Source organism: Physella acuta, unplaced genomic scaffold (genome assembly GCF_028476545.2).
Source record: "Physella acuta isolate Inbredline_101_S28 unplaced genomic scaffold, ASM2847654v3 ptg000201l, whole genome shotgun sequence".
NCBI lineage: Eukaryota > Metazoa > Mollusca > Gastropoda > Physidae > Physella > Physella acuta.
In genome coordinates, this window is record NW_026731720.1 from 1 (window position 1) to 130,000 (window position 130,000).

General features: G+C 37.7%; 3 protein-coding genes, 1 long non-coding RNA gene and 1 other non-coding gene across 5 annotated transcripts; 1 reads left to right on the top strand and 4 right to left on the bottom strand.

Annotated features, from left to right (window-relative positions):
* Positions 1 to 9,593: 9,593 nt before the first annotated feature.
* Positions 9,594 to 52,466, top strand: LOC131937173 (inositol 1,4,5-trisphosphate receptor type 1). The gene is made up of 47 exons (XM_059294387.1): positions 9,594 to 9,671; positions 14,619 to 14,735; positions 15,617 to 15,752; positions 16,962 to 17,061; positions 17,175 to 17,229; positions 17,403 to 17,512; positions 18,691 to 18,790; positions 19,065 to 19,172; positions 19,715 to 19,851; positions 20,182 to 20,249; positions 20,538 to 20,593; positions 20,703 to 20,864; positions 21,340 to 21,578; positions 21,979 to 22,063; positions 22,466 to 22,653; positions 32,428 to 32,541; positions 32,701 to 32,872; positions 33,025 to 33,129; positions 33,365 to 33,436; positions 33,533 to 33,662; positions 34,138 to 34,276; positions 34,616 to 34,774; positions 35,086 to 35,242; positions 35,480 to 35,577; positions 35,910 to 36,006; positions 36,357 to 36,407; positions 36,669 to 36,947; positions 37,172 to 37,288; positions 37,894 to 38,043; positions 38,299 to 38,400; positions 38,718 to 38,801; positions 39,189 to 39,386; positions 39,623 to 39,728; positions 39,856 to 39,971; positions 40,267 to 40,436; positions 41,014 to 41,151; positions 41,478 to 41,639; positions 41,935 to 42,046; positions 42,329 to 42,452; positions 42,557 to 42,732; positions 43,873 to 44,025; positions 44,538 to 44,615; positions 45,844 to 45,963; positions 47,280 to 47,417; positions 48,009 to 48,264; positions 49,136 to 49,288; positions 49,585 to 52,466. Exons 1-47 carry the CDS (start codon positions 9,594 to 9,596, stop codon positions 50,136 to 50,138), a joined length of 6,519 nt encoding a protein of 2,172 aa, XP_059150370.1. The 3' UTR covers positions 50,139 to 52,466.
* Positions 52,467 to 52,824: 358 nt separating this feature from the next.
* Positions 52,825 to 64,429, bottom strand: LOC131937172 (uncharacterized). The gene is made up of 12 exons (XM_059294386.1): positions 64,325 to 64,429; positions 59,892 to 62,233; positions 59,408 to 59,481; positions 58,853 to 59,032; positions 58,645 to 58,696; positions 58,416 to 58,511; positions 58,078 to 58,257; positions 57,858 to 57,969; positions 57,578 to 57,709; positions 57,351 to 57,455; positions 56,724 to 56,903; positions 52,825 to 56,296 (listed from the first exon to the last, which is right to left on the bottom strand). Exons 2-12 carry the CDS (start codon positions 62,130 to 62,132, stop codon positions 56,115 to 56,117), a joined length of 3,534 nt encoding a protein of 1,177 aa, XP_059150369.1. The 5' UTR covers positions 62,133 to 62,233; positions 64,325 to 64,429; the 3' UTR covers positions 52,825 to 56,114.
* An 8,059-nt stretch (positions 64,430 to 72,488) lies between these two features.
* On the bottom strand, positions 72,489 to 72,652 carry LOC131937178 (U1 spliceosomal RNA). Its single transcript, XR_009386172.1, has one exon. It is a non-coding gene; the product is annotated as a U1 spliceosomal RNA (small nuclear RNA).
* A 6,538-nt stretch (positions 72,653 to 79,190) lies between these two features.
* LOC131937161 (salivary glue protein Sgs-3-like) lies at positions 79,191 to 80,006 on the bottom strand. The gene has a single exon (XM_059294368.1). It carries the CDS (start codon positions 80,004 to 80,006, stop codon positions 79,191 to 79,193), a length of 816 nt encoding a protein of 271 aa, XP_059150351.1.
* An 8,204-nt stretch (positions 80,007 to 88,210) lies between these two features.
* Positions 88,211 to 104,276, bottom strand: LOC131937174 (uncharacterized). Its single transcript, XR_009386171.1, has 3 exons — positions 103,777 to 104,276; positions 101,969 to 102,312; positions 88,211 to 88,732 (listed from the first exon to the last, which is right to left on the bottom strand). It is a non-coding gene; the product is annotated as an uncharacterized LOC131937174 (long non-coding RNA).
* Positions 104,277 to 130,000: the final 25,724 nt, after the last annotated feature.

The window sequence follows — 130,000 nt, forward strand, 5'->3', positions numbered from 1 at the left end:
TTTTGCCCACCTGTTGATTATTTTTAACCCGTTGTTGATTGTTCATTAACCAACTGTTGATTGTTTTGATTAGTAGGGTATTGTATTGATCGGTATGTTGACCACTTGACCAACTGACCACGTGTTGGGCAGAGGTGGAGGTGGAGGTGGATTCCCCTATTGATTTGTTTGTATTGAGGGTTAGGGTACCTAGTAGTTGACCAATTGACCAGTTCTTTTATTAACGGTTAAAATAAAGTTATACATTTGTTTACCAGTTGACCAACTGACCAGTTGTTGACCAGTTGACCAATTGACCAATTGTCCACTTGTTGATAAGATGTTGGTTGTTTGTATTGACCTGGACGACAGTCCAGCTTTAACAGTATATAGTAAAATAGTATTTCCCCACCTCCAATGGGGGTGTGGGTGGGGGTGACGCGGGTGGGGGGAGGTGGTAGCAGGTGGTACCCCTTCCCTTTGTGTGTTGCAATCTCATTCTCCCTTTGTCTGACGTCTGTGTGAGCATGTCCTTTTGTGTGCCGCTACTCGCGTCATACTCAAAGGCAGGTGCCCTACCCCATTGTCTAATCCAACTCACGCGCCTTTACTATCGATTTTTTAAAAGTCATGTTTAAACATGTTGACCGTATAAAATCTTTGTTGAATAGGACTGGTGGATGTCGAATTCTACTCGTCTTAATATAAAGAGATACAGCACGTGCCAACACCCGGGCCGATTATTGACCCCACTGGTGGTTTCTACTTGCTTGTTGTGTTTATGGTTTGCATTTATTTACACATACACATTCACACACACACACACACACACACACACACACACACACACAAATGAAACTAAAATCAAATCACAACAAAAGACTTCTTATATTTTATGAATTTATTTCAACTTTCTCCAAGTCATCAAACGCTTTTGGACAATACCCATTGTATGGGTAGCTGAGCGCTGGACAATAGGTTTTGAAAACCCGACCGCGTCTTGGTCCAAAGGGACGACTCGTTTCACTGCGCAAGCGTGAAACAGGCGAGATAAAGAAATTACATTTTCGATTTTATGTATCAAGCAGGTGACGAGTTATGCTTTTTGTTTTTAAACCAAGGATTGCAGGGAGAGTTCAATGACCTCCACATCTGCGTGACCCACGCCTGCATAATTGACCCACGCGTTCATAAAGTATAAATTCAGACGAAATTTTACTTCAAACACTACTTCTCAAGACTTCAACTCATCTTCACGTCCAGCCAACCAGCCATCCTGCTACGGACTACATACCTTGTGATACCGCGTCCACTGAACTAACTATACTGCTACGGACCGCATACTTTGTCATTCCGCACTCATCGAATCAGCTACCCTACTACGGACCGAGTTCACTTCATCTTAGACATTCACATCATCCAGCACTAAGGTAAGGTTAATATTTTTATTTTTTATTATATATATATATATATATATATATATATATATATATTCTTTTAAGTGAGTTAACTCAGCGAATATAAAGATACGTTTATTCCCTTTAATAAAAAATAAAAATTTTATTTATTTTCTTGGAGTTAAATGTACTCGCTTTAATTTTTAATGTATACCTGACCCACCCCTAGATTATTAATAAAGTTAGGCTTATACTCTTTTAATTAAAATCTTATTTATTTTCTTGGAGTTAAATGTATTCGCTTTAATTTTTAATGTATACCTGACCCACCCCTAGATTATTAATAAAGTTAGGCTTATACCCTTTTAATTAAAATCTTATTTATTTTCTTGGAGTTAAATGTGCTTGCTTTACTGTTAATCTGTAAGTCTCGAGTTCGAATCCGGACTCAAGTCAGTAAACCGCCCTAGTACTTTTGTTGTCTTGACTAGTGTTAGGGAAAGTAAATAGGGCTGACCACACTATCTCTTCATATACTGAGGTTACAGAAACAAGTGAACTCTACTGCACTTGTCCTATATACCAACAGTTTTAAAAAAAGGGAACTTTATTTTTTACCCTTTAATTATATCTTTAATTTTTAAAATAAATAAAATTTTTATTTTTTATTATACAGTCAACCCTAACCACTGAACAAGCCATTCAACTACCCAACAACCCAACCCACCCATATCCAGGCGACCCAACCACATACAGCAAACCTCCGACTGACAGCTCTCAAGTCGGCTTAGACATTACCATTAAAAAAAAAGTAAGTTCAATACTGTTTATTTTATTTGATTTTATTTTATTTATATATTTTAATCGAATTAACCCTGTTAATATAAAAATACGCTTATACCCTTTAATTACGTCTTATTTATTTTTAAATAAGTTGTCAAATATATTTACTTTAAATTTATTTACGCTTATTTATTTACTTTTTTTCTCTCTTACTTATACAGACAGACTGAGATGCAAACCACCCCTCCACCCACTCACTCAACCATGACCCGATACACGTGCGCCACCTGTCCCCGTGTGTTCAGCAGGAGTGACGCTTTGAAAAGACACCAAGCTACTGCACATGGACGAGGCAGATATCAGTGCACCGAATGTGGCAAAATGTACACAAGAGTTGACAATTTAAAAAGACACACCACCACAGCACACACCAATCCACATACACCAACCGATGTCCCATCAGCATCTGACAGACAAACTGAACAACCGACATTAACATCTGACAGACAAACTGAACAACCTGCATCAACAAACGACAGACAAACAGACAACCTACCTATACAATTAAAGAGACAAAGCACCTATGACGAAACAACAAACAAACGCCTAAAAACACCTCACAACGACAGTAACGTTAATGTAGACACCGACGCTATACTTGTAGATGCCCTAAGGGGAGATGTGGTAGACATAGATTTAGAGGAATTGAACGACTTAGACTTACCGTTCGACGAAATTGACACCATTTACAACTTAAACACCGAATTACAAAACATATACATTGACAATTGGCACGCCATACAGACACACGCAACTACAGGCAAACATATATCCACATTCAATTTTTTTCACAGCCCACTAGACACTACTCCAATAGACTGGGATACAAAACTTATAGATACCATATTTAACACACAAACTAAGCGGTTCAAAATTAACTACAGTCACCATTCCATTTTAAAACATAAAGAAACAGGGGAATATAAGTTTTTTCACTCAAGTAACAACAATGCATGCGTCTTAGAGCTTCCTAAATTAATTAATAATAGAGTAGATTTTAAAGATTTTTTAGAACACTTAAACACAGCAGACATTCTAAACTATGCACAACACAATAGGCCTAATACGAAATACACAGTTGAGATCATTCCAGCCACTACATTCTACCTATATCACCTTAACGAATTCCCCATAGGTTGCCTTCTCACAGACGTTCCCGATTTCATCAAACATAATCACGCCTTTAACACTTTACAACACGATTCAAACTCAAAACCCTACACAGACAATTTCTGTTTTTTTAGATGTTTAGCCACACATTTAGGAGCACCAATAAAAAATCTTAGAAAACCAACACAAAACCTCGCGAGACAGTGGCAAGACTATCAAGGTCTCGGGACCTTGGATAATTTTAGTGGGGTTAGTTTAGTCGAAATCCCCCTCTTAGAGTCCTGTTTTAATATAAATATTGATATTTTTGAATTTAAAGAAAATCAGATCCTTTGTCCCAAACTTAGAAGTAGCGATAGATTCAGGGAAACATTATATCTTTTATTTTTTAATAATCATTTTATATACATTAATAATATAGATGGGGCGGGGCACTCTTTCGCGTGTTCTATGTGTAATAAATTATGGCCCACCGTTAAGCAATTAAACAGACACGTGAAAGGGTGTAATGGGGGTAAACCAGTAGATAGGTATAAGGGAGGGGTTTATCAGACACAGAAGACAATTTGGGAGTTTTTAGAAGGGTATGGGGTAGATGTAGATAGTACCTTTGTTTACCCCTTTAGAGCAACTTATGATTTTGAGTGTTTTTTCGACCACTCAAACTTACCCACGTTAGGTAGTTCAACAATTAGTGTAGCCAAGCACGTACCCTTGTCGTGTGCGATTGCATCAAACGTAGATGGGTTCGTCGAACCCATATGTTTTATTTCGACTGGTGACCCCCAAGACTTAGTGACTAGAGTTATTGACAGACTACATACAATCGCTGAGGCAGCTTATGATATTTTGAGAAAACAGTTCGAGCCTATTTTTAACCAAATAAGGGAGCTATATCCACCTAAATCTAGGGGTAGTAATGATAAATCTAATGAGAAAGGGTTTGATAGGGTACTTAGCGATAGGTTAGAAGAGTATTTGCGACAAATGCCAGTTATAGGGTTTAATTCAGGGAAATATGATATTAATCTCGTTAAACCGTATTTCATTCAGTACTTTTTAGCTAATTCAAATACAGAAGGGTTAGAAGCGGGACCTAGTTTTAATGATGAAGAAGAAGAAGTAGAAGATAAACAAACACCGTTTAAATATGTCGTGAAAAGAAATAATAATTTTATGTGTATATCAACTAATAAATTAAAGTTCTTAGATATAATTAACTATCTAGCACCGGGGTTTAGCTATAGTAAATATCTCGCCGCATATAAGGTTAAAGAGACCAAGGGGTTTTTCCCGTACGAGTACGTAAAAAGTTTAGCCGTGTTAGATGAAAAGTCTTTACCTCCGCATTCGGCCTTTTTTTCCACCTTAAAAAATTGTAATATTTCGGACGAGGAGTACGCGACGTGTAGGCAAATTTGGGTAGAGAAGGGGATGCAAACTTTTAAAGATTTTCTTATTTATTATAATAATATTGATGTTAAGCCCTTTATCGAGGCGCTCGAGCGCCAAACTAACTTTTACCAAAATTTAGGGGTTGATATTTTCAAAGACGCGATTTCTGTCCCCGGGGTTACATTAAAATATCTTTTTAAAACACTTTCAGAAGACGTTTCTTTTTCTTTGTGTTCTGAACGCGAATCAGAATTACATTCATCAATCCGAAATAATATCGTAGGGGGCCCCTCCATAATTTTTCATAGACATCACGAAAAGGGGGTAACTTTCATTAGGGGGGCTAGAAATAAAGTGGTACAGGCAATTAAGGGGTATGACGCGAACGCGCTTTATTTATGGTCTTTAATGCAGAAAATGCCGACAGGATTTCCGATTATTAGAAATAGTGAGGATGGGTTTAAGCCGCGTAGAGCTAATCGTTATGGGGAACAGGCCTGGGAGTGGTTATCGTGGGTTTCAACAACAAAGGGAGTAACTTTAAAAACAGCGTTTAACGGGGGCGAAGTTAGCTTAGGACCCCGCCATATAAGAGTAGACGGGTGGGATTCGAAGGCTCGAACCGTTTATCAGTTCCATGGCTGTCTCTTTCACGGACACCCTGACTGTCCCTTAACTAAAGACAGAACAGTAAATCCTATTAGTAACAGACCCTTGACTGACTTATTTAAAAAGACAACCGAAATTACGAAATACCTTACCGAGACTGTTGACGTTAAAGTCGTAGAAATGTGGGAATGTGAGTGGGCTACCACTAAACAGATTGACCCAAATATTAAAAAATTTTTACAAGATAGTGACAAACCTCAAAAGACACCGACACCGACCTATGGTAAAAGCTGGCCCCTGACTGAGAAACAGATCATCGATTCTGTTTTAGACGATTCGTGTTTTGGTTTGGTAGAATGCGACATTACAGTGCCGGATAGATTAAGAGAATACTTTAGTGAGATGACACCGATTTTTAAAAATACTAACGTTACGCGAGACGACATCGGACCGTTTATGAGACAATACGCGGTCGACAATAAATTATTGACAAGCGGTAGACGTACTTTAATCGGTAGCTTTAAAGGGGAGAAAATTTTATTAGCGACCCCTCTTTTAAAGTGGTATTTAAATCATGAGTTGGTAGTGACAAAAATTTATCAAGTGGTAGAATATAATCCGGTTTCATGTTTTAAGACCTTTGGGGATACTGTTTCAGACGCGCGAAGACAGGGGGATATAGACGTCAATAACGCAATTACTAGTGAGACAATGAAATTGTTAGGAAACGCGGCTTACGGTAAAACGATAACGAATAAAGCACGACATACAGATATAGCTTACTGTAGTGATAGGGATGTCGGACGTTGTATTAATAATCCGCGCTTTAAAAAAATGACCCAACTTTCCGACGGAGTTTACGAAATAGAAATGTTAAAAAAGAAAATAGATTGGGATCTTCCCCTACAGATAGGTTTTTTCGTTTATCAATACGCTAAACTTAGGATGTTAGAATTTTATTATGACTTTATAGACAAATATATAGATAGAACCGACTTTCAACTCTGCGAGATGGACACTGACAGTTTATACTTAGCCTTAAGTACCGATGACTTATTAAAAGCCGTAAGACCGGGACTAGAACACGAATTTTTTGACATTTACGACAAATGGTTCCCCTCAGAAGTATGCGACTCACATAGACCACAATTTATAAGCGACAAGGGTACGGTAGATAGTCATTGTCAGGGGTGTAGTGATAGGAAACGTTATGAGAAAAGAACACCGGGGTTGTTTAAGTTAGAATATGAAGGGGATGGGATGGTATCTTTATGTAGCAAGTCTTACCACTGTTTTGGAGACAACGATCCTAAAACATCCACCAAAGGGCTATCCAAAAATCACAACACACTAGACAAAGACACATTTATGCAGGTCCTCACGACAAAAATACCGGGTGGTGGGATAAATACAGGTTTCAGGGCACTCAACAACGGGGTTTATACATACACCCAACACAAAAATGCACTTTCTTACTTTTATATTAAAAGACAGGTACAGCCAGACAATGTGACAACATCTCCCCTAGACATATAAGACTTTGGACAGTTATAAATTTTAACGACATATTATACTAATGTAGATATGTAAATAAGACATAATTTATGACTGTATGCTGATGGGTTGATTTTTTAAATAAATAAATATATTATTATATACATTGAAACGGTCTTTTTGTGATTTTATTGTGTTTATTAATTGTGCATGTAAGTTATGTAACTCTGTGTCGTATATAAGATGGATTACTAAAAGTAAATTCAAACATTGAAACTATGGATCCGAGATGGAAACACCCCTTTACGGCTCTGGTAGCTGGCCCTACCGGGTGTGGTAAAACGGTATTTGTTAAAACGTTTTTATCTCAGGTGTCAGAGATGATGGATCCTACACCTGATGAAATTTATTACTGTTACGGAGAGTGGCAACCTTTGTTTGAGTCTATCAAGAACGTTCAGTTTGTGGAAGGTCTTCCTGACATAGAAAACGGCTCAATGGGGGATGGAAAACGTCGTCGTCTAGTTGTGATAGATGATTTGATGGTGGAAACAGATGAGCGAATTACAAAATTGTTTACGAAAGGTAGTCATCATCGTAATATTAGTGTCATGTATATTGTACAAAACCTATTCGGAAAAAATAAAGAACAAAGAACCATCAGTCTCAATTCGCACTACATCGTACTGTTCAAGAACCCTAGGGACGGTTCACAGATTACAAATTTAGCAAAACAAATGTACCCAGGTCGCGTTTCATATGTCCAGGAAAGTTTTAAGGACGCGACATCGGCCCCTCATGGTTATTTGTTGATCGACCTTCGACAGGAAACACCGGATAATCTGAGATTACGTAGTTGTATCTTTTCTCACGAGCAACAAGTTGTTTACGTTCCAAAATAAAAAAGCAAACATGTCTGAGTCAGTAAAACGACAAGGTGAAATGTTAAGGTTATTGGCTCGGGCAAAACCACCCGTCGTGAAAGCAGTTGTCAAAAATGCTTCGCCCCACCTCGTAAAAACATTATGCGAGTGCTGTCACAATGTCTTAAAAGGCAACGTTCCCCTCACACCGGTTCAGAAGAGACGTCTGCGTCGTCACAAAGCAAGCTTGAGACAACTTACCAAAAAGAAATTGACCGTCAAAAGACGAAAGGAAATTTTACAGACCGGAGGTTTCATAGGTGCTTTACTCGGACCAGTCCTTGGTGTGCTTAAAGGTGTCTTGGGATTTTAAGGATGGCCAGAAAAATGATTTTAATGGATCCTCGTATATTAGAGTCTATGCAACAAAAACCCTATGTACCACCCGACACACTCAACGATAGTCTACGCCTCTTGGATACGCAAATGGAACATATCTTAAATAGGGAAGATTTGTCACCACACGACAAAGTGAAACAATATCAAAAGACACTACAGCTCTACACGACGCGACTTAACGATTATAGAAACAAGCCCCTAGGTTTAGTCGATGTGAAACCATCCACCGTGAATACACAAACGACCGAGGTTTCAAAACAACAAGAAAACATAACTGAACCTAAAAAAGAAACGATCGACATAACCGACTCTGAACCTAAAACGAAAACCGCCTCGCCTGACTCTCAAATTCGCCCCTTGAAGAAAAATAAAAAGACATACGTAGAAAAAACTCCACCATCGAAACGTACCAGAAGTAAGAAAACTAAAACAAGTACTACCAAATGGGACGAGTGGGAAAAAACCAAACACTAACAAGACATTACTATGACCCCAGTAGACCAGGTGCCTACGGTGGTGTGTTTAAACACCCTGAAATTGGAACTAAAAAAATTAAAGAATGGTTAAGTCATCAGGATACCTACACGTTACATAAACCCCTTCGGCGAAGGTTTCAAAGGCGCGCCACCATCACAGGTGGAATAAATCATCAATTTCAAGCGGATCTCATAGATATGCGCTCGTTACGAAAGGACAATGACGGCGTTTCTTACCTAGTGACTTGCATCGATGTGTTTAGCAAATTCGCCTGGGCAATTCCGATAAGGAAAAAATCGGGTAAAGCGCTAGTGGAGGCTGTACGTAAAATATTTTCGACTAGAAAACCTATAAATTTTCAAACAGACAAAGGTAGTGAATTTGTCAACAAGACATTTTTAAAATTTCTTAAAGCAGAGGGCGTACATTTCTTTACCACTGAGAATGAAGATATTAAGGCGGCTATAGTTGAAAGATTCAATCGCACATTAAAAGAAAAAATGTGGCGGTACTTTACTAAAACAAATCGTCTACGTTACATCGATGTGGTAGCCGATTTGATCAACAATTATAACCATTCATACCATCGGAGTATTCGCATGGCCCCCGTGAATGTTAATTTGAGTAATCAAGAAAGGGTGTGGAATACTTTATACGCACCAGTGGACATTACTTATCGAAAAGTATTTAACGAAGGTGATCGTGTACGGATAGGGCAAAGCAGACACACTTTTAAAAAGGGGTATACGCCTTCGTGGACGGAAGAACTGTTTACGGTGAGCCGAGTTATCGCAACAACACCCGTAACGTACGTTTTAAAAGATGATTCGGGTGAAGAATTGAAAGGATCGTTTTACAAAGAAGAGCTTCAGAAAGTGGGGGACAAAAAAGTGTACCGCATCGAACACATTATACAAGAAAGAAAGGGTGTCGTTGGTAAAGAGTATTTAGTCAAGTGGTTCGGTTATAACCCTTCATTCAACAGTTGGATTTCAGCTAGAGACATTTCGAAATATAAAGACTAACGATGGTTGAAACAGTGAAAAGCCTAAGCATGGATGAGACCGTGTTGGAAGAAACGCTCAGACCGTTCGGTGGGAGTGAGGTGAGACCCAAATCCACCACGTCTTCTATCGGTTCGACCATTTCGAGCTGGATCGGTAGACTAAGGACACGACCGGAAATTGTTTTCATGTCTCAAATGTTGGTTATATTTGTCGTCATCGCTTTTTCACTATTTAATTTGACGCGTGGAACACTCGACGACAAAGAGGGAAAACTTTGGGTCGTGTTGTTATCCAGCTGTCTCGGTTATATTTTACCTAACCCAACCATTGCAAGAACCAAAATTTTACAATGAGTTTTTATGTCACCCTGCCTAGCAATGCATCACCAAATGTATTTCCAGACAATGAGGCTGGGCATTTCTTCGTTAAATTACCACAGACTATCGATGTGAATTCGCACTATGAGGTTGGTCTGGTCGAGATTCAAATGCCGAATGCATTTTGTATGATTAGAGAACATGAAGTTTGGCTCCAGTATCATTCCATCAAAGAAGGTGCAGACGTTAACCTTTTTCTATTTGGCTTACGCCAGACCAAATACCAAAACATCGACCTGCTTGTCAACGGTATAAAAAAACTATTAAAAAGAGATGTAGATGAACGAAAAGTGGAAATTATAATTTCAGACTGTAATAAGGGATTTAAGAAAATTGTCGTCAAAGTAGTTGCATCGGGAATAGAAAGTACTGTCCGTGACTGGTTGAACGCCTATATGATTGTTCCGGGTAAAGTTACAGAGAAACATATCGAGGAAGACGAAGTAAAAATTGTATTCGTCTATTGTGACCTCGTAGAAGCGAGACCGGTTGGAGATGTAATGGTCCCTTTGCTTCGGACCGTACCGATCGTTGAGAAGAAACCAAGTTCCGTTTTTCGTATTTACGACAAACCCCACTACATCCCCCTGAACCGCTTTTCATTCGACACAGTGGAAATACTTTTATGCGATGAGTTGGGACAATCTCTCTCATTCACAAGTGGAACGTCAGTGTTGACACTCCATTTTAGAACACGTAAACATTTCGATCTGGAATAACTCACACCATGGTGAAACATACCCTTTTACATCGAAACCCTAAATTGTACGAAGATTTTTACTGTAACCAGTACGGTCATGGTTTACCAATTTTTATCGGTGGAAGAAATCAAAGAGGACACGGTATTGGTAGTTTCTTTAGTGGTCTAGGTCGAATGGTCCTCCCTTGGTTAAAGACGGGAGGTAAGGCTTTACTCAGAGAAGGTGTTAGTACCGGGTTGCATGTTGCAAACGATGCATTAGCGGGAAGAAACATTGGAGAATCGTTCAAAGAACACGCCAAAGAAGCTGGTCATCGTTTATTACAAGGCGCCGTTGATCACCTGGGACAAAACCAATCAGGAAGCGGATTGAGAAGAAAGCGTGCGCTGTCGAGACCACCAGGTGAACCCTTTGAAAAACGAATAAAACTAGCACACAGATCAAGTCACAATCATTCGAAGGCGTGTGCTAAGCGAAAGAAGAAACATCCCAAGTATTCAGATATATTTGCTTAACCATGGCTCTTATTCATCCAAGTTCATGTGAGTGCTTACATTCTGGATTGGATTTATTTAGTATACCCCCGACACAAACTGCCGTCGAGGAGGGTCAATTTGTTGAAATACACCCCCTCGCATCCTTGGCACAAAGTGCACCTATAGAATTTGCAATTTCTGGCAACAGTGAAGACTATCTAGATTTGTTCAACACGTATTTACATGTGCGCGCTAAGGTGACCTTAGCGAATGGTGATCCCATATCAGTGGACTCTGATGTTGCACCAGTCAATTATTTTTTGCACAGTTTATTTTCCCAAGTGGATATTTCTCTCAACGACACACTAATCACCGCTAGTGAGAACACCTATCCGTATCGCGCCTATCTGGAGGCTACGTTAAATTACGGGGAAGATGCCAAGAATGGGTCTCTATCAGCTGCTCTATATGCAATGGACACACCGTGTTATTTCGAGGAGTTCAAAGATGACAATAATGATGGGTATAGGATTCGCCGCACCACCGCTGCTGAAAGTCATGAGATCGATATGATGGGACGTATCCACTCTGACATTTTCACCCAAGATCGCTATATGCTGAATGGGGTTGACATTAAAATTAAACTTACACCCGCAAAAGACAGTTTCACTCTCTTGACAGCAGACCAAAACAAGGGGTATAAAGCGATGATAACGCACGCAACATTGGTAGTTAGAAAGGCCAGACTTAACCCGGCGATTTCTATCGCGCATGAAAAGGCTTTAACGAGAATGAATGCAAAATACCCTTTTAAACGCGTTGTTATAAAGACCTTTGCTATACCGAAAGGAATGTTAAGTCACAACCAAGACAATTTGTATATGAGTCAAACACCCACCCGATTAGTCCTCGGACTAGTCGCCTCTACAGCCTTTAATGGTAGTTACACAAAAAACCCCTTCAATTTTCAACATTTTCACTTGACGTATTTAAATGTAAGCGTTGATGGACGATCGTTATCGGGAAAACCACTGGTCATGGACTTTGATAGGAATCAAGCCATTAGAGCATTTTTCAATAGTAACCTCTCTCTGGGTATGGTTGGAAAAGATGCTGGGAATGGAATAGACTATAAACACTTTAAGAACGGCTATACCTTGTTTGCTTTTGATTTAAGCCCCAGTCTTTTGGATGGTGAACAATTTGAATTGGCTAAATCTGGACCTGTTTCTATTGAACTTAAATTTTCACAAGTTACAACTGAACCGATTCAAGTTATTGCGTATGCTGAACTAGATTCGGTGTTAGAAATTTCAAAAACGAGACAAGTGTTGACAGATTACACCGCCTAAAGCGGCCTATAGACGAAAATGAACACAAGAGAACTACAAAGTATACTGGCCGCAGATTTATTTGTACAACGCACAAATCTCTTTGGTGTTGTAGCGTGCGATCAACTACCTACTCGTATCGATAGAACGAAGCAAGCGGCGTTCATTATAAATTTAGATTCGTCCAAGGATGAAGGCAGCCACTGGGTTGGTCTTTTTTTCAATGGTCTATCGCAATTTACTTATTTCGATAGTTTTGGATTACCACCGCGTGAACCCGCCATTTTGGCTTTTATAAAAAATAATTCAAACAGACCATTCGTTTACAATTCAAGAGTTTTGCAAGACATTGTAACCAACAGCTGTGGGTTATACGCGGTTTATTTTGTTTTGAAGAAAGTTCGGGGAGCTAGCCTAAAACTTATTCTCCACCCTTTTTCAGCTTCACCGGCTCGACAATATATTAACGATCGACTTATATCACGTTTAACCCTTGCACTTATTGGGACTAATTATAAACGTTTATTTCCGCGCTTTCAAGATGTCTAGTGAAGATTGGATACTTGTCGCCAGAAGTAGTAATAAAGTGACGGAAATACGAACGACGAATGACAGTGGTTATAAAGTAGCTATCGTTAGTCAATTCATGAACAAAAACACTTTAAATCTTAGAGATCTTATGGATGGTACAGATCTTAAATTTCCTAATAATTCTGGAATAAATCTCTCTCGTATAGCTTTTGAACGTTTACTCGCCCTGAGATATGATATTTTAAAAGCGTTTGATGACTTGGAGAAAGTTGAAATAAATTCATAAAATATAAGAAGTCTTTTGTTGTGATTTGATTTTAGTTTCATTTGTGTGTGTGTGTGTGTGTGTGTGTGTGTGTGTGTGTGAATGTGTATGTGTAAATAAATGCAAACCATAAACACAACAAGCAAGTAGAAACCACCAGTGGGGTCAATAATCGGCCCGGGTGTTGGCACGTGCTGTATCTCTTTATATTAAGACGAGTAGAATTCGACATCCACCAGTCCTATTCAACAAAGATTTTATACGGTCAACATGTTTAAACATGACTTTTAAAAAATCGATAGTAAAGGCGCGTGAGTTGGATTAGACAATGGGGTAGGGCACCTGCCTTTGAGTATGACGCGAGTAGCGGCACACAAAAGGACATGCTCACACAGACGTCAGACAAAGGGAGAATGAGATTGCAACACACAAAGGGAAGGGGTACCACCTGCTACCACCTCCCCCCACCCGCGTCACCCCCACCCACACCCCCATTGGAGGTGGGGAAATACTATTTTACTATATACTGTTAAAGCTGGACTGTCGTCCAGGTCAATACAAACAACCAACATCTTATCAACAAGTGGACAATTGGTCAATTGGTCAACTGGTCAACAACTGGTCAGTTGGTCAACTGGTAAACAAATGTATAACTTTATTTTAACCGTTAATAAAAGAACTGGTCAATTGGTCAACTACTAGGTACCCTAACCCTCAATACAAACAAATCAATAGGGGAATCCACCTCCACCTCCACCTCTGCCCAACACGTGGTCAGTTGGTCAAGTGGTCAACATACCGATCAATACAATACCCTACTAATCAAAACAATCAACAGTTGGTTAATGAACAATCAACAACGGGTTAAAAATAATCAACAGGTGGGCAAAAAACAGGGACAAAAATCAACAGGTGGTCGAAAATCAATCAATAACGGTCAAAATATGCAACAGATGGGCAAAAATCAATCAATAACGGTCAAAAAATGCAACAGTTGTCCCACCTCCACCTCCACCTCCACCTTTTATGCAACAGTTGTCCCACCTCCACCACCTCCACCTCAATAATACCCAAAGGGGACCTACTATACTACTTATATGTAACAATACAGGGAGATTTTGTAAGTGTTATATGTAACAATACAGGGAGATTTTGTAAGTGTTATATGTAACAATACAGGGAGATTTTGTAAGTGTTATATGTAACAATACAGGGAGATTTTGTAAGTGTTATATGTAACAATACAGGGAGATTTTGTAAGTGTTACAATACAGGGAGATTTTCGTAAGTGTCACATTAATAGAAATAATATGAAGTTGGACAGACTTATGAATGCCCCCCCCCCCCACCCCGTGTATGCCCAGGTTGTCAAGGAGTTGGTGGCCATCTTTCCCGTCTTACGTGATTGGATTACAGAGTTCCTGGGACAGAACAACTACATGGTGTCATCTGACATTGGTCATAACATGCTGATAGAGCAGGTAAGTGAGTGGCCATGTCACATGTCACATGTCATGTGACATCAACCATAACATGTTGATTGAGCAGGTAAGTGGGTGGCCATGTCACATGTCACATGTCATCTAACATATGTCATAACATGCTGATTGAGCAGGTAAGTTGGTGGCCATGTCACATGTCATCTGACATCTGTCATCTGACATCGACCATAACATGCTGATTGAGCAGGTAGGTGGGTGGCCATGTCACATGTCACATGTCATCTGACATCGGTCATAACATGCTGATTGAGCAGGTAGGTGGGTGGCCATGTCAGATGTCATCTGACATCTGACATCGGCCATAACATGCTGATTGAGCAGGTATGTGGGTGGGTGGCCATGTCACATGTCATCTGACATCTGACATCGGCCATAACATGCTGATTGAGCAGGTAGGTGGGTGGCCATGTCACATGTCATCTGACATCTGACATCGGCCATAACATGCTGATTGAGCAGGTAGGTGGGTGGGTGGCTATGTCACATGTCATCTGACATCTGACATCGGCCATAACATGCTGATTGAGCAGGTAGGTGGGTGGCCAGTTGGGGAAAATGGGTGTGCTCACATGTAAGTGGGTGCTCATGTCACCTGTCATCTAACTATCAAATAAGTAGGTGCTGATTTCAGTGTCATCTGACAACTGTCCAATGACATTTTATTTTAATTTATTTAACCAGTTAAATCGTTTTAATTTTTTTTTATACAATTGAGGATGTTGTTTTAAATTTACCATTATTTTAAAGTCAGTAATAAAATGAAAAATAAATAGAAAACTGATTCTTTCAATGTATGTTAAAATCTGCCAAAGTTCAATAACTCTGATCAAGGGAAATAACTACATTTAAACCATCAACAGGTCTTACGGCTGCTCTACCATTTGGTCAAGTTTGGCTACTACATGGACAGTGAAGACGTGCAGCATCTGTTACCTCCCTTGTTGTGCTTGCTAGATGGGCGGCATGACTTCCCTTTTCCAAAAGACAGAGACAAAGGTAGGCGTGCCCTAAACACAGAGAATAAGGTATGCGGTAGGCGTGTCCTAAGGGCATAATAGGCGTGTTCGTAAGACATAATCAAAGGTAGATGTGTCCTAAAACCAAGACAGGTGTGATCTAAAAACACAGTTAGCCACGCCCTAATTCAGAGACAAAGTTTTAATGTCGCAGAGGCGTAGCTACCCTTCCCGGCGCCCGGGGACAAACTTTTCGATTTGCACCCCCTCCCCCCCTCAAGATTTTGATTTGCACCCCCCCCCCCTAAAACTTTCGATTTGCACTCCCCCCCCCCCCCCCTCAAGATCTCGATTTGCACCCCCCTCAACCTTTCAATTTATTTTTTAAACCCATTTTGGCGCCCCCTAAGGTCGGCGCTCGTGAACATATGTCCCGTCCCCCCAACCCCCCCCCCCCGTCCCGTCCCGTCCCGTCCCCCCCGCTACGCTACTGTAATATCGTAAAGACAAAGGACACCAATGTTCCCTAAAATGTCACGACCAAGACCCATATGTTCCCTCCAAAGTTAAACTCCAGAGTTCCCCTAAAGTTGAATCTGTATGTTCCCTCCAAAGTTCAGACCTGTATTCTCCCCGAAGTTAAACACCAAGTTCCTTCCAAAGTTAAGCCCCTCCACGTCTAGCACCCAATATCCCTCCACGTCTAGCACCCAATATCCCTCCACGTCTAGCACCCAATGTCCCTACACGTCTAGCACCCAATGTCCCTACACGTCTAGCACCCAATGTCCCTACACGTCTAGCACCCAATGTCCCTACACGTCTAGCACCCAATGTCCCTACACGTCTAGCACCCAATGTCCCTCCACGTCTAGCACCCAATGTCCCTACACGTCTAGCACCCAATGTCCCTACACGTCTAGCACCCAATGTTCCTCTATAGCACCCAATGTCCCTCCACGTCTAGCACCCAATGTCCCTACACGTCTAGCACCCAATGTCCCTACACGTCTAGCACCCAATATCCCTCCACGTCTAGCACCCAGTTCCTCTATAGCACCCAATGTCCCTACACGTCTAGCACCCAATGTCCCTACACGTCTAGCACCCAATGTCCCTCCACGTCTAGCACCCAATGTTCCTCTAGGTCTAGCACCCAATGTCCCTCCACGTCTAGCACCCAATGTTCCTCTACGTCTAGCACCCAATGTTCCTCTACGTCTAGCACCCAATGTTCCCTGTGTTTCAGGCTACTCCAAGGACGCCATGAAGCAGGTAATGCAGTTCCAGCACTCTGACCGCTACGAGAAATCGCCAGAGACTTCGGCCATTGTCCACGCCAAGTACCAGTAAGTGCCAACAATATCCCAGTCTCTGCTGGATTTGAACCTGCTCCCCCCCCCCTCCCGTAACCCATCGTTATTAAATTATCTTAATTAATGCTCGATTTTGTTTATCCCAGGGCCCTAGAAGTTCTTGACCTACTTCTGACGTATCAAAGGAATTCTCGACTTCAGGTACTGCCACTACATTTCTTAATATTAAACAAATTTATTTAATTTTCAAGGTTTGTGTTTTACATCTGATAATCAATTATGTTAGGAACATCATAATAAATGTACGTATCATAAGCATAGAGTCTAAAGTGTGAAAGTGTGCGTTATGCTAAAATTGACCTTGTATCTTTCAGAGCTTTGTGGGCAAGTTCAAGGTTGCCGAGCAGTGTGTTGTCCAGCGTAAGCCGGCCAGTGTGCTGAGCACCCTGTTGTACGACACGTTTAACCCCCACGACCAGTCTAAGTGAGTCTGGTGGTACCTAACTGTTGAGGGCGGGGGGTGGGGGGGGCATCTACTCAACAAAACTGGACATCAGTATCACAATTCTCCAACAAAACTAGACATTAGCCATCACAGTTCTCCAACAAAACTAGACATTACCCATCACAGTTCTCCAGCAAAACTAAACATTTAGCTCTCAAATTATGGTCGCCGTGACCTTAGCCAGCCATACACCCCCCCCCCCCCCACACACACACACACAGCTTCCGACAATCTGGCTTTCTTGAAATTCGACATTAAGGGTAAACACCATGACAATGTTATTGTTGTATGTAATATTCATGGCTGACTTACAAGTTACTGAGTTTTGAACAAATAATTTACTGATGTTGTATTTCTGATTAGTTTTGTAAAGGGAAGCAACTAAATAATTGCATGTAGTGACGAAGATGTAATGGGCATGGCGAAGTAAACCCACAACTGAAGAGCAGGAACATTATTTTAAAAATAAGATTAAAATATTTTTTAAATTGCATTTCTTAAAAAAATCCTAAGTGTTAAGAAAATAAATAATTTTAAATATCTTAGTTACATATAAAACATGTATATTAAATAGATGCAGCAGTATGTAAATGTTATGAAAGTTATACCAATAAGATTGATATATAGAATACGTATAATCAAGGAGCTTCAAGTGCCCATATTTTTATCCAAAAAGAAAAAAAAAGAAGAAAAAGAGAAAAAAAATATTTTAAAAAGTGCCCATATTTATTATCGTCCTTTTTCGAACCTAACAGAACGAAGGTCAAGTGAAGTAGAGTTCGCCTATTTCTGTGATTTCGGCATGAAGGAATAGTACCCATCAGAGCTGGGCGGACTCGGTGACCTTATACTGACTTGAACTCGAACTCGAAAATTTCGGGCTAGCAGTCTAGCGCACTACCGCTAGGCAACGCCGTATGTTTATAATTTTTACCCCGCCCAACCCCCACCTCATGCCCAACCCCACCCCAAGCCCCACCTACATTTCTTGTACGTAGCTCTGCCAGACCTTCTTCTATTCACATAGATTGGGTTAACGCCGTTTAGAGTCATGATATATACCCCCCTCCCACTTCCATTGTCCCACCTCCTCATCCCCACAAGTCGGTGTTGACATATGACGTCACGATGACGACACGATGACGTCTGTGTTTCAGGAAGTCGATGAGAAAACAACGCCACGTGAACAAGGAGATGAGAGACATGTTCAGCCTGTCCGCCATCTTTGATATCGAACTTCTGACCAAGATCCTCACGGTAACCATTGCTCACCCACCTAATGAATGGAGGTCACATGACAAAATACTTGACAGGTCACTGTATCAATGAGAGAAGCATTTATTTAATATATTATTATCATAACGCTATCAAGTTCCCACAATAGTTTCTCTAGCTATGCGTACATTTAAAACAAATTTAAAATAAGACATCACCGTATCAGCACAACAGCTACCAATGACCACACCTATTCTTGACTGAACTGAATGACTACCCAACGACTCTACTAACCACGCTAAACTTACTATGCCAGGATTTATCCAAGTACAAGTACAACAAGCTGATCACCAAGTCTCTCAACATCCTCAACAAGGTGTACTCTTCCAAGACCAACATGTTCAACCTGTCCTTCAAGGCCCAGGTAAGTCACACAGGTGTAACCTGCTTCTTCAAGGCCCAGGTAAGTCACACAGGTGTAACCTGCTTCTTCAAGGCCCAGGTAAGTCACACAGGTGTAACCTGCTTCTTCAAGGCCCAGGTAAGTCACACAGGTGTAACCTACTCCCCCAGGGCCAACATGTTCAACCTGTTCTTCAAGTCACAGGTAAGTCACAAAGTTATACTCCTCTAGGACCAATCTGACCTATAGGGCCCCAGGTAAGTCAGTACTAAAAAATGTGTACTCCTCCAAGACCAACAAATCCAATCTCGTGTCTTCAAGGCCCAAGTAGTCAACAAAGCTGCCCGAAGACCAATGTGTTTTATCTGTATGTAAGTTTTGTGTTAGCCAAATGTTCTAAAAATGGATTGAACATGAATTTCATGTCAGCAGTTTGATCATCAACGAATAGTATCAAAACCTGTACCGTGCGACCCTAGCTTCTCAATTGTGTGTAGCCTGATCTCTATGGCTGCGTTATGTTCATACTTTATTCAGCAATTTCCATCTTGTATTTTTTTCAGATTCTCCTGACTCAGGACTCCGCCAGAGTCCACCGCGAGGTGCTGAAAAATATGCCAGTCCTCCGCAGACTGTCCAGAGCTAAGCTGGACAACGAACAGGTCAAGCTGATGGGCAGCATCCTGGATGATCTCGCTGAGTAGGTCTTCTAGTTCCCAAAACATCCAAACATCTTTCTTCTTTCTAGATCTGGCTGAGTAGGTCTTCTAGTTCCCAAAACATCCAAACATCTTTCTTCTTTCTAGATCTGGCTGAGTAGGTCTTCTAGTTCCCAAAACATCCAAATATCTTTCTTCTTTCTAGGTCTGGCTGAGTAGGTCTTCTAGTTCCCAAAACATCCAAATATCTTTCTTCTTTCTAGATCTGGCTGAGTAGGTCTTCTATTTCCCAAAACATGCAAATATCTTTCTATTATTATGTTCTGTTTTGTTGATCTAACTTGAAAGGTTAATGCAACCAACTATTCCAGGTTCTGCCACCTTCCTATGACGCCAGACGAGCCACACCCCATGAACCAGAACATCCTCATCAGTAATGGTATGTGGTCTCTACATACAACACATCCGTACGTGGTCTCAACATACAACACAATTTCATGAATCCGTATGTTGTCTTAACATACAACACAATTTCATGAATCCGTATGTTGTCTTAACATACAACACAATTTCATGAATCCATACGTGGTCTCAACATACAACACAATTTCATGAATTTGTATGTGGTCTCAACATACAACACTATTTCATGATTCCGTAGGTTACTTTTTAGCTATGTGTGTAGCAATACCAATAATTACATTTATTTTTTATTTTATTTTTTCAGGTATTTTGATTATCTTATTTGACATCCTTGTTCAAGAAGTTGACATCAAATTATTTGTGAGTTTTTTGTCTTATATTTTTCGTCTAATGTAAATAAAAACAACAAAGAAGATGTGTATTATTTCATGAAATTATTTTAATTAAGTGTTTCTATCTTGTCATCTAGGAGCAATATGGCGGCATGACTTCCGTTTTCCGGAAAACGTTGTATCTCCTGAAGCTCCTAGCCAGGGAGAATGAGGCTGTCCAGCTGCACATATTCGAGAGACTGGACATCCTACTGGACGTTCGCGTTGTAGAGAGTGAGCTGGCTATCGCTCTCAGAGAGGTCACGTGGTTTGGTCACGTTATCCAGTAGCATTTATATTTGTTCAAAAATGATTATCAACAGTAAAGATAGTTATATCTTCATGTAAATTTAGACTAATTTAATTATTAAAACTTTAAATTTGTTTGTGTAAATACTGCTGCCTTGTAGTTTGTTCTTGGTTGGACAAAGGCTATGGAAGTAAATCCAAAAAGAAAAGCAGGCTGAAATCGGAGTCAATGGCCTCAATGGCGCATAACCAGTTGACACGTAACGCTTAATTGTGTTGGAGGCGTGGTCGAGTCGGCAAAAAGCTCATGGTTGATAAATTCGAACAAAGTCTCGAGTTCAAACCCACTGGCAGATAAATCTCGATCCCCTTCAACACTAATAATTAAGAACGAAGAAGAAGAAGAAGAAGTTTGTGTAAATAAATGTTCAATTCTTGTGGCTCTATTAAAAGTTGCATTACCCCCATGTATACTACCATCCCCAGGTGTTCTATGGGAACCAGAACACCTGCCTGAAGATCAACCCCAGACAGATCCAGAAGATCGTCAACCGGGCAGCAGACTTGCAGGAGAAAGGGCCAGAGTTCCTTGACCTTCTCTCCATGATTGTCAAGGTCGCCGGCACTGACCTGACCCTGAAGCGGAACCAGGCGTACGTGATGAAGTACATCATGCAGAACTACAAGAAGGTGGCCTTCGTTCTAGACCTGCCCAGAGAAGAGAGGTGATTGGCGGACTTTGTCACGTGACTATAGACCAGGGGTCGGCAACCTGCGGCTCGCGAGCCGCATGCGGCTCTTTTGATATCAAGATGCGGCTCTCCAGCTCCTTGAACAAATACTAATAATCTTAATAAAAAAAAAAATATTTGAAATAAAAAAATGATGGCTCTTTAAAACCAGGGAAATTTTGAAAATTGTAACTTTTGGCTCTTCCGCTTCAAAAGGTTGCCGACCCCTGCTATAGACTATAGACAGATCATGTTATCTGTGTGTGAATGAAAGATTTGAACATATGCAGAGAGTCGTGTTGTCTGTTTAACTATCGTATGGCAAATGATGATATTGATATTCCTTTCAGTATATTGAACTTGAATCAAATGTTGATGTGTTGTACATTTTCAGGGAAGTGATTTTGAGCCAAGCAGAGAAAAGGTCAAGGCTGCGCTACTATATATGTCTGCTTGACTTGCTGGCCGCCTGCGCTGAGGTGAGTTTATTTCACTCAGTGATTTCCCTTTGATGTTATGTTCACAGAAGTTTTTACCATGGAAGTTTATAAACTTACAGTCAAGTTCAATGTGATAACTTCTATGCGGTGTAATTTTAACAACAAATCAGACGTGTTTATAATTTTAACAACGAATCAAACGTGTTTATAATTTTAACAACAAACCAAACGTGTTTATAATTTTAACAACAAACCAAACGTGTTTATAATTTTAACATCAAACCAAACGTGTTTATAAATGGCGTCACTATGTCGGTTGTCACCTTGTGCCATCAGCACCCCCCCCCCCCCATCCCCACCCTTTCTTTTCTCCCTCTCTGACTCTTGATGCCATTCTAATAAAATCCATGTTCCCCACGACACGGCCACACGACCTACCAGGGTGAGAACCTCTTCATAGAGTCCCTGTGTCAGACCATCCTGCCCATGGACGACCTCCTGGCTATACTCAACAACCCCTCCATCGACAACGTGCTCAAAAAGCCCTTCCTCCGCTGTCTGCATCACGTCTACATGAAGAGCACCGGTAACGTCGTCGACATGCAGACCAGTGAGATACCACATGACACGTGAGTTTGTTTTCATCACGTGGTTTAAGTACTTCCGTTTTGTGTCCAGAAATAATAACAAACAGCATGTCTGTATAATAACCCGTATTGTTCCAGTAAAGTCGATTGGATTATTTCAACCTTTTAATTAAATTATTTACAAACTGCCACATCCATTAGCTGCAATACTGTTAGAGAAAGAAAAAGTTTACATTCTAGCATAACTTAATCAATGAAGCAGAGAGAAACCATTTTCCTTTAACTTAGAATTATAGAAAGTTTAAGTTAACACTACACTCCTGTGGTATAATCCATTTAATATTTATAATTTGTTTAGTTTATGTTGATATAATGCATAAAGAATAATGGGAACAATTTATTTATAATAGAACGTTGTTTTACAGTTGTTAGCTTATGCACTGGTCTTATAACTTGTGTGTGTCCTAATATCCAAATAATTTATACACTATTGCAAATCAATTTTAGGGTAGTGTTATTTGTATGCATTGAATTTATATCTTCTGTGTGTCCTAATAACCCTAAACATTGTACTTTACTAAAAATGTATGCTGTAGTTTCGGTATTTTAACTAACCATTTTTTTTTTCAAAATCTTTATTATATTTTGGAGTTTAGACAAGAATTGATTCATCGATTGAACACTGCTTCAAATGTTACATTTTCATTATGTGCGTCATTGGTTTCCTCCTAAGCATATTCAAATTGTGACAGATTTTTTTAAAATTTTGCTAACATTGGATTTTCATGGCAAAAATAATTTATTGATCAGTATTCGACCTACTTAGCTGCTTAGCTACACAGATACCTACAACTTACTCTTTATGAAAAGTTTATTGTAAGGAAAACTCAATTCAAGCTTCATTAAACAATAAGACATGTGTTTGATCCTGCAACTAGCCTAGAAATCTTCGGACAACCTCGGTGTTATGCCATTTATAGCATCAGAGGAGTCTTAATGTGGTGACTTGTTATCAGGAGAATGTCTGGTTCAAATCTAACAAGGCTATGTGAACATGATTAGTATCTGTTTTTTATAACAGTCATTCTAAAACTTTTTTTATTCCTGTTTTTTTTTATAAGCCAAGACAAATGAGATGAAAACCACAACACAATCTTTACTTTAATATACTACACGAATCATGCGATCTCAATCATTCTTTACCTAATTTTTCTCCAAAAACCAAAGGATTCAAGCTCCAAACGCCCCTTCTTTCCGTTCTAATACTTTCACATCCCTGGAGTTTGAAGCAACAAGCACGACGATGTGAGTCTTATTGTTTCAGTGGTTCAGAAAACTGCAACATGGATTCCAATAGAATTTGTGTTGCAATCTCCGGCATGGTTTTATATTCAATGTTCTTTCTGATACAAACGGTGCACCATACGAATGGTTTTTTATTCTATGGAGCTATACACTGAAATGAATGCATCCTTTCAACTTTCATTAGCCACTATTTCTATTTGATACTATGGTGTTTAAATTACCAACATAATGTATTATTTAAGTATGATTTTTATTATTTTATGCAGGTTGTACAGCAAGTGACAGTTTACTCAGTTTATTTCATAAACCATAAGAACACCACAACCATTTCAACACGACTTTGTTTCCTTACAGAAAAATGTGTAAATCGCGCTAACACCAAGTATGATTGTTGCTCGCTTATTTTTAGGATTTCTATCGAAGCAAGAGGGCTATTCCAATACATCCACGAGGTTGTGTGCGAGCACCTGTGGTAAGGCTGACGTCACACACCCTCTGCGCTGGCACTTGTTGGTGACGGGGGGGTGTCTCGCCCAGGGGATCTCATGTCTTTGTGTTTGTGTATACCCCACATTCACATCATCCGTGTATCTGCTCCAAGTTGTCTCTCACCAACCAACATAATGTTCTTCCTCGGCGCATCTCTGTCTTTTGGCGTTCATGGGAATGTTTAACCCCCTGTGTGTGTTTGTTTACAACCTTTTCAGTGGACTAACATTTTAATACTTATCGTTTTCTCAGTTTTGTTTACATCTGATTTATCTGCAGCATGGTATCAATCAACAACAACTTGGAATGGCTTAATTAAAGAATTTATAAATGAGCTTTCTTTCTATCGTTTAGAGCTGCATATATCAAATTGAAAGAATAGAATATCGTCAATACTTTAGACTTTTTAGATGAGACCTAAGTGTGATACATTTAGCTGGGACATCACCTAGGGGTAATCATTTGTCATATATTTAGCTGAGGCGTTACCTAGGGGTAATCATATGTCATATATTTAGCTGGGGCGTTACCTAGGGGTAATCATATGTCATATATTTAGCTGGGGCGTTACCTAGGGGTAATCATTTGTCATATATTTAGCTGGGGCGTTACCTAGGGGTAATCATTTGTCATATATTTAGCTGGGGCGTTACCTAGGGGTAATCATTTGTCATATATTTAGCTGGGGCGTTACCTAGGGGTAATCATTTGTCATATATTTAGCTGGGGCGTTACCTAGGGGTAATCATTTGTCATATATTTAGCTGGGGCGTTACCTAGGGGTAATCATATGTCATATATTTAGCTGGGGCGTCAGATGTAGTAATGTTCACTTGTTATACATCTACCTAAAGCATCAGATAGGGGTGATAATTTGCAATGTATTCACCTTGAGCGTCAGATCTGTATGGGGGCGAAGATTCGATATGTTACATGTGGCATTAGTAAGGGGTGATCACGTGAAATTCATTCACCTGTATGTGATAGGAGCGACCATCACATGGTATACATTTAATTTGTGCATCAGGTGGTAGGTAAAGACTTAGTAAATTTACCAGGGGTGTCGGCTGGGGTTGACCGTTTGTGACATTTACTTTTTACGAAGGGGCGGTAATATTCTCTATGTACTGTTATGGTCTTGTGAGACTAGTATTTTCTTTATCGAACAAACGCGAAACAGAGGCATCATTAAACATCAAAATCGACGACTGCAGTCTGTTAGATATCTTGTAGAACAGCGCCATCTTCAGTCCGCCATTCATTACTCTCTTCCTGATTCCTGCCCCCCTCACAAACCAGAACAAACACAGACAATTTTTTTCGACAAGGAATCGTTGTTTTCTTATGATTTGTTAACTATTTGTTTCAACTTCAACTCTTTCAGTATTTGATTGTTTCATACTCTATGATATGTCGGATGCGTTATCTCTATTTTATTATTATTTATACCTTTTTAAATTAACACTGTAACTAACCCAATTTGGACATTTTTATGTTGAGTATGTATTTGTTTACATCATATTCAGCGTTATATTTTATATGTAACTAACCACATAAATAATAAATAAACCATTATATGTTAATCTTTCCTCTGTATATGGTAATCTTTATGTAGCAGTACCAAGCCGCAACGTTAGGTTTAAATAAAGTTCGTGTAAATCTCAGTACAGTGGTGTAGGCTATTTGATTATCTATGTATCCTCTTTCCAAGCCCGACCCTGCCTGTATATTACAAAAGACCTATATTTTTATTGGGACTTGGAGTTATGTTACTTCCTGAAACTTGGCTGCCTATATGTTATCTATTTGTATGTGACTTTATCATACAACATTCAACTATGTCTGATTCATACATATTGTATGTATACTAACAACTTATCTTGGTATGTATGGTCAATAGAATCAATATGATCTACAATTATAACATGTAACATTTTTTGTGGAAAAAATATCGTGCCTCGTGTTGTCGGTTAAGCTGGACTCTTTGTGATGTTGTTTTTGTTTCAATTTCAACTTCAAGCCTCTAAAAGGAACTTTCAAAGAATACTTGCCTGTTAAAGTTTAAAGGGGGAAAATCTAAATAGGCCTATATAACACATCACAAACGTACCATTTATGAACTCAAAACCAATGGAAACAATACAGACACGACACTTACACACAAACACCTTGAGCACTCTTTAGTTTTCAAACACTTAGTTATTTCAGCTTTTTATTGCAAAAATGTGATTGTAATCATAATCACATTACGTGACTCAAGTAATTTTTTTTTTATCGGCCGGATCTTCGTACCGAGGAACATTTGAAACTTGAGCGCTAGAGGTATTGTGTTTTCTTATGAGTGGGAGTTCAACGGCAATTTTTAGGGGGCTGTAGGCTGATGTGTGACGTCATTTTAGGGGAGGTCGGGTTTTTGTGACAATGTGTGATGGATGAGGGGGGGGGGTCGTCAAAAGCGTGTCGTCTTTTATGGATGACTTCTAATCTACGAATTATTACACAAAAGTTAACTACGAACTACGGTTGTTGATTTGTGCGCTACAATTGAAAAGAGTTGCGTGAAATGCGTAATAGAGATCTAAATATGCAACCGAGTAGGTTGAGATTTACTGTTTAAAAATTAAAGAGAGCTAGGGTTATGTGAAAAAGATTAGTGGGTATTTTTTTTTATGTTCGGTGATTTTTGTTGTTTAGACTAGAGCTGATCTGAATGATTTGTAGACGCGCGGTAAATATCGGCTAGACATGGAATCGATTTTCACAATAGGTTAATAATTACTCGTGCATAATTATAATTACTAGATCTAAATAGATTTGCTTACCTGTACAATAGCCGAACTATTTTATACTATTTGGTTATTTCTGAAACATGTTTTTTTTTAAACTAAAAGCCTCATTTAACTTACAGAATGCAACACGACCGACCTCAGCACGATGTTTTTCATGGGTAATCGATTATAAAACAATAACAATGTTTGGTGGAATCGCAGTATTAGTTGCATGCATGCTGTGCATTAATATTGGGGAATCGCTTCGTTGTATAAATAAATTGGTATCGAATACACAAAAGTTCAGACATTTAACTATTTAGAAATAGTTCTTAAAGTATAGATCTAGATCTAGAATAGATCTAGTAGACTCTATGTGTAAAGTAAAGAGTAAAGCTCACTCAGAATTTATTTTCAGTTTTATAGATCCAAAGTAAAGAGTTTTTAAAAAATCTAGATTTAGAGATACTCTAGCTAGAGAATTCTAGCTATTAGCTATATATAAAATTAAGGTAATCTATCGTTTTAGGTACGTAAAATCGCCCGCGACTAGTAATGTGAAAAACAGGTGACTCCTTACATTTTAATAATTATTTCACATTTTGAGGAGGATTTATGTTTTGAAAAATACAAAAATGTTTCCTTGTTTCATTTATGTACCTGTTTTTAAACAATTGAATAAAAACTTTTCAGTAATAAATGAACACCAGCGATGTTTCCAACAGATGCAACCATGCTCATTTATTATAGCAGCCATCTTGTTAAAGTTTTATTTTTATAGACTTATAGCGCAAGATTCAGGCGGAAGTCACTCTATTTTACAAATGGCTGCTGTTTATATAGCAAATCTTGCTTGCAGACACTGCTGTTTAAAGTTAATTACTGGCCTATATTGATATATTTAGCCATTGATTTAGGTTTATTATTCATTTATCTATAACATTTGACACAAACATATCACAATATACTTCTATTACAGCCTTGATAATGAGGTAACGTTTTCGTTCATTAATAGCCGCGGGCGATTTTACGTACCCAAAACGATAGATTACCAAAATTAAATCTAATTTGTTGAAATGCTCCCATTAGCAAAAACTAAAAAATAATTTAGATCCATTTATTTAAAAGTTAAAATAAAGGAAATGCCTCACTCTACACTTAACTACACTTAACTACATTTTTTACACTAATACACATAGATCTAGATCTAGATCTATGTAACACTTAAAAAAAAGACATCTAGATATAAAAATATATAATAGATTCTCTCTAATCCTAGGTTGATAATTGTTAGATCTAGAGATCTAGGTAGGTCTACTAACTAAAGCTGTTAAGTCAGTAAAGTAGCAGTAGACTTTACCTAGTTACATTGATGAGCAACACTCACTGTACATTCTACATTACTCTGTAATCAACTAGGACTACTCTACATCTACTAGCTTTATATTAAATAATCCAGAAACAGATACAGTTCTATAAATTGACTAGATCTAAATACAGTTTTTTGGAGAAAGAAATCTAAATAGCCAACTTAGTACCTATTAAAGTTCATAAAGGAATATAGAACTATCTATATGAATAGTGTTCTATTTGCCAATATTTGGCCCACTCGAAGCTGCAAGTTTAGCTTTTACAAAAGAACATAGCTGTCTTAACCAATCAGGTCACTTGTTAATGGCAATTAACGTTTTCTCTTTAGGACTTAAAGGCACTGCTGTTCTTCTAGATGACATTTTATGTGCCCTAATTAAATATCAGAGCTCATCAAAATTGTGTACATTTTTTTATAATTTTCTGCATTAATTTTCACAGTAATTTTAGGATGGCTCTTAAGGGATAAATCTAAGCAAAAATTCAATTAGTAACTCAATGTTGTGACATTCTGACAAACATTACTAAAATATTTAAAGCATGATGTTTGTAGATCAAATATTGTCACATTTATATGCTATTTAGGGTTGAATTTTCTACATCTCTTTAGTTGGGTTTAGATAATCATTGTCTAGGATAATTTACAGTATTTCTGTCGTAACGTTTTAAATATTGTTGCTGCTTATCAGAGAGAGACTGTTTTATAATGTTATTCTGTTAGAAAAAGTTTGCTTCATTGGAGGATTTTAGAAATGGCTTCAGAAAATCTCCAATACATAATATGTAACTTTTTACATACATATGTATTGATGAATTTAATGAACCAATTAGCAGAGTGAAGTTAATTATAATATAGGAAACTATAACGTAGTAAAAATTGGGTGTGTTATAATACTCTTGCTGATCAGGCCAAATTTGAGAACCCTTGAAGTAAAGCAATCATGTGGTAGTAACTTTGTAATTTCTATCTGAATCTTGTTTCTAGGCAAGGAGCAAATGACCCTTCTGGAAATGAGAGTGCTTTTTCAGTGTATGTAAGCTGCCTGAAACAAAATCTAGAGCATTTTTTAGTATGAGAGCCTGTGTTTAGCTAGATCACTTTCATTCACTAGGTTAGTTCTACTGGCTGTTGTTTTAGCATGATTTACCCAAATCTTATGCCTTAAACATTCATTAAAAAAACTTTACAGATCAATAGAATCCCCTTGTTATATAGTAACTTACACAATATGCTATAAGTACATTCTTTGTGTGTGTATATCTTTTTTAAGGTCAAATATTTATTATGAGCTCACATATTCATTATGGCATAAGGTACAAGAAAAACTTTGAAATGGTAGTTTTATTGCTTACTTACATCAGGATGAGGAGTTGGGAGTATGTGCCAGATTTTTTAAGCCACACACATACTACTGCCAAATCAATATTCAAAACTGAAGCTGAAAATCCTATTAGTTATATAACAAACCTAAAATCAGCGTTCATAAGGGTTATTTTAATATTTACTTCCTAATATTCAAAGTAAAGTATACAAAGCTTTGTTTTTGTTGTTTCACCAAAAACAGAGGCATGACTTTGTCATATAATATATCTGAAGAAAAAAATTTCAAAATGATAGGGCCTATAATTTTTATTTGTAAATTATTTGAGCACTACAATTTATTTACTTAACCGTTTTTGTATTGGCCTTTCTTTATTCAATAGCAGTAATTGTTAAACCTAGCTTTTGATAGTAATGATAGCCGCTCATTCCTGCCTGTCTGAATCTTAGTCATATTTTGTATCCTTTAGGTATCAATTTTCTAGCAAAACCTTTAAGCTAGAGCTTTGCTACAAATACCTAATTGGTGGCTAAATCCCATAAATCTTCATGTTTTAGTTTCTATCTTCAAGTTCTGTTCAACCTGTTTGTACTTTATCTGGCAGTTTGACTTTCCTCTACTTATATTTTAAAATATATATCTCACTACAGCTTATAAAGTCTTTTCTTTATGGTCATTCCCTTAAAAATGTGTGTATCTTTAAAAAGTAATAAATATTAATGTAATTACTTTAGCAAACTAGAAAAAGAACAACAGTAACATAGACAAATGTTAAACGTTATCTTAAAAAAATAATTTGTATTATTAGTTGGTTCATTGTGTTCATTACACTTTGTCAATCAAACACTTTACTGAGAGAAGCTACATCTGAAGTCCCAAAAATATTTTATTTTTTAAAACTGTGTTGAATAAAAAATAAAACCTAAACTCTTGAATATATCATCTTAAAAAATACAAACAATAGAAACATATTTATCAATATTATCTAGAGTTTGTATTGTATGTATGACATCATTGTGACAATATTTTCAGATGACAACACTACACAGTTTTTATTTTATTTTAAAGTTTCAAAATTTAATTTACATTTCTTTGAAAAATAAAGCTACATAGATACACAAATATTTGCAAATATCTGATATACATTGCGTAATGTATATTTTTATAATAAGCATAAACTGTCTTAATGTCTTCCATCATGTCATCGTTTGATATGATGGGGAGTATAGTAACATATTGGCTACATCTTTGACCTCACTCAATCGCTTAAGCAAGCGAGCATTGATCATTTGCAGTTTTAATATATATATATATATATATATATATATATATATATATATATGGTGCATCTAAAAGAAGAGAAAGTAATCTGTGTCTCTGTTCATTTATCTGTGCTATTTAATTATTGCTTATACTGTTGACTGTTAACTATATTAACACTACTAAATCCGCATGTATATGAATTTAAGTGTTTTATGTTGCATGATTTATAATTAGTTGGTGTTTAATTTTAATCTAAGAACGGCAAGGGTTTTTAAACAAATATAAAACTGTACTATTAATTAAACTCATGATTTTAATAGGCCTATTGACAAATTAATCACACTAAGAGGGAAGTATTTGTAAATAGAGGATAGAGAAATCCATATGTTATTATGTGCTTTCAGATGCTGCACTTGTTAAAATTTGTTGAATTTTACTACACCTCAGTTTTTATCAAATTCTAACTAGGGGAAAGTTCAAACTTTTTTTTACTAATTATTCCATAATTTTTTTCATTTGAACAGCCCCATTCTTATTCTCTGTGCCCTAATTTAGGATTACCCATTATATAATTGTGTATTTAAGTTTTGTATTTTATTCCTCTACAATTTGCAGTTTGTTATTAAACTATTTCTGCTTTTAATAGTTTTCTTTTTACTGTTTTCTGAGCTTTTCTGTAAAATGTTGCCTAATAGTTATTTTTTATAAATGACATCCTGAAACCTACAAAGTTTTTATGCTTATGACTTTCACAGTTATGTTAAAATTTAACTTATTTTTTTAGTGTATTGGCTGAATATTAACTGTTCATTCCGTAAAAAATCTGAATAGTTTGGCAAAAAGTTTGCATGAAAGCAACAACAATTTTGTTGGCTATATGAGCTGGGATAGTTGGTCCACTCTTACATCAGGTGTTTTCACTGCATGGCTATCATTGGCCAAAGCTTTTTAAAAGCAAACATTTGTTTCTTAATGTCAGTTTTTTCTTAAAGTCACTTGAAATTTTTATAGATAAGCATAATATAACTATGTACTGTAGGCCTATAAATGCATAAAAAGGTAACACTTTTTAAAACTAATATTTAGGCGTAGAAATTATTTCTTTCATTATATCTGACATATTCAAAAGTAATCTATTTAAAACAAAAATATTCATGAAAATTTTATAGTGTTGTCTGCCAAGTGCTTTAATCAAATCTGTTATTCTTCCAAGATCTTGAACTTAAATCTCAGGTGCTTTAGTGGGTAATCTTGTATAAAATATTGAAATGTGCGTGGTTTTTGTTTTTTTAACCAAGTGAGCTGTGGGAGTACCTGTCCTCCTTGTCCATTGAGATCAACCGACTGACTGACAGCATTAGAGATGATCCAGAGAAGCTTGGCATACATCTTAAAACTGCACCTGAGAAAAGGTACAATCAGGATAGTTTGTGTTTCCTACTTGGCTTGAGTTGAACAGTAATACTATTTTTTTTTTGTAATTCTAAATGAAATAAAAATATTATTCTCTGTGTTGATATGAAACCCTTCAAATAAAAAGTATGTAATGACAAAGATGAAATGTTTTACAGTGGCTCTGCCAGTGCTCCAGACTTTGAGAGTTCAACCTATGGCACAGTTCTGTACATTCTGGAAGGTGTCTTGCCCTTCTTGGAGACTTTCTACAGAGATTTTTACCTCCCTGACCAACATTTACATTCTAACGAGGCTGATGAAACAGATCACCTGGCAAAGGCTTGTGTGGTGAGTACATTATTCTTCTAGTACCTGACCTCTCTGCATGCTGGTATCTGTTCATCTATAAGACATTTGTTATTATGGATGCTATGGTTCCCAACTAACAAATACTTGCGTTAAAAGGTTGTAACATGAAATGTTATTTTCTCCACTTTCAGATGTTTGGTGAGATTGTCGGCCCTTTGCTGTTTAAGCCCCAGCATATGAAAAATCTTGTCAACTGTCTGGCTGTCATCGTGCCTATTTCTAACATGCCAAACTCTGTATGTTGTTAATGTGAAACTTGCTATGTTAATGTACTAAAACGGAGAAGGGGAGATAATTTTGGAGGAATTAATTTTGCAGTATTAAGGAAATTAGTCACATTTTATTATTGTTCATTCCGTTTTGTAATTGATTAATATTGCATTAATATTTATCATAAAACTTGAGTAAATACATCATACTGTTGTGTTTTTGTGATGAAAATTAACAAGGCCTCCCATATTTACTTGTCAGAATCTAGAGAGTGTTATGGAGCGGTTTGCCTCTGGAATTACAGTTGAAGACACATCAAGTGCTATAAGAAGAGTAAGTAAGACTCAACCTCCTTCTAAACTATTCTTTCATGTAACACATGATTCTTCTGTATAAATTAATGGCTGTTAACACAATTTTTATCTGCAGGGAAACATAGAGTACTACTCAGCCGAGGTTGAGCTAAATGCTAAATTCAGGCTGTATGCTAGAAACTGTGCTGCTGTGTTTGCTGGACACAACACGGTCACTGCTCAGCTGAAATTTAACATGGCCAGACGTGAGTTGACTGGGTTTTTTTTCAACATGCCATTTTGTCACAGGTGTCAAAATGTGCAGCGATTAATTAAAAGAGTTGGCCTAATGTACTTAATCAATTGAAAGTAAAAGAGTTGGCCCACTGTACTTAATCAATTGAAAGTAAACTTTCCACACCTAATAAATTCAACACATTGCTACCACTCTTAAACAAATGTATTTTAATAAAATCTTTCAATTAACAAAATGATTTATTTATTTTTGTAGATTAAAGAACAATATTTTCTTAAAACTTGATTATTATTTTTTTAAATATTTCCTATTGTAATAGCTAATTGTATTTTGAAAATAACTATTTTCGGACATTACTTAAGTAAGATTGATTCTTTACTTAAGTAAGATTGATTCTTTACTTAAGTAAGATTGATTCTTTACTATTTAGTAGTTTTCTACTACCAATTGTTAACTGTATTATTCTGTTTACTACCCTCTCACAGCCTACACAGTAATTGATGGAGATGAAGAGCTCCCCCTAGGGGAAGAGTTTCAGAGCTTGGTCAGGTGTTTTGTGGACATCCATGAGAAGAAGCCAGAGAAAAAATATTTACCTGCTGTTAAACTGATAGAACAGTTGGCGTATGTACTCAACTGCTGTCTTCATAACATGATATCTATGCTTGTTCTAAATATCTCTGATATATCCACTATCTACTTCACTAATCAAATACCTGCTGTTAAACTGATAGAATAGTTGGCGTATGTACTCAACTGGTGTTTTCAGAAGATAGTTTTCATAACATGATATAAAATTCTAAGCTTGTTCTAAGTACCTCTGATCTATCCAACATTGCTCTAACAAAGCACTTCAATCTTTTGTTATTACTATATACCTCTTATCTCTACTACACATTTATACTCAGCATCTAGTCTTACGATTGTAGAATGTCTCCTGGACCATGCCACTGTATCCACCAGGATCTCCCTTGAGTACAAGAGACTGACAGAGTCAGCTCGCCTAGAGATGGATGATCTCAACATCAAATGTTTCCAGGTGCTACGAGCCATGATCCACAACGAGGAGAGGAAGTTGCCAGAAGACTGGGCGACACGCACCAGTGAACCTAAGATTAAAAAGTAAACATTGCTTACATTCTTAATTATTGTATATCTTTGACTTATCAGTTGTGCTGGTTAATTAAACAATGTACTAATTGTTATTAAAATGAAATTATTATTATTATTATTTTTAAAACAACTGATAGATCGATACATTGTAAAAAAGTATTTTAAAAAATCTGTTAAGAGCCATAACACTGAAAAAAAGATTCCCTGAATGTGTTCTGTCTGTGTTTTGAGATGTACTGAAATAATGTTGTGTGTAACATTCTGACCGTGTACAATTCTCTTTCCCCCCCCCCCTTCCCCCCCCCCCCCCCCCCCCCCAGAGGTTTGAGGTTTGTAGCTGCCATACAGAACCTGTATGACCAGAAAGGTGCCATGAAAAAATCACTACCACACCTGGCTTCCAGAAATGACTTCATAGCTAAAGAAGTGCTGGCGTTCTTGTGTATCATGTTGTTCAATGCTAATGATACAGTGCAGGTTGGTGCTGGTCTTTACTTTTGTCTGATGGGTCAGTTGGTATTGCATTTTGAATAGCTTATGCTAACTGGTGTAGTTTGATAAGATATGTGTGGATAGTACATTTTAAAGCTAACTAGAACATGAGGAATATTCACATTTTACTCACGTCACTTTATTTAAAAAATGTGTTTGGTTATTACAAATAGCAGTTTATTTGACAGAAACAATTATACTAAATTATGTTTAATTTTTCAGCAATCTATGCTGACCTACTTCTTCTCTACAAGAGAGGAGGTTTTCTTCATGGCTGTCAGAGACAGAATGGCACTGTCCACTAACTCCATCAAAGAAAAGTAAGCTCTAACAACTAACCTTGTTGACATCTTCCCATTGTTTGACGTTCTAAAGTCACCAATCAATGGTGTGGCGACAACTCTTTCTGCTGATGCTTTCAATGACTATAGCTAGAGTATTAATTATAGAGTATAGCTAACAAATTGACATTCTTGATCTTAAAATCACTAATGCTTCAAACCATTGAATCAAGTTGTTATCACATCTATAGCAACTTTATAAATTCATCAACTCTATGTTTACCATGATAAATGTGTAGCAAGCTAAGCGTAACATTTACTTACTCTCATGCTGTAGATTTATTTTAACAAACACTTCCTTTTCTTAACAGGCGATCCCTTCAAACACAACATGAGGCAAAGCTCAAAGAATCTTCTGACAGCAAGAAAGTGAAAAATATGTTCATGGTTACCTTGATGGCTTTGAGGGTAAATACTTGTGTGTGTGCTTATACATGTGTGCTTGTTTGCAGTTTCATTACTATCATTCTTATGTTTAAGTTATAAATGTATATAATATTGTTATGTCGGTGATAACATTTAGGTTTGTATGTGTGTATGTGCATGTAATATTACTGTGTCAGTGATAGCACATGTGTATGTGTGTGTAGTTCCATGTCTATCATGTTACCCACGGTGTAGCATTTAAACGATCTCAGAATTTAATACTGGAGATTTGTAAAGCTACTTGAGCAATAAAAACTTTAATTAATTGACACTTTATCTACATAATTTTCTTGAAGCGTAAAAGCTAACATTTGCATATATTCTTTGATCAGCAAATACAAGCGTATGAAGATGCAATGAGACAGCAGAGACTAAGTGGCTGGGTTAGACTTTTTTCTATTTACTTATCTGTACAACTCTTAAGAAAAATTGTCTGGTGTTTGGGAAGGGGCTGATTTTATTTTAACAAAATTAAGACTATCACCCCTTTTTTTTCTTAAAATTGTGTACATTTAAAAAAAATAAAAGAATGACTGTAGAGGGTAAGATTGTCCTACTCTTTAAAGCTCCACACTGAGTTAACATTGATCAAGTTGTACAACATATTTTGTTAATTCTTGCAATCCTTGATACCACTGAGACAGACGAGAAAAACCACCAAATCTTGCGTGAAGCCGCCCACCAAGAAAAGACCTAAAGTGGCGCCAGAACCAAACAAGCTGCCCATCCAGAAGCCTCCCAATGGCAAGGATGCCTCGGTCAAGAGCAGGAACAAGAAAAACACAGAGAACAAGGACCTTGTCACCAACATTAGTGGAATCCTGAAGAAAGACAAGGAAGTGGCGTTCACAAATCCTATTGCTAAAGAAAATGAAGCACTAATGCAGGATGTTACTGACTGTGATATGGCCATTAAAATGGAGGTTAATTCTGTTTATTAATACTTTTTTTCCAAATTAGTATGTAAATTGGTTTATAAGCTGTTTTAAAATATAGTTGTGTCTAACATAGATATCTTAAATAACTTCACTATCTAAAATGTGATGACTTAGCAAAATATTCTCCTACTATATGTTTTTAACAGGATTAACCTGGGTAAATGCTACTGAGCAGTTTTATGTATGTTTTATCATTTCCTCTTCACTAGGAGCAAGACTCTATAGCCACTGACACGTCAGCTTTTGAATACAGGAATGATGGGTATATTGAGCTTGTGCTCAAGGTCATGGCCAGGATGTGTGATGGCCAGAACAAACACTTACAGGTAAGTCTAGCTGTGTGGGGAGGGTTTAGGGTAAGTCTAGCTGTGGGGAGGGTTTAGGGTAAGTCTAGCTGTGGGGAGGGTTTAGGGTAAGTCTAGCTGTGTGGGGAGGGTTCAAGGTAAGTAGTTGTGTGGTGAGGGTTTAGGGTAAGTCTAGCTGTGGGGAGGGTTTAGGGTAAGTCTAGCTGTGTGGGGAGGGTTCAAGGTAAGTAGCTGTGTGGGGAGGGTTTAGGGTAAGTCTAGCTGTGTGGGGAGGGTTTAGGGTAAGTCTAGCTGTGTGGGGAGGGTTTAGGGTAAGTCTAGCTGTGTGGGGAGGGTTTAGGGTAAGTCTAGCTGTGTGGGGTAGGTTAAAGGTCCTGTTGTGTGTGGAGGGTTAAAGGTAAGTAGTTGTGTGGGGAGGGTTCAAGGTTAGATCCAAGAATTAAAAAAAACTCATCTTAAGGATTTCGTCCTCAGCATTCAATAACAAGTGTCATAATCTTTTAAAAAAATTGTGCTTAAAAATAGCTGTCATGTGCTTTTAGCTTTGAGATTATTTACCTTATAGAACATCCATGTGTCTGTTGAAATATCACTAACCTACAACTGGCTGTATCCCATCCTTTCAGGATTACCTGAGAGAACAGCCAGATAATGTCAAGTCATTTGATATCATAGCAGAAGTGACCCGCTTCTTGAATGTTGTCTACTCCAACATCAACAGCAAGAATATTGACCTGGTCATCCAGCTGTTTGAGACCATGAATGAATTTACTGCTGTAAGTTTCTTCAGGCATTTAGTTTTCATTCTAATGTAGACCATCAATGAATTTACTGCTGTAAGTTTCTTCAGGCATTTAGTTTTCATTCTAATGTAGACCATCAATGAATTTACTGCTGTAAGTTTCTTCAGGCATTTAGTTTTCATTTGTATCCTATATCTGATTGACAAAGTTATAGCCAGGAAATCTGTGTACAGTTATCAAAGTAATCTCCACTTCCTAAAAATGTTAATGTTGTGATCAACTTCTAAGGGTAACCAAGAGAATCGTGTCGTGATCTATGACAACAAAATCATTGATTACATCAATTTTATCTTGAGGTCAGGAGAGTTTGGAGACTGTTCTACTGAAAAGGTGAGAAGCCGTATTTAAAGTATATTTTGGGTGTGTATCACTTCCTCACTAATATTCTTTCTTTATAAAAAAAAGACAACCTGTGTGATAATAATTGAACAAATTGTTTTGTTTTAACTTCTTATTCAACTTTCTTATTTAGCCACCATTTTAAATTTTACTAGCCTTATTTTTTAACCAAATATTAAAACAGGTTTCTCAAATTAACGACTGTCCCCCCCATATCTGCGACCATTTCATTAACTACATCATATTTTAGGTTTGTGATTATTGATCTATTACGCAGTAAAATATTATCTTTTTGTTTGTGTGTACAGACACTTGAGCTTAGAAAAAGTATTTCTAACCTGGTGATGAGCCTGATAGAGGAAAATGGACCTGGGGCTACAGAAGTGGCTTTGGTAAGTTCAGTGTTGATCCTAGAGCATTCTTTGACTTCATTATTTATGTAAGTCACAACTGTTAGTTTCTTGTTCTACTACTCTGGTGCTATGAAATCCCTATATCATTTACTAATATTTAACACAAAATAAAAATCAACATGGTATAGTCAGCATAATAAAATCAACATATATTAAATAGAACTGGTTGAATGCAAGTAAAACAAGAAAAAAAAACAGCAACAGTTATTTGATTATAATAAAAAAGTAATAAACAATAAAAGGGCAGTTATTATTGTAAGCAGTTATTATTGTAAACGTAATTTAATTCTTTCCTATTGTGAACTTAAGAGATTTTAAAATCTGAACATTGTGTTGGTTTGTTTGAACCACATGGTCACATGACAGGAAGTTAAAGACACCCTAGACAAGAAAGCTGTCCTGGCCCTGATGGCCACCTGCTATGAGCGCCACCAGACTGACAAAACTAAAATCATGGAGCTGAAAGCACTGGAGGAGGCACTAGCTGATCCACTGGGCTCTCAGGGGAAGTTATCCTCTACCAGAAATCTGGTCAAAGGGAAGAAACTGTTGACTGGTGTAATGGTTAGTATTACATTTAAAAACATTTTTAGTTTATTTCTGTTAATGCTATACTTTAAATGATAGGCAGATTAAAATAAAATTAAAAGTAGCTATCCAGATGAAGTACTCTTTATGAATGAAAAAAATTAACAAATATGAATTGTGTCTAATATTATGATTGTATTCATCTCACATTGAATTATCTAAATATATCCATCTGCTGTCAGTTAACTCATTGTATTTTAATCTAAATGCAGAAGAAACAAAAGGAGGAGTTTGCTGATGAGTACATGGATGTAGGATTTAGTTTGTACTTGCTGCTGGCTCGTATGTGTGACATTGACCCTAAGCTGCACGACTACTGTGAGTACAAAAACTCCATTTTCAAATTGTTTTCATTTAAATTACATTTGGAGTCAGTGAAATTAGCTAAACCCAGTAGTGTACTGACTAGCATCACATTGATAACATTACTTATGCTTCTGCATAGTGAGGATGACACCACTACAAGCTAAAGCTTATAGCTTCTACAAGAAAAACTGTATGTCCATTGAAATTGTAAAAGAAGGAGACCTTCAGAAGATTAACTTCAGAGTTAAAAACAGGGTATTTTTATTTTATTTTCATTGATTTGTGGACATTGTGGCACATAGGCATATGAATGTAATTGTAAAAATGCATCAAGTGTTTAAAACATAAGGAAACTAGTCAACACCTGTTTATTCTAATTTGGCTGAAATAATTTAGTATCATTTATCTTCACACATGCACATATGTAATTTTTAAACATAAAAAACTTTAAAATGCCTTTAGAAAGATTATGTGTTTGATTTAGTAACTGTTTGTGAATAACTAAAATACAAAACATTTTAATAACTTGCTATTGTTACTGTTTTGAAAGCGTGTCTTGCGGGAAGAGGTGAAGGAAAAATTAAAATGGGGCGTGGATAGGTCATCTCCTAGCAACAAGATTCGTGACTTAATGGGCTGGACAAAAGATATCATGAAGGACATAGCATATCAGCAGAAGATCCTGAAAAACCCAGTGGCCATTTTGTTGACAAAAGGATGGTGAGAGGATTATCTTTAACACATATGATTATTGATGTGTAATATTGATTAATTTTCTGCACCTTCTGTTTGCCTTCATTACAACATACACTTTAAATCATTACATAATAAACTTTGACAGTGACTTATTAGAATTATTACTTTGGTATGTTATTTTTCCCAGTTCTAAAAATGAACATGACTACCTGCATGAGTATACAACTTTAACACAGGAGAAGATTAGTATAGTTATAGTTTATACTGAGCTTATATGATTGCATATAAATAAAAGCCTGATGATGTGTAAGCCTAAAGATGTGTAAGCCTAAAGATGTGTAAGCCTAAAGATGTGTAAGCCTAAACATGTGTACGCCTAAAGATGTGTAAGCCTAATGATGTGTACGCCTAAAGATGTGTAAACCTAATGATGTGTAAGCCTAAAGATTTCTATGCCTAAAGATGTGTAAGCCTAAAGATGTGTAAGCCTAATGATGTGTAAGCCTAAGCCTAAAGATGTGTAAGCCTAATGATGTGTAAGCCTAAAGATGTGTAAGCCTAAAGATGTGTAAGCCTAACGATGTGTATTTCCTTCCTCAAGGCTAGTCTGGAACCATCTGGTCACACTTCTCAGCTTCGCTATCAACATTCTAATGCTGGTCACATGGAAGGCAAGGGCATCAATCAAGGGCCCTGGATCTGCCAACAATGTCACAGGAATGCCTGATGGAATCCATGAGTAAGAATTTGTTTCACTACAAGTTTATAGTTACACTGTCCTATGTTTACTAGCTCAGTACTATCTAATGCTACGATATTACTGCATTTACAAACATCTTTGTTAAACTGTATTGCTTCTAAAATCTTCATGTGACGAAAATATATATATATATATATTACCTCAAAAATTGAAATAGCAATAAAACAGGTAGTGTTGATATCTTTACTGTTAATTTGTGAGGATACTAACACTGCCCATTTTTATAACAATTTGCATATACTTCACTGTAGCTACCATTTTTTAATTTATTTTGTTAACCACAAAAATGGTACTGTCCCCCACAGCCCAGTGCCTAAAATCACCACCCTGACAGACAACAACTACCACATATCAATTCTTGTGATGGGGGGCTGCCACAACTTCCTCTCACTGCTGGTCTTTGTAAGCTACTTTGTCTGTAATCACCCTCGGCTACCCAGCATAAGGAATGGCATCAACGCTTGCAAGTAAGCTAACATCTTTGTTGTTTCTTCTACAAAATCGCATCAATATCTTCAAGAATTTTCAACATTTTCTCTGCAGTTTTAAGGCTTGTCTAGTTAAGTAGGTAAAAAGTTTATGGAACACCCACCCTCCCCTAACAAAAAAATACTCCAATTGTTTTTTTTTTTTAAATTTCCTGCAATATTTATCATAGAAATGTATTCTTTTTGGGCTGAGTGGCCTATGTCTACTAGACCAGTAACAGGGTAAAGTGTAGGGCCTTACTTCTTTTCTAAAAAAATGTATTTAAAATTTCAGGAAATTATCCCTCAAGCACAAACAGGACGATGAAGAAGATGAAGACAAAAAAAGAAAACATGTTTCAAAACTTGATGCTCGTTTTTTCAGCGTCACCACTTTCTACTATGCTGTAAGAATGTTACAAACCTTGTTAAACTTAAAATGAAAATTTGTTTTGTTTCTTTCTCAAAAGCACCTTTGTCATGTTTTTCACAACCACACATGCTGTGTTAGGTTTTAAATTATAATTCTCAGTCCATTAGCACCTAGTAGACCCAACTATCATACACAACTAGTTAAGTGTAAAAACATTTTTATAAACCTATTCATTGTCTGTTAAATCTGTTTGTTTTAGCCATTCTTAAAAATATGATTCTCATAATTATAATAAAGTTCTCACTCTTTACCCTAGGTGTTTTTGGCTCTGTCAGTAATTGGCACATTTTCCAATGGATATTTCTTTGCTTTCCATCTTCTAAACATTGTCAACAACAACCAACTACTGAGCGGTGTTATTAAAGCTGTCACTCAAAACGGTGGGCAATCTTTCATACCTCATCCTGTTTTTTTCATTCATTTCAATGTAGATGTTGATAAAATATAAAATCTATGAGAGTTTTAACTGTGTTGCTCTCTCTAGGCAAGTCTCTGTTGTGGGTGGGTGTTCTGGGACTTGTTGTGTTCTACTTGTATGGCATGATTGGCTTTGCCATGATGAGGAGCATGTTTGACCCAGGGGAATATCTGTTCTGTGACACCCTGTGGCAGTGTACCATCACCGTCATACGCTACGGACTCATTGGGGATTTGTTTGAGGTAAGTTGCTGAGACTCATTGGGGATTTGTTTGAGGTAAGTTGTGGAGACTTATTGGGGATTTGTTTGAGGTAAGTTGCTGAGACTCATTGAGATTTGTTTGAGGTAAGTTGCTGAGACTCATTGGGGATTTGTTTGAGGTAAGTTGTGGAGACTCATTGGGGATTTGTTTGAGGTAAGTTGTGGAGACTTATTGGGGATTTGTTTGAGGTAAGTTGTGGAGACTTATTGGGGATTTGTTTGAGGTAAGTTGCTGAGACTCATTGGGGATTTGTTTGAGGTAAGTTGTGGAGACTTATTGGGGATTTGTTTGAGGTAAGTTGCTGAGACTCATTGAGATTTGTTTGAGGTAAGTTGCTGAGACTCATTGGGGATTTGTTTGAGGTAAGTTGCTGAGACTCATTGGGGATTTGTTTGAGGTAAGTTGTGGAGACTTATTGGGGATTTGTTTGAGGTAAGTTGCTGAGACTCATTGGGGATTTGTTTGAGGTAAGTTGCTGAGACTCATTGGGGATTTGTGTGTGGTAAGTTGCTGGGTTTTATTGCAGATTTGTGTGAGGTTAGTTGCTGGGTTTTATTGGAGATTTGTGTGAGGTAAGTTGCTGGGTTAAAGTAAAGTAACGTCTAACAACTGTAGTCATTACCCAGAAGCCTATTGGTAAGATTAGAATGACTAATAGGCCTATACTATAAAAATAAACTTATCTCATTTGGTTGCATATAATCATCTAGTGTTTACCACTGAAGAAATCTAATGAATGATCTCTAACAAAATGTTGACCTAAAGATCATGTCAGCCCAGCCCTTTCCTGTACAGTGAGACAGCTGCTATGTAATTGGTTTCAAAATTAGATCAATTTTTATATCAATAATTTAATCGTGAGTCATAGGTTAAAATAGAAGTTTGCATCTAGTTAAACGAGTTCCTACTCTGTCAACAACTTTTTTTTTTACGTGACTGAGCAGGTTGAACAATCTTACAGGCTAATATTAAACATAAAAAGAAAATTATATTTCATCACTGGAAATTTATATTTGTGTATGGCAAATTATTTTGCCATCACCATTTAATGCGTTAATATTTAGTGTACTTTATGTTTACTACATTTTTTAATAAACCAAAAATTGTTTGATAAATTAGGTGATGAAACCACATGACAACGAGAGGACTTTTGAGAGGTTCGGGATAGTTGTCTTCTACCATGTCTCTTTCTTCATCTTCATCACAACCATTGGGCTCAACATCATCTTTGGTATCATAGTCGACACTTTCTCCGAGCTCAGGGATCTCAAGGTACTTGTTTGACTTCTGTGGTTTGTGTTTTATATAGACTAACAAGTTTTATATTTCCACTATTACTATTACCAACAATCTGTTGAATAATAAAAAGCTTGTGAGTAAAATCTAATTATGTGCACATTGCTCTGAAACAACTTATACAAGATTATTTGTATTTTACAAACAGAATTCTGCATCATAACAGAAAAGACAACAGTGTTGTTATTTTTACCTTAAAGCAATAACTATACCTAGCAATCAGCAAGAAATTATCAGTATACCAAACAGTCCATTAGCTATAATGTAATGCCACTGGTTTCATGACCTCACGTACAAACATATGCCTTAATGTTACATCACCTGACCAACAATGTATGCCTTAATTTTAAATCACCTGACCAACATTGTATGCCTTAATTTTAAATCACCTGACCAACAATGTATGCCTTAATTTTAAATCACTTGACCAACAACGTATGCCTTTGTGTTACATCATCTGACCAACAACATACGTCTTTGTGTTACAGTGGACAGCCGAGTCAGACATGAGGGACACTTGTTTTATCTGCAGCAGGAACTCATACGACTTTGAGCATCATGGAAAGGTAATGATTTAAATCATTCTTCTTTTACTTCTTACTGATGTTTGGAAAATGTAGGCTAGTAAACATTCAGGCATGTATAGTCAATTATTGGTAGAATCGTAGCCAAAGTTCATTGCAGTAAATTGCTTTCATTTTGTTTTTGGAAAATTTGATTTTTAGGTATTAGAAAAAAGATTTTTATCAAAGTGTGCAGAAAATATGGATAAAATATTTTAAATGAGGTTTTTGTTTTATTTTTTAAATGTGCAGAAAATATACTTTGAAATAGATGAAATATTTTAAACCAGGTTTTTATTTAAAAAATACTTGCTTATAGTAAAGTGTACAGAAAATATACTTTGAAATAGAAGAAATATTTTTAACCAGGTTTTTATTTAAAAAATACTTGCTTACAGTAAAGTGTACAGAAAATATACTTTGAAATAGATGAAATATTTTAAACCAGGTTTTTATATAAAAAATACTTGCTTACAGTAAAATGTGCAGAAAATATACTTTGAAATAGATGAAACATTTTAAACCAGGTTTTTATTTAAAAAATACCTGCTTACAGTTTTCTCAGGTGATGTGACTGTCTTAATGTTTAAATAAAAATGTAATGAAAGGAGAGTTATGTGCACTTGGTGTGGCCTTAACCTTCCAAACCAGAAATTTTAGATGTACTTCAAGATTTCTTTCAATTAACACATATTTTTATGCACATTCGTTAAAAGCTATGTTTTCCTTAACAAAATATTGAATAGATTTTTATTTTAACGTGATGTCTATGCTGTACCTCCTGTTTGAACCCTGTGTGTATGCCAACAACTGAATCCATGCTATTGCTTGCTCTGTGCTGTGCAGAAGTTTCATGTTTTTATTTATCTGGCTGCTAAGTTGTTCTTGGCTGCTCAGTATGGTTTTCATACTCTCTCTGCTTTCATTTTATGTATTCATTTTGTATAAGGATGTGTTGTTGTTGTTTTTTTTTGTAAATAAAAACTATTTAAATTTTTTTAAATTATTCTCTCTACTTAATTACTAACTTTTAAAACAAACTTCCGAAATTATTGGGAATAAAATGTGTAATATCTCCCACAATATTTAAACTCTATGCTGTTTTATGACATCAGTTAATTTATTTATTACAAGTAGATTAAACAATCTAAATCTGAGCTGATGCTTAAGAATAACAAGACAAACAAGCACATTTATATTTCATGTCAACCTGGTGTTTGTATCTCCACAGGGCTTTGATCATCATGTCAGGTCTGAGCACAACATGTGGTCCTACATTTTCTTTTTCATCCACCTCAATGGCACTAAAGTCAATGATTATACGGCGATGGAGATGTATGTCTTTAAACTGGTATGTGCTGTGCTTGTATGTCTTTAAGCTGGTATGTGCTGTGCTTGTACATCTCTAATCATTATGGAATTGTCAATAAATAATATTACCCCTTTTAATAAAAAGATTTCTACCCCCCTACAATTCACCAGATCACAAAAACCAATTATTCTCCATTAAATGGAAAGTTCCCCCCCCACCCCCACTCTGTCAAAATTCTAACGAAATGTCAGAATCACAATGATCCCCTAGTTGTGTGTAACAGTCCCAATGTGCTGTAGATGTATGTCGTGCAGCTGCTACTATTGTTTAACTGCCATTTTACAGTACAATGTCAGCCACTCTATGTACTTTGGCTATTGAGTCTACCAGCTTTTATGGTTGCACAGCAATCATAATATTAATTTATTTAAACTCAGTTTTCTGTCAAAGATCTGCACAGAAAAATCTGATCTTACTAGAATATGAATACTTATTTCTTTCCTCATTTCCCATAGCTTGGTAAGGAGAACTATGATTTCTTTCCTTATTTCCCATAGCTTGGTAAGGAGAACTATGATTTCTTTCCTCATTTCCCATAGCTTGGTAAGGAGAACTATGATTTCTTTCCTCATTTCCCATAGCTTGGTAAGGAGAACTATGATTTCTTTCCTTATTTCCCATAGCTTGGTAAGGAGAACTATGATTTCTTTCCTCATTTCCCATAGCTTGGTAAGGAGAACTATGATTTCTTTCCTCATTTCCCATAGCTTGGTAAGGAGAACTATGATTTCTTTCCTTATTTCCCATAGCTTGGTAAGGAGAACTATGATTTCTTTCCTCATTTCCCATAGCTTGGTAAGGAGAACTATGATTTCTTTCCTTATTTCCCATAGCTTGGTAAGGAGAACTATGATTTCTTTCCTCATTTCCCATAGCTTGGTAAGGAGAACTATGATTTCTTTCTTCATCTCCCATAGCTTGGTAAGGAGAACTATGATTTCTTTCCTCATTTCCCATAGCTTGGTAAGGAGAACTATGATTTCTTTCCTCATCTCCCATAGCTTGGTAAGGAGAACTATGATTTCTTTCCTCATTTCCCATAGCTTGGTAAGGAGAACTATGATTTCTTTCCTCATCTCCCATAGCTTGGTAAGGAGAACTATGATTTCTTTCCTCATTTCCCATAGCTTGGTAAGGAGAACTATGATTTCTTTCCTCATTTCCCATAGCTTGGTAAGGAGAACTATGATTTCTTTCCTCATTTCCCATAGCTTGGTAAGAAGAACTATGATTTCTTTCCTCATTTCCCATAGCTTGGTAAGGAGAACTATGATTTCTTTCCTCATTTCCCATAGCTTGGTAAGGAGAACTATGATTTCTTTCCCCTGGACCGTGCCCTGTCCTTGGCCTCAATGGGTAAAGATGCTACAGAGACCAAGCTGGATGACCTTCTGGGGCAGGTCACCAGTATTGTGGAGAAGCAGAGAGTTGAGGTAAAGATGTTTGCCTTCTACTTTCTTGTATATGAAGTATAGAGGAAGTATTGAAATTGTGCAAAAAATTGTTGAGTACTGTTTCAGATAGAGAAATTTCACATATAAGTAAAATATCTAATTCTCTGTCCTCTTTCAAATTTTGAGTAATTTCCATTTATCGGAAGTAGTAGGCCTACTTTATTTCCGATTTCTCAAAAAAATTGTGAATTTATAAAGTACTAATTTTTTGCACTATAAAACACACATTGTAGGCTGTTCACGTGGTGCGAGATTCTATTCTATTTTAAAAAGTTTAAGTAATTAAAAATGGATTTAAAATAATGAGGAAGTTTAGGGGAGATCACTCCCGCTGTATTTGTTGTTTGGCCAACCCTATATTGTTTTTTTTTGTCAACCTTAAATTGTATTTTGGCCAACTTTAAATTTTTGTTTAGACGACTAAATATTTTGCCATAAATAATTTTTTATTACTTGTATAGGAAATTTTACCCTAAAATAATAATATTTTGTAACAAATTAATCTTACTTAAAAATCTAAAAATTAGAACACGAGTTGTTTTCATTTCTTTATCACTTATCTGTTACCAGGAATTAGAAAAGAAGAGAAGGGAGGAACGCTTGAAGCAGAAACAGTGGGAACAGAAGTATCGCATGGGATCTTTTCGTAGACGAGCTAGACTTCCAGGCCCCATAGACACAGATACCAACACCATGGTTACATCACAGACCTTGGCCCCAGATGACCCCAGGATGATGCAGCTGAGTCCACTACCTGCTTACTCTCGCAGTCACAGAAGACAGAGTTTTGGTGATTACACGCCAGGTCAAGGGAGGCCATCCATAGGTAATTCATAACAGAGTTGTATACTTGTTACAGCAAGCATTGAGTAAACCAAAACTGATCTTTTTACAATCTTTTATTTAACTCACTTCCTCGTCAGTCTGTCTGTCGTCAGTCTAGATCGAAACGCAGGAGTGAAAATTCGGACACTTCTACTTGACCGATACGATTCACATTTGACACGTGGGTCAAGACATGAAGACAGTGCAATCTGAAATTAAATTTGACTTAATTGGAGGCCTAATTAATTTTTTATGAATTAATTAAAATTTGGACCGAATTAGTAGGCATGTTTATCCAACCACACCACACGCGTCATCAGGTTCAATAGCTGCGCCATCACGTTCAATGGCTGCGCCATTACGTTCAGTAGGCGCGCAATGGTTTTTAGTCATGTAACTCTATTGTAAATAAAACACGTAAAGTACTGAAAAAAAAATTCATAAAAAACGTTTTAATAACAAGCTTTTATGTAATTATGCACTAAAAAGTAGAAAATAAATTATACACTACTATTTAAATAACTATAAAGAAAAGCGTTGGTCTCTTCCTTAACATTAGTAAAGGTATCCAATAGATACTAAAGTGACCCACGCTTTTCTTTATAGTTATTTAAATAGTAGTGTATAATTTATTTTCTACTTTTTAGTGCATAATTACATAAAAGCTTGTTATTAAAACGTTTTTTATGAATTTTTTTTTATATTTGAAATTAACTTGCTTATTTTAAAACCCAGTCTAAACAATACAATCCAGTATTGTTCTTAGCATTACAGAACTACTTCAGTTAATTAAACTGTTAAAATAGATGTCATGTTTTGATTATGATTTGTTGTCTTTGAGTTACATGATTATATTGTCATGTTAAACACAGGAGAACTGGCAGCAAGAGTTAGTGAAGGAGTTAGACGACCAAGCATAACAGATGGACGTATTGACCCATCAGGTCCTAGACAGAGCATATCTGACCCCTCACACAGGCTGTCTTACCTGGAGAGCAGAAGGTCCAGCATTGGTGACCACGGAGGTTTGTAACTACATGTCAGTCTCTTGTTATTCACATATCTTAAATAGCAACTACTTGATACTAGTGTCTTTTTCACAGTTTTTATAATAACTGTTCATAGCTTTTAAATGTAGTTATAGTAGTAGTAATTATACTTGATAATACTGTCTAATTATAATTATTCATAATTAGTTTTATGATCCAATCTCTACAAAGTAGAATTGCATTGTTTAGCCCTATCAAACCTAGAACTTTCAGAGAAAATTTTTATCTTTTCCTCTTGCCAAACCTGAACCAATTTTCTAACTCCTGTACAGGTTTTGGTGCTTACCGTCAGCCTAGCACTACCAGGTATGATCGCATGGAGAGACAGAGGACCTTGAGGAGTATGAGCCCTGTACGTTTTGAACCAGATCCACAGGCATCAGCTCGATACCTACGTGGCCACAGCCCATCACGCTATGACGTGGACGACCCATATGTGCGCAGCTTGAGCCCTGTACGGTATGACCAGAGTGTTCGGAGTCCAGCCAGGTCTCGACACGGCAGCGACCCAGACATAATGGGGATTATAACCGTGGGGGCGTCCAGACGTGAGATCCCCACCCGTGACCTGTCCAGCATGTTGAGCCCCAGGTACCCAGACAGCAGGCAGGCGAGCCCACGTGGCGCCATGAGCTTTTTCCCAGACTCTGATTCCATTCACAGCTTTAGGGGAGACGTGGGACCACCTGATAGGTCCCTGGAAGAGTTCCCTGGGGATCCCCTGGAGGGGCCAATGTTCATCTCACACCCAGACATGCCCACACGGGAGATGGACTCTGATAGTGTTCACAGTGCAGACTACGGCCGCTATGAAGGGAGACCTTAGTCACCCAACTCATCTTTGGTGTACCATTATTACCTGTTCTACTTTTATATGGTTATTAAATGGCTGTGATTATTTATAGAAAAATCATTTTTATTGTTACTTTATACTTTTAACAAACAAAATTACATTTTTTAGCTACTTGCTGAATATTTTAATGCTACTATTTAGTTAATTTAGTATAATTATTAAACTCCTTCATGAACAGCCATTTTGATGGCAGAATTATTTTTATCTTGTTTTTAATTTTTAGCTACTAAACATATGGGTGATATTTATTAAGAATACTACAGTCAAATAACAAGTAGTAGATCTTTTTTGTTTTCTGATTAAATTATATATTGTCTTAAGCTTCCTTTATACGCTGACTCACTTATAATAGTTTTTACAAGCAAAAAAAATTTGTAAGGTTTCATTTAAAGGGCAATTAGTTTTTAAACAACACTTTTTAGATCTGGTTTAAGTGTGTTAATCTTTGACAATTTTTAAACAATTTATTCCATGATATGTTTAAGCGTTCAATTTTGCCATAAACTGTTTATGAAAGTGTTCAAAGTTGTTCCTAGTTCTAGACAGATATGCATTTATACAAGAGAGGGCTAGTTGTTTTTAGCTAGTAGGTTTTTGTACATGCTTAGCTTCTGTGTATTGCCACTTGCTACACAGTTTTTAAAATAATTTATGTATTAGAATGTAGTTTGTGTTATGAAAATAGTTTTGTTTCAATAACTGGGATCACAATTTAGCGATGCAACTATTGTACAGATTACATTACTTATGTTTGATACAAAATAATTTTTGCTGGGTAATTGAAGCAGAATAGTTTTCTATTTAAGCATGTGGTAGTAAGGCATTTATTTTTAAATGGAATGTCTACTTTAATATTATTAAAACTATAAATAATGGAAAATATTTTAATACAATATAGTCAATATAGATCTAGCTAAATATTTTATACGACTGACAGTGTAAGTTATTGAATCATTCCTCTACTTTTATAAACGTCATCATGAATAGTGTATAAGATGACAATTCTAAGTAGAAAAACTACATGATTTTGATTATATAATTTGTGTTTGTTCTTCCAATCTTTTCTTTGAATTAAAAAAAAACAATTTAAATGTACATGTATTAATGTTCAACAGCAGTACTACTGAATATTCCATATGCAATAATTTTTGTCACAAGCTGTTTGAACTCTTTTTTTGAATGTTGTCATACATGACCTCACTGTAGTATGTTTTTCCTGCAAGTATGTTTGTTGTTTCACAGAGATCCTTCATGTTTAGGGTCCTAGCTAGTAGTGGTGTCACTTTCTGCTACTAGGTTTTTATTTTACTCCAAAACACCCCTTCTGATTAGTAAGATGTAAATGTATATCTTTGTTTCTCCATATTTTTCTTTGATCTTCAAGTGTAATTGCAATTATTTCCTATTTTATTAAATTGGAGTAACTTTAAACTTAGAAAAAAATAGTTTTAAAATTATTTTTTTTCATGTTATGTTATTTTAATTAAAGCCTCAAAGCAGCATCTTATGTCACATAAATAACTATTTGATTCACTAAATGATTCTGACTTGTTCTTGTGAGCTGAACTTTTTACATCAGCTGAGTTCCACTTTTTTCTGACCCATCCACATTGTGCCATCTCACAAGAGTTTCTATTCATTGATACAAGGGGCACTTAGAGATAGGTCAAAACTACACTAAGATACAAGTGTTCTTTCTTTTAATATGTCATGGGAGAACAAAAAAAATTTAAATGTCTAACACCAATCCAATGAATGTGAAGCATCAGAAAAGTATGCTTGACAAATATGTTTGCAACAAAGCTATTCTTAGGCAGTTTAACTTGAACCTTGAAGTCACAGGTTAGGAGGGTCATATAGGAGGTGAGACTTACATGCCATAGCATCTAGGCTTTGAGCCATGAGTATTCCCATCACAGCCACATTAGTTAGGCATATTTTTTTTAAACTGAGGAGTTTATAATCATTCCTAAATTGTAACCGCTGCATTTTATTGAGTCTAAATACTAAATAAGTCTTTAGACTAGTTTTAAAGTGACTGTTTACTGTGAGGTATGTAAGTACATGAATAATTTATGCAATTGCTATTGACATTTACTTCAATTTCTGTTTAATGTTTCACTACAATTTTTTTACACCAGTTTGTATACAAACGTTTTTTTCCACTACTTGTATTGATTAGCATACATTCAACGAAACTGGTATCAAATAAAAATGAATTTGAATTATTTCTTACTCATCATTTCCCCATTTTACAAATGATCCATCACAATCTATTTAATAATAAAAGCTACCTTTTTTCATAACCAAGAGCTCAATTTAGTTCTCAAATTTCAGTATGAATTGTTGCAATATGATGAATACCCTTTTATAACTCCTTAGGGGCAGATGCAGTAATCTGATACCTTTACTTAGCCTAGGTAGAAGGGTTTCTTTCAGACATTTTTCTCTAGGGTGAACTAAACATTTCCAAGGGTAGAGGGGTAGGGGTGGAAACGATTATATAAATTAGTTTTTTCATTTGTCTTTGGGTGGGAATTTTTTTTTTTGTTTCATGTAGAAAAATTTATTAAGACACATCTTTGACAGTTTCCATAGCTGTTTAAGAAACAATATACAAGTTTAAAAAAAAAAAATATGTGAAGCCCACCTTGGAGTTGACATGTTTAATGAATCCAACATAAATATATGTACAGTGTAGCAATGACAACATCACAGGCTTTAGTGAACCAAGACAAGATGGAGGGAAGGGGTTTGTTAAATTGGTCATGTCCAATTACCATACAATATTCACAAAATTAAATAACAAGCATTCAGACGTATAACTTTTTTTTTTACAAATAAAATGATTAAATAAGTATTAATTCTGCATATAGCTTTTGAATGTGTGATTGATACATACATTCATTATTTGATAGGCTTAATAATAATATAGCATCCAATTTTTTTTTTAAAACGTCAAGTTTTAAAACTCAGCATGGTAGATTGAAAATTGTACCAAAATATTTTAAGAACCACAGACTTAAATTATTTGTTAATTTTTAATCCATGCTCTTATATGCAACATTTAAAAAGCATTTTCGGTAGCTAGAATACATAAGATAATTACTAGTTTACTTTATATTTAAATCATAGTTCAAGGTTTAATTCTTTTTGTAGACACCCAATATATTATTTTTTTCTTCAACTTTTTAAAATCAAGCACTTTCTGAAAGCTTATATAAGAAATCAGTTTTAAAGTCTTCTAATGCACTATTTTCAGAATTCAAAATAATGTTTCATAAGAGATACAATAAATTATATTGAGATTTATAATGTACATAAAGACAAACAATGTAATGTTGAGACCCAGACACAAATATACATACCTAAATACATATGTATCAGTGAACTTTAAAACACAACCAGGTGAAACAGTCTTTTATCAACAGATTGGTTATGAGACTGGCTGGGTTTTATTAACAGTATTTAAAACAATTTCATTTGGTAAAAGACAAACATGGTTTAATTAATTTAAAAATATCGGTTTAATTTTTTAAGTCTACCATACTGTCACTATTTCATTCCTTAAGTAAATTTAGGCGATGGAAGTTTATACAAATGTAGCTATCATATTAGTGGAATAGCTATCCTTGTAGGTACAATTTTAATTCTATACAATTATTACAGCCGTGTTGATTATGCTAATACTCTAAATTTTAAAAAAAAACCAACTAATTCATATCAAAATTAAAACGAAGTTTAAAGAATGATAAAATTGGAGTCGTTAGCTTTCATACAGCTAAATACAATATACTTGATAAAAAATTATTTCTTTCCATTCAAAAGACTTAGCATATACTGAAACTATGATCAGTAAATTTTAAAACATAATAATGAAACACTGCAAGAAAATCTAATCTAAAAGCAGACCATTTGACTCCCTTGATGCATTGTGTTAAGCCTTTGCAGCTTTAGACTTGAGAGAACTGCTAACAAATTCAATTACATCTTTTTCAATCCCCAATTTCAAATATCTTAAATTTTATTTGTCAACAGAAGAATTAAAGTAATAAACAAGCCAATGTTATACACAAATAGTGTTACAATGTGAAGAAAAACAATGAAGCTATTCTGTGAAAAACATGTCAGCTCTGTACAAGCGAATCTGTAATTTTCCAAAAAGTGATGAGCTGGTTTATGCTCCATAGCAATAGGGAATGCAATAAGCAGCAAATCAATGTCAAAACAAAGTTGAGCATTTGATCAATATTTATATACATCTGAACCAGTAATATCAAAAATAATAATTAGGGTTACACAACAGGTCACGGATAACCATGATGCTGGTTATTTATTAAAATCAAATCAAGAAATGTACATTTTTAAAAAATGTTTGAAGGCCAGTTTTAAAGGAGATTTGTAAATAAAAATGGTCTACAGAGAAATTAGTTTATCTGAATAATTTATTTTTCAACTGAATTAGATTCATTCTCAACTGCTTAATTTACTATTCACTGTACGAAAGTTAAAAAAAAACTTACTATCAAACACTAAGAAGGTAGTTTAATGACATTTACTGAAATGAACACATATATTAGCTTCACTAATTTCATGCCCAACTTATTACCATCACTGAACTTAAGCACAGAGTGAGATGCATACAGTAGCAATACAAAGCTAATTTGTACATGGACTAAAAATCAGTGCAGTCTCAGCATCTTATGCCTGTGTTCAGTCTTTAATAGATGTATACTAACAAGTGCACCAAAGGCAACTTCACAACCAGAAGTAAACAAAACTGTTTCAACTTGTGTTGGCCAGACAACTATGGGAAACAGTTTATTTTATTCAGCAAACTTTGTTTGTAACTAACAAACAAGGAAAAAACATACTACCATAAATTTATCATAAAACTAAGTTATAGTGTACATATTTATACCTTGTTGTACTACTTTTTTTTTAATAAACCCCAATTTTTAATTTTATCTAACACAATTTTTATATTAGTTCTTATCTTGTGCTGGAATTTTCCATATGTTAGGTTATAAGTTATTTAATCACAACGCACACTGAGAATGATCATATAGAGGAAATTAATTTATTCTTGAAAAATAAAACAATGTAAGTATAATTAAATATCTTAATATCAGTATTTTGCTAATTTGTTTAAATTACTCCTATATTACTCATGCAAAATGTGTATACACTTTCTGCTTCTCTCAATTCTTTTAACAATTCACTGAGACAAAACAACAGATAAATATGGCACTGTGTTTTTTAAATTAAAAATAACTTTTCTATTTGTACACACAAAAAAAGACTTGAAAAGAGAAGCTTATTTGGTCTTATGGTTTATTGCACTGTACTGTAAAACATAAAATTATCCATATATCATTTCCCTACTGAACTACCACACATCCAAAACTCACAAGTTAAGAATGTGCTTACTGACATCTTACATACACATGTTATCTGCCAATCCCTAAGCACAAATACTACTACCCCTGTGGTAATCCTGTGTGATTCTAATTCACTAAGTTCATTTTCCATTTCTAAAGTCTTGAAGAATATAATTAATTATTTCTAAAATTATATTCTAGTTGCATTAAAGATCAAAGAAAACAACAAAAAAACTGCAGCTTTACCAATTCTTGCAATAGGTGACTGATAAGAAAGAATCATGTTGGTCATTATCATTCAAAAATTAATCTTCATACTATTTAAAGATTTTCAATAATTCTGTAGCTCATACTCCAGTAAGGAAAAATCCTGAGCATATAATCCAAAAGAAAAAAATCTGGGTCCGTAAGAAATAATCCAAGCAGAAAATCCGTAAGAAACCATCCTGACACAATCCTCTAGCAGTCATTCCTCAAAGCAGTTTCATAATGCTGCATCTGTGTAATCCTCAAAGAACCAATCCTGGACTGACCTACACCACAAAAACAACACAACACTGCCACACTATCAGGGCTCCAAGGGAATCTCTGGAGCACTGAGCAAAGTTTTCCATGCTGATTTGTCCTTGCGCATGAACAGGGTAATTCCAGCCTTGTACGAGGCAGGTATGCTGACATGAGAGGTCACCTGCAGCCTGTAGCCTGGCACACTGGGCATGTTGGACTCTCTCAGCACATTCACAACTTGTCCTGAAACAAATCATACTAAATGTCATAGTGTAGATTTATGTGGCTGGACTAATAGTACTAATAGCTGGACTTTGTATTGACTGTTAAGTAATTTGCTGTTAGACTAATTATATCTGTATAACAGATGAAAGTAATGTGTAGAATTATTCATCTAAAATGTGTCTATAGTATGCACAGAAATAATTACAATACCATCATCTTCACTTTAGTCCAGTGCAGTTTATAGATATATTCATTGACCCCATTACCCTGTAAATGCTGACAACTTTAACTTCATATATCAAAACCTTTGGTAAGAAAACCTGTAAGTCATATTCTCCAACCACAACTAAAATCAAGAAACCTTATGTCTTGTTTATGGTCAACTTGTAACTATATACAGCAACAGTTTAAAATTGCTAAGCAACAGGTCAGAGTAAATCTTTACCTAAAACATTCATTGTCCTCCAGCGAGGGTCAGGGTGGTTCAGCAGCTGACCCAGGTCAGTTATCTCCCTGAATCTAGAAATGATGTCCTGTCTCCTGACCATCAGCACAGAGTCACTGCAGAGCTGTTTCATGGCTGACCGTTCTGACACTATCTCCAATGGGTTGGTCAAGTAGAGACCTAAATACAACATTTTAATTACCTCTTTATATCTCTAGGCAAGACAGAAATTAAATCAACCTCAAATCAATAGGCCTATTGAATTGTTCATTAAAATAAGTGATACTTCTGTTGATAGCAAAAAACTCTGAAATAAGCCATAAAGAAAAAAAAAGCATAAAATATTTATGCCACTATACCTAAGTTGGGAAGGGTTAAGTTAGTAGGATAAAAATTATGAGGCTCATTTGTGTATTTTACTTCATGGAATTTAGATTTTAGAAATATTTTGGGGTCTCTGTAATTCAGAGGCCCATGCTATATTCTAGTTAACCCCCCCCCCCCCCCCCCACTATCCCCGTCCCCCACCCAAATTGCTAGATGAACCAGATCCTGGTCAACCTCTGTTGTAAAGCTAGATGACCTACCTTGATGACTGACACCATACACCAAAGCTAGATGACCTACCTTGATGACTGACACCATACACCATCTGGTGGTGCCATGAGTCTGGAACTTGCCATAAAGAATGGGGTCCCTGCTGTAAGTTGAGGGTGGCCATAGGTATGGCACCTGGAAACATAACAGATACCATAATAAATCAGCTACATCCAGGTGTGGCATTTAACTTTACATTTAAACTTTTACACTGAAAACCATAACCATGACAATTAAAGGGACAGTAAGAAAATTACCTCTCTTCATCCAGTAGGCAAGCCACTGTAGAAGTTTGACTTTACGTGGGGGCCAAAAGTGGAAGAACCTTCCACCCACTGCTCCCCCACTCAGCTTCTCAACACCTGACATCAACTCACCTGCAGTGGTACCTGTCAATAAAAACAGTATGTCAGTTTCCAATGACAGATATTACCAACTACCATAAATATAGAAAACATAACAAACACACCGGGGAATACAAGCTCAACAAAACATCAAATGAAAGCAATCTTAAAAGCTGGGCACCAAAAGCCTTACCAGCTTTAGCTCTGGAGAAAAGATATTCAGGGATACAAGCATCTTCTTTCCTTAGGCTGGTCTGTATTACTTTACACACGGCTGACTTCTCACAGTTAAACTTGAGGGCTTTCTGAAAGTGTTACAAGCATCCTAATCAATGGTTCTAAACATAAACTAATAGTAATTCAAATTTAAATACACAGATAAGCTGTTGATTAACAATCAGCTACCAACTCACTAAAACATTCAACACTGCTGTCTGTCCACAGGCTGAGACAGCTATCTGCTTAAACTGCATGACATAAGCTTCATATTCATTCCAGATCATCACACGGTCAACTTTAAGACGTTCAGCTTTAGAATTCTGTCCACCAGTGGCTGAATTCTGTTTAGAGTCATCATCACAAGGGACATATGGCTGGCAAAATGGACAGCATAAAAACTAGATAACCAGCACAAAGTAAAGCATAACAAAACAATACTAAGCATCCTATTATTATATATATATCTTTTAATTCAAGTATCTATTTTTAAAATACAATATTGAGAGTCAAATGACTACTGAATAAATGTTACCTGTCTCTGCACATCCAGACCATCTTTATCAAAGAATCTCATGTAGCTGTCTGTTGTACTCACTGTCTTTATCAACTCATAGAACTCTTTACTTGGCTACAACAATAAAATTATGGGATTGTAACGAGTTACAATCTGTACATGGCAGAGTCAATAATTTATACCATAGCATTTGTTTTCTAAATAATAAACTACACAAGTTTTTTTAATAACACAAAAAAATATTTACCATTCCATTTCCTAGAGGATTTTGATCATGTGCACACAGATGTTCATCATACCTAAGTACAACATGCAAAACTTCAAGTTATAAATTAAATGCATTCTTTATTCTATTACTTTATCTTTGGCACAGTTTACTATAAACATTTATTTCTGACAAATCATTTATGTTAATTATTGAGTTTAGAAAAGAAACTCTAAAAACATAAACTTACAGATAGCCCAAATTATTGCCTCCATGTTTACTAGACAGGGCCAGCTGGCTGCTGCTCTCAAACAAGTCATCATCCTCATCCACACCACCCGCACACAGGCCTGACGTCATGTGATGGACTGGTTCTATCTCCTCCTCCATTGGTAACAGTACCATGTCAACATTGTCTCCATTGTCATGGCTACAAAGTCAAAACATGCTCAATAAAATGGTGTCATGTGATTCTGTAATACAGCTAACATTTTAGTTTTAGATCAAATGAATTTAAAAATGAAGTTAAAAAAGCCAGAAACTAAGTAAAAATATAATTAATTAATAATGACTGGGAGCCTAGATAAGCCAGTAAAAATGAGGACTGGTTGCGTGGCATTAAATTTTTGCTAGTGTGGCTACCTATACCTATGCCTGACACTAGTGACACTAGCCTAAAAAACAGGAAAAAATGACACAATTATCTGGTCCTACAGGCATTTTATAAAAATCCAAATATCAACAATTTATTTGAACCATCTTATAAAATCAAAATGTGCAGCTGCAGCTAAGATGTATAAAATACCTTAAAGGGTCTTCTGATCCTCCACTGTCATTACTTTTATCTTGTTTCCTGGTTAACATGCCAAATCCATCCACCTAGAGATCATCAGAAATGATCAATCATAAATTAGCAAATTACTAATGTGTTTTGCCTCTTAAGATTGGGTTTATACATGGCAAATCAAGTTGTATACATTATGTAAGTCTAGTTAGTAAATAAATGAGCAATAAACATCAACATTCTTCTACCTACAGAATTTAAAGAAAAACTTTCAAAAGTGTGAAACAGACTAAACTAAAACCAAAAACTTTGTTAGTGGAAAAGTATTAATACAAGTATAGGGGGGAAAGTGGGGTGTTCAAGCAAATGATTACTAACTATGGTTCAATTCCTATGTTCAATTCAATTTATTAAACTTCTGAGCTGAACAGTCAAATTTTTTTTAATGAAACTAAGAAAGTTTAAAATAAAAATATTGATTAACATAATCCAAACAACAACTTACATCTTCCAGGTCACAAGAGGAAGCTGAATGAGACTCCCCCTCATCTAATTTATCCTCACTGGAGAACTTGACAAAGACCTTCTGGAGACGGTTGCTCTCATCATTACTGAAGTTGGCCCCAGGACTGCCCACAGTAAATCCATTGGCCACATGGCTGTGGCTATGATGACAGCACACATTCAAGTCATTCACACCTGAGCCCTGGAAACCTGGGGGGCAGCACGCACCTCCGTCAGCTGTGACAGAGCAGCTGGCAGACTCCAGGGGCTGGTGATGGAAGTCTCCACTGTGGTCCATCTCACTGCTGGCTGTGAAAGCAACATGCTCACGGGCTGGGCTCTGACTAGGTTTGTTCTGCCCACATGGACTCACCCGGACTCCAGGACAGAACAAATTGGAATGGAAGCATTGGGGTGGGGAGACAGGTGGCAGCTCACACTCAGCTCCTGGGGGACAGGAGTTGTACGAGTCAGCCAAATGTTTTTCACTGGCTTCAGCTGGGAGCTGGGAGGCTGCAGCTCCTTCCAGACATGATCCTGTGGGGCTGTAACAGCCTTGAGGTATGTTGTTGTTGAGTGCACAAAACTGTGATGGCTTACTGTGTGGTAAGTTCTCCCCATTCTCACTCTCACTGCTACTGTTGCATGCATCTGCAGTTCTTTGAGGCACACTAAGCAGACCTGATGTCTGGTTTTCAGTTTCTATTCTTCTTGCATTTAATTGACTAGATAAGGGGTCTTTAATATCATTGGCATCTTCATGGATACATAGTGTGTGCACTTGTACTTCACATTCAAAAGCTGACAGATCATTAGAGTTATAATCATGATTTTTTCTTGATGGTTTCCTATCATCATCTTCATGATCACTACTACTGATTGAAGAGCTATTGTCCATTTCATCTGAACTGGATAGCAAATGTTTTTGTGAGGGGAGGTCAGTGTCAATAAAATCTCCTGTGTCTTCAATATCATCTGTATTAATGCTACAACTTTTTCCATTCATATTATCAAACTTATCACTTTTGTGAAACAAAGACTTCTTAAGACTAGTTTGTTGAGGACTAGTAGAGTTCAAACCCAATGTATGGGATTGTTTAGGGTCATAGACGTATGAGCAGTTTTCAAGCTCTGAATCATCATCTGATCCATTGTGGTATAGCTCACTGTCTTGACACGAGGACTGCCCCAAGCTTCTGTGAGAGAACTTCCCAGGCATGACACCCTCGTCATCTGAGGGGTACACATCTGCGTGGTCCCCATTGTATCGTGAGAACTCCTGGTGCTGGAACATTCTATCTAAATCACAAAAAGCTCCTTCGTCAATTAAATTTTTATCAAGGGACGTGCTTCTGGAAGATAACTGTTCAGTGGTATGGGAACTGTTCATCACTTGCCCACCAACAGCTCCTTCTAATCCATCCATTTCTAACTGATCACATCTGACCAATTCTGTAGGATTTCTGCAGTTTCCAGTTGTGCAGGGTAAAACTGCCCCAACGGTTTGAAAAGAATCACAAGTTCGTGTTTTCTTACCACAGGCAGCACCTATGCTGTGCCCTTCTTTTATTAATGGATCTAAATGATCACTACCAGCTAGTTTATTTTCATCAGCGCTCACATGCTCCCTTTCCAACTCACCCTCAGGTTGTGAGTTTAAATTAGAAGAATTGTTTTGGTTCCTTTTCTTTTTGAAGCATTTTTTTTTACCATTCTGAAAAAGGCCCAACTTAGGCCTGGCTCCTTGGCTTTGTTCGGTTTTAAAGACCCTTTCTCTATTGTTATTTGGGCCGTTATATTCATAAGAGTTCTTCAACATTTCTTCAAGTTGCCCGTTGTCACACTGATGTTGAAAGCTCTGCCGTCTCTGCTCATTGAGAAATGTTGGGTGGTGCTGATCTAAATGGTGGGGAAATTGTAAGGCAAACTGATGAGCATAACCAGCTGGTCTGTAGTGATTGGTTTCATTGCCAAAGGGCCCGTGCTGCATAAATATCTGATGAGCAGGGAAGATATGCACTGCCCCAATATGGTGGCCATTTGGTGGAGGATGGTGGTAGTTGGATCTGTACCAGGGATTGTAGTTAAGTGGGGGGTGTGGTCCAGTCACATGATGAGGGTAGCAGTGAGACTGGGATGATGTATAGGAGGAGTTAGTTCGAGAGTCCTCAGCAGAGTCAAAGATTTGCCTTCTTCTAGATGTATGGTTCAGCTTATCTTTCTTTGCTTCTCCTTTGCTCATAGCGACAGAGGATGTTGAGGGTGTTGAACTTGTATATATCACATCCAAGAAATGGTAATCTGTAAGTACCTTCCAGTTTTATTTCATTCAATAATCTACATCTGAAAAAAAATTAAATAATGTTTTTAAATTTATTTGACAATTATATAATTCTTATTTCATTACCTCTGACTGTTTTTAGAACTTTGCCTTTTATCCAATACTATAAATGTAAATATAGGCCTACACATACATAAATAAACTTAAAGCTTAATAAATAGGTAAGAACTCAAAAAACATAAAAAGGGGGAAAAGTTGTGAACTAAAGCTGTATAAGTTAGAGCCTACATCACAGCTATTGGATTAACTTTATCAGCACTTATTTTAATACAGATGTACACTGTCTGAGGAGGAATTATTTCAACTACTATCTTATAATTGACTTTACCAAAAAATCAAAGGTGTTGTCTTTTATTATTACCAGTGCTTTTTTTGTGATGGTATGCACCGGTATGGCGTACCAGCAGCTTTTTCGATGTAGGGAAAATATTATTACTTTTCTTGTACTTTAACGTTTATTATTAATTTATTATGTTTTTAATTTGTTAATTTAGCATCTTTGCAGTAGTGATTTAAATTGCATCATGGTGCGAACTGGTAGTTAAAAGTTAGGCAATCTATCACTGAGTACCGGCACCTATTTTTTTACAAAAAAAGCACTGATTATTACTATTTCGTAACGAATAAATACCACCAATTAACTAAGTTTAGACAAATCATGCAAGTGCAGTCAACTTAAAATTATATGCTAATAATGGTCTTACCAAAACTAGACTTAAGCAAATACTTAAAACTTGATAGAATTACAATGGCCTCTACTGTGAATTGTCTCAAAGGGTCTTTTACTTTTAGGCTAAATATTTTTTAAATTGTGAGCGGGGTCATTAAAATAAATGTGTTAAGCCTGTGTGTTTTTAAATAAAGATTGGACATTAATCTAATTAGTTTTTAGTATTTTCAGTAACTAAACAAAAGTAGGTTTTTTTTTAATTCAAAAGTTTCTCAATTGCCAACCAAAATTTGTCTAAAGTCGGAAACTACCGCTTACATTTTTAGGTTAATATAAATAAATAGAAATGTGGCTATAGGCCTAAACACTTTATATAGGCCTAATTACAAGTTGTCTATATTTTGCAACATTTAAAATATTGATTCTTAAAATTTAAAATAAAATGTAGCTTAACATTTCAGATTTTTTTCTGTTAAATTTCTTTTTTTCCCCCCGCTTTCAGTTTCTTTTATTTTACGAAGTGACCACTCTGAAAAAAGAATTTTTGCCCCAGCGTCTCCACCTGGTCGACAAAAGATAGTTCTGCGCATGCGCAGTAACCTTAATAGCTGAGCTAGGTTTAGGGCTTGGGTTAGGGTTAGGGATAGGGTTCTGCGGTTTGTTTGTAACACACGCATGCGCAGTGCCGTCTAAAACAGTGCCGCGATGGAAAGTTGTCTATTGAGATGCGTATCTTTTTCCTGCTAGAATCGGCCTTTATTTTTTATCTTTTTATGACAACTAGATCTATGAAGCAATGTAATATTAGTAGGAAAAAACTGTTCAACATTAATTTAATAATTTTCTTTAAGTAACACTAAACTGGAGGCTATAATTAAAAAGAAACTTAAAGACAGACAATAAACTATATGTGAGTATAAAGTATAAAGTATAAAGCAATGTAAAGAGAGATTCCTAAACAAATAATTATAATAAACATTATTAGTAAATATTAGGGCCTACTTTACTTAAACTTTAAACATACTCCAACTCCAAGCCAAGTCTAGAGCGGCAGAGCCTAGATCTGTTTTTTTTAGATCTAGATTCTAGGATCTTTCTTTAGAGTTTAGCTGGCTAAGTACTAAAACTAAGTTTACTTAGTTTAGGCCTAGAATCTAGATCTAGATCTACTAAAGTTTAATTTTACCAGCCTATTGCAGCTTTGCTCGCTGACTAGGAGATCGAGATCTAAGAAGTTAGAAGAGTGAGAGGACTGACTGAAAGACTGAAAGACCTCACTAAGACTAAGACTAAGCTAAGACTAAGTCAGAGATCTAGATTTCTAGATCTTAGATTTATCTATTATTTATTTAGATTATATAGACTAGATATATCTAGATCTAAAATGCATGCATGGAAATCAACATTTAAAGTATGCTCTTACGTCTCTATAACAAAAGCAAGATCTAGAATCTAAATTCGCTATTCAGACTGTACTATTCCATTTGTTAAACTCAAAAGCAAGCAAGCACCATTTAGACTAGTTCTCTATCCCATAGTTCATTTTACTTTACAAGTAAAAAACTCATCGCTTTTTAAAAATGTAACAAAACAATTTTATAGATTATAGACCTTAGTCGTGGATCTATCTCTGTTAATTGTAGAAAGTTCATTTTCTGAACTTAACAAATTTGAAATGCTTTAAAATTAATTTAGTTCATATGAAATTTTAAAAATTAGACATTAGAATTAACATAATTATACAGAGCGACCCCTCCTGGCGCCCGGGGACAAACTTTCAATAGGGCTGGTAAGGGGGGTCATCTATAAATGACGTTATGCTTTTTTGGACGATTTTTACCCCCCCCCCCCCTCCCCTCCGTCACACATCGTCACAAAAAGCCAGACACACCCCCTAAAATGACGTCACACCTCGGCCTACAACACCCCCCCCCCTCAGTTTTGCAGCAGAATTTATTTTTAAACATCGATATTTTTCCAAAATCTTGTATGAACTCTGTCAAAATAGAGTATTTTAATCAATTCCTATTACAATTTATTAAAACAGTTTTCTAAAACGCAAAATAACGACTAAACTTCGTTTTCTAACATTGCTTTTTTATAATGCAAAAGTGTGACGTCGCACAATCTGAGCCCCCCCCCCCCCCCCCCCCCCCGCCCCCTCCCCCTCATCACACACCGTCACAAAATTACGGACCCCCTTCCCCCATACGAGTGTGACGTCATTTATGGACGACCCCTAAGTAGTTCACAAACTAGTTCTACGGCTCAATAAAACCTGCATGAGCCATAGAACTGGTTGGTGACCTACTTGCCAGCCCTATTTGCCCCCCCCCCCCCCATATATTTTTTTTATTTAAAATGAGCTTATTTTGGCGCCCCTAGGACAGTGGCATAACTACCGTAAAGCTAGCGTAAGCAAAGCATAGGGGCCCAAGGAAAATAGGGGCCCTTTTCCCTCTTTAAATTTTTTAAAACTTGTACATTGGAATTTTAATAATTGTATTATAAAAATAAATTTAAAAAGAAAACGGAAATCCAATTTCTTTTCCAAAAAAGGCCCCCAAGCCTTTAATCTTGCTTGGGAGGAAGGGGGGGGGGGGGGATTATACAAGGCCCATCGGTATTAATAACACTATAGGCATCGTTACATTTGAGCCTATATATAATAGATTGACGATAGAAGCATGTGGTTGTATATAAAACGTTTATTGGGTCTAACTACATGATGGTACCAGTGAGAGAGGAAGGAAGTGGCGAGAGACAACTATTTATATATATGTAAGGGACATCACTCAAGATAACAATATAAATATAATACTAATACAGAAGAGTGAGTTCCCTTGACCTCACAATTATCTCAATCTATTACATCCCTTTACCCTTAGAACACAATAACACATCTCTCAATAGAACAATTGATAGTATCCTAAAATCACCAAATATATTGTAACATGAACATTATGGTAGATTACATCCTTACAAACAATGCACAATATGTTACAACACAATTAAAATACAAACAATGATGTCAAAGTCCTTTTGACCTTTAAAATCATAGGTCTAACTTATTTGGGACTTTGATTGTCCTGTTTGACCTTCTCAGTGGCCTTTGATTTGGTGACTCAATATTCTGACCATTTGGATTCTCTATCTCAGGAGGTCTAGGATTTAAATCATTAACTCCAGAATTTACATTTTCTGACTCCAGACAACTTGGTTCACTCATATCAACAGAACTTGGTTGTGGAACAAACTGAGTTGGTGTGAACTGTTCAGATTTGGTGGGATTGGCAGATTCACACTTATTATCTGCACAAGTTATTTTTAACTGGTCTGCATGTCTACGGACAATAAGTCTATCATTTGTTTTTACTTTATAAGACACAGGTCCTGTACATTGAACAATTTGACCTGGTATCCATTTTTCCTTTCTCCCATAATTTCTTAGATACACATTCTCATTAAATCCAAATCTCTTCAATGGATGTTTTGTCATGATTTACTTTTTGTGTATGTTGATGTTGGGAAACAGACCTTTGAACAGTTGGATGTAGTAGGTCAAGATGAGTTTTAATTTTCCTACCACATAACAATTCACATGGTGCCACCTGTTGTTATATGAGAAGTTGTGCGGTATTTGGCTAATAACCTGTTTACTCTTTCATTGTCACCTTTAGCTTCTTCTGTTTGGTATTTACTTTTGATGTTACCCTTTTAGTTTCTTTAAGTGCTAATGATGTTAGCAAAGTTGTTTGATGATCACATTCCTTCTTACTTAAAGCATTTGAAATTGCCATATCACCATAATCATTTATTAAGTTACAAATACTTTGTTTAGGCAACTCTGACTGATAATGGACTGTATCTTCTCCATCTTTTATATTATCTTCCAAAGGTTTTTATTTCTTATTTAATATGGCCTTAAGTCATCATTCACAGACTCTTCAGGCCAACCATTCTTACAGTACTCATATACTTTTATTAAGCACTCATCTTTTTGTGTTTCTCTCTTAATATCATTCACATTTATATTGGAGTTATCCGTGATAGTGAAGAGAACAAATACATCTTCTGGTACATAGCTCAGGCTTTGGTTTTTTAAAGGTAATCTACTAAGACTATCTGCACTATTCTCAGATCCAGGTTTGTATTTCAATTCATAATTGTATGCAGTTAGTGTGATAGCCCATCTTTGAATTCTTGGTGAGGCATGCTCAGGTAGGGTTTTGTTTTCTCCAAATAAACCTAGCAATGGTTTATGATCTGTAAAGATGGTGAACTTCCTACCAAACAGAAACTTATGAAATTTCTTGACACCAAAAATGATGCCTAAGCCTTCCCTATCTAACTGAGAATAATTTTTCTCAGCCTGGTTCAAAGATCTACTGGCAAAAGCAATGGGTCTGTCACCCTTCTCATCCATGTGGGACAAGACTGCTCCTACACCATCTGGTGAAGCATCACATGTTAATATAAGTCTTTTCCCTGGGTCATAGTGAGTTAGTAAGGTGTCAGAAGACAAAGCTTCTTTTGCTGTATTAAAAGCAGTATCTTGTTGTTTACCCCAGTGCCAAGTTGCATTTTTCTGTAGCAGCTTGTACAGTGGTGATAGTTTACCAGACAGATTCCCTATGAACTTTGCATAGTAATTTATCAAGCCCAAAAAAGCTCTTAGTTGTTGGGTATTTTCAGGTTTGGGTGCTTCTTTAATGGCTTTTGTTTTCTCAGGTTGAGGTCTGATGCCTTGTTTGCTCAATATATAACCAAGAAAACTAATTTCTGTCAACATGAATTGACATTTATCTTTGTTTATCTTTAAACCTTTTTCACCAACTATTTTCAATACTTTATCAAGTGTTTTAAGATGTTCAGTGTCATTCTTACCAGTTATGTTCACATTGTCAAAGTAAACACAAACATTTGGAATATCCTTAAAAATACTGTCCATGACAGCTTGGAAAATTCCAGGGCTAGATGATATGCCAAAACATAGTCTTTCATATTGGTAGAGTCCTTTATGTGTGTTTATTGTCGTATAGACTTTTGAATCTGGATGCAGTTCTAGTTGAGTGTAAGCATGACTAAAGTCTAATTCAGTGAATTTGTCTCCTCCTGCCAAATTCAAAGAAATTTCCTCAATGTTAGGTATAGGGTACCTATTTAGCTCTATTTGCTTATTCAGTGTAGTTTTATAGTCTCCACAAATTCTTATAGAACCATCCTTCTTTAACACTGGCACAATGGGCGTTGCCCAATCGGAATAGTCTACTTTCTTTATGATGCCATTAGATTCCAATCTACTTAGCTCATTTTCAATTTTATTCAACATTGCATAAGGTGGAACTCTAGCTTTGCAGTATCTTGGATTTGTGTCTTTAATGCTTATCTTCACTGTTCTATCATTTAGTAATCCTGGATTACCAAAAACACTTTCATTTTCAGATATAACTTTATCTAGTGAAGTAAGACTAGATTCTTTTGCATTGTTCAATGAACATATACTCTTCCAATCTAACTTAAGATCAACTAACCAGTTCCTACCTAGTAATGGTGGTCCATTTCCTTCAACCACAAGAAGAGGAAGTTTAACACTTTGACCATTATAACTTACATGAACCATACACTCTCCTATTACCGGAACATTGTCACCAGTGTATGTTGTTAGACACTTGTGACATGGTTGTAGAGGCACTGATCCTCCTGTGACAGCGTCAAAGTCTTTCTTTGTTATGACTGTTAGAGATGCTCCAGTGTCAAGTTGGAAGCTGATGCTCTTACCGTTGATATTAACTAGTACATTGATGGGAGCATGACTTATTGATTTCACAGAGAACAGGTTGAAATCCGGCTGCGAATCAGTTTGAGCATTTTCACTGGTAGAGTGGTTCATTGGTTGGGTTAGGTAGTCTTGGTGAGAGTTAACATAGTGCTGCTTTTGGTTGCGGTACTGTCTTGACTGGCTAGATTTAGCAACAGACGAAGACTTTGCAAAGCAGGCCTTGGCAATGTGACCTTGCTTACCGCACTTATAACAAGTTGCAGACTTGAACTTGCACCGATGAGATGCATGGGGACCTTTGCATCGATGACATTTTTGGTAATTATTACTAGATTTAGATCTAGGCTTTGAACAAGCAGGCTGTTTAGCATACGTTGGAATGCTCTGATGGGGTTGATGTTTATTGACTAACCTGCTGTTTACTGCATGGATCTCTGAAGGTGCTAAAGATCTCGCCGCATCTGATGACTGCTGGAATGAAGTTGCAAGTCGTATTGCTTTTTCTAATGTTAGATCTGTCTCGAGCAGCAACTTTCTTTGAACATTAGGGCTGTTTACACCTGTCACAAACTTTTCACATAGTCTGTCAGACAGCGTTTCGCCGAATTCACAAAATTCACTTAAATGACGTAAAGCAGCAACATATTCTGATATTGACTCGTTTGGTTGACGAGTCCTACTGTCAAATCTAGCTCGACATAGAAACTTTGATGGGGTAGGCGCATGGTGGTCTGTTAGCAATTTGCTCAGCTCGTTAAAGCTCTTGGTAGTTAGACTAGCTGGTGCGCATAAGTCTTTTAGTAGCCTAAATTGTTGAGGCCCTATGACTGTTAACAAAACAGCTCTCTTTTTGGCTTCTATCGTCACGTTGTTTGCTTCAAAGTAAAAGCTTAACCTATCTAGGTAATCTTGAATGATTTCATCATTCGAATCAAATTCTTTTATTTGGCCATACAGCGCCATTATTCTAGAAATACTTAGCTAATAAGCTCTAGCAAACCTCTTTTTTGCGTAAGTAGGTGCTCTTTCTAGTAGATTTTTATCCTCGTCGCCAGATATAATAGATTGACGATAGAAGCATGTGGTTGTATATAAAACGTTTATTGGGTCTAACTACATGATGGTACCAGAGAGAGAGGAAGGAAGTGGCGAGAGACAACTATTTATATATATGTAAGGGACATCACTCAAGATAACAATATAAATATAATACTAATACAGAAGAGTGAGTTCCCTTGACCTCACAATTATCTCAATCTATTACACTATAAATAAACTTGAACATTGATTCTTTTGTGAGATTGGCATCCGGCACCCGCAAATTTATCCGCATCTCTAAAAACTCTCCACCCCACCGCCACAAAGCTGCACCCCATCCCCTCTCAACTCTCTGTCCTCACCGAAATTCCACCCATCCATGATTACAATTGAGCCATTTTTTTAAAAAAAATAACAGCCGTGGACAGTGTTTTCACAACAAGCTGCGTCGAAAATGTGTCAATGTTTTTCTAGTTTTAACAATTTGTTTGTTGATCTAATTTATCTCTAATCAATATGTCGCTACTCAAAGATTTTTGTTTGTCTGTCTCCTTGTCCTTTATGCATTTATAAAATAAACCGGGAGTGAGCTCCCCTAAACTTTCTCGAATATTCTAATATAAAACTACGAGGGATGGCACCTCAGGACATAGACAATATTTGTAATCCATTTTTAATTACTTAAACTTTTTATAATAGAATGGAATCTTGTAAAAAAAAAGAATTGCACACCAAGTGAACGCCTAATAAAATGTGTATAATAGTGCGCAATATTATGAGAACTTTATAAATTTATATGCGTTTTTTGAGAAATCGGAAATAGCGTAAATTAGTACTTCCGGTCAACGGAAATTACTCAAAATTTGATAGAAGGTAGAGAATTAGATCTTTTACTTACATGTGAAATTTTATTTATCTGTCTGAAATAGTACTCAAGTTATAGGCTTTTGAAAAATTCAAAGTAGAAAAAGTACCACTTCCGGTTATTGGAAATCGCTCAAAAGTTGATACGGATCTACGATTTTGATAAAATACTTTTATATGAAATTTCATCAACCTAGCTGTAACGGTACTCAAGTAATCGTGTTTACACACAGACACACACACACAGACACACACAAACACACACACACACACACACACACACACACACACACACACAGACATACGGACAAGATTGCAAAATTATGTTTTTCCGTATCAGCGAGGTGTAAAACGTCGAGATTTGTAAAAATCGATTTTTTTTTTGCACGATTATAATACTTTCTCTATACTTCGTATATACGAGAAAGTAAAAATGATCCAATCGCCAAGAAACATTGGGAAGTCGTTTAGAATAATTCAGACAAACCTCTACTGACCGTGAAATTCCCTAGCGGTTTTGTTAGCACCTGGGGTCAGTTAATAGGGTGTCCTGCACAAGAGGTCAGGGTTACTGTTTAATTCAACGGTCAAATTGCACAGGTACATAAGCCGGGGCTCCCTCCATGAGCACTACGGTGCATACACTAGTTTAAATGAGCGTCATGCCCTAGGGCAGAGGTGTAGCGAGGGGGGGGGGGGGGGCGGGGGGGGGGGGGGGGGCATATGTCCCCGGGCGCCGACCGTAGGGGGGGGGCAAATTGAAAGTTTGAGGGGGGTATAAATGAAAAGTTCGAGGGGGGTTGCAAATCGGAAAGTTTGTCCCCGGGCGCCGGGTAGGGTTGCTGCGCCTCTGCCCTAGGGATACGGAGGGCTACTATAATCAATGGCTAGAGAAAATAAACGGTGTCCTCCAGCCGCCTCGGCAGTAGTATAAAGTTGGGCGCCCCAAGTCTCTCCATTATGATGATGTTATGAAACAAGTTGTAGGTAAGCCCTTTGGGTCAGTAATTTGGCCATCCTAAGCAGAGGCGTAGCGATGGGGGGGGGGGACATATGTCCCCGGGCGCCGATCTTAGGGCGCGCCAAAATGGTTTGGAAAAAGTAATCGAAGGTTTGAGGGTGGGGGTGCAAATCGAAAGTTTGAGGGGGAAACTTATAAGAAAGAAAAAAACACAAATCTAAATAAATCATGAGCAACTTTTTAAAATTTGTATTTGGTGAGTGGTGTCACAAGGCTCGGTATCACCCTGTGCGTTAAGTGAGTGTCACCCCCCCCCCCCCCCCCCCCACCCCGTCAAACAATTTTGCATTCCGGTGGAGTAGTACCCCCTCTCTTAAATATTATATTATTTTAACTGAATAAAACATGGTTTTGACAATAAATTTTACGAAAACACTGAAAGAAACCCGTGCATACAGTCAAATACTTACCTTTGAAATTGTGTCGGCCTAACTTAAACAGTACCTTAACAGAAACTGTGATAAAGTACTTTTGAAAAATCGGAAGTACAGTAAATACCACTTCCCATTACCGAAAATCGCTGAAAAGTTTTAAAGAAAACTACGCATGTGATTTAATACTTTACTATAATAATGTCTTTATATTCATTTACTAGTCAAACTCGTAATGCAACACTTTATACTTAACCTTAATGGGACTTAATTAAAGATTACTGAACATAGATTAATTATTATCATTAATATTATCATCATCATTAATTTTCGTAATTGCATGTCTCATCAATGGTCTCTGCCATTTGCTTACTTTCACGCGCAGTAGATTTGTTTCTTCCTCTCTTCCATGATGCTGAGGAAATGATATAGGTGGGTTCTTTGATGCACGATCAGTTTTACCCTTACCGGGGTGTGTTTTCAGGAGTTCCGTATCATCCATTTTGAGTTTCAGGGGATAGCGCGAACGCAGTCCCCCCTACGAAAAAATTACGCACCCGAGTCACCCACATTTGGGGTGATCGCAGGGGTCAACCCACACGAAGTGCAATGTGCAGGCCTCGCCCTGGGAGGACCTCCTTGCTGATCAAGGTGCCTCCTATGCCAGGTAAGTATGTTTGCTGAGATGGCCAATCAAGGACTATAAAAAAGAAATTCAAGACTGCTAAAGTTTTAATATTTTTGCATATACTATTTTTAAATTTATTATTAAACCTTGTTTCGCTTTTTGACTCATATTTTATATGTAAACGTAAATACATTATATTTTTTAGGCACAAAAATAATCATTTGTCTACAATTTATTTTATTTTGTCATATAAATATATAAGTAGAAAATAAAAGAGTTATTTCCCTTAGCAAAATATTGTTCAGTTTTGTTATTTCCCATATCAAGCTGTCAGTGGCAATCATTAACACAATTTGTTACTTTTGTACTTGTATGAATTGCCACTCAAACCCAAATAAATATTTCAAAATAAAACGTGTTCTTATTCTTAAAAGACGGTAAGCCTGACAATGAAAGCTAAAATTGCAAATCTTCGAACTCAGTCTACGTGCAATTAAAATGATAGTATACGTTTGCTATAAAGTTATCAATTAATAAATTTCAAAACACTCTTACAACACTAAAGCCTAATGAATTATAATATTATGAGTTGAATGTAGGTTTAAGAAAGTTTTTTTATAACGCAAGTAGGGCGGGGTATTAAAATTAATTTAACAAATGTAGAATTTACCCTAAAATAAAATTACAGATTTTACTGTGAAGTAGTCTAAATAAACGGGAACAGGACATTTCCCCCCTGTCAATTACCCCCCGGATATTTCCCCCCCGACATTACCCCCCAGAGTAATTACCCCCCCTGTCAATTACCCCCCTGTCAATTACCCCCCGCCCAGTAGGACATTACCCCCCCCCCCCGGACAGGGTTAGAGTTAGGGTTAGGGTTAGGGTTACGTTTTAGGGCTAGGGTTAGGGTTAGGGTTAGGGTTAATGTTAGGGTTAGGGTTAGAGTTAGGGTTAGGGTTAGGGTTAAGGTTAGGGTTAGGGTTAGGGTTAGGGTTAGGGTTAGGGTTAGGGCTAGGGCTAGGGTTAGGGTTAAGATTAGGGCTAGGGTTAGGGTTAGAGTTAGAGCTAGGGTTACGGTTAGGGTTAAAGCTAGTTTTAGGGTTAGGGTTGTGTCTAGCTTTGGTTTTGGTTTTGTGTGAAGGTTTAGGCTAAGGTGGATGCTTAGGTTTTGGTATTTTTCTTAAGGTTTGGATTAAAGTAGTATATAGGGACAGTGGCGTAGCGAGGTCGGGTGTCACCAGGGGCGGCACTTAATAGTGTCACCCCCCCCCCAGAGACATAGAGACCCTTCCAAGGGACAAACTTTCAAACTTTCGATTTGAACCCCCCCCCCCCTCAAGTTTTCGATTTGCACCCCCCCCCTCAAACTTACGATTTGCACCCCCCTCGAGTTTTTCTCTATATATTTTGCTATTTTTTGCCTTGGTGTCACCCCCCTTAATGGTGTCACCCGGTGCGGTCCGCTGCCCCCGCCCCCCCCCCCTCGCTACGCCCCTGTATAGGGATAAAATCCTAGTTAGAGTTAGGATTTTAACTTGAGAGGAGGGGGGTAATTCCCCGGGGGGGTAATTGACAGGGGGGTAATTGACAGGGGGGTAATTGCACCGGGGGGTAAATACGGGGGGGAAATGTCCGGGGGGGAAATATCCAGGGGGGTAATGTCCTGTAGCCAAATAAACTTATCTTAGTCTGAATCATAAAACCTCTTGGGTGCAACAATCATTTGCAGACGTGTACATATGTAGAAAATCCAAGTGTATTTTCCACCATTTAAACTCGTAATTCTATAGGACCCACCGGTCTGTAGATCAAACGAGATTGAACCTTTCACTTGTTTAGAAAAAGTTTTCAAAAGTACAAATTGAAATAAAGCTAACAATTTTTCGATTGTTATATATATATATATATATATATATATATATATATATATATATATATATATATATATATATATATATATATATATATATATATATATATATATAAGCATATCCTTTTTAAATAAGACCCTACAGCTATTATGAACCGCCTGTAATCCTTTTTAAAAATATAATTATATATTTTCGTGTGAAAATATTCAATGTTTGTTTTACAACACGCGAGATTTACAATTTCGAGTGATAAAATAATCGAAATGACTACTCGGAAGAAGATTTTTCTTCCCAACGTCTCCACTTAGTCGGAAAAAGATAGCTCTGCGCATGGGCAGTGACCTATGGCTAGGGTTAGAATGAGGGTTAGGGATGGGATTAGAACAAGGGCTAGGGTTAGGGCTAGGATTAGGGATAGGATTAGGGTTGGTGTTAGGGTTCTGCGGTTGTAAACACACGCATGCGCAGTACCATCGAAAACATCGCAGCGAAGGCAAGTCGTAGTTTCTCTCCATTGCGCATGCGTATCGCATGCGTATCTTATTCCGACTAGCATCGGCCATTATTTTTTTAGGCATTAACTTAGGGCTTACCTTTTTAAGTTTTTACTTTCTCATATAGACCTAAATCTAGATCTAGATCTAGTCATTAATATATATATATATATATTGGGGGGGGGGGCGCCAAACTGAAAGTTCGCCCCGGGCGCCGGTTGGGGTCGCTACGCCTCTGTGTGTGTTGTTCGTTTTTTAAATCTGCATGAGAAAAAATAAACTGCAGTTTGAGGGGTCACATCCAGAGGCGTAGCGACCCTTCCCGGCGCCCGGGGACATACTTTCAATTTGGCGCCCATTGGGAGCAAATTTTCGATTTGCACCCCCCCCCTCGAACTTTTCATTTGCACCCCCCCCCCCAAACTTTCAATTTGGCGCCCCCCCTACGGTCGGCGCCCGGGGACATATGTCCCCCCTCGCTAAGCTACTGGTCACATCCAGCGCATGTAAAAACATTAACATAGGTTGGTATACATTTTGAGCCGTCCTACTTTTACTCATTGAGTCTACATCGTGACAAAACACTGCACGACCTTAATATCATACTGCCTTACTTTTTCAAGGGGAAAAAAGAATTCCTGCGTGCCGCAACGTCATTCAAGGTTAATATCTTGGCAAATTATTTTTCATAAAGTGAATTATTTTTTAGGCTGTATTTTTAAAATCTAGATATATATCTACGTCAAGCAGTAGCGTAGCGAGGGGGGGGGGCGGGGGGGGGGGACATATGTCCCCGGGCGCCGAGCTTAGGGGGCGCCAAAATGGGTTGGAAAAATAAATTGAAAGGAGGTTGAGGGGGGTGCAAATTGAAAGTTTGAGGGGGGGGGGTGCAAATCAAAATCTCGAGGGGGGGGGGGGGTGCAAATCGAAAGTTTGAGGGGGGGGGGGTGCAAATCAAAAAGTTTGTCCCCGGGCGCCGGGAAGGGTCGCTACGCCTCTGACGTCAAGTGCCACCCCTGCCCCTCTTTTAAAAAACCAATTTCGGTAAATTATATTATATATATTATACTAATGCAGGACCTTTTTAAAAATGATTTGCACCTAGACACAAAACAATACAATATCTTTAGAATATAAGATTATATTAGTAAGTTATATTGTTAGTTATTGTTACGTCCGTTGAATGTTCTGTCTGTTAAAGTATTGTCAGAGCTGTCTAATGTAAATGATAAAATACTGAAGTTAACTCAAAGAAGTATCCTATTTGTTCTGAAAAATGGTAATCAAGTAATCTAAAAGTTAAAGCAAGTAAAAATAAAACAAATCTTTGAATTTGTCAATTGCTAAGTAGAGTTTTACAAAGGTGAATAATAAGATAGCCCAAATGTCATTTTTTTGGGGGGGGGGGGGGGGGGGTGGGGGGTGGGAGAGGGGGAAGGTAATTTTTAGCTTATTGCTAAGATGACAAAGAATATTACAAAATTATTTATTATATTAACTTTTTTCATCACAGTGTGATTTGGAGCTCGAACTTCCACCAGAAGTTGGAGAGAACATCTGTGTGATGCCATCAACAGCTACTTAACACCTCATTATCAAGATAACCCATCATCTAGTCTACCCATCATCTAGTGTACCCATCATCTAGTGTACCCATCATCGAGTAGACCCATCATCGAGTGGAACCATCATCGAGTGGAGCCATCATCTCCGGCAAGAGAAATTTCAGGTCTGTTGAATGTGTGTACGTCTAGTTGTGGGTATAGTATGACATGTCTTGTCTTTCACAGTGGTGGTGCGGGGCTGTCTAGTTGGCGCAGTTGTCGTCGACGGGATACCCACCCAGCCAATCGCAGTGGCCGACATAATGCATATCCTATCGCAGTGGATGACTAGATGTCTAGCCTATCGCAGTGGTTGTGTGTGGCTGTCGAGTTTGGCGCAGTGTTGGTGCGGGGCTGTCTAGTTGGCGCAGTGGTGGTGTGTGGCTGTCTAGTTGGCGCAGTGGTGGTGTGTGGCTGTCTAGTTGGCGCAGTGGTGTGTGTGGCCGTTTAGTTGGCGCAGTGGTGGTGCAGGGCGGTCTAGTTGGCTCAGTGGTGGTGCAGGGCCGTCTAGTTGGCGCAGTGGTGGTGCGGGGCCGTCTAGTTGGCGCAGTGGTGGTGCGGGGCCGTCTAGTTGGCGCAGAAGCCGACGGGATGCCTAGCCTATACAAGTGGCCGACGGGATGCCTAGCCTATCGCAGTGGCCGACGGGATGCCTAGCCTATCGCAGTTGTCGACGGGATGCCTAGCCTATCGAAGTTGTCGACGGGATGCCTAGCCTATCGCAGTGGCCGACGGGATGCCTAGCCTATCGAAGTTGTCGACGGGATGCCTAGCCTATCGAAGTTGTCGACGGGATGCCTAGCCTATCGAAGTTGTCGACGGGATGCCTAGCCTATCGCAGTGGCCGACGGGATGCCTAGCCTATCGCAGTTGTCGACGGGATGCCTAGCCTTTCGCAGTTGTCGACGGGATGCCTAGCCTATCGCAGTGGCCGACGGGATGCCTAGCCTATCGCAGTTGTCGACGGGATGCCTAGCCTTTCGCAGTTGTCGACGGGATGCCTAGCCTATCGCAGTGGCCGACGGGATGCCTAGCCTATCGCAGTTGTCGACGGGATGCCTAGCCTTTCGCAGTTGTCGACGGGATGCCTAGCCTATCGCAGTGGCCGACGGGATGCCTAGCCTATCATAGTGGCCGACGGGATGCCTAGCCTATCGCAGTTGTCGACGGGATGCCTAGCCTTTCGCAGTTGTCGACGGGATACCTAGCCTATCATAGTGGCCGACGGGATGCCTAGCCTATCATAGTGGCCGACGGGATGCCTAGCCTATCGCAGTGGCCGACGGGATAATGTGACGTAAATTAAACGTCATTCTTTATTCTATACAACCGTTCTTGGTTGAACAATTCAGCTTACCGCATATGATGCCTCAGCTCTGGGGGCAGCCATAGCATAACACAGTACTACTCTGAACATCAACTTGAAATGAACCGCATGATAATGATAGCATCAGATGGGGCATCGGTTATATTAGCCCGAAGGAATTGATTAGCTGCTTTATTGAACAGCACTGTGTTTCTCACGGAGAAGACTTGGCACTTTCTGATGCTTGGAAATATGTTATTTTGTTTAAAAATATTGAGGTTCTCTTACGCACAGTTTACCCATTATTTAGTCGATTTTTAGTTAAAAATGGCGCACTTGAAGAATTGGCCAAGGTGCATGATATGGATGTAATTTCTTTTCGACCAATTAATGAAGTTTGTTGGTTTTCACGTCACTTTGCTGTCAGTGCTTTTGTTAGAAATATCGATGCTTTAGCTGCTTACTGTGAAGAACAAGTCCAAGACTACAATGATCCTGTTTGTAGTTATGTTTTGAAATCATTAAGAGATGCCCTGCATCAAGTTGCTCTTTATACCGTTAATGATGAATTGACTGAATTAGCTAATCTTTCAATGTTGTTGCAGCGAAGTAATTTATCATCTATTGAAGCACATCAATTTTGCATTTGTAAAATATGCAAATTAGAAGCACAATACCTGAATGAAGATGTATATTGCTAAAACCAAGAAAATTTTGATTAAAACGTAAGAATCTACACTAGACAAATCACACAGTTTAAACGATCAGTCTGCGATCATTTAAATGTTAGGTTTCCAGCGGATAAACTGCAGTTTTGGTCAGCTTTTGACCATACTGATCACAGAACTTGCTTTAAAAGATGAACAATTTAGCTCACTGGCAAAGTTAATTTGACATATGCTGTACTTTTCAAGCATCCAGTGCTGATTGCGACCGAGGTTTTAGTCTTTTGAGCAGAATTAAAGTGCAAGCACAAAATAGACTTGAAGCCACACATTTGATGAATCAAATGTGAATTAAATTATAACTAAATGCTGGAGAGGTGGATTTAAACAAAGCATATAAGATGTGGAAACAATGCAAGGTTAGACGCGAGAAATTGCAGAACATTCCCGTGAAAGATTTTCTAATTTTGTTTTCAAAGAGATCAAAGGACAGTGCGGAAAGTACAAAGACGAATTTCAAACAACAAATGAAGAGTCAATTATCACGCAATACAATGATTTCAAATTTCAGATCAGTGAAAAACTCAAATCGGTTTCAGTAAATTCACTATCTGAAATCACAGAACTTGCTTTAAACAATGATCAATTTAGCTCACTGTCCAAGTTAAGTAACAGAATTAAAGTGCAAGCACGAACTAAACTTTCAGCCACACATTTGGAGAATCTATTGCGAATTAAATTATATCTAAATGCTGGCTTAGTGGTGGACGGGGTCGTCTGGTCTGTCTTTGTGGTGGACGGGGTCGTCTGGTCTGTCTTTGTGGTGGACGGGGTCTTCTGGTCTGGCTTAGTGGTGGACGGGGTCTTCTGGTCTGGCTTAGTGGTGGACGGGGTCTTCTGGTCTGGCTTAGTGGTGGACGGGGTCGTCTGGTCTGGCTTAGTGGACGGGGTCGTCTGGTCTGGCTTAGTGGACGGGGTCGTCTGGTCTGGCTTAGTGGTGGACGGGGTCGTCTGGTCTGGCTTAGTGGACGGGGTCGTCTGGTCTGGCTTAGTGGTGGACGGGGTCATCTGGTCTGGCTTAGTGGTGGACGGGGTCGTCTGGTCTGGCTTAGTGGTGGACGGGGTCGTCTGGTCTGGCTTAGTGGACGGGGTCGTCTGGTCTGGCTTAGTGGACGGGGTCGTCTGGTCTGGCTTAGTGGACGGGGTCGTCTGGTCTGGCTTAGTGGTGGACGGGGTCGTCTGGTCTGGCTTAGTGGTGGACGGGGTCGTCTGGTCTGGCTTAATGGTGGACGGGGTCGTCTTGTCTGGCTTAGTGGTGGACGGGGTCGTCTGGTCTGGCTTAGTGGTGGACGGGGTCGTCTGGTCTGGCTTAGTGGTGGTCGGGGTCGTCTGGTCTGGCTTAGTGGACGGGGTCGTCTGGTCTGGCTTAGTGGTGGACGGGGTCGTCTGGTCTGGCATAGCTGGATCGGTGGCCTAGACTATCGCAGGGCTGTGGATCGGTGTGGCCTAGACTATCGCAGGGCTGTGGATCGGTGTGGCCTAGACTATCGCAGGGCTGTGGATCGGTGTGGCCTAGACTATCGCAGGGCTGTGGATCGGTGTGGCCTAGACTATCGCGGTGATTGACAGGTTCGTCTATTCTGGCACAGCGCTTCCAACAACTGACTGTTCACAAACACGGACCCAATTTTGGAAGTTTTTTGGGTTTTTTTTTATCCACAGACAGGGGCGGAACTACAGTGCCGCCAGACCCCGCAATGCGGGGGGGCCCACGCCGTTTAGGGGGCCCACAGCCGCCCATAATCATTTCTTTTTAAAGTTAAAATTAATTTTCTTGAATTTTTGACCTGATGGTTGTTTTGAAAAAAGAATACTGTAGCTGCGGTTGGAGTATCTTTATTCTATAGACACCATCCCACGCTCTTGTATATTCTTTTTCCTACAATCAAACACACGCTGTTGTCGGCAAAATTCTTTTGAAAAAACGTCAATTGCGCGAGAGGCCGCATGATATTAAGACGGCTTCTTGAGACCATCCCAAATTTGGTACTGATGGATAAAAGCACATCGGTGCTTTGTTGTCCCTTTTAAGTTCCTTTCTCAGACCTCCCCTCCCGCTCTTGGCCTTACAAGAAGCGAATAGATAACGCCTCAACAACTAAGCTGGTTCGTATCGGTGGTAGTGTAGACAAACTAGCGCTCCAACAACAAAGCTGGCTCGAATCGGTGGTAGTGTTGACAAACTAGCGTTCCAACAACTAATATCCAAAAAATAAAAGTGCCGACATTGTTTACATTTAATAACAACTGTTCTATAAAACAAGGCAAAAGTCTCAAATAAATACACGAATAATAGCGTGTTATATATATATATATATATATATATATATATATATATATATATATATATGTATATACAAACACAATACGTACATAGGATTCTCCTTTCTGGCCTGATCGGGTTTTGAAAAAAAAAAACAAGGCTCTGTTTTCATTTAAGTTAAGTTAAAAATCGTTTCAAACTAAATTATCTGCCCATAATAGCTGTCACTAAACCCGGCTCTACGATTGTATTATTTAAACATTTAGCGTGAACCACAGCTCACCAGACCATGTGAGGTGGGGGGGGGGGGGTGGTAGCGATAGAGAGGAAGAGAGGGGACTGCAAAGTGCGCTTGCAGCTTGTTTTCTAACGTCTCCCAGAAGAGAATTATATATATATATATATATATATATATATATATATATATATATATATATATATATATATATATATATATATATATATATGTATACATATATGGGGGCCCAAAAAAAATTGTTGCGGGGTGGCCCATTATTTCTAGTTCCGCCACTGTCCACAGATTGTACCATCTTTGTTTGGTCAAAGCGCCTACTGGACCAGTACAAGAAAGCAGCTGTTTCTATGTTGTCTCCCACCAATGCTGCAAACATTAGAATGGAGTAAGACTTGATTCATAGAAAATATTCTTCCCCTTCAAACTCCACACAATCCCGGTGGACACGTCAACACACTCTTGAACGTCACCGACATCCTGAACCACAACATCGCACATTCAACCCCGCGAAAAACACTACAACTTACAATGTACATTTAAAACCCACTGTCCAGGATTCATATCCCTTTACTTTACATTGCACAACCCACTTCTCAACCGCGCTACTTACATGAACAACACCCAGTTACTTAACCCACGCCATTCCCAATACACCACAGCCTACTTACATGATCCACACCCAGTTACTTAACCCACACCATTCCCAATACACCACAGCCTACTTACATGAACAACACCCAGTTACTTAACCCGCGCCATTCCCAATACACCACAGCCTACTTACATGAACAACACCCAGTTACTTAACCCACGCCATTCCCAATACACCACAGCCTACTTACATGAACAACACCCAGTTACTTAACCCGCGCCATTCCCAATACACCACAGCCTACTTACATGAACAACACCCAGTTACTTAACCCACGCCATTCCCAATACACCACAGCCTACTTACATGAACAACACCCAGTTACTTAACCCACGCCATTCCCAATACACCACAGCCTACTTACATGAACAACACCCAGTTACTTAACCCGCGCCATTCCCAATACACCACAGCCTACTTACATGAACAACACCCAGTTACTTAACCCACGTCATTCCCAATACACCACAGCCTACTTACATGAACAACACCCAGTTACTTAACCCACGCCATTCCCAATGCACCACAGCCTACTTACATGAACAACACCCAGTTACTTAACCCGCGTCATTCCCAATACACCACAGCCTACTTACATGATCCACACCCAGTTACTTATCCCACGCCATTCCCAATACACCACAGCCTACTTACATGATCCACACCCAGTTACTTAACCCACGCCATTCCCAATACACCACAGCCTACTTACATGATCCACACCCAGTTACTTAACCCACGCCATTCCCAATACACCACAGCCTACTCCACTACACAATAAACCTCACAATACACGGAGTAGACCAAACCCCACCCACCAGCCCCAAACCACACCACTCCATTTTCTTCACAACTTCAAGAACGTTAGTATGAGTCAAGATGGTCAGCAGGTACAGATGTACTTGATGAACATGTACTTAATCAGGCCTACCTCTGGTAAAGTTAGTATAAAAACATGGGACATGACTAAGACTAAGAGTAAAACTGCCTCCAATATATCAATAAAGCAAACTCCAAATAAAGAATAACTATAGATCTAGTTGTTTATTTTACCATCAGAACCATAGCTTTTGTAACAGGGAAACTTTTGTGTGTATTGTTTTTGCAATCACCAGTAAAGTAATGTGTGAGCAGCACTACAGTGATCTCTCCCATTCCTTATCATTGTGTTAAAAATAATCTTTGAAGAACCCAAAAGCAGTGGGTAATTCAAAGATGTAAAGAACTGAAAGTCACAGTGTAAAGATATATATTTTGTAGGCTAGTATTGAGACTGATCCATCTATGAATTATAGTGTTAGTTCAAAATGTTTTTTTATACCTACCCAGCTTTCACAAAATTTCTTTATGCTGTGATGTTTTAGCATTTATGTAGAAAATATATGTTTAATTCTGATTGTAGACTTCTTTTAGTAATAAGCTACTATATTACATAGTAAAATAATTATTGATCTGTTTGAATTAGTCATTTACAATTAAATATGTAGACCCATGTCTATATTAAGAGAGTGATTATTTCCCCTACTGACTAAATAAAATGCCATTATGTCTAATTGTTTTTTTTTATACTGCTTAGAAAACAGTGTATTACGTTTGTTTTTGGTTGTGTTGTGTGTATATTTAGTGTGATAAATTTGTGTGTTGTTGGCCTAGATTGTGTTGTTTTTTCTTCAAAGTAGCGTAGCAATGATGTACAGCTAGTGTATATATACATGGCCAAGTCCCCAGAAGATGGTCTTAATGAAGAACATAATATAACTAAAACAAAAGCCAAGCAATACCAGCTTTGTCCAATATTCTACCTTCAGATGTGGACATGTTAAAAAAACCTGTAAGACTAAAAAACATGTTTTACTGTAACTTTTTCTCTGTGTTGGCATGTGAAGTTCTTAAATGCTGGTTTTTAGCAGAGTTGAATTGGTGTGTTAGCTCATGTATTAGTACTTAAAACATTACATCTTGATTTGTTAATGGAAAATAAACACTTGAATTGTCTAAATGGATTTAAAATGTAGTTGTTTAAATTGTTAGAACCCCCTTAAAATAAAATAATTACATAACATAATTTATAAAACTAATTTGTTGTTTTAATGCTGCTAATGTTTAAAATTTACAGATGGTTTAAGTCGACTAGTTACAATGTATAAAAACAGTTCTTTTGTTACTTTGAAGGGAGATTACCAAACATTGAGTTCTCTGCCTAGTTTTATTTTATTGCATCTTCCCTTAAATAAAGTAAATGGAAAAAAAAACTGATAAGAAAGAATTTAGTAGGAGAGAAAGATTATTTAATATTTTACTACTGTGGTAGATTTAAAAAAAAATTATAGTAATTATATCAATACAAAATTATTTCATCAAAAATACAGGCTAGTTTTTTTATGAAGCTTTTATTCAATCTAGGTTGTATTATGCTTCTGTAGTGTGGTGCAGCAGCTTTATAACTAAGCAGCGTCCTCTTCTATCATTACAAAAAGGGCTATAAAACTGGTTCCTGGCTTGTCTAGTAGTCTGGATTCTTTTATTACAACTAAAATACTTCCATTAAATAAAAAGATAATATATACTAAATCAATTTTTTTATTTTTATATAAAATATTCCACGAAACAGCCCCCTCTTATAAGACCTATTTTCTTTTAACATAAAATTAAATCGTCGTCTTAATATCTCATTTTGTATTATAACTATGTAACATTATTTCTTTATTTCACATTTTTAGTGCTATGTTACTGCTGTGTTTTTTTTTAAATGCTGTTATTGAATTGATGTTTTATTTGTTTAAACGGCCAATGTGAAAAAAGCCCTTCGTCCCTACAATTGTTACCGTTGTTTGAATGAATTTGAATATACGTGAATTGAAAATTTCTGTTTTTCACAAAAATATCACGCATTATTAAGAAATAAATAGTTAGCTAATTTAATTTTGGTCCAATTCCAAAAAAAAATTCATTTGTTTTTATTCTCATAGAATACAATTCCTCAAGCATGTTTATTGTAGGCCAAAATACCAATTTAAAAAAAAAATAAAAAAATAAGTTTCTGACATAGTTAAATAATATCTGAACTAGTGACCACCAAACAGATATTTACACCAACTTGTGAACATATACAAGCGTATTTAAAACAATATTTTGTCTAAAATTGTAGAAGCAATACAGCTAGGCTGCTTCCTTCTATGCATTAAATATTAGAAATGCAAGAAAGGAAATCTCACAATAAATAATATCTCCTAAAGAATCATATGGATTAATTAAAAATTATAAAAACACATCCAGTAGAAAGGCCATTATTAAATGAAACCAATAATTTCAATAATAAATCTTATACACAGGGATTCAAGAAAACAAATACCTTACTTTATATAACATCCCAAATAATTAAGCTAAATAAGCTATGTACACGCATTTTTTTATGAGAAGAAACAGTTACAAACGAAAATAATTGTGGGAATGGTCTATGTAAAAAATTATAGCAAGAAAAAGGGTTGCTTGTGTCAGTACCTTTATTTAGTTTACATGTAGTCGTGAAAAGATGGAATAAGATTTGTATTTTTAAAAAAATACAATTTTGTATAATTTAATCTGTGAATTGAATGCTGTGATTACAAATAATACTATTTACTGGAGGATAAATGCATTAATATTGCACAATTATCAATTAACTATGTTAGCATTCATTCTGGCTCATAAGTATGTATTGTTAAACAAAAAAATAGGTATTTGTAAAATAATTTTTCTGAATTTAGAGCAACTGAGGAGCATAGAAATTCTTTTAACTTTCCTTTATACAATAAACTACGATACAAGAAAAACAGCAGCCTAACTTCAAAAATGATGACCTATAAAAAGTAAATCATCAACAGTAATCACAAAAAGGTGACTTGATATCACAAGTATAAAACTTTGGTGCCCATCTTGAATCGTCAACATAGCAAGTAAATCAATCTATTAAATTGATTATAATTTTACAAACAAATAAAATCCTAGCTTTACTTTACCTCTATTATATTTCTAATTTTTTAACGTGAATAACTTATGTATGCTATAATACATTCTAAAACAAAACTGTTTGGTTTCTTTCATATCCAAGTTATACTACTTGTAGATGATGTTACACTAAACATGAAGAAGTTGTATTAATTGTAATTACTAATGCACTTTTGAAAGCCTTGATAATCATAATACAAAGTAAAATGTAAATTAGATGACTGGCAATAGACACAAATGTGCAGGACCAAAGATAAACATCATTAACATAGTTAATTGGAAAATTATGATTGTCTGCTAATTTCTCATTGTTTGTCTCCGTGAAGAAGTTGGCAGCTAAACCCCACACTGATTCCTCTAATACTTCTCTGGTGCATCTTTTGGTTTGTTGTCTACTTGCACATTTATTGTTGACAATCCCTGTGTTTCTTCAGGTCTTGGTTTATTTTGTTTCAGATCCTCCTCTAACTAATGTTGAAATAATATGATGATAACATCCATTATTATTTGCATAAAAAAGCTATATACTTTTTTAAAGTTATCAAACAAAAATATTTTTTTTTAAAGCTGTGTAAATGCTAATAAAATGCAGAGGCCTTCGGTGGTGGGGGGGGGGGGGCTGCTGACCGCACCGGGTGACACCATTTAGGAGGGTGACACCAAGGCAAAAAAATAGCAAAATATATACAGAAAAATGATCTTAATTAAATGATTAATTAGAGTGAATTCAACACGGGTGGAGGGGGTGGGGGTGACATCATGACGCAGTGTTTCTTCCAGACTTTTTTCTCCGGGGGACACTTGAAATTTTCGTGGGGGGGGGGGGGCGGACACTATTAAAAGTATATATTTTCAATATAAATTATATAAATTTCATTTCGTTCGGGGGGAGGGGGGTAGAATTTTTTCGGGGTGTCTAAGCCCCCGAAAAGATGCCTGGAAGAAACCTGCTTATGATAAAGAAAACATGCAACATCCAGCTGAATTTATAACCGAATATAGATACAAATTGTTAGTATTATCTGAGCACAGTTTAAAGCAATCACCGTGGGGGTGGGGAGAGTTACATCAACTCAACGTTGCAATATATGTGCCTGAGGAAAACGGTTTGGTTGAGAATCGTAATAGGCTATATGTTAATCCATGTATGGGGAGGGTGGGGGAATTAAATAAAATACAGAAAAAAAAAATTAGAATACATATGCACATGCGTATATATATATATATATATATATATATATATATATATATATATATATATATATATATATATATATATATCCAGGGGGGTGACACACGATCTCGCTACACCACTGATTATATGAATACATTCCTGGGTACGACAATTATATAACTTTTTTTCATAGGAAGGTATAGTTAAAAGTAATTAATTTATGATAAATTATAACAGAAAATATCTTAAAATCTAAACATTTAAATTAGATTTTGTTATGTATTCAACTGTAGTTTCGGAGATAGAAATTCCACCTTCGTATAAAAAAATGAAAAAAAGAAAAACGATAACATTATAATGTCTAGTGATTTTAGCTTACTTTTGTTAACTAAAATTTGTGATTAAATTGCTTTTAATGTTTTGTTTTCATTTTTATGATGGTTGATCCCAAAGACAATGTCACGGTGTAAGGTCTGCAACTCTCACCCTGTGACGCAGGTGAACTCTACTTCACCAACCCCGGAAGAATTACACACGCATCTCTTTATGGGGAGGCCCCCCCCCCCCCCCGAAGAGATTTTTCTATATAAATTCCATTTCGTTCGGGAGGGGGGGGGGGGGGCAGACTCTCTGATCAGGGTACGAGGTGTACTAGAGAAGCAGTAAGGGGGGAATCTTAAGTATGAGGTGTGGGAAGAATTTCTCCGAACTCCATCCCATTACGAGCTATCTTGCTTGAAAGCATTATTCGAGACAGGTATGTTAGAAATGTATCTTTTGAGCAGCAGCTTTTTTTCCCTTAGTGATATTATGCAATATCCATTTAAGTCAAATTTAATGTCAGATTGCATTGTCTTCAAGTCTTGACCCACGGGAAGACTTTGTATTGGATTTGACGCTTGCCCTTTACGATCCATTACGACTGACAGACAGATGCAGACAGAGGAAGCAGATTAAATATAAATATAAGATGTTATAAAAGTAAAGCAATTGTAATTTTTTTTTTTTATTTTTTATGTAATTTACAGCGTCAGTTGTGTGTTCGCTTTAGTATTACAGTTTTCATCATCGGCTTGTGAGGACTGATACAGATTTACAATAGTAATATTTCTTTCTTACTTGTAGCCTACTTTCATTCATTTAAGATGGTTTACTTATACATAGATCTAATACAAAACGTCTAAATATAAAAAAACACACCTGAAAATGCAAATGTGTAATTAAATGATGATTCAAGGGATTTTTTTTCCTCGTGGGCTGAAGGGGGGGGGGGGGGGGGTGGAATTTGGGGTTTTAAGTAGAGCTGAAATAAATTTGGGATTACAGAGAATTAAAATGATACAAATTTTAAGCAATCGTAAAAGTTATGTTATTACAATGAGACACATCAAAGCAGACATTCTTCCCTTTCAAACATTTATATCTATACAGTCCTCAAACTACGTGCTAGACTTCCTTAAAAAAACTGAAAGAATTATTAAATTCTGTAAATAGCTAGGTTGTATATGCATAATTATTCTTATTCCGCTTAAAAGCTTATGATTATACAGTAATTTTATTTTTATTTCAAACAAAAATCTTGTGAAGCTAGTCAAATAAAAATAAGATACTTTTAATCAGTGTCTTCCTAGTGACCTAAGGTTCTGAAACTGATTTTTAAAACAATTGATGTTTGCATTATTGAATATATATAGAAACAACTGCTTTTTTTCAATGGTCCAGTAGGGTGATAGAGACTTTTGCTTTCTTGTACTGGTCCTGTAGACGCTTTGTCAAATAAAGGTGGTACAATCTGGGGGTAAAAAAAAACAGAATACTTCCAAAATTGGGTCTGTGATAGTGAACAGTCAGTTGTTGAAAGCGCTGCGCTGCGCCCAGACTATCGTGTATCATGTTTCGTGTATCATGTTTCGTGTATCATGTTTCGTGTATCATGTTTCGTGTATCATGTTTCGTGTATCATGTTTCGTGTATCATGTTTCGTGTATCATGTTTCGTGTATCATGTTTCGTGTATCATGTTTCGTGTATCATGTTTCGTGTATCATGTTTCGTGTATCATGTTTCGTGTATCATGTTTCGTGTATCATGTTTCGTGTATCATGTTTCGTGTATCATGTTTCGTGTATCATGTTTCGTGTATCATGTTTCGTGTATCATGTTTCGTGTATCATGTTTCGTGTATCATGTTTCGTGTATCATGTTTCGTGTATCATGTTTCGTGTATCATGTTTCGTGTATCATGTTTCGTGTATCATGTTTCGTGTATCATGTTTCGTGTATCATGTTTCGTGTATCATGTTTCGTGTATCATGTTTCGTGTATCATGTTTCGTGTATCATGTTTCGTGTATCATGTTTCGTGTATCATGTTTCGTGTATCATGTTTCGTGTATCATGTTTCGTGTATCATGTTTCGTGTATCATGTTTCGTGTATCATGTTTCGTGTATCATGTTTCGTGTATCATGTTTCGTGTATCATGTTTCGTGTATCATGTTTCGTGTATCATGTTTCGTGTATCATGTTTCGTGTATCATGTTTCGTGTATCATGTTTCGTGTATCATGTTTCGTGTATCATGTTTCGTGTATCATGTTTCGTGTATCATGTTTCGTGTATCATGTTTCGTGTATCATGTTTCGTGTATCATGTTTCGTGTATCATGTTTCGTGTATCATGTTTCGTGTATCATGTTTCGTGTATCATGTTTCGTGTATCATGTTTCGTGTATCATGTTTCGTGTATCATGTTTCGTGTATCATGTTTCGTGTATCATGTTTCGTGTATCATGTTTCGTGTATCATGTTTCGTGTATCATGTTTCGTGTATCATGTTTCGTGTATCATGTTTCGTGTATCATGTTTCGTGTATCATGTTTCGTGTATCATGTTTCGTGTATCATGTTTCGTGTATCATGTTTCGTGTATCATGTTTCGTGTATCATGTTTCGTGTATCATGTTTCGTGTATCATGTTTCGTGTATCATGTTTCGTGTATCATGTTTCGTGTATCATGTTTCGTGTATCATGTTTCGTGTATCATGTTTCGTGTATCATGTTTCGTGTATCATGTTTCGTGTATCATGTTTCGTGTATCATGTTTCGTGTATCATGTTTCGTGTATCATGTTTCGTGTATCATGTTTCGTGTATCATGTTTCGTGTATCATGTTTCGTGTATCATGTTTCGTGTATCATGTTTCGTGTATCATGTTTCGTGTATCATGTTTCGTGTATCATGTTTCGTGTATCATGTTTCGTGTATCATGTTTCGTGTATCATGTTTCGTGTATCATGTTTCGTGTATCATGTTTCGTGTATCATGTTTCGTGTATCATGTTTCGTGTATCATGTTTCGTGTATCATGTTTCGTGTATCATGTTTCGTGTATCATGTTTCGTGTATCATGTTTCGTGTATCATGTTTCGTGTATCATGTTTCGTGTATCATGTTTCGTGTATCATGTTTCGTGTATCATGTTTCGTGTATCATGTTTCGTGTATCATGTTTCGTGTATCATGTTTCGTGTATCATGTTTCGTGTATCATGTTTCGTGTATCATGTTTCGTGTATCATGTTTCGTGTATCATGTTTCGTGTATCATGTTTCGTGTATCATGTTTCGTGTATCATGTTTCGTGTATCATGTTTCGTGTATCATGTTTCGTGTATCATGTTTCGTGTATCATGTTTCGTGTATCATGTTTCGTGTATCATGTTTCGTGTATCATGTTTCGTGTATCATGTTTCGTGTATCATGTTTCGTGTATCATGTTTCGTGTATCATGTTTCGTGTATCATGTTTCGTGTATCATGTTTCGTGTATCATGTTTCGTGTATCATGTTTCGTGTATCATGTTTCGTGTATCATGTTTCGTGTATCATGTTTCGTGTATCATGTTTCGTGTATCATGTTTCGTGTATCATGTTTCGTGTATCATGTTTCGTGTATCATGTTTCGTGTATCATGTTTCGTGTATCATGTTTCGTGTATCATGTTTCGTGTATCATGTTTCGTGTATCATGTTTCGTGTATCATGTTTCGTGTATCATGTTTCGTGTATCATGTTTCGTGTATCATGTTTCGTGTATCATGTTTCGTGTATCATGTTTCGTGTATCATGTTTCGTGTATCATGTTTCGTGTATCATGTTTCGTGTATCATGTTTCGTGTATCATGTTTCGTGTATCATGTTTCGTGTATCATGTTTCGTGTATCATGTTTCGTGTATCATGTTTCGTGTATCATGTTTCGTGTATCATGTTTCGTGTATCATGTTTCGTGTATCATGTTTCGTGTATCATGTTTCGTGTATCATGTTTCGTGTATCATGTTTCGTGTATCATGTTTCGTGTATCATGTTTCGTGTATCATGTTTCGTGTATCATGTTTCGTGTATCATGTTTCGTGTATCATGTTTCGTGTATCATGTTTCGTGTATCATGTTTCGTGTATCATGTTTCGTGTATCATGTTTCGTGTATCATGTTTCGTGTATCATGTTTCGTGTATCATGTTTCGTGTATCATGTTTCGTGTATCATGTTTCGTGTATCATGTTTCGTGTATCATGTTTCGTGTATCATGTTTCGTGTATCATGTTTCGTGTATCATGTTTCGTGTATCATGTTTCGTGTATCATGTTTCGTGTATCATGTTTCGTGTATCATGTTTCGTGTATCATGTTTCGTGTATCATGTTTCGTGTATCATGTTTCGTGTATCATGTTTCGTGTATCATGTTTCGTGTATCATGTTTCGTGTATCATGTTTCGTGTATCATGTTTCGTGTATCATGTTTCGTGTATCATGTTTCGTGTATCATGTTTCGTGTATCATGTTTCGTGTATCATGTTTCGTGTATCATGTTTCGTGTATCATGTTTCGTGTATCATGTTTCGTGTATCATGTTTCGTGTATCATGTTTCGTGTATCATGTTTCGTGTATCATGTTTCGTGTATCATGTTTCGTGTATCATGTTTCGTGTATCATGTTTCGTGTATCATGTTTCGTGTATCATGTTTCGTGTATCATGTTTCGTGTATCATGTTTCGTGTATCATGTTTCGTGTATCATGTTTCGTGTATCATGTTTCGTGTATCATGTTTCGTGTATCATGTTTCGTGTATCATGTTTCGTGTATCATGTTTCGTGTATCATGTTTCGTGTATCATGTTTCGTGTATCATGTTTCGTGTATCATGTTTCGTGTATCATGTTTCGTGTATCATGTTTCGTGTATCATGTTTCGTGTATCATGTTTCGTGTATCATGTTTCGTGTATCATGTTTCGTGTATCATGTTTCGTGTATCATGTTTCGTGTATCATGTTTCGTGTATCATGTTTCGTGTATCATGTTTCGTGTATCATGTTTCGTGTATCATGTTTCGTGTATCATGTTTCGTGTATCATGTTTCGTGTATCATGTTTCGTGTATCATGTTTCGTGTATCATGTTTCGTGTATCATGTTTCGTGTATCATGTTTCGTGTATCATGTTTCGTGTATCATGTTTCGTGTATCATGTTTCGTGTATCATGTTTCGTGTATCATGTTTCGTGTATCATGTTTCGTGTATCATGTTTCGTGTATCATGTTTCGTGTATCATGTTTCGTGTATCATGTTTCGTGTATCATGTTTCGTGTATCATGTTTCGTGTATCATGTTTCGTGTATCATGTTTCGTGTATCATGTTTCGTGTATCATGTTTCGTGTATCATGTTTCGTGTATCATGTTTCGTGTATCATGTTTCGTGTATCATGTTTCGTGTATCATGTTTCGTGTATCATGTTTCGTGTATCATGTTTCGTGTATCATGTTTCGTGTATCATGTTTCGTGTATCATGTTTCGTGTATCATGTTTCGTGTATCATGTTTCGTGTATCATGTTTCGTGTATCATGTTTCGTGTATCATGTTTCGTGTATCATGTTTCGTGTATCATGTTTCGTGTATCATGTTTCGTGTATCATGTTTCGTGTATCATGTTTCGTGTATCATGTTTCGTGTATCATGTTTCGTGTATCATGTTTCGTGTATCATGTTTCGTGTATCATGTTTCGTGTATCATGTTTCGTGTATCATGTTTCGTGTATCATGTTTCGTGTATCATGTTTCGTGTATCATGTTTCGTGTATCATGTTTCGTGTATCATGTTTCGTGTATCATGTTTCGTGTATCATGTTTCGTGTATCATGTTTCGTGTATCATGTTTCGTGTATCATGTTTCGTGTATCATGTTTCGTGTATCATGTTTCGTGTATCATGTTTCGTGTATCATGTTTCGTGTATCATGTTTCGTGTATCATGTTTCGTGTATCATGTTTCGTGTATCATGTTTCGTGTATCATGTTTCGTGTATCATGTTTCGTGTATCATGTTTCGTGTATCATGTTTCGTGTATCATGTTTCGTGTATCATGTTTCGTGTATCATGTTTCGTGTATCATGTTTCGTGTATCATGTTTCGTGTATCATGTTTCGTGTATCATGTTTCGTGTATCATGTTTCGTGTATCATGTTTCGTGTATCATGTTTCGTGTATCATGTTTCGTGTATCATGTTTCGTGTATCATGTTTCGTGTATCATGTTTCGTGTATCATGTTTCGTGTATCATGTTTCGTGTATCATGTTTCGTGTATCATGTTTCGTGTATCATGTTTCGTGTATCATGTTTCGTGTATCATGTTTCGTGTATCATGTTTCGTGTATCATGTTTCGTGTATCATGTTTCGTGTATCATGTTTCGTGTATCATGTTTCGTGTATCATGTTTCGTGTATCATGTTTCGTGTATCATGTTTCGTGTATCATGTTTCGTGTATCATGTTTCGTGTATCATGTTTCGTGTATCATGTTTCGTGTATCATGTTTCGTGTATCATGTTTCGTGTATCATGTTTCGTGTATCATGTTTCGTGTATCATGTTTCGTGTATCATGTTTCGTGTATCATGTTTCGTGTATCATGTTTCGTGTATCATGTTTCGTGTATCATGTTTCGTGTATCATGTTTCGTGTATCATGTTTCGTGTATCATGTTTCGTGTATCATGTTTCGTGTATCATGTTTCGTGTATCATGTTTCGTGTATCATGTTTCGTGTATCATGTTTCGTGTATCATGTTTCGTGTATCATGTTTCGTGTATCATGTTTCGTGTATCATGTTTCGTGTATCATGTTTCGTGTATCATGTTTCGTGTATCATGTTTCGTGTATCATGTTTCGTGTATCATGTTTCGTGTATCATGTTTCGTGTATCATGTTTCGTGTATCATGTTTCGTGTATCATGTTTCGTGTATCATGTTTCGTGTATCATGTTTCGTGTATCATGTTTCGTGTATCATGTTTCGTGTATCATGTTTCGTGTATCATGTTTCGTGTATCATGTTTCGTGTATCATGTTTCGTGTATCATGTTTCGTGTATCATGTTTCGTGTATCATGTTTCGTGTATCATGTTTCGTGTATCATGTTTCGTGTATCATGTTTCGTGTATCATGTTTCGTGTATCATGTTTCGTGTATCATGTTTCGTGTATCATGTTTCGTGTATCATGTTTCGTGTATCATGTTTCGTGTATCATGTTTCGTGTATCATGTTTCGTGTATCATGTTTCGTGTATCATGTTTCGTGTATCATGTTTCGTGTATCATGTTTCGTGTATCATGTTTCGTGTATCATGTTTCGTGTATCATGTTTCGTGTATCATGTTTCGTGTATCATGTTTCGTGTATCATGTTTCGTGTATCATGTTTCGTGTATCATGTTTCGTGTATCATGTTTCGTGTATCATGTTTCGTGTATCATGTTTCGTGTATCATGTTTCGTGTATCATGTTTCGTGTATCATGTTTCGTGTATCATGTTTCGTGTATCATGTTTCGTGTATCATGTTTCGTGTATCATGTTTCGTGTATCATGTTTCGTGTATCATGTTTCGTGTATCATGTTTCGTGTATCATGTTTCGTGTATCATGTTTCGTGTATCATGTTTCGTGTATCATGTTTCGTGTATCATGTTTCGTGTATCATGTTTCGTGTATCATGTTTCGTGTATCATGTTTCGTGTATCATGTTTCGTGTATCATGTTTCGTGTATCATGTTTCGTGTATCATGTTTCGTGTATCATGTTTCGTGTATCATGTTTCGTGTATCATGTTTCGTGTATCATGTTTCGTGTATCATGTTTCGTGTATCATGTTTCGTGTATCATGTTTCGTGTATCATGTTTCGTGTATCATGTTTCGTGTATCATGTTTCGTGTATCATGTTTCGTGTATCATGTTTCGTGTATCATGTTTCGTGTATCATGTTTCGTGTATCATGTTTCGTGTATCATGTTTCGTGTATCATGTTTCGTGTATCATGTTTCGTGTATCATGTTTCGTGTATCATGTTTCGTGTATCATGTTTCGTGTATCATGTTTCGTGTATCATGTTTCGTGTATCATGTTTCGTGTATCATGTTTCGTGTATCATGTTTCGTGTATCATGTTTCGTGTATCATGTTTCGTGTATCATGTTTCGTGTATCATGTTTCGTGTATCATGTTTCGTGTATCATGTTTCGTGTATCATGTTTCGTGTATCATGTTTCGTGTATCATGTTTCGTGTATCATGTTTCGTGTATCATGTTTCGTGTATCATGTTTCGTGTATCATGTTTCGTGTATCATGTTTCGTGTATCATGTTTCGTGTATCATGTTTCGTGTATCATGTTTCGTGTATCATGTTTCGTGTATCATGTTTCGTGTATCATGTTTCGTGTATCATGTTTCGTGTATCATGTTTCGTGTATCATGTTTCGTGTATCATGTTTCGTGTATCATGTTTCGTGTATCATGTTTCGTGTATCATGTTTCGTGTATCATGTTTCGTGTATCATGTTTCGTGTATCATGTTTCGTGTATCATGTTTCGTGTATCATGTTTCGTGTATCATGTTTCGTGTATCATGTTTCGTGTATCATGTTTCGTGTATCATGTTTCGTGTATCATGTTTCGTGTATCATGTTTCGTGTATCATGTTTCGTGTATCATGTTTCGTGTATCATGTTTCGTGTATCATGTTTCGTGTATCATGTTTCGTGTATCATGTTTCGTGTATCATGTTTCGTGTATCATGTTTCGTGTATCATGTTTCGTGTATCATGTTTCGTGTATCATGTTTCGTGTATCATGTTTCGTGTATCATGTTTCGTGTATCATGTTTCGTGTATCATGTTTCGTGTATCATGTTTCGTGTATCATGTTTCGTGTATCATGTTTCGTGTATCATGTTTCGTGTATCATGTTTCGTGTATCATGTTTCGTGTATCATGTTTCGTGTATCATGTTTCGTGTATCATGTTTCGTGTATCATGTTTCGTGTATCATGTTTCGTGTATCATGTTTCGTGTATCATGTTTCGTGTATCATGTTTCGTGTATCATGTTTCGTGTATCATGTTTCGTGTATCATGTTTCGTGTATCATGTTTCGTGTATCATGTTTCGTGTATCATGTTTCGTGTATCATGTTTCGTGTATCATGTTTCGTGTATCATGTTTCGTGTATCATGTTTCGTGTATCATGTTTCGTGTATCATGTTTCGTGTATCATGTTTCGTGTATCATGTTTCGTGTATCATGTTTCGTGTATCATGTTTCGTGTATCATGTTTCGTGTATCATGTTTCGTGTATCATGTTTCGTGTATCATGTTTCGTGTATCATGTTTCGTGTATCATGTTTCGTGTATCATGTTTCGTGTATCATGTTTCGTGTATCATGTTTCGTGTATCATGTTTCGTGTATCATGTTTCGTGTATCATGTTTCGTGTATCATGTTTCGTGTATCATGTTTCGTGTATCATGTTTCGTGTATCATGTTTCGTGTATCATGTTTCGTGTATCATGTTTCGTGTATCATGTTTCGTGTATCATGTTTCGTGTATCATGTTTCGTGTATCATGTTTCGTGTATCATGTTTCGTGTATCATGTTTCGTGTATCATGTTTCGTGTATCATGTTTCGTGTATCATGTTTCGTGTATCATGTTTCGTGTATCATGTTTCGTGTATCATGTTTCGTGTATCATGTTTCGTGTATCATGTTTCGTGTATCATGTTTCGTGTATCATGTTTCGTGTATCATGTTTCGTGTATCATGTTTCGTGTATCATGTTTCGTGTATCATGTTTCGTGTATCATGTTTCGTGTATCATGTTTCGTGTATCATGTTTCGTGTATCATGTTTCGTGTATCATGTTTCGTGTATCATGTTTCGTGTATCATGTTTCGTGTATCATGTTTCGTGTATCATGTTTCGTGTATCATGTTTCGTGTATCATGTTTCGTGTATCATGTTTCGTGTATCATGTTTCGTGTATCATGTTTCGTGTATCATGTTTCGTGTATCATGTTTCGTGTATCATGTTTCGTGTATCATGTTTCGTGTATCATGTTTCGTGTATCATGTTTCGTGTATCATGTTTCGTGTATCATGTTTCGTGTATCATGTTTCGTGTATCATGTTTCGTGTATCATGTTTCGTGTATCATGTTTCGTGTATCATGTTTCGTGTATCATGTTTCGTGTATCATGTTTCGTGTATCATGTTTCGTGTATCATGTTTCGTGTATCATGTTTCGTGTATCATGTTTCGTGTATCATGTTTCGTGTATCATGTTTCGTGTATCATGTTTCGTGTATCATGTTTCGTGTATCATGTTTCGTGTATCATGTTTCGTGTATCATGTTTCGTGTATCATGTTTCGTGTATCATGTTTCGTGTATCATGTTTCGTGTATCATGTTTCGTGTATCATGTTTCGTGTATCATGTTTCGTGTATCATGTTTCGTGTATCATGTTTCGTGTATCATGTTTCGTGTATCATGTTTCGTGTATCATGTTTCGTGTATCATGTTTCGTGTATCATGTTTCGTGTATCATGTTTCGTGTATCATGTTTCGTGTATCATGTTTCGTGTATCATGTTTCGTGTATCATGTTTCGTGTATCATGTTTCGTGTATCATGTTTCGTGTATCATGTTTCGTGTATCATGTTTCGTGTATCATGTTTCGTGTATCATGTTTCGTGTATCATGTTTCGTGTATCATGTTTCGTGTATCATGTTTCGTGTATCATGTTTCGTGTATCATGTTTCGTGTATCATGTTTCGTGTATCATGTTTCGTGTATCATGTTTCGTGTATCATGTTTCGTGTATCATGTTTCGTGTATCATGTTTCGTGTATCATGTTTCGTGTATCATGTTTCGTGTATCATGTTTCGTGTATCATGTTTCGTGTATCATGTTTCGTGTATCATGTTTCGTGTATCATGTTTCGTGTATCATGTTTCGTGTATCATGTTTCGTGTATCATGTTTCGTGTATCATGTTTCGTGTATCATGTTTCGTGTATCATGTTTCGTGTATCATGTTTCGTGTATCATGTTTCGTGTATCATGTTTCGTGTATCATGTTTCGTGTATCATGTTTCGTGTATCATGTTTCGTGTATCATGTTTCGTGTATCATGTTTCGTGTATCATGTTTCGTGTATCATGTTTCGTGTATCATGTTTCGTGTATCATGTTTCGTGTATCATGTTTCGTGTATCATGTTTCGTGTATCATGTTTCGTGTATCATGTTTCGTGTATCATGTTTCGTGTATCATGTTTCGTGTATCATGTTTCGTGTATCATGTTTCGTGTATCATGTTTCGTGTATCATGTTTCGTGTATCATGTTTCGTGTATCATGTTTCGTGTATCATGTTTCGTGTATCATGTTTCGTGTATCATGTTTCGTGTATCATGTTTCGTGTATCATGTTTCGTGTATCATGTTTCGTGTATCATGTTTCGTGTATCATGTTTCGTGTATCATGTTTCGTGTATCATGTTTCGTGTATCATGTTTCGTGTATCATGTTTCGTGTATCATGTTTCGTGTATCATGTTTCGTGTATCATGTTTCGTGTATCATGTTTCGTGTATCATGTTTCGTGTATCATGTTTCGTGTATCATGTTTCGTGTATCATGTTTCGTGTATCATGTTTCGTGTATCATGTTTCGTGTATCATGTTTCGTGTATCATGTTTCGTGTATCATGTTTCGTGTATCATGTTTCGTGTATCATGTTTCGTGTATCATGTTTCGTGTATCATGTTTCGTGTATCATGTTTCGTGTATCATGTTTCGTGTATCATGTTTCGTGTATCATGTTTCGTGTATCATGTTTCGTGTATCATGTTTCGTGTATCATGTTTCGTGTATCATGTTTCGTGTATCATGTTTCGTGTATCATGTTTCGTGTATCATGTTTCGTGTATCATGTTTCGTGTATCATGTTTCGTGTATCATGTTTCGTGTATCATGTTTCGTGTATCATGTTTCGTGTATCATGTTTCGTGTATCATGTTTCGTGTATCATGTTTCGTGTATCATGTTTCGTGTATCATGTTTCGTGTATCATGTTTCGTGTATCATGTTTCGTGTATCATGTTTCGTGTATCATGTCTCACGTATCATGTTTCGTGTATCATGTCTCACGTATCATGTCTCGTATCATGTCTCACGTATCATGTCTCACGTATCATGTCTCACGTATCATGTCTCACGTATCATGTCTCACGTATCATGTCTCACGTATCATGTCTCACGTATCATGTCTCACGTATCATGTCTCACGTATCATGTCTCACGTATCATGTCTCACGTATCATGTCTCACGTATCATGTCTCACGTATCATGTCTCACGTATCATGTCTCACGTATCATGTCTCACGTATCATGTCTCACGTATCATGTCTCACGTATCATGTCTCACGTATCATGTCTCACGTATCATGTCTCACGTATCATGTCTCACGTATCATGTCTCACGTATCATGTCTCACGTATCATGTCTCACGTATCATGTCTCACGTATCATGTCTCACGTATCATGTCTCACGTATCATGTCTCACGTATCATGTCTCACGTATCATGTCTCACGTATCATGTCTCACGTATCATGTCTCACGTATCATGTCTCACGTATCATGTCTCACGTATCATGTCTCACGTATCATGTCTCACGTATCATGTCTCACGTATCATGTCTCACGTATCATGTCTCACGTATCATGTCTCACGTATCATGTCTCACGTATCATGTCTCACGTATCATGTCTCACGTATCATGTCTCACGTATCATGTCTCACGTATCATGTCTCACGTATCATGTCTCACGTATCATGTCTCACGTATCATGTCTCACGTATCATGTCTCACGTATCATGTCTCACGTATCATGTCTCACGTATCATGTCTCACGTATCATGTCTCACGTATCATGTCTCACGTATCATGTCTCACGTATCATGTCTCACGTATCATGTCTCACGTATCATGTCTCACGTATCATGTCTCACGTATCATGTCTCACGTATCATGTCTCACGTATCATGTCTCACGTATCATGTCTCACGTATCATGTCTCACGTATCATGTCTCACGTATCATGTCTCACGTATCATGTCTCACGTATCATGTCTCACGTATCATGTCTCACGTATCATGTCTCACGTATCATGTCTCACGTATCATGTCTCACGTATCATGTCTCACGTATCATGTCTCACGTATCATGTCTCACGTATCATGTCTCACGTATCATGTCTCACGTATCATGTCTCACGTATCATGTCTCACGTATCATGTCTCACGTATCATGTCTCACGTATCATGTCTCACGTATCATGTCTCACGTATCATGTCTCACGTATCATGTCTCACGTATCATGTCTCACGTATCATGTCTCACGTATCATGTCTCACGTATCATGTCTCACGTATCATGTCTCACGTATCATGTCTCACGTATCATGTCTCACGTATCATGTCTCACGTATCATGTCTCACGTATCATGTCTCACGTATCATGTCTCACGTATCATGTCTCACGTATCATGTCTCACGTATCATGTCTCACGTATCATGTCTCACGTATCATGTCTCACGTATCATGTCTCACGTATCATGTCTCACGTATCATGTCTCACGTATCATGTCTCACGTATCATGTCTCACGTATCATGTCTCACGTATCATGTCTCACGTATCATGTCTCACGTATCATGTCTCACGTATCATGTCTCACGTATCATGTCTCACGTATCATGTCTCACGTATCATGTCTCACGTATCATGTCTCACGTATCATGTCTCACGTATCATGTCTCACGTATCATGTCTCACGTATCATGTCTCACGTATCATGTCTCACGTATCATGTCTCACGTATCATGTCTCACGTATCATGTCTCACGTATCATGTCTCACGTATCATGTCTCACGTATCATGTCTCACGTATCATGTCTCACGTATCATGTCTCACGTATCATGTCTCACGTATCATGTCTCACGTATCATGTCTCACGTATCATGTCTCACGTATCATGTCTCACGTATCATGTCTCACGTATCATGTCTCACGTATCATGTCTCACGTATCATGTCTCACGTATCATGTCTCACGTATCATGTCTCACGTATCATGTCTCACGTATCATGTCTCACGTATCATGTCTCACGTATCATGTCTCACGTATCATGTCTCACGTATCATGTCTCACGTATCATGTCTCACGTATCATGTCTCACGTATCATGTCTCACGTATCATGTCTCACGTATCATGTCTCACGTATCATGTCTCACGTATCATGTCTCACGTATCATGTCTCACGTATCATGTCTCACGTATCATGTCTCACGTATCATGTCTCACGTATCATGTCTCACGTATCATGTCTCACGTATCATGTCTCACGTATCATGTCTCACGTATCATGTCTCACGTATCATGTCTCACGTATCATGTCTCACGTATCATGTCTCACGTATCATGTCTCACGTATCATGTCTCACGTATCATGTCTCACGTATCATGTCTCACGTATCATGTCTCACGTATCATGTCTCACGTATCATGTCTCACGTATCATGTCTCACGTATCATGTCACACGTCCTAAACGCACAACCAGACGAACACACATCAAACAGACCTTAAAGTCCTTAAGCCGAGTACTCTTGCAGGAGATCTGCCTATGATGGGTTCACTCGATGGGTCCACTCGATGATGGGTCCACTTGATTATGGGTCCACTTGATGATGGGTCCACTATATGAAGGTTCCACTTGATGATGGGCCCACTCGATGATCGGTCGACTTGATGATGGGTCCACTTGCTGGGTCCACTCGATGATGGGTCCACTCGATGATGGGTCCACTCGATTATGGGTGGACTTGATGATGGGTCCACTCGATGATGGCGTGTAAAGTAGCTGTCGACAGCATCACATAAATGTTCTCCCCAACTTCCTGTGAAAGTTCCGGTATCCAAATCACCCTGTGATGAAATAAGTATTAACATAATGAAGAATTTTGTAATGTTTGTCATATTATCAACGATTTAATAAACTTGCTGTTTTGTTATACGGTAATTTATTTTTATCTTACAGTTTATTACTTTATTTCCAGCAGGCAACTCTGACTATACGTTAACAGACTGAACATTCAAGGGAAGTAACTATGATATGTATAATACAAGGGACGTAACAATAACTAACAAGATATAATTTAAATTTTACTAAAATAATTTTATATTCTATATATATTGTATTATGTCTTTTGTGTCTATGTTCGAATCGTTTAGGAAATGGTCCTGTATAACATAATTTTGAAAAAAAAAGTTTTTCTTTAAAAAAAAGGGGGTGGGCGGGGGAAGAGACAACTTTCCTGATGAAAAGTATTAAATCCCATAATATAACTAAATTATCCTAATAATATGAAAGCCAGTGTGCACACCTCTCTCTCTCACTCTCTTTCTCTGTCCGCAAAATATTTTCCGAGGCAATGAGATCAGTATCTTCAGCGATATATGGATGTATGGAGACCTTAATGAAACGGGCTTTTGTTGCAAACTATATGTTGGATTATTAAATGTATAACCTAAATTGTATTTAAAGAAGGAAGATGAAAAAGGAATTATCGAATGTAGAAACTTTTTAAATCATGCAACTGGAAAAGTGTTTATGCTTGTGACAAGAACTCTTTAGAGAACACACAAATTTAAAAACAATGGCGTCATCGCTTTCAGGATAAAAATAGAATGTCGAAAATGATACACAATACTAATGAAGTCATCTTCAATAATATTTGCTTTCCACATTTTCCAATTATAATATATGAAGAAAGGAACTATTTCGCTCAAATTAGATTTAAATCTATAGATTCTAGATCGGCTTATCAAGACTTATGCTATAAATGTAGGCCTTTATAATTTTCTCGGGCAAAAAAATACTTTAAAAAACAACACGAATAACAGCCGGGCTTTTAACGGAATCATTTTTTAAGTCTGTTAATCAGTTTGTGCATTTAATATGGTTTTGCGTTGACTAATAATGTATATAATTTGTTTTTTCTAATAGGTATTGGTAGCCTATGTTATTTTAAAGGTGTCGGATTTTTAGCTATTTAGTTATTTCTTTAATTTATCGCTAATATCGTTCAACGTGTAGTAAAGCACATTGCGTTTTGACCAATAACTATTTTATAAACTATTTTTCTCCAACAAGAATAACAAAAATATATAGGCATAGGGCTATAATTCGCGTCGGGTACCGATGGCTAGTAGTTTACCATAGGTATTCGAGGATATGTAAAATAAATATCTCATGATACTAAATACTCTATATACTTAGTATATTTCGTATACACTACTATAGACCTATTTGAGAAAGTAAAAATAAAAATAAAAGTTAGCCCTTATAAATTTTAAATATTCTGTACATTGATAGTATACAAAACTTACATCAACCCTCGTCGTCAATATGATGCTGTTGTTTAGGTCGACGTTGTTTAATGGCAATTAGAAAGATAAGTTATCCAAACACATGAACGATGAGCACCATTTTATTAGAAACATCGTCGTCAATATGATGCTGTTGTGTAGGTTGACGTTGTTTAGTGGCAATTAGAAAGATAAGTTATCCAAACACATGAAATATTTTATTGAAATCCCTAAATTCAAGATGGAGGTCTAAGTCCAAAGGATACGCGCCTGTTCCCAAAGACACATGACTCGATTATGCACTAACGTTTGGCCTCCACTGCGCATGACATCTCACAATATTGTGTCACACAATGAACTATTTCTACCCCAGGCACTTGTCAAAACAAACACGGGTACTGGTTGACATTCTACTTGGCACTGTGCTAAACCCATCAAACACACACGTCACACAATCTCACTACACATTCTTTACAGTGAGCGTTTTCGCATAAACTTCACACAAACCACGTCACCAGACACCCCAGTTTCTATTGTCACCACCCTCCACTGGAATCTATATCTAGGGGGGGGGGGGGTCACAATTTATGACGTCAGCATAGGAGGGGGGTGGGAAAAATAGACTTTAGCAGAAGTGTGGATTGTGCGGGGGGGGGGGGGGTGGTAAGATCTTTTTGTACGTCCACATGATGGATTTAACATTTAAATTTAAAAAAAAACAGTTCTCATATTGTAAATAAGACAAATATACTAGGTTCGACACTAGCAATGCTGCGACTGGACATCTCTATACATAATATCTAACCCTCCTCCCGCCCCTCCCACACTTTCCAGTCTGGTGAGCTGTGATTCACGCCGAATGTTTAAACGATTTGAAACTAAGGGGAGGTAGCCAAGGACCGTAGTCCATACATATTGTACTGTCTAGCGGCCGTTCATAAATGACTTCGCGTTAATTAGCCGAATTTTTCACCCAACCCAAATCGTGTGCACACACCAGATAGCCACTGACGACATTAAAAATGTTTTGTTCTGCAGCCCACCCACCCCTCTTCAGTAAAAAAAAATTTTTTTAAATTATTTGCATGTCTGAATGCAATAACATGCAATCTCTGACTAGCTTTAAGAAAAATTGTTGGTAAAATGGAGACGTACGCGGTGTCCATATGCGATCATTCATTGAATTAACAAAAAGTTAAATAGTCTTAGCACATTCACGCCGCCACAGTGTGTTTATAGATCAAATGTACTTCCATTGAATTATTTATGGTATCCAGGAAGATAAAATTGTAATCAACTTTCATAAACAGAAAGTTAGCCGAGGAAAGAAAAATGTGTTGATGTTTTGTGATCCGTCACACAAAAGATTCTTCAGGGCATGACCACGTGATGTAAACGTGTTTATTAACTTGATTCAGTTTCTAATCTTTGTCATCAATCAATAGAGTTACGTTTCCGGTACTAAATGATTAGCTATAACGCTAATAATAAATAATAAATAGGCCGAGCTATTGTAAATGAACACACACTATAGAAATAACACGGTGAAAATGTACGACAATGCCACGTATAAAATGCTCACACAGAAAAACAACAACTCTGGCGTAATTCCCACACCGGATCTAAAACTGTAACAAAACAACTGAAGCCGTCTTGTTTATCTGACCTATGACCCCCAATACACTTTGCTGTGTTTTACCGTCATGGTTAGTTTATATTTTGTTATTGTAGGTTATGTGAAAAACATGATGTGGTGACTTAGTCCAGATAGAACATGGTGTGGTGACTTAGTCTAGATAGAACATGGTGTGGTGACTTAGTCCAGAAAGAACATGGTGTGGTGACTTTGTCTAGATAGAACATGGTGTGGTGACTTAGTCTAGATAGAACATGATGTGGTGACTTTGTCTAGATAGAACATGGTGTGGTGACTTAGTCCAGATAGAACATGGTGTGGTGACTTAGTCCAGAAAGAACATGGTGTGGTGACTTAGTCTAGATAGAACATGGTGTGGTGACTTAGTCTAGATAGAACATGGTGTGGTGACTTAGTCTAGATAGAACATGGTGTGGTGACTTAGTCTAGATAGAACATGGTGTGGTGACTTAGTCCAGATAGAACATGGTGTGGTGACTTAGTCTAGATAGAACATGATGTGGTGACTTAGTCCAGATAGAACATGGTGTGGTGACTTAGTCTAGATAGAACATGGTGTGGTGACGTGTTCTATCTAGAACATGGTGTGGTGACTTAGTCTAGATAGAACATGGTGTGGTGACTTAGTCTAGATAGAACATGGTGTGGTGACTTAGTCTAGATAGAACATGGTGTGGTGACTTAGTCTAGATAGAACATGGTGTGGTGACTTAGTCTAGATAGAACATGGTGTGGTGACTTAGTCTAGATAGAACATGGTGTGGTGACTTAGTCTAGATAGAACATGGTGTGGTTAAGTGTTTTATCTAGAACATGGTGTGGTGACTTAGTCCAGAAAGAACATGGTGTGGTGACTTAGTCTAGATAGAACATGGTGTGGTGACTTAGTCTAGATAGAACATGATGTGGTGACTTTGTCTAGATAGAACATGGTGTGGTGACTTAGTCCAGATAGAACATGGTGTGGTGACTTAGTCCAGAAAGAACATGGTGTGGTGACTTAGTCTAGATAGAACATGGTGTGGTGACTTAGTCTAGATAGAACATGGTGTGGTGACTTAGTCTAGATAGAACATGGTGTGGTTAAGTGTTCTATCTAGAACATGGTGTGGTGACTTAGTCTAGATAGAACATGGTGTGGTGACTTAGTCCAGATAGAACATGGTGTGGTGACTTAGTCTAGATAGAACATGATGTGGTGACTTAGTCCAGATAGAACATGGTGTGGTGACTTAGTCTAGATAGAACATGGTGTGGTGACGTGTTCTATCTAGAACATGGTGTGGTGACTTAGTCTAGATAGAACATGATGTGGTGACTTAGTCTAGATAGAACATGGTGTGGTGACTTAGTCTAGATAGAACATGGTGTGGTGACTTAGTCTAGATAGAACATGGTGTGGTGACTTAGTCTAGATAGAACATGGTGTGGTGACTTAGTCTAGATAGAACATGGTGTGGTGACTTAGTCTAGATAGAACATGGTGTGGTGACTTAGTCTAGATAGAACATGGTGTGGTGACTTAGTCCAGATAGAACATGGTGTGGTGACTTAGTCTAGATAGAATATGGTGTGGTGACTTAGTCTAGATAGAACATGGTGTGGTGACTTAGTTTAGATAGAACATGGTGTGGTGACTTAGTCTAGATAGAACATGGTGTGGTGACGTTTTCTATCTAGAATATGGTGTGGTGACTTTGTCTAGATAGAACATGGTGTGGTGACGTGTTCTATCTAGAACATGGTGTGGTGACTTAGTCTAGATAGAACATGGTGTGGTGACTTAGTTTAGATAGAACATGGTGTGGTGACGTGTTCTATCTAGAACATGGTGTGGTGACTTAGTCTAGATAGAACATGGTGTGGTGACGTGTTCTATCTAGAACATGGTGTGGTGACTTAGTCTAGATAGAACATGGTGTGGTGACTTAGTTTAGATAGAACATGGTGTGGTGACTTAGTTTAGATAGAACATGGTGTGGTGACTTAGTCTAGATAGAACATGGTGTGGTGACTTATTCTAGATAGAACATGGTGTGGTGACGTGTTCTATCTAGAACATGGTGTGGTGACTTAGTCTAGATAGAACATGGTGTGGTGACTTAGTTTAGATAGAACATGGTGTGGTGACTTAGTTTAGATAGAACATGGTGTGGTGACTTAGTCTAGATAGAACATGGTGTGGTGACTTATTCTAGATAGAACATGGTGTGGTGACGTGTTCTATCTAGAAAATGGTGTGGTGACTTAGTTTAGATAGAACATGGTGTGGTGACTTAGTTTAGATAGAACATGGTGTGGTGACTTAGTTTAGATAGAACATGGTGTGGTGACTTAGTCTAGATAGAACATGGTGTGGTGACTTATTCTAGATAGAACATGGTGTGGTGACGTGTTCTATCTAGAACATGGTGTGGTGACTTTGTCTAGATAGAACATGTTGTGGTGACTTAGTTTAGATAGAACATGGTGTGGTGACTTAGTCTAGATAGAACATGGTGTGGTGACGTGTTCTATCTAGAACATGGTGTGGTGACTTTGTCTAGATAGAACATGGTGTGGTGACTTAGTCTAGATAGAACATGATGTGGTGACTTAGTCTACATAGAACATTGTGTGGTTAAGTTTTCTATCTAGAACATGATGTGGTGACTTAGTCTAGATAGAACATGGTGTGGTGACTTAGTCTAGATAGAACATAGTGTGGTTAAGTGTTCTATCTAGAACATGGTGTGGTGACTTAGTCTAGATAGAACATGGTGTGGTGACTTAGTCTAGATAGAACATAGTGTGGTTAAGTGTTCTATCTAGAACATGGTGTGGTGACTTAGTCTAGATAGAACATGGTGTGGTGACGTGTTCTATCTAGAACATGGTGTGGTGACTTAGTCTAGATAGAACATGGTGTGGTGACGTGTTCTATCTAGAACATGGTGTGGTGACTTAGTCCAGATAGAACATGGTGTGGTGACTTGGTCTAGATAGAACATGGTGTGGTGACGTGTTCTATCTAGAACATGGTGTGGTGACTTAGTCTAGATAGAACATGGTGTGGTTAAGTGTTCTATCTAGAACATGATGTGGTGACTTAGTCAAGATAGAACATGGTGTGGTGACTTAGTCTAGATAGAACATGGTGTGGTGACTTAGTCTAGATAGAACATGGTGTGGTGTCTTAGTCTAGATAGAACATGGTGTGGTGACTTAGTCTAGATAGAACATGGTGTGGTGACTTAGTCTAGATAGAACATGGTGTGGTGACTTAGTCTAGATAGAACATGGTGTGGTTAAGTGTTCTATCTAGAACATTGTGTGGTTAAGTGTTCTATCTAGAACATGATGTGGTGACTAAGTCTAGATAGAACATGGTGTGGTGACTTAGTCTAGATAGAACATGGTGTGGTGACTTAGTCTAGATAGAACATGGTGTGGTTAAGTGTTCTATCTAGAACATTGTGTGGTTAAGTGTTCTATCTAGAACATGATGTGGTGACTAAGTCTAGATAGAACATGGTGTGGTGACATAGTCTAGATAGAACATGGTGTGGTGACTTAGTCTAGATAGAACATGGTGTGGTTAAGTGTTCTATCTAGAGCATGGTGTGGTTAAGTGTTCTATCTAGAACGTGATGTGGTGACTTAGTCTAGATAGAACATGGTGTGGTGACTTAGTCTAGATAGAACATGGTGTGGTTAAGTGTTTTATCTAGAACATGGTGTGGTGACTTAGTCTAGATAGAACATGGTGTGGTGACTTAGTCTAGATAGAACATGGTGTGGTGACTTAGTCTAGATAGAACATGATGTGGTGACTTAGTCTAGATAGATCATGATGTGGTGACTTAGTCTAGATAGAACATGGTGTGGTGACGTGTTCTATCTAGAACATGGTGTGGTGACTTAGTCTAGATAGAACATAGTGTGGTGACTTAGTCTAGATAGAACATTGTGTGGTGACTTAGTCTAGATAGAACATGGTGTGGTGACTTAGTCCATGATGTGGTTAAGCTCCGCCACGGTAAATCTTTTTTAAATGTACCAACTTTGGAACAGAACAAAACAAACAAAAACAACACAAACACAAAAAACACAACCACAACCACAACACAACCACAACCACAACACAACCACAACACAACCACAACACAACCACAACACAACCACAACACAACCGCAACACAACCACAACACAACAACAACACAACCACAACACAACCACAACACAACCACAACACAACCATAACACAACCACAACACAACCACAACACAACCACAAAACAACCACAACACAACCACATCGCAACCACATCGCAACCACAACACAAACAAAACACAACCACAACACAACCACAACACAACCACAACGCAACCACAACACAAACAAAACACAACCACAACACAACCACAACAGAACACAACCACAACACAACCACAACACAACCACAACACAACCACAGCCACAACATTAGAATCACCACCAAACAACACGCTTATTTAGGCGTCCGCGCCCAAAGAGAGCCTTTATTTAGGTCACATAAATAGATTCTACTCCATAACTTACAATAAAACAATGCGATGCAAATAAATGTACGGCAAGTGGTGTTTACTTTTATGGTTCTAAGAAAACACATTGGTAATGTAATTAGAATCACCACCGAAAAACACGCTTTTCACAGGCGTCCGCGCCCAGAGAGAGAGAGCCTTTTCAGCATTCTCTATACTATAATTCTAAAATTTCACCATCTGTTAACACCGAAAAACAAAAACAAAAAATAGTGATATTGATAAATCATAGACTAATTAGAAAATAATATAAATAATCTTAACATTTTTCTATTTTACTTATGAACCTTAACATATAATAATCAATGTGGAAGTAATAAAAAAATTAACTTAAATTATTGAGAGTGAGTTGAATATTAAAAAGAAACATTTTCCCATACGTCCGCGCTCAGAGAGAGCCGTTCCAATCTTCTCAAAAAGTCTAATTTCACCATCTGTTTTCATAACACCGAAAAACAAAAGCAAAAAGATAGTGATTTTTGAGAAATCATAGACTAATTAGAAAATAATAATAAATAATATAAATAATCTTAACATTTTTCTATTTTAATTATGAACCTTAACATATAATAATCAATGCGGTAGTAATAAAAAAAAAATTAACTTAGATATTGATGAGTTAAATATATTTTCAAATTACCTCCCTTGCAAAAAAAATACCAAAAAAAAGTTGAATTAATTAGTTTTTTCGACCTAATTTCATGATAATATATCCATTTTTTTCTGGGAATATTAATGAAAACTATATTTGACATTGATCCTTTTAATATGTTTTAGCAATGTGCGTGTATTTAATATTCTCTTTACGTTATGCAAAATTGTACAAACAGTGGAAATTATAAAATAGCTCTTTGCCGCTATATAAACAAACCCTACTCTAATACATATAATAAGACACTGCGGTGCACTGAAAAGCACAGCGTGGTGCGCAGTTTACTTTTACAGTCCCAAAATCCATAGCGATGACGGAAGGAAGGACTGACACACTACCAGCAGCGTTATATTATAGATATATATATATATATATATATATATATATAAGCGCTTTTTTCCGTTTGCGCTTTTTTCCGTTTGCGCTTTTTTCCGTCTGCGCTTTTTTCTGTTTGCGCTTTTTTCCGTTTGCGCTTTTTTCTCTTTGCGCTTTTTTCCGTTTGCGCTTTTTTCTGTTTGCGCTTTTTTCTGTTTGCGCTTTTTTCTCTTTGCGCTTTTTTCTGTTTGCGCTTTTTTCTCTTTGCGCTTTTTTCTGTGTGTGCTTTTTTCTCTTTGCGCTTTTTTCCGTTTGCGCTTTTTTCTCTTTGCGCTTTTTTCCGTGTGCGCTTATTTCCGTTGCGCTTTTTGATTTGCGCTTTTTTCCGTTGCGCTTTTTTCCGTTGCGGTTCTTTCTGGGAACCAGAAAATATATACTTTTAACAGTGTCCGCCCCCCCGAAAATTTCAAGTGCCCCCCCCCCCCCCCCCCCCCCTTCCCGGAGAAAAAAGTCTGGAAGAAACACTGAGATCAACACTTGCTGAAGCATGGTCAAGGATAGAAAGGGATATTTGCTCTTAGATGCAAAAAGCAGGGGCGGAACTACAGTGCCGCCAGACCCCGCAATGCGGGGGGGGGGGGGGGGGGGGCACGACGTTTAGGGGCCCAATTCCGACCAAAAAACAATGAATTTTCTTTTCATAAATAATGTTTTTCGTGCACCTTGATAGTGGTTTTGTAAAAAAAAATAACAGGTCTACTGTAGCAGTGATTGTTCTACAGTAACTAACACACACTGTTGCGTAGAAAAATATAAAATCTACAAGAGCTCTGCTTTGAAAGATAGGCAAACGTTCACACTACTTCCATGACTTACTGCCCTTCATTAAAACACAAGTGCCCATAAAGCTCATTTAAATAGTTTTGTACTATGTAAATTAAAGAGCCATTTATTCTCTTATTTATTATTTAAATAAGGCATACTAAAGAATTCTATAGCTATAAAAATGAATGTATTCAAAACTAATAATATAAATACAAAAAATCATAAAAATAGACATAACGCGAGAAACCATTGCAAAATCAAGCTTACGTGTTTATATAATTTTGACCAGCCTACTTTATTGTGGCTATTTTCGGTAACCATTGGACGTAATACAAACATTTGTAAAACACGATTTTTACGGGCCCGAAATGAGTTCGAACTTATTGTTGACTTTGTTGTCTGGTTCGTTATCTCAGAGTGGTTATACATTGCTATAAATTTGATTAAAATACTCAGGTAATAGACCATTTTAAATTTAGAGGAGCCGGTTACTTATATATATATGTATATATATATATATATATATATATATATATATATATATATATATATATATATATATATATATATATATATATATATATATATATATATATATATATATATATAATATATATATATATATATATATATATATATATATATATATATATATATATATATATATATATATATATATACATATATATATAAGTAACCGGCTATATATATATATAGGGGGGGGCCAAAAAAATTTTTTTGCGGGGGAGCCTTTTTTTTCTAGTTCCGCCACTGGCAAAAAGTAAATCGTATTTTAAAAGTTTAAAACCGTATTAAGGTATTAAAAATCAAAACGTTTTGCCATTAAAACAAATTAATTAAGAACAAACAAACATATTACACAAGAAATCAACCAACCCATCTTTCATAGATAAATGCACCATCAAATCTTACTAGTTCGTGCATCACATTTGTAAGTAAAGTAATTTTTTTTTACAGTTTTACCGTTTATTGTAATTCACATTACAAAAGCTAAAATTGCTATTAATAATACTTTTACTGCTAAAATGAACAATAGTATCAATATGTAAAATGAATAACAGGTCTGAACTTTACTTGGAATAAACATCAGTTATTTAGAAAACGTAGAACGCACTATTTTAATTAGAAAATACTTTGACATAAATACTAAGCACTAATTAATACATATGAAGCCGGTAAATTGCATCTTCTTAAACAACAACAATATACTTTACGTTCATACAAATAGAGTGAGCTACACGGAAGTATATTTTCCAATGCATGTGTTTTGATATAGATAAAACACGGTATGGCATACAGTAACTGGCATCACTTGCAAAAAATATTGCCATACACATAAACACTATTAAAGCATCACTCACATACATGTAACATGCATATACGAGCACGTATCTTATATATTTTCCTATCAAATAAATTATTACTAGTTTCTGTTGTTTTTTTTTTGCATTTTTACGTTTGTCTGTTTTTGATTTTCATTGCTTCTTTGTACCTTTGATGTAATATACGTTTGTGAAATATAAAAAATACGACATAACAATAACAGCTTTTTTTTGTAAGGCATAAACCGTTCTTGACATATTGTCAATCTAGCCCTTGAGGTTGACCTTATTAGCTTCAGTTCAACCCGAGATCACCTGTTTTATGCAAGAGATACAATTTTCGCGTGTTTAATCAAATTGGAAATATTAAATTGTTTTTGTATATTGAAACTGCTAAGTCTTGGATTTTTTTCTCTCTAAATAAACTTGCATCACCGTGTTTGTGACAATTGACTGCGGTGATTGCATAAATTAGCTGCCCAGCAAGGAAAAAAAATTATCAACATAAAATTGGGGTAATTAATTAGCCTAATTAACAGTAATTAATTTCTCCCATATAAGCATAGAACACTAGGATGGCAAGCAGTGGAAGGAAATCACTAAAGAAAAAACTGGAGGAGATAATCCACTACAGCACTGTGGGTTTTGTTCTGTCTGTGACCTACGAGTTATGGATCTTGAAGCGTATTGTCCTTACAGATCAGCCGATAACGTCATATTAATTTAAGAAGTTAGATTTACGCATTTTGGGCTACATATTTTTTAATTTATTAACAGTAGCATTCCGAGTAAAATTTAAACGTGGATTTCGTTCTGTTGGAGATTTAGGGGTAAGCCTATGGACACCATCTATTGTTTTTAAATGTGAGGGCTAAGTTTAGCAAGAGGGTTAGCGTTGTTACACTAGAAAGAACAACTTGCAACAGCTCACTGACGATATTAAAGTACTATTTTGAGTCCGCAGGTTCGGTACATATGAATGGAGTCATGAACGTATTTTATAACACAATTAGGATACTTTTGACACACTAAAGCCTACTTTAGTACACATATTTTTAAATTTATTTGTGAATTTTAATTACTTATGATTACAAAAATTTATAAATTGTTTCTAAAAACATTATTGTGTTTGCATAAAAGCTTATCTTTTAAAAAAAATATAATTATGCCTAAATTATACCTAAATTGTACTGATTACAAATGTTTTGTACATGTTTTATCAAATCTAAAAAAAATTTCTTAAAAATTTACCGGTTGTAGCATTTGAGTTAAGTAGTCAATGAATGCCAATGAAAAGATCAGTCGAAAAAGAGAAGGGAAGATGGTGGAAAGACAAGCCCTGAGGCAGGGGCGGAACTACAGTGCCGCCAGACCCCGCATTGCGGGGGGGCCCGGGACGTTTAGGGGCCCGCAGCCGACCATAATCAATTTTTTTAGTTAAAAAAAAATAATCTTCTTTCATTTTTGACTTCATGGTTGTTTTGTAAAAAGAATACTGCAGCTGCGGTTGGATTATCTTTATTCTATAGACATCATCTCAAGTCCTCTTTTTCCTACAATCAAACACACGCTGTTGTCGGCAAAATTCTTTTGAAAATAAACCCATCGCGTGAAAGATAAGCAATTTTTCAAACCACTTCCATGACTTATTTCCCTTTTTTAACAAGTCAAATATGTGTGCTCTTAAGCGCCTTTTAATAAATTTGCACTAAACAAATTAAAAAGCAATTACTTCTCTTAATTATTATTTTTAAAAAAATACATAATAAAGAATAACAAAGCATAAAAACGAAACGCATTTAAAACTAATAATATTATAAGAAAAAAACATACAAATAAACATAAGGCGAGAAACCATTACACATACACAGCCTTCATGCTTTATATTATTTCGACCGACCAAATCTTGACGGTATCTAAGTATACATGTTATAACAGAGATTTTCAAAACAGACTAATAGCAATCACACAAATGACCTGTTGTAACTTGTAATACTTATTGATAAAAACTAAGTATTTTAGTGATCCTTTTTTAAAATTTCCAACAAGCCCGAAATGAGTATTCTGTGTTGGTATTTTCGTATATATATATATATATATATATATATATATATATATATATATATATATATATATATATATATATATATATACATATACATATATATGGGGCCCAAATAAATTCTTTGCGGGGTGGCCCTTTTTTTCTAGTTCCGCCACTGCCCTGAGGTGAAGAAAAAAATCAACTAGACGAGTTTGTTGGTCAATTATTTGTTAATGTAAGCCTTAACACATGTTAACACATTATTTGAAATCCTTAACATATGTTAAGACATTATTTGAAAGCTTTAAAATATGTTAATAAATTATTTGAAAGCTTTAACATATGTTAACACATTATTTGATAGCCTTAACACACGTAATACACTATTTGAAAGCCTTAAAACATATTAACACATTATTTCAAAGCCTTAACACATGTTAACACATTATTTGAAAGCCTTAACACATGTTAACACATTATTTGAAAGCCTTAACACATGTTAACACATTATTTGAAAGCCTTAACACATGTTATTACCTTGTTTGAAATCCTTAACACATGTTAACACATTATTTGAAAGCCTTAACACATGTTAACACATTATTTGAAAGCCTTAACACATGTTAACACATTATTTGAAAGCCTTAACACATGTTAACACATTATTTGAAAGCCTTAACACATGTTATTACCTTGTTTGAAATCCTTAACACATGTTAACACATTATTTGAAAGCCTTACCACATGTTAACACATGATTTGAAAGCCTTAACACATGTAAACACACGATTTCAAAGCCTTAACACATGTTAACACATCAAATAAAACCCGAAACACATTAAAACACATTATTTGAAAGCCTTAACTCATCTTAACACTTTATTTGATAACCTTAACACATGTTAAGACATCAAATGAAAGCCTTAACACATGTTAACACATTATTTGAAAATCTAAACACATGTTAACACATTATTTCAAAGCCTTAACACATGTTAACACATTATTTGAAAGCTTTAACACATGTTAACACATTATTTTAAAGGCTTAACACATGTAAACACATTATTTGAAAGCCTTAACTCATCTTAACACTTTATTTGATAACCTTAACACATGTTAAGACATCAAATGAAAGCCTTAACAGATGTTAACACATTATTTGAAAGCCTTTAACATATGTTAACACATTATTTAAAAGCCTTAACAATGTAAACACATCAAATAAAAGCCTTAACATATGTTAACGCATAAATTGAAAGTCTTAACACATGTTAAATTTTCACAGGTAAGCGTTAGAATTCGTGCCAAGAGCAAGGTGTCATCCGTATTGGCGCTATAGTCTTGTTAGATGCGCGCTACACAGACAATTCCCGCTCAAGAAAGATAGTCAAATAAAGATTTACAGAAGACGGCTTATTCTTCATTCTTGATCGTCTGTGACTGTGACTGAGAGTGAGAAATAGAAGAGAAGAAAAACGCTACATTTGATAGAAGCAAGAATATTACAATAGAACAGCACATTTTTGAGAGCAGTAAAAACGTTACAATCAGAGGCGTATGCGTATCCAGGTTTTCGTTGTAGGGGGAGCGAAAAGAGCAAAAAAAGGCGCCGAATTTTTTAAACGCGTTCTATATACGTATTATATGTGTATTATATATATATATATATATATATATATATATATATATATATATATATATATATATATATATATATATATATATATATATATATATATATAGATATATATATATATATATATATATTTATATATATATATATATATATATATATATATATATATATATATATATATATATATATATGTGACGAGCGAACATTTATCCTGCCGACAACGCCAATTGTAACGAGCCAACAGTTACCATGCTCGCAACGCCACATGTAATGAGACCTAATTGCCTGTAGTGCCACGTGTTAACGAGTTTAACCACTCATTCTAGACAACATTGACCACAGTATAGATACTCAAGATGCAGGTTCGCTATTGATCCTTTATTACATGAATCAAGAAATGCTTCATAATAACACAATAAATCAACAGGAATGCTTCTCAATAATAGTCTGAATCAACTGACCCCTAACAGTCCTTCACTAGGCTTTATATAACTGAATCCACATGTCTATAATCCTTCTTAACACAATACGGCTAACCCGTTCTATAACCGACTTGACATAGTCACACAGACTGACTGATCTAAGCGAGCGATGAAGGAGGCAAGAGCCTCGAAACGGGAAGAGAGAGGACGAGTTCTGCCGTCCCCTCCTATTTATGCCTTGAAATCGTAGTCGTACTTGTCTCCATTTCCGTAATCGATACTTGTAATCGATGTATCCGAATACTAATGTCGCAGTTTCTGACGTACCGTCCGATTCACTAAAACATCTGCGTCCCATCCATCAAAGTTGACAGCTCGTCTGAAACTTCTCGTACCGTTTCCCAAAATAGCACGCGTTGGCTTTGAGATTGTTATCAGACCGATCCAATAAGCCACCTGTTATGGTTGCGTCAGATTTCATACTGCGTCGCGGCTTCTCGTTCGTTATCATTTGTAACTGGTAGTTAGGCCTACCCCAGTTACATCCACCCCTGCTTTTTTTGTGTGTTTTCAACCACAAACAACGCCTGGCAGGTGCACTTCCTAAATGTCCATCGCATCATCGTAAAAAAAAAAATTTATTGTTCCACTCACTGTCCACGACGTTCCATTCGTATACGATTGACAGTTATACCTATTTCACATATCAACTGTGTCTACATCATCTTCCTGAGACACAAAACAGTTCTAGAATTCACATCCACCCTTTCCATTTGGTGCCTTCACCAGTTCACTTCTATAGCTCTTTGAACAGTCTGTTTTCATACCAGCGCGACCATGAAAGAATTGATGGTTGCTGACAAAAAATTTCGTATTCCTTCTGTTCCTTAAACTTCTCCGCGGACCACTTATCTGATGGTCTACTGTCTCTCTGCTTCTGGAGGGACCGGGATCCTCATTGTTGCCGGTATCCTCCCCTTGCGTATCGCGGTTGTTCTGTTGATGGTGATATGGTTCCGGAATGGGTATGTGAATTTCCGTTATAACTTCCGGTTCCCTAATTGTCTTGGGTTTCTCTGTGTGTAACTGCTCTTCTTGCCTATTCCAATATTTCTTTAATTGAGCAATATTCGCCCACCGATCCGGTTTGGCGTGATCGATGGGTCTTATCTTAAAGGGGCCACCTGCTGCTTTAGGCATCTCCACGACTTGCCATATCTCCTGTCCCCAGAGATCGTGGATTTTGTTTCTGCCTAACGGGTGGCTACGCAGTAATACCCTGTCGTTCAGTTTGAGTGGCGGGTCCTTCGTCTGTATCGGCGGTTCCCTTCGCCGAGATTCATGTTCTAGTCTTTCCTGTACTACCCTGTACATTTCTCTAATTCTTCTCATATGTTCATTCACATATTCCAGTGCGGTGTATGAGCCAGTCATACTCTCCCTTTTTCCTAGGAACAAATCAAGAGGGAGTCGAGCCTCTCGTCCGAACAGCAACATGTATGGCGTAAAGCCGGTTGTGGCATGGGGTGTGCAGTTGTATAGATATACCAACTCTGGGAGAAAATCAGGCCAACGTTTTTTCTGTTCAGGTTCTAGCGTACGCAGCAAATCATGCATGCTGCGGTTGAACCGTTCACACTGTCCGTTTCCCTTCGGATTAAATGTGGTTGTTCTAGATTTGTTGATCCCGTAGTGGCTGCACAGTTGGTTAATTACTTCTGACTCGAAAGCCCTTCCTTGGTCAGAGTGTAATTGTCTTGGTATGCCATATTTGATGAACCAATGTTCTAATAAGACCTTTGCCACTGTTTTGGCAGTCTGATCTCGTGTGGGCACCGCCACAGTCCATTTGGTGAATACATCAGTCATTACCAACACATGTTCCGTCCCATCCGATGATTGCTCCAACGACGTAAAGTCCATCGCCACAATCTCTAGTGGTTTTGTCGCTAGTAGGTGTCCTGATGGCTGTCTCATTTTGACAACTGGCATTTTCGCATGCTGACACCTCACACAAGCCTCACAATGGCGTTTGACCTCCATTTCCATATTGGGCCAGTAACACCTCCGTCGTAATATTTTGTGCGTCCTGTCCTGACCTTGGTGTCCTGCCCTGTCATGTGCCAACCTTAGCACTTCTTCTCGTAATTGTCCCGGCACCACCACCTGGTGTATTGTGCCATCAATTTGGTCATGAATTCTCCGCATGAGAACACCATCCTTTATACTGAGACGGTTCCACTGACTCAGTATTTTCTTTGTTTCTCGACCAAATTGTTCTCTTTCCCTTCTTCCTGGGAATTTTTGTTCCTGGACGTATTTCAATAGCGGTTGTAAGCCACTATCCGTTCTCTGGGCATTTCTTATCTCTTTGTGATTAAGGCAACTAAAATCACCAATGTCCATAAGTCCGGGCTCTGTGGATATGTGCTCCACCCCGGTCTGCCCGTTTTGCATCACTTGTACCCCATGAGGGATATCTGTTGACGCTCTGACCTCACATATTCCTGTCAGTGTTTCTTCCTCATCACCCGGTCTCTCGTAAGGATTCCTTGATAAGGCGTCCGCATTGACCTTGGACCGCCCCGGGCGATGTTTTCTCTCTAGGTCAACGAGTGCCAATTCTGCTGCCCATCGCTGTTCGATGGATCCCAGCCTTGCTGTACTTTGAAGTTCTTTTTCAATATCGGATAATTTCTCTTCAAGTCTTGTTTGAGACTCTTTCATTTCTTCTAGTTTGCCAACACTGTTCTGTTGTCTACTATTTTTATTTACTTCTTCCGATAACAGACACTTTAAAGATGAACATTTCTCCTGTGCTTTTAATTTGCATGAACTTTCCCTATCCAGTTTCCTGGTTAGACTTTGAATTCCTTTATTAAGTCTACCAATTTTCTTCTTATCATCATTTTTCTCTACCAACAAATTGTTCACTTGAAACTTTTCAACATTCAAGTTCATTTCACAGTTCATTTTTTCCATTAGTTGTGTTTTGCCTTTCTTTTTCTCCTTACTGTGTTTCTTTGTCATTTTGTTTACTAAGTCATTACCTCGCCGCTCTGTAGCCTTGACCTGCCGTACAGAGGGCGATCGTTTCACCGGACAGTACCGTGCCATATGTCCGGGTTGTGAACAAGACAAACAAATTGGTCGACCGTCGGCCGTCCATTGGAGTGATGGCTTGGCAGGACGCGGCCGTCCAACCCGTCCCTGTTTTGTACCGTTCTTTTCCTGATTCTCAGCTGTTGACCTGCTTTCCAACCACTTCAAGCGTTGGTCAACCTTCTCTAGGTGGGCCAACAGTTGAGCCATCATGGTCTCCATCGTGTCGGCCCCTGTGGGTGGGGATTGTCTCTGTTCAGGCACAGAGACTTTGTCCACCGAACAGTTCGATTGGTCCTCATCCTCGGACCTGCGGATCGCTGAGTTCCTGACCTGAAGGAAGGTCAACTGCTGGTCTCTGTGGACCTCCTCTTTCAACTCTCTCCTTAAGATCGGGGTTGCTAGCCCCTCGATGAAATGGTCCCTCAGTAGGCGTACATCAATGTCCGGTGATTTGCCCTTTACCAAATCAAAGGCCCTGTTCATCCTGTGTGAGTACTCCATCACACTCTCCGCCATTCTCTGCTTTAAGCCCACGAATCCCGATAGCAGTTGCACTCCCGACCGTCTCTCCCCAAAGGTCTCCATAATCAGATCTAGCACCTTATCTGGATCTGATTGGACGGTCCTATCGTGGCACTTAACCTCTGCCCTAACCGTTTCACCTATACTGCCCATCAGCAGTCTTAATCTTTCCTCTGGTGACATATGTCTCGAGGCCCAGGCCGCTTTGACCTCTTCACTGAACCTGTTGGTTAAAGTTGGATCTCCGTCCCCGTAAAATTTGTTAATATGGGACTCTCTGGGTAGGACCACTATATGGGTCTGCTTCTCGTCCAGAGTAGACATTTTCTTCCTTAAGTACTAAAAAAAAAGAGTTCTTTCTTACCGTGTGTGTATGAAAAATTTTTCCTCGTTCCTCAATTTTCACAGTTCCTGAATGTCCGAATTCACACACACACTAAACACAGTTATGCACAAGGTTGACTATAGGTGCCTTAAACGGCAAGTCTAGTTGAATTCATCCTGATCGCAGCGCCAATTGTGACGAGCGAACATTTATCCTGCCGACAACGCCAATTGTAACGAGCCAACAGTTACCATGCTCGCAACGCCACATGTAATGAGACCTAATTGCCTGTAGTGCCACGTGTTAACGAGTTTAACCACTCATTCTAGACAACATTGACCACAGTATAGATACTCAAGATGCAGGTTCGCTATTGATCCTTTATTACATGAATCAAGAAATGCTTCATAATAACACAATAAATCAACAGGAATGCTTCTCAATAATAGTCTGAATCAACTGACCCCTAACAGTCCTTCACTAGGCTTTATATAACTGAATCCACATGTCTATAATCCTTCTTAACACAATACGGCTAACCCGTTCTATAACCGACTTGACATAGTCACACAGACTGACTGATCTAAGCGAGCGATGAAGGAGGCAAGAGCCTCGAAACGGGAAGAGAGAGGACGAGTTCTGCCGTCCCCTCCTATTTATGCCTTGAAATCGTAGTCGTACTTGTCTCCATTTCCGTAATCGATACTTGTAATCGATGTATCCGAATACTAATGTCGCAGTTTCTGACGTACCGTCCGATTCACTAAAACATCTGCGTCCCATCCATCAAAGTTGACAGCTCGTCTGAAACTTCTCGTACCGTTTCCCAAAATAGCACGCGTTGGCTTTGAGATTGTTATCAGACCGATCCAATAAGCCACCTGTTATGGTTGCGTCAGATTTCATACTGCGTCGCGGCTTCTCGTTCGTTATCATTTGTAACTGGTAGTTAGGCCTACCCCAGTTACATCCACCCCTGCTTTTTTTGTGTGTTTTCAACCACAAACAACGCCTGGCAGGTGCACTTCCTAAATGTCCATCGCATCATCGTAAAAAAAAAAATTTATTGTTCCACTCACTGTCCACGACGTTCCATTCGTATACGATTGACAGTTATACCTATTTCACATATCAACTGTGTCTACATCATCTTCCTGAGACACAAAACAGTTCTAGAATTCACATCCACCCTTTCCATTTGGTGCCTTCACCAGTTCACTTCTATAGCTCTTTGAACAGTCTGTTTTCATACCAGCGCGACCATGAAAGAATTGATGGTTGCTGACAAAAAATTTCGTATTCCTTCTGTTCCTTAAACTTCTCCGCGGACCACTTATCTGATGGTCTACTGTCTCTCTGCTTCTGGAGGGACCGGGATCCTCATTGTTGCCGGTATCCTCCCCTTGCGTATCGCGGTTGTTCTGTTGATGGTGATATGGTTCCGGAATGGGTATGTGAATTTCCGTTATAACTTCCGGTTCCCTAATTGTCTTGGGTTTCTCTGTGTGTAACTGCTCTTCTTGCCTATTCCAATATTTCTTTAATTGAGCAATATTCGCCCACCGATCCGGTTTGGCGTGATCGATGGGTCTTATCTTAAAGGGGCCACCTGCTGCTTTAGGCATCTCCACGACTTGCCATATCTCCTGTCCCCAGAGATCGTGGATTTTGTTTCTGCCTAACGGGTGGCTACGCAGTAATACCCTGTCGTTCAGTTTGAGTGGCGGGTCCTTCGTCTGTATCGGCGGTTCCCTTCGCCGAGATTCATGTTCTAGTCTTTCCTGTACTACCCTGTACATTTCTCTAATTCTTCTCATATGTTCATTCACATATTCCAGTGCGGTGTATGAGCCAGTCATACTCTCCCTTTTTCCTAGGAACAAATCAAGAGGGAGTCGAGCCTCTCGTCCGAACAGCAACATGTATGGCGTAAAGCCGGTTGTGGCATGGGGTGTGCAGTTGTATAGATATACCAACTCTGGGAGAAAATCAGGCCAACGTTTTTTCTGTTCAGGTTCTAGCGTACGCAGCAAATCATGCATGCTGCGGTTGAACCGTTCACACTGTCCGTTTCCCTTCGGATTAAATGTGGTTGTTCTAGATTTGTTGATCCCGTAGTGGCTGCACAGTTGGTTAATTACTTCTGACTCGAAAGCCCTTCCTTGGTCAGAGTGTAATTGTCTTGGTATGCCATATTTGATGAACCAATGTTCTAATAAGACCTTTGCCACTGTTTTGGCAGTCTGATCTCGTGTGGGCACCGCCACAGTCCATTTGGTGAATACATCAGTCATTACCAACACATGTTCCGTCCCATCCGATGATTGCTCCAACGACGTAAAGTCCATCGCCACAATCTCTAGTGGTTTTGTCGCTAGTAGGTGTCCTGATGGCTGTCTCATTTTGACAACTGGCATTTTCGCATGCTGACACCTCACACAAGCCTCACAATGGCGTTTGACCTCCATTTCCATATTGGGCCAGTAACACCTCCGTCGTAATATTTTGTGCGTCCTGTCCTGACCTTGGTGTCCTGCCCTGTCATGTGCCAACCTTAGCACTTCTTCTCGTAATTGTCCCGGCACCACCACCTGGTGTATTGTGCCATCAATTTGGTCATGAATTCTCCGCATGAGAACACCATCCTTTATACTGAGACGGTTCCACTGACTCAGTATTTTCTTTGTTTCTCGACCAAATTGTTCTCTTTCCCTTCTTCCTGGGAATTTTTGTTCCTGGACGTATTTCAATAGCGGTTGTAAGCCACTATCCGTTCTCTGGGCATTTCTTATCTCTTTGTGATTAAGGCAACTAAAATCACCAATGTCCATAAGTCCGGGCTCTGTGGATATGTGCTCCACCCCGGTCTGCCCGTTTTGCATCACTTGTACCCCATGAGGGATATCTGTTGACGCTCTGACCTCACATATTCCTGTCAGTGTTTCTTCCTCATCACCCGGTCTCTCGTAAGGATTCCTTGATAAGGCGTCCGCATTGACCTTGGACCGCCCCGGGCGATGTTTTCTCTCTAGGTCAACGAGTGCCAATTCTGCTGCCCATCGCTGTTCGATGGATCCCAGCCTTGCTGTACTTTGAAGTTCTTTTTCAATATCGGATAATTTCTCTTCAAGTCTTGTTTGAGACTCTTTCATTTCTTCTAGTTTGCCAACACTGTTCTGTTGTCTACTATTTTTATTTACTTCTTCCGATAACAGACACTTTAAAGATGAACATTTCTCCTGTGCTTTTAATTTGCATGAACTTTCCCTATCCAGTTTCCTGGTTAGACTTTGAATTCCTTTATTAAGTCTACCAATTTTCTTCTTATCATCATTTTTCTCTACCAACAAATTGTTCACTTGAAACTTTTCAACATTCAAGTTCATTTCACAGTTCATTTTTTCCATTAGTTGTGTTTTGCCTTTCTTTTTCTCCTTACTGTGTTTCTTTGTCATTTTGTTTACTAAGTCATTACCTCGCCGCTCTGTAGCCTTGACCTGCCGTACAGAGGGCGATCGTTTCACCGGACAGTACCGTGCCATATGTCCGGGTTGTGAACAAGACAAACAAATTGGTCGACCGTCGGCCGTCCATTGGAGTGATGGCTTGGCAGGACGCGGCCGTCCAACCCGTCCCTGTTTTGTACCGTTCTTTTCCTGATTCTCAGCTGTTGACCTGCTTTCCAACCACTTCAAGCGTTGGTCAACCTTCTCTAGGTGGGCCAACAGTTGAGCCATCATGGTCTCCATCGTGTCGGCCCCTGTGGGTGGGGATTGTCTCTGTTCAGGCACAGAGACTTTGTCCACCGAACAGTTCGATTGGTCCTCATCCTCGGACCTGCGGATCGCTGAGTTCCTGACCTGAAGGAAGGTCAACTGCTGGTCTCTGTGGACCTCCTCTTTCAACTCTCTCCTTAAGATCGGGGTTGCTAGCCCCTCGATGAAATGGTCCCTCAGTAGGCGTACATCAATGTCCGGTGATTTGCCCTTTACCAAATCAAAGGCCCTGTTCATCCTGTGTGAGTACTCCATCACACTCTCCGCCATTCTCTGCTTTAAGCCCACGAATCCCGATAGCAGTTGCACTCCCGACCGTCTCTCCCCAAAGGTCTCCATAATCAGATCTAGCACCTTATCTGGATCTGATTGGACGGTCCTATCGTGGCACTTAACCTCTGCCCTAACCGTTTCACCTATACTGCCCATCAGCAGTCTTAATCTTTCCTCTGGTGACATATGTCTCGAGGCCCAGGCCGCTTTGACCTCTTCACTGAACCTGTTGGTTAAAGTTGGATCTCCGTCCCCGTAAAATTTGTTAATATGGGACTCTCTGGGTAGGACCACTATATGGGTCTGCTTCTCGTCCAGAGTAGACATTTTCTTCCTTAAGTACTAAAAAAAAGAGTTCTTTCTTACCGTGTGTGTATGAAAAATTTTTCCTCGTTCCTCAATTTTCACAGTTCCTGAATGTCCGAATTCACACACACACTAAACACAGTTATGCACAAGGTTGACTATAGGTGCCTTAAACGGCAAGTCTAGTTGAATTCATCCTGATCGCAGCGCCAATTGTGACGAGCGAACATTTATCCTGCCGACAACGCCAATTGTAACGAGCCAACAGTTACCATGCTCGCAACGCCACATGTAATGAGACCTAATTGCCTGTAGTGCCACGTGTTAACGAGTTTAACCACTCATTCTAGACAACATTGACCACAGTATAGATACTCAAGATGCAGGTTCGCTATTGATCCTTTATTACATGAATCAAGAAATGCTTCATAATAACACAATAAATCAACAGGAATGCTTCTCAATAATAGTCTGAATCAACTGACCCCTAACAGTCCTTCACTAGGCTTTATATAACTGAATCCACATGTCTATAATCCTTCTTAACACAATACGGCTAACCCGTTCTATAACCGACTTGACATAGTCACACAGACTGACTGATCTAAGCGAGCGATGAAGGAGGCAAGAGCCTCGAAACGGGAAGAGAGAGGACGAGTTCTGCCGTCCCCTCCTATTTATGCCTTGAAATCGTAGTCGTACTTGTCTCCATTTCCGTAATCGATACTTGTAATCGATGTATCCGAATACTAATGTCGCAGTTTCTGACGTACCGTCCGATTCACTAAAACATCTGCGTCCCATCCATCAAAGTTGACAGCTCGTCTGAAACTTCTCGTACCGTTTCCCAAAATAGCACGCGTTGGCTTTGAGATTGTTATCAGACCGATCCAATAAGCCACCTGTTATGGTTGCGTCAGATTTCATACTGCGTCGCGGCTTCTCGTTCGTTATCATTTGTAACTGGTAGTTAGGCCTACCCCAGTTACATCCACCCCTGCTTTTTTTGTGTGTTTTCAACCACAAACAACGCCTGGCAGGTGCACTTCCTAAATGTCCATCGCATCATCGTAAAAAAAAAAATTTATTGTTCCACTCACTGTCCACGACGTTCCATTCGTATACGATTGACAGTTATACCTATTTCACATATCAACTGTGTCTACATCATCTTCCTGAGACACAAAACAGTTCTAGAATTCACATCCACCCTTTCCATTTGGTGCCTTCACCAGTTCACTTCTATAGCTCTTTGAACAGTCTGTTTTCATACCAGCGCGACCATGAAAGAATTGATGGTTGCTGACAAAAAATTTCGTATTCCTTCTGTTCCTTAAACTTCTCCGCGGACCACTTATCTGATGGTCTACTGTCTCTCTGCTTCTGGAGGGACCGGGATCCTCATTGTTGCCGGTATCCTCCCCTTGCGTATCGCGGTTGTTCTGTTGATGGTGATATGGTTCCGGAATGGGTATGTGAATTTCCGTTATAACTTCCGGTTCCCTAATTGTCTTGGGTTTCTCTGTGTGTAACTGCTCTTCTTGCCTATTCCAATATTTCTTTAATTGAGCAATATTCGCCCACCGATCCGGTTTGGCGTGATCGATGGGTCTTATCTTAAAGGGGCCACCTGCTGCTTTAGGCATCTCCACGACTTGCCATATCTCCTGTCCCCAGAGATCGTGGATTTTGTTTCTGCCTAACGGGTGGCTACGCAGTAATACCCTGTCGTTCAGTTTGAGTGGCGGGTCCTTCGTCTGTATCGGCGGTTCCCTTCGCCGAGATTCATGTTCTAGTCTTTCCTGTACTACCCTGTACATTTCTCTAATTCTTCTCATATGTTCATTCACATATTCCAGTGCGGTGTATGAGCCAGTCATACTCTCCCTTTTTCCTAGGAACAAATCAAGAGGGAGTCGAGCCTCTCGTCCGAACAGCAACATGTATGGCGTAAAGCCGGTTGTGGCATGGGGTGTGCAGTTGTATAGATATACCAACTCTGGGAGAAAATCAGGCCAACGTTTTTTCTGTTCAGGTTCTAGCGTACGCAGCAAATCATGCATGCTGCGGTTGAACCGTTCACACTGTCCGTTTCCCTTCGGATTAAATGTGGTTGTTCTAGATTTGTTGATCCCGTAGTGGCTGCACAGTTGGTTAATTACTTCTGACTCGAAAGCCCTTCCTTGGTCAGAGTGTAATTGTCTTGGTATGCCATATTTGATGAACCAATGTTCTAATAAGACCTTTGCCACTGTTTTGGCAGTCTGATCTCGTGTGGGCACCGCCACAGTCCATTTGGTGAATACATCAGTCATTACCAACACATGTTCCGTCCCATCCGATGATTGCTCCAACGACGTAAAGTCCATCGCCACAATCTCTAGTGGTTTTGTCGCTAGTAGGTGTCCTGATGGCTGTCTCATTTTGACAACTGGCATTTTCGCATGCTGACACCTCACACAAGCCTCACAATGGCGTTTGACCTCCATTTCCATATTGGGCCAGTAACACCTCCGTCGTAATATTTTGTGCGTCCTGTCCTGACCTTGGTGTCCTGCCCTGTCATGTGCCAACCTTAGCACTTCTTCTCGTAATTGTCCCGGCACCACCACCTGGTGTATTGTGCCATCAATTTGGTCATGAATTCTCCGCATGAGAACACCATCCTTTATACTGAGACGGTTCCACTGACTCAGTATTTTCTTTGTTTCTCGACCAAATTGTTCTCTTTCCCTTCTTCCTGGGAATTTTTGTTCCTGGACGTATTTCAATAGCGGTTGTAAGCCACTATCCGTTCTCTGGGCATTTCTTATCTCTTTGTGATTAAGGCAACTAAAATCACCAATGTCCATAAGTCCGGGCTCTGTGGATATGTGCTCCACCCCGGTCTGCCCGTTTTGCATCACTTGTACCCCATGAGGGATATCTGTTGACGCTCTGACCTCACATATTCCTGTCAGTGTTTCTTCCTCATCACCCGGTCTCTCGTAAGGATTCCTTGATAAGGCGTCCGCATTGACCTTGGACCGCCCCGGGCGATGTTTTCTCTCTAGGTCAACGAGTGCCAATTCTGCTGCCCATCGCTGTTCGATGGATCCCAGCCTTGCTGTACTTTGAAGTTCTTTTTCAATATCGGATAATTTCTCTTCAAGTCTTGTTTGAGACTCTTTCATTTCTTCTAGTTTGCCAACACTGTTCTGTTGTCTACTATTTTTATTTACTTCTTCCGATAACAGACACTTTAAAGATGAACATTTCTCCTGTGCTTTTAATTTGCATGAACTTTCCCTATCCAGTTTCCTGGTTAGACTTTGAATTCCTTTATTAAGTCTACCAATTTTCTTCTTATCATCATTTTTCTCTACCAACAAATTGTTCACTTGAAACTTTTCAACATTCAAGTTCATTTCACAGTTCATTTTTTCCATTAGTTGTGTTTTGCCTTTCTTTTTCTCCTTACTGTGTTTCTTTGTCATTTTGTTTACTAAGTCATTACCTCGCCGCTCTGTAGCCTTGACCTGCCGTACAGAGGGCGATCGTTTCACCGGACAGTACCGTGCCATATGTCCGGGTTGTGAACAAGACAAACAAATTGGTCGACCGTCGGCCGTCCATTGGAGTGATGGCTTGGCAGGACGCGGCCGTCCAACCCGTCCCTGTTTTGTACCGTTCTTTTCCTGATTCTCAGCTGTTGACCTGCTTTCCAACCACTTCAAGCGTTGGTCAACCTTCTCTAGGTGGGCCAACAGTTGAGCCATCATGGTCTCCATCGTGTCGGCCCCTGTGGGTGGGGATTGTCTCTGTTCAGGCACAGAGACTTTGTCCACCGAACAGTTCGATTGGTCCTCATCCTCGGACCTGCGGATCGCTGAGTTCCTGACCTGAAGGAAGGTCAACTGCTGGTCTCTGTGGACCTCCTCTTTCAACTCTCTCCTTAAGATCGGGGTTGCTAGCCCCTCGATGAAATGGTCCCTCAGTAGGCGTACATCAATGTCCGGTGATTTGCCCTTTACCAAATCAAAGGCCCTGTTCATCCTGTGTGAGTACTCCATCACACTCTCCGCCATTCTCTGCTTTAAGCCCACGAATCCCGATAGCAGTTGCACTCCCGACCGTCTCTCCCCAAAGGTCTCCATAATCAGATCTAGCACCTTATCTGGATCTGATTGGACGGTCCTATCGTGGCACTTAACCTCTGCCCTAACCGTTTCACCTATACTGCCCATCAGCAGTCTTAATCTTTCCTCTGGTGACATATGTCTCGAGGCCCAGGCCGCTTTGACCTCTTCACTGAACCTGTTGGTTAAAGTTGGATCTCCGTCCCCGTAAAATTTGTTAATATGGGACTCTCTGGGTAGGACCACTATATGGGTCTGCTTCTCGTCCAGAGTAGACATTTTCTTCCTTAAGTACTAAAAAAAAGAGTTCTTTCTTACCGTGTGTGTATGAAAAATTTTTCCTCGTTCCTCAATTTTCAC

What these genes read in the sequence shown, in the direction of transcription:
- LOC131937172 (XM_059294386.1), bottom strand. Translation starts at nt 62,132, where the DNA reads ATGAGCAAAGGAGAAGCAAAGAAAGATAAGCTGAACCATACATCTAGA. An exon ending in GTCTGGATGTGCAGAGACAG is followed by an intron (nt 58,258 to 58,415) that starts GTAACATTTATT and finishes CCATTTTGCCAG; the next exon opens with CCATATGTCCCTTGTGATGA. An exon ending in GAGGACAATGAATGTTTTAG is followed by an intron (nt 56,297 to 56,723) that starts GTAAAGATTTAC and finishes GATTTGTTTCAG; the next exon opens with GACAAGTTGTGAATGTGCTG.
- LOC131937173 (XM_059294387.1), top strand. Translation starts at nt 9,594, where the DNA reads ATGGTTGAAACAGTGAAAAGCCTAAGCATGGATGAGACCGTGTTGGAA. An exon ending in AGCAGAGACTAAGTGGCTGG is followed by an intron (nt 36,408 to 36,668) that starts GTTAGACTTTTT and finishes CCACTGAGACAG; the next exon opens with ACGAGAAAAACCACCAAATC. An exon ending in AATGGCATCAACGCTTGCAA is followed by an intron (nt 41,640 to 41,934) that starts GTAAGCTAACAT and finishes TTAAAATTTCAG; the next exon opens with GAAATTATCCCTCAAGCACA.
- LOC131937161 (XM_059294368.1), bottom strand. Translation starts at nt 80,006, where the DNA reads ATGCCAGACCAGACGACCCCGTCCACCACTAAGCCAGACCAGACGACC.